The 144,179-nt window shown below is 45.1% G+C and overlaps 1 long non-coding RNA gene across 7 annotated transcripts; it reads right to left on the bottom strand.

Moving 5' to 3' along the window:
- Nucleotides 1–18,384: 18,384 nt before the first annotated feature.
- Nucleotides 18,385–108,584, bottom strand: LOC140458760 (uncharacterized). 7 transcript variants are annotated; one of them, XR_011953661.1, is made up of 9 exons: nucleotides 108,449–108,584; nucleotides 107,357–107,472; nucleotides 100,232–101,580; nucleotides 85,382–85,518; nucleotides 71,299–71,570; nucleotides 57,584–57,718; nucleotides 43,073–43,255; nucleotides 36,029–36,137; nucleotides 32,060–33,775 (listed from the first exon to the last, which is right to left on the bottom strand). It is a non-coding gene; the product is annotated as an uncharacterized lncRNA (long non-coding RNA). The 7 variants fall into 7 exon arrangements; XR_011953660.1 differs by lacking the exon at nucleotides 100,232–101,580 and having other exon boundaries at nucleotides 71,434–71,570; XR_011953658.1 differs by lacking the exon at nucleotides 100,232–101,580 and having other exon boundaries at nucleotides 43,144–43,255.
- Nucleotides 108,585–144,179: the final 35,595 nt, after the last annotated feature.

Genomic DNA, 144,179 nt, shown 5'->3' on the forward strand with positions numbered 1-144,179 from the left:
CTCACTGATTTATTCATTTATAAACACAGGTTGCTCCAGTTTTCGGAAACACTGTGTTAGATCAGTGTGGGGAAACTTGCTGGAAGTGACAGGATGTGCAGCTCCCATCCAGTTACAGCACCATGTCTCCACTGTACCTTGACAAGTTTTGATGCAGATGTGAAAATCATTGCAAGGGAGAGATGTAAATGGAAACAGTTGAAACACCAATAGTTCTGATTAAGGCAAGTATCCCACAAGTATTTAAAGATGAAATAACTGAGATATTATCCGATGATGTTCTGTGAATGGTACAAGGAAGTAAGAGGGGGTTAGTGATGTTATAGTGGTTGCACTATAAGCCTCCAAATCATCAATGGGAATTAGAGGAACAAATATGCAGGGAAGCTGGTGAGAGTAGCAGGAGCATTAGGATTGTTATAATAGGTGATTTAAATTTTCCTAACATAGACTGGGACATGCAGATGGTTAAGAACTTCGATGGAACGTAGTTTCTTAAGTTTGCTCAAGAAAGTTTCGCCAAGCAGTATATAAAGGGTCCTACACGGGAATGGACACACTCGACCTACTGTTGGGAAATAGGGATGGATAGGTGACGGTGGTAAAATGGGGGAGAATTTTGGGAAAAGTGACTGGCGTTGTATTAATTTTAAAATAGTTATGGGAGGGACAAAATTGGTCCACAGATTCAAGTTCTAAATTGGGGCAAGGCGTATTTTGTTGGAATTAGACAGAGGATTGCAGGGGTTAATTGGAGTAGTTTGTTTTCAGGTAAAAGGATTTTGGGCACGAGGGAGGGTTGTAAAAGTGAGATAGCTCGAGTTCAAGGTTTATATATTCCTGTGAGGGTGAAGGGAAAGTGAGGGTGGAAGAGAAAACCCTGGATGACAAGAGATATTGAGGCTCCGACCAACAAAAAGGAGGCGTGGTTCAGGTACAGGCAGCTGGGATCAAGGGAATCTCTGGAGGTACACAGGGAATACAGGAGTTTACTGAAGCGGAAATCAGGAAGGCGAAAAGGGAGCATGAGATAGCCTTGGCTGAGAAGATTAGGGTGAAACCAAGTTCAATATAGTAAAGAAAAAGAACAACTAGAGAGAGAATAGGATGCCTTAAAAACCAAAATAGGCACGCATGTGTAAAACTACAAGAGATGGTTGAGGTCCTCAATTTCCCCTCTGTGTTTACCATGAAGAAAGACATGAAGACTTGTGACCTTTGGGAGGTTAATTGTCGTATCTTGGTACTGTCGAAATCACAGTAGAGGTGCTGCTGGACATATTAGAATACACAAAGTCAGATAAATCTCTTTGTCCTGACCAGATATATCCAAGAGCACTGCAAGAGGTGAGAGAAGACAGGGGCCAAGGTCCTGGAAGACTGGGCAGTAACAAATGTATAGTGCCCTTCTTCAAGAAGGGCTGCAAATAAATGCCTGAGAAATACAGACCAGTAAGCTTCACATCTGTTTGCGGTAAACTACTTGAGAAGGCTCTGAGATACAAGATATGCATGCATTTGGAAAGACAGTGTTTGACTTGGAGCAGTCAGCATAGCTTTGTGCATGGCAGATCATGCCTTACAAATTTTATTAGGGTTTTTTAAGGAAGTGACTAGGAAAGTTGTCGAGGACAGGGCGGTCAACATAATCTATATGGATTTCAGTAAGGCCTTTACTAAGATTCCACATGAAAGGCCGCTCTAGAAGGTTAGATCGCACAGACTCTAAGGTAAGCTGGCAATTTGGCGATGCAATTGCTTTGACATTATAAAGCAAATGGCTATGGTGGAGGTATACTGTCGGACTGGAGGCCTGTGACTAGTGGAGTGCCTCAGGGGTCGGTACTGTCCCCATTGCTGTCTGTTATCTAGATCAATGATATAGACGAGAGTGCACAATGCAGGTTAGTAAGTTTGCAGATGGCACTAAAATAGGAGGTATTGTTTACAGTGAGGAACATTATCAGAAATTGCAGCACTACCTTGATCAGCTGGGGAAGTGGGCTGAGAAATAGCAAGTGGAGTTTAATATAGATAAATGCAACATCTTTCATTTTGGAAAGTCAAATTCAGGTGGGAGTTTAATGGTGAATGAGAGGGCCTTAAGGAGTGTAGTGGAACAAAAGGATGTTGGACATCAGGTGCATGGTTGTCTGAATTTGAGTCGCAGATATACAGGACAGTGAAGAAGGCTGTTGGCACACTGGCCTACATCAGGGCATTGAGTATAGAAGTTGGGACGTTCTGTTGCCGTTGTACAGGATGTTGGTAAGGCTGCATTGGAGTATTGTGCTCAGTTTTGTTCACCTTTCCCTAAAAAGGATATTATTGAACGAGAAAGAATGTACAAGAAATTTACAAAGATGTTTCCTGGGCTAAAGGGTCTGCGTTATAGGGAGAAGTTGGACAGGTTAGAACATATTTCTTCACAGCGTAGAAAACTGAGGGGGATTATATAGAAGTGTACCTCTTATCAAATCATGAGAACCATGCATAGGGTGAATATTTCAATTTTTTTGCAAGGTTGGGAAACCAAGGACTAGAGGACATCTGTTAATATTTGGAGAGGACAAAAATAAAAAGGAACCTGAGGGTCAACGTTTTTACACAGACTGTGTTTTGCCTTTGGACTGAGCTGCCAGTGGAAGTGGTTGAGGTGGGTACAATAACAACATTAAAAAGGTATTTGGATAAATACATGGATAGGAAAGGAGCAAGGGCAGGGAAATGGGGTGAGTGTGGATGCACATTTTGGTCGGCATCTACCAGCTGGGCCGAAGGGCCTGTTTCCATGCAGTAAATACGTGTGTTTCAGGATAGAGACAGAGAGGGACAGACTAAGAAAAAATGTAATGGAAAGATATGTTCACAGGTTTCAGAATGCTGATATGAAGACATTTCGATAGTATCATGCAACACGGGTCAGTATTATGAAGAATTATGAGTGAATGGAATAATGCTGTGAGTTCAGGCGATGGGGAGTTTTGAATGAGCATTTGTTCTGCAACTTTGTAACTGGGAGTGAGGACAGCAGAGTCTTCGGCTCATTGAACTGTATAAAACAGTAATTTGTCTCAGTTTCATTTTCATTGAGTGTGACAGAGGGATTGTCTGTATGAACCTGAGCTAGTTTCCTGATGTTATCCTATCGAACTCACCTCATTAAATACCACCCACCCCACCCACCTCTCATTGAATGCCAGCCCGATTCTCCCACCCATCATGATTGGAGGTACTCACAGTCGCCAGGATTTCCCTAGATATTCCGTGTTCCCCCTCACTGGTGCCATCTTTAAAAGGCCAAGGGGCACACGGCTGAGCTTTCTCAGTTTGGATCTGCCGTGTACAGTTTACCCCGATCATGGCAGATAGTTTGTTGACGGTGTATGTTGTGCATAGTGGATGGGCTAGTGCAGAGCGGGGCCATTGCCTTCCCAGAGGGGGCCATACCAGCAGACCCACCGAGCATGGTCTGAATATGGAATATGGAATATGGAATGTTCCAGATAGTGTTCCAAATAATGCCCACTTTCAGGAAAATGGCAGTGCCCCAGTGTATAACCACATAAGAGGAAGGAGTAGAGATGCACGTTTTCCAAATCACACATATTTCAAACCATGTTGAGGCCATTCAGCCCTTCAAATGTGCTCTAGCATTTAATAAGTTCCCAGCTGATCTGATGCTTTTCTCAGATACAGGAGCTTTCAGTCATTCAACCCTCTGCGTTCCTGTCACTGTCCAGACGGCACTCAGGCACTTTTACCCCAATTTTCTTCAAGCGCCTGTTTGAGGGCATTTCCGATGGAACGCACTCTCCTAACAGTATATTCCATCAACTGTATACTTTCATGCGACAGTCAGCATGCTTTACACAAACCAAACAAAAATATACTCTTATTTTATGGTTATAGATATCCAATCACACTATGTAATTCTGGTTATTTCAGTTGACTCACCATAATGATATTAAACCAAAAACAACTTCTAAACACGTCTTGTTATAAAATACAATTTCGAGCAGAGAATGTTTTTACCCTTGATGGGCCCAAGGGCTTTTATCCACACTGTAAGGATTCGACTAATTCTAAATCACTCAAGTAAGACACACCCTTTGCTGCCCACAGTTTAAACCTGGAAACCATTATCCCAGGATGACAACCCGGTATACCAATTATAGGGGTAAGAAACATGGTTTTGACTGTATTGCCCTCAATGTGACGCATTGTCATTCATGCTTTAACAGTATTGATAATTATTGGGTTATTACAATACTCCATAAATATTCTCATTTTGTCTAAGACCAGCAGACCAATAAGGGTTCACTTTGTCTGAGAGGGTTCAATATCTAATCCTATTGACGCCGAGTCCTCAGCGGCCCATGCACTAACATAGGATAAAAAAGACCTGAATTCATAACTTTTAATCTGGGAGATCTACTCCCCACAATGTGGGGTAGTTAAAATTTGGTTAGCTTGATAGAGAGTCGCTTATGGTGCCAAATGAAAGAGTTAACCAGCCATAAAATTTCCTAAATGTCTGTCTGGGAAACATCAAAGGAAGCTTTCACACGGGTTACAATAAATGAGGAAGAACATTCATTTTAAGAACAGCTATCCGACCTAGCCAGGATATTGGAGGTGCCTCCCTTCTTTGAAGGTCTTGTTTAATTTTTCAAACAAATGGACATAGTTCATGTTAAATAAATGATCAAAAACGGATGTAATGAATATTCTGAAATAGAGAAACCTCCCCCCCCCCCCCCCCCCCCACCCACCCCCGTCCATTTAAAAGGAAAACAGGATTTACCCTCAAAATCTGGTATTTCCCTAAGGCCTCCCATAGGCATGGCCTCCAACTTTGCAAAATTAATCTTAAAGCCCAAAAAGGCGACGAGCGATTTAATGCATTGCATCACGTGAGCTGCCGAAATTGCGGGATTTGACAAAAATATAAGACCTTCATCTACAAACAACATAATCTTATGTGACTTCTATCCCACCTCTGAGGCAAGTATGTTGGGGTAATATTCCCAATTGTGCAGGATGCCAGCGAACCTAAGATTGGTTCAGGGATGGGGAAGAGATCAACCCTCTTGTGCTATATATGCGGGTTCAAGAGGAAAATGAAATCTCTACTTGTGAAGTAGAACTGCCTCCAGACATCCACCAGCTCTGATTCTGCACACAAATCCACTAATTACGTACATTATAACGAGGGTATTGGGGACCTTTGGACATTCTGTCCACCGTTGAAATATCCTCTACAATAATGTGCCACGATGCAAGATAACTTAATTTGGGAAATGCATCTACCAGGATTTTAAGCGGGTGCACTGGGTGGCAATTCAAAACACTGTATTAATTCCCATAGTTCAAGGCTTTGAGGATTATGATCCTTCCATGAGTGTTTAATACAATCTAGTGATTTAAATGGAAGATTCTTACTATCCATTCTGACTTTTCCCCTACTCACAGTATTAAAAGACGCAAAATAAACCCGATCAAAGCCGCCCTGCTGTAACATCATATGTTCCTTGTCATCACGGTGCATCTCCTGCAATAGGCAACATCCACCCTCTTTGATTTTAAGACGAGAAATTACATTTTTCCTCTTGATTGGCAGATCACTGCCCTTAATGTTTCAGGTACACCATTTAACCACATAATAATCCATAACACATTGCAGCAACATTTGAATTCGAGAGAGTTTCACATCGAATTACACATCGCTGAGCATTAATGATAAAACACTCAGCGACCCTAAAAACGATACAAACTATTACTACTACAACTAACAAGCTCGCAAAACTTTCCAAAGCTAATCACATAAAAAAAATGAACGAAACAAAATCCGAACTTCCAATGATACTTTATATGGAAATTTACCCCGCCCATTGGGGGTGCTTACATATCCCAAAACTTTATCTTCTCCCCGCTACCAATATGGCATTCAGGGCAATTAATAACAAAAACCAGGCTTCAACTGTCCTTAGGTCGGCAGTTGTCATCACAACTACCTTTGTAACTCCCTGCAACTTGAGCCACACCTCCGACACAAGCAAAGAAAGAGAAAACAAGTAGTAATACTAATGAAGAAGTTAAAAGTGTGAACTCTACCCATCCCTGACTATAATTTAACACTGGTTAATACCAGAAAAATCCAACAACATTTCTTTAAGGGAGAAACATGATTATCTAAACATCCAGCTTTCTTTAAATTATCCACAAAGTTTTCGCTTTCTCTGGAGAATCAGACGAGTTAATTGAACCATTCAAAGCAATACAGAGCATCGCTGGGAACCTTAAGGGATACTGAATCCCGAGTTCCCTTACTCTTCTCTTGATATCATCAAAAGATTTTCTTTCCTGAATCACCGATGCTGAAAAGTCATAAAAGAACATAATCCTGGAGCTCTCGTGGATTAAAGCCATCGGAAACCACACTGAGCTTCCATCAGTCTTTGTTTATCCCTGTAACTATGTAACCGCACAAGGACAGGGCAAAGGTGTTGGTCTGAGTATAACCACCGTGCCGTAACCCAATGAACTTCAGCTTCGAAGTGAAGGAATCACAGCAGCCAGATCAAAGCTGACCACCTGCTGTCTGGCCCAGCAGATCGACGATGTGAACATTCTTCGTCCTGTCCCTGTTCTCAAGGTGGTCATTTTGTTCAGTTAAGGTATGGACCTGTATTTTAAGGGGGAGGATCCTCTCCCGAGAGGAATTGATCGCAGTCTCTGTCAATGCAGTTCGGCACTTGACATTGTATGTTCTGTTTCCAAGGCTGTCTAGTTGCTGCTCATGTTTTTGGAGCACGTCTGAGAGCGGTTCTAGCCACAGCTGGACTTCTGTTCAGTCATGCCTTCAATCATTTCACTTAAGTTGGTGAACTCAGTGACCAAGGCCTGGTGAGTAACTCGGTCCATGGAACGAGCAGAGTAGGTTGCAGCTACAGCCTCAGGCCTGCTCGATGCTTCTGACGGGTGCACCGTGTGTTGTGACTTGCTCGATCCTTTCCCATGTTTTGTCATTTCCACTTGACGAAACGGGATTAGTAAAGATTCTATCGCTCTTTTTAGTGTTGAATGTTAAGTAACTGGCTGGTATGGGGTGGGTTAGAGAGCCACTTTGCCTGTGCTGTGATGCAGACCCCAGTTAAACAGACCTTCCAAATCGCCACCATCTGGGCTTCCCCCTTAACATTTTATCGATATTACCATTTCGTTTTGAATTATATTCCTGGATGTTCTGGAGCAGCGTCATTTGGTACCACTGTCTACATTTACCCCCATATAGCATATTACTGTCAATCCCTGATAATCCTCGATACCGTTGTTATTTATGAACCTTCTGTCTGTTCCTCAAAATTATTCAATATCTCTGCCTCCAATGCTCTGTGGGGAAGAGAGTTACAAAGAACCACAACACTGAGAAAAAAAAATAAAACTCAAGATCTGAGTGTGAGATTATTTTTTCTTTGTCTCCTTATCTGAGAAAGAATATAATTATGTTAGAAGCAGTTCGGAGATGTTTCACTTCACACATTCCAGGAATGAGTACCTTATATTATGCAGGATTTAACAGGTCACCCTTGCAAAGAGAGATGACCTTATTGAAACATACAAGACCCAGATGAGAGTGGATCAGATAGATACCCACTGGGTATAGTCTAAATTTCTTGTCATTTTCACAGAATCTCTACAGTGTGTAAGCAGGACATCCCATCCATCAACTCCACACTGACCCGCCAAACAGCATCCACCTGACCTGCCCCCCTACCCTATCCAAGTAACCCTGCATTTCCCATGAGTAACCTACCTAACCTACACATCTCTGGGCATGATGGCAATTTAGCATGGCCAATCTACTCTAAGCTGCGGATCTTTGGACTGTTGGAGGAAATTGGAGCATTGGGACGAAACCCACACAGAAAACTGCAGAGAGAATGCTCAAACTCCACACATAGTGTCGCCTGAGGTTATATTGAAAGCAGCTCCTTAATGATGGGAAGTAGCAGTGCTAACCAGATATCCACCATGCACATCCGTCAGTTCTATTAGTTATTTGTGGCTGACTAAAGAAATCTGCCTGACTTGTTCCTGTCACTGAACCTGACGCAGTCTGAGAACTTTATGATCGGCCATATCACCAACCTCGTTACATTTAAAGTTTACTAGGAGAATAGTTCATCCACTTTACTAACATCTTCCACCCCGATCTCAAATTTACCTGGACCGTCTCAGACTCCTCCCTCCCCTTCCTAGACCTCTCCATTTCTATCTCAGACGACCGAATCAACACGGACATTTACTATAAACCGACTGACTCCCACAGCTACATAGATTACACCTCTTCCCACCCTGCCCCCTGTAAAAACGCCATCGCATGTTCTAATTCCTTCGTCTCCACCGCATTTGCTCCCAGGGAGACCAATTCCAATACCGAACAACCCAGATGGCCTCCTTCTTCAAAGACCGCTATTTCCCCTCAGACGTGGTTGACGATGCTCTCCACCGCATCTCCTCCACTTCCCACTCCTCCGCTCGTGAACCCCACCCCTCCAATCGCCAGAAGGACAGAACCCCACTGGTCCTCACCTACCACCCCACCAGCATCCAGATACATCATATCATCCTTCATCATTTCCGCCACCTCCAAACGGACCCCACCACCAAGGATATATTTCCTTCCCAACCCCTATCATCGTTCTGGAACGACCAGTCCCTCCGCAACTCCCTCGTCAGATCCACACCCCCTACCAACCCAACCTCTGGTCCTGGCACCTTCCCCTGCAACCGCAAGAAATGCAAAACATGCGCCCACACCTCTCCCCTCACTTCCCTCAAAGGCCCCAAGGGATCCTTCCATATCCGTCAGAAATTCACCTGCAACTCCACACTCATCATTTACTGCATCCGCCGCATCCGATGTGGCCTCCTGTACATTGGGGAGACAGGCCGCCTACTTGCAGAACGTTTCAGAGAACACCGCTTTGACACCCGCACCAACCAACCCAACCGCCCCGTTGCTGAACACTTTAACTCCCCCTCGCACTCCGCCAAAGACATGCAGGTCCTTGGCGTCCTCCATCGCAAGACCGTAGCAACACGATGCCTGGAGGAAGAGCGCCTCATTTTCCACCTCGGAACTTTCCAACCACAAGGGATGAATGCAGATTTCTCCAGCTTCTTCATTTCCCCTCTCCCCAACTTTTCTGAGTCCCTCAGACTCAGCACCGCCTTCTTGAGCTGCAATCTTCTTCCCGACCTCTCCGCCCCATCCCTCTCCAGCCTATCACCTTCAGTTTAACCTCCTTCCACCTATCGTATTCCCAACGCCCCTCCCCCAAGTCCCTACTCCCTACCTTTTATCTTAGCCTGCTTGGCACACCCTCCTCATTGCTGAAGAAGGGCATATGCCCGAAACGTCGATTCTCCTGCTCCTTTGATGCTGCCTGACCTACTGCGCTTTTCCAACAATACATTTTTAAGCTACATTTTAAATTTGTTGGGAGCAGTGGAAGAGTGGGATAAAAATGAAACAGTGACACCCTCCAACCTCAGTCAGAGCAGGAATTTGGAGAAATTCACCAAGTGGGAATTTATTCCAGTGGGAATTCTCTTTCCCGGAAGTTTGGGATGGCTGAATCTTTATATTATATCGAGGCTGGCTTCGATATAATATAAAATGATTTTCCAGAAACAGGTGAATCAGGGAAAATAGTGCATCGGGAGCAAAGTGCAGCTGGAAACACAATGAGATGAACCACAACCTTATTTACTGGTGGAGTAGTGTCAATGGGCAGAATGGCCCACTCACGTGCCTCAGTCCCATGTTCTGATGTTACGTTCAACCCTTCAGACCTGCAACACAGAGGCACATCAAGGCCACTCCGATGGTGAGGTGTAGTTTTGGAAAACTACTTGGAAAATCCAGGCTGAGTCAGGAACTGACCCCCACCCCCAAGCTCTCTTTCCAGGCTTCCCCTCTCTGTAACATCTGCTCCAGATGTGGGTCATGTTACAGACTTAGATACACTGGGTATACAGCCCCCATACCCCACCTACGGTTAACCTAAACAAATCATCTGCTGTCCCTGAATGCAACATTGTGCAACACGACTTCCAGGAAAATAACCTGTTAGTTTCCAACAGCGTAACATGTGAAATTAATAAATAGGAACGGAAGTAGGTCATTCGCCCCCTCAAGCTTGCCCTGTCATAAAATAAGAACATGGCTGATCTACTCCACGGCTCAACTCCACTTTCTTGCCGACTCCTGTATCCCTCCACACTTCTCTGGGTTAGGGAATTCCAGATATTCACTACCTTCTGAGAGAAGGCATCACTTTGCATCTCAGATTGAAATCGATGTTCCTTATTCGGTATCTTTATCCTCGAGTTCGGCACTCTGCCCAGGAATGGGAGCAACTTCTCAACATCTACCTTCTCAAGCCCGCTCTGTATCTTATATATTTCAGCAGTATCCCTCTTCATTCATTTAAACCCCAATGAATAATCACCTCACCATTATAGAGATTCTGAATAACTCAACCCTTTCATCTCTGGAAGCCGGTTAATGATCCAACCGCATTACTTGCTGCATCAGCATGCTGACGTTATGCTTCATACTCAGGAAGACTCCAATCACTTTGTACTCCTCCTTTTTTGGAAGTCGTCTCCATTAAATAACAGCCAGCCTTTCGGTTCTCAGTGTCTTCCACAAACTCGGGTGTATATTGCACTAAGCTCCCTCCTTCAGGCTGTCAGTATAGATTGCAATAACTGATGCCATCGGACTGATATGTGTGGTGATCCAGCAGATACACCTTTATCATAAAGATCCATTAATCCTGACTGATTGATTTCTATGTGTTAACCAGTCATCATCGCATGTTAATACATTATCCGTCATCCTACGAGCTTCCGGCTTGAGTAAGATCTTTTATTTTGTAATACCCTGCGGAAAATCTCTGAAAAGCCTCTTGTCTACCAGATCCCCTTTATCAAGTCCGCTTGTTTTATTTCCAGGCATCTCTATAAATCTTTGCATGATCTGACAGGGCAAAATATAATTTCCCTTTCACAAACCCTCACTGACACTGCGTGAAGCTTTTCTTAATGTCCATGCTGGCCAGGTTTTCCAAACGAAACTGGCTCCATCTGCTTTCATTTGGCCCATAGGCCTCTAAATGTTTCCCATTCGTATGTTTGTCCAAATGAGTTTTAAATGTTATAGCTATATTGGCATCTACCACTCTTCCTCTGAAAGCTCATTCTATACCCGTACCACTCTGTATAAAAACACTGCCACTGCGTCCCTTTTAAATCTTCCCCCTTTCACCTTAAACCTATGCCTCCTATGGTTGAACTCTCCCCTCCTGTGGAAAAGCCCTTGGCTATTCACCCGATCCATACCTCTCATGATTTCATAAACTTCTATAATGTCAGTCCACAACCTTCTACACTCCATCTGATACTAACTTCAAGAACAAGCATTTAAAGACAAGTGCTGCAAATTTGAAACTATATTAAACATGACAGTAAAACAATACACAGCCAAAACTTCATACTATTATTTGTTTTTCTCCATATTACAATACTGAGGGAGCATGAAACGCTTATTTATTGCCAATAACAAGTCACGCACCTGAATTTATTTGTCTAGTGGGGGTGATGATCTCGACAATGAAAACGTAACTATGGCCAGATCTATATAATACCATATAGTCAACATTCCCCCACCTGGCCTCCCAATGATCTTCTGTGCTTGTATCTTCCTTATCTTGCACTCAATAGAGAGAACACCTTTCCCCATCGCATCTTAATTTAAACCCGTTTCACAGAATCTTCTTTTATCTTTTGCCGCACCCTCTTTCCCCTGTCACCCATTCCCCAACCCTAGCTAGGGATTTAAAGCACATTTTCCAATCATTTTGAGTTCTGAAGAAGTGTCACACTAGACTTGAAACACTAATTCTGTTTCCCTGTCTCTGCAGATGCTGACAGACCTGCTGAGTTTCTCCAGAAATGAATCGGGGCACAGGACAAATTTTCAATTAAAAAATAGCGATCGATACTGGAAATAAAAATACCCAAAATCGCTGGAGAAACAGAGAGCTTTGTAGAAGTTTCAATAGACCTGCAAGTTTATATCTGCATTCACTCCAGAATATGCTGCAACATCATCAGTAATTTCTGTTTTTGAACAATTTCCAACGATGAATGTCAAAGATGCTCAAACATCCTGTCCAACATGGAGTGCTGTACACTGGGAACTGAACGATAACGCATGGTGACAAGTTCCTTAACTCTGGAACTGCATAAGGCTGGCATCACTGACACTGCAGTGCTCTGAATTATGGTCAGGGAGAAAAACAGAAGGAAACACATTCACTTCAAATACAGAAGATGGCTTTACTGAAAGGAAAAGATTTAGATCCGTACCTTAAATTGATTGAATTAAAGTAATAACTTGGAGGCGTGACACCATGGAAAGAATTTCAGCAGAATGAAAATATGAAAATGGAAGTGTTACCGCATCAGAAACCAGAGTATGTCACTGAATACAGGGCTGTTGGGTGAATGGGTCTTGGTGTGAACTGGGGGACAGTCAGTAGAATTGAATTGTAGATATTGCAGATTAAACTGGGTTATCATCTGATGCTGTAGGTCACAGCAGCAACAGCAGAAGCAGAATTGTATTCAATGACAATCTGTAACCTTTCCCCCAGGATAATGTCTCAGTCCACCATTACCCTCAAGCCGATCTATAGTTCAGTGACGAGTGTGGGTGAACATGCCAGGGTCAGGACCATGTGTACCTTTACCTGATGACAACCCATTAAAGCTACCGCAATTGGCTGGTTAGTCTGGAAACAGCAGAACTAACATCTTGTCCAGAGGCAGAAATTATACCACGAGTAACAAATCAGATCGAAGCACTGTCATTCTGCCAAATCCAAGCATAAATGTCGATGGACCATTAAACAACTTACTGGAGGAGAGGACTCCACAAATATCCCCATCCTAAATAATGGAACAGTCCTGTACATCAGTGTAAAAGTCAAGTATGTGGTGTCTGCACTGTCCTCAGCCAGACGTGTTGAGTGGATGTTCCAACTTACCCTATCATGATGACCACAGAATCACAGATGGCAGTCTTCAACCATTTCGATTCGCTGCACGTGAAGAAACCGCTGAACACAGTAGATACAACAAAGGCAATGGGCCCTGACCCCATTCCTGCAATGGGACTGAAGACGTGTGCTGCACAATAAGCCGTGTCATTGGGGAAGCTGTTTCATTCCAGCTCCAACTCTGACATCTCCCTGGCAATGTGGAAAATTACTCAGCTATGTTCAGTTTCCTAAGAAGGGAATAAATACAATCTGACCAATTACCACCCCATCAGTCCCATCACAACAGTCAAATTGGTGGGAGTTCTATATGACAGAGCTGTCAAGTAGCACAGAAAGAACCTGCTCAGCGTGGTTTCAGATAGGTCTCCATGTGGAGATGGTGCTGTTGTGGAATTGTCATTGGATTACTAATACAGACCAGGCTCATGCTTGGGCAGCTGGTGGAAGATAAAAACAATTATTAACATATCAAGATCGAAAATCTGGTGTCAGTAATAGTGATCTTGTGTCCAATGTTGATTGTAAACATCGATTTCCTTCCCCAATGTACTTTCAGGAAGTGAATCTCCCGTATTTTCCTGGTCTGGCCTAAAAGTGACTCCAGACGCACAGACATGTGATAAACTCAATAGTCCCTGAAACGGCCAAGCAAGGCACTCAATTGTATCAACTGCTCCGAACTCTTAAAGGATATACCCGGAGAAAACACCTGGCTCCAACTTTGGTGTCGGAAAAGGGAACGGGAAACATAGTCCTGTTGACCCTGCAGAGACCTCCATCCTAACATCTGACGGAATGTGACAACATTTACTGAGCTTTCCCACAAACTGTACAGGAACTTCGGGAAATGAGTATGTCACACAACACATCGAGCTTTCTCTGTGCAAGTTAATGGTCGAACATCTCCTTAATGCAGTTTTACCCATACAATATTCATATCCCTTAATATGTTTAAACATTGTGAAATATAAAGTGAGAACTGCTGTAGTCCCTTCAGCCCATCAATTTTGCTCCTCCATTCAATATACAGGCAGTTCTCAGATAAAGCGTGCTGATTAAATACAATTTGGTTGCAATGTGATTCATGAACCTTTTTCCATAAAGTGAATTCCCGTTCACTGTGACGCAATTCCTTGCCGGGAACCAACTGAACAGCAAAACCCAGCCTCAGGATCCTCTGTCTGCAAAATGTACAATCAATGTGTTCAGCTAAAACAGGAATGTAATCCGCTCTGGAAACCTTGAAACTGAGCCTGAAACGGGGAATTGTAGTATCCATTTAGAAAGAACTTTATTTCAAACTGTGGGGAGATTCTTGAGGAGAACTGGAGTTTCCCCATCGACATGATGTGGTCAGTCAGCCTCACGCGCTTTCTGGTGAAGAGTGTGGTGAAAGGTACACTGCTGTAGTCAGTGACCTGCATTTTGAAAGTGTTACATTTACAACACTGTTTTTTTACAATATGGGACTTAAAGTTTTATTTTGACTTTGTTAGTATGTGTGTTAGACTAAATTAAATTTTTGGCTTTACTAATAATTTTGGGGGTTCGCCCCTTACCCTCTTTTTCCCATAGACCCCATTATTAATATTGCACGAATTTGCACAACACGGTGTTGCACAGGAACACAGCGACTGAATTATTGGAGAATAACCTGGATTGATAGCTGATCTTCTATCTTCACACGATACTCCGCTATCCTTTTAATTTCCAGAAATCCTTATTTATATTCAGTGCCTAGGTTTCCACAGCCTGAGCTGGGAGAGAGTACTCCTGGTTCGCCAGTCTCTGAGTGAAGACATTTATTCTCATCTCAATGCAAAGTGGCCTCTCTGTACTTAATGCTGTGGCCCCTTGTTTCAGGCGTCCAAGCCAACTTCCAATCTGTCTCGCCCTGTCAGAGTTTTATATATTTCACTGTGATCACCACTCATTTTCCTAAATCCCATGGAATACAGGTCCAGTTGCCCAAAACTCTGCTCCCACAACAAGCCTGTCATCCCAGAGATCAGTGTGGTCATCCTTCGCTGCTCTCCCTCAATGTCAGGTTTGTCCTTTATTGGGTAAAGAGACCAAAACTGCACACAATACTGTACAATGTTCGGGATGGGGTCTCACCAAGGCCCTGTACAACTGCAGTAAGATACTCTTACTCCTGCACTCAATTCCCCTGAAATGAAGGTGAAATACATCATTTATCTGTCTACCTGCTTTCTGCTCCTGCAATATTGCTTTAGTGACTGGTACAAGGTCATCCTTCAATGTTACAGCTCCCCACTTGCTGGGTCTATATACACTGGTCAGCGTGTCAATGCCATTCCAGTATTGACTTCTGGCTTCAGACTTACTGTCACATGTACTCAGAGGGCTGTGCAGAAATAAAGGAAAATGCAGCTTAAGTTCCCTTGTAGAACAACATTTTTCAACCACTCCCTTTTCAAATGAGAGGCTGCCATTCTATTGTTTCCATCAAATTACACAACATCACATCTCTCCCAATTGCTCTCCATCTGCCACATATTATCCAAGTAATTTCACTTGTCTCAGTCACTTTGGAGCATTTTTACATCTTTCTCGCCAACTCACAGGCTGACATTGTTTAGTGTTGTCAGCAGACTTGGGAATATTGCATTTGAGCCCGTCAACCAAATATATGATGTGTATTGGGAATAGCTGGGGCCCAAGACACGAACCTTGCTATATCCTCCTAGCCTTCCATTTAAAAAAAAATGTTGTTTTATTCCTGCGCTGTGTTTCCTGCCAGCTCTCCCATTCTAAAACCATGACCATACGTTAGACCCAGTCCCACAGGATTCGAATTTGCACAATAGGCTTGGGGCTTTATCAAAAATCTTTCTGAGATTCCACTCGTATTACATTGATACCTTCTCCATAATGTTGCTAAAAGCCACTTTCTCAAATATGATTCCCATTTCATAAATCTCTGTTGACTTTGTCTACGTCCATTAATTTCATTCCGATACTTTATCTAAACTGTTTAGTTGCTAATTTCATACCATTCCCTTTTTCTCACCAGACTAAAGATCCCTAGTATTGCTCGGAAGTTTTCTTTTTTATTTTGTTTTCCTCTGTGAAGGCATGACTGAAACTTTTGTTCCATAATTCTACCATTTCCTGGTCCTCAATTATCTGACATCAAACTGTAAGAAAGCTGCACATTTCTTTCTCTTAATTTTGCCATTAACATATTTTCAGAAAATACCACAAGTTCTGTCTTATAAACTTTGTTAAGACATTCTTCAGAAACCGATCAATTCCAATTTTAAGGTACTCACTGATTGGCCTTCTACAGCCATACAATCACAGAAGCAAAGACTCTATCAGAAATACAGCATGATCTACATAAGGCCCACTTTCCGACACAATACACCTAGCCGTGAATCTTAAGGCACTTCAAGTGCACAACCGTGTATTTTCGAATGATTTTGAGTTTGCCATGACATCTCCTCTTTCAAGAAGAGTACTTCAGACCCCAATACACACTGGCTGAAAAGCAATCCTCAAATCCTCTCTAAACCGCAAAGTCTTCACTTTAATAGTGTGCCCCTTTGACTAAAAGGAACAGCTGCTGTCCATCCACCCTGTCCATGCTCGTCGTAATCCTATGCTTTTGAATACGTCCCCCTCAGCCTCCTCTTCTCCAAACTAAACAACTCAAGTTTATCCAGCTTCTCTCTATAGCTGATATGCTCAATCCCAGGGAACATCCTGGTGAATCTCCTCTTCAAACCCTCCCGTGCAGTCACATCCTTCCTGTAATATGGTTCCCAATACTACACACAGTATTCCATCTTGGCCTCATCAAAGTTCCGCATAGCTCTTATAATCTGAGCCTCAATGAATCAAGTTTATGTTTACAGTCCAATATGCTTTCCCAAATTGTGTATGAACCTGTCCACTCACATTCAGGGATGCGTGGAGAAGCACCCTCTGAACTTCCTAGTGTGCTCCCATTCATTGAGTCCTCTCCTTCTTCCAAAGTGTATCACCTCATATTTATCAGGGTTACATTCCATTTGCCATTGATCTGTCCATCTGACCATTTCATCTGTATCTTCCCATAACTTAATGCCTGCCTCCTCACTGCCAGCCAACGGCCAATCTGTGTATCAAACACAAACTTACTTCTCACACTCCCCACACCTCGTCCATATTCACAGCTACATCATTTATGAGTACCACAAATATTAAAGTGGAAAATCAAACAACATCAGGTTAGAGTCCAACAGGTTTATTCGGAGGCACTAGCTTTCCAAGCGCTACTTCTTCATCAGGTGATTGTGCGCTTTGATGAAGAAGCAGCACTTCGAAAGGTAGTGCCGCAGAATTAACCTGTTGGACTCTAACCTGGTGTTATGAGATTTACAGCATTGTCCACCCAGTCCAACACCAGCACCTCCGAATCACAAATGATAAGAGATACAGCACTGATCCCTGTGGTATACCATTGGACACTGGCCTCGAGTCACACAAGGAATCAACCACCATCTTGTGTCTCCTACCACTAAACTTCATTTGGATGCAATTTGGCAAGTCACTAATGAGACCTACCTGTTCCCTGGTTATTCTGTTCCGCTGGACACACTCGTAGAATAATTGGGAATTCTCCCTAATCTTGCCCTGCCAGCGGGTTTCCATGCCCCTGTGTTAGTTAGTCCCCTACGCGTGCAGAATATCCGTCTTATTGCAGCCTTAAATGGTCTGACCTTCATGCCATTATTTCCCGTGATTGTGTATTAGGCAGCCGGAGAAACATCCTGTTAATTTTCAACTTGTCACATGTTTTGTGAATTTTATACATTTCACAGTGACCTATCTCTCATTCTTTGAAACTCTAGAGAACACAGGTCGAGTTTCCTCATCACGCAATCTCGCCAATTGAGGGATTAATCTGGAGAATGTCCATTGAACTTCCTCTGTGGTCGGTGTATTCTTTCTCAGATTTGGTGACCAAAACTGTCCTCAATATTCCAGGTACAGTACTCACCAACATGCTGTTAAACTGCTTCAACATGTCTTTACATCTATATTCTGACTCCCTTAAAGCAATGCAATCCAAACTTTAACTTACCACTTGCATATATTCCTCCAAATACCCTTCACATTCATTGCATTTATGAACTCATTGTGTGAGTTCTTATAGAAAGCCTTCTGATAATCTAAAATGTGCCAATTGTACTGGTTCCCCATTATCTATGCTGTAAGAATCAACTTCAAACAATTCCAAAGATTGTCAAGTATAATTTCCCTTTCAGAAATACATACTGATTCTTTCCAATGTTGCTGTTAATTTCTAAATAACGAATATCACATCCTATATAATAGACTCCAACAGTTTCCCCACAATGTCAAGTTAATTGGTCTGTAGTTCTCCACACTATCTCTTCTTCCCTTTGTAGATGCTGGGATCACTACCGTACATCCATAGTGCTTGGTTCCAGACTATGCAGAATGCACTGAGTAATAGAACACAGTCATCGACAGTGCAATTAATACTTCAATTAGTGGTTTATTTCTGAAGATTTTGATATGAAGTACATCTAGTTTGTCAAGGTTAGCAATGCTCAATCCAGCTGCATGTTCAAGTAGAGCCTTGTTACTGATATAAATTGACTTTATGTCTTTCGATCCACAAGTCCTATATAATGACGTTGTATTTCTGGGTGATTTTCTGGATCTTCCTCCATGAAGACAGATAGAAAGTAACTGGTTATTTGCTTGGCCATTTCCCTGTTATCCATAATAAGCTCGTCTCTCCTGATTGCAGATTTCCACATTTGACTTTGCTTTTCGCTTTCCTTTGAAATATATATCATAGATTTATGCAGTCTTTGTGTTCGTGTTTGTCTGCATGCATGTTCGCTTTTTGATTTCTTTACCCGTTTCATGGCCCTCCTTTTCTGGATCTTAATTTTCTGAGAATTCTCAGGATTCCACAATGTCTGGAATTCTTCTGAAGTTACTTCCTGTGATTCGTGTAATCTTTAATTTATTATGCTAATCATTGTTAACTCCCTTTCTCACTCTTGGGTGTTTTACCTGAAATAAATAGACATATTTTTCAGACTTTGTAGTATTTCTATCAATCACCTGGTCCTGAACATATATATTCAGGAACACTGCAGGAGGACAGGAAAGAAATAGCGGGGGCCCTGGTTGGTACTTTTGCATCATCGGTCATCAATGGGTGAGGTCCTGCAGGACTGGAGGGTAGTGAATGCTGTGCTGTTATTCAAGAAGGGCTATAAATAAAAACCGGGGAACTATAGACCAGTAAACCTAAAATATGTAGCAGGTAAGTTACTTGACAATATTCTGAGGTGCATTTGGAAAGACAGGGCCTTGTGAATGGAGGATTATGGCTCACAAGTTTGTTAGACTGCATTGATGAAGTGACCAGTAACATTGGCAAGGACATGGCTGTATATATAGATTTCACTAAGGCCTTCAATAAGGTTCCACATGGTACGCTGCTCTGGAAGGTTAGATCATATGGAATTGAGGGGGAGCTGGCAAATTAGGGCCAAAATTAGCTTGATGATAGGAAGAAGAGGGTAATCGTGGAAGGATGCTTGTCAGACTAGAGGCCTGTGACGAGTGGAATGCCTCAGGGTCGGTGCTGGGACCATATATTCATATATTACACATATCTATGATTTAGATGAGAATGTACAGGTATAATTTGTAAGTTTCAAGGTGACACTAAAATACGTGGTGTCGTGGACAGTGAGGAAGGTTATCAGAAATCTCAGAAATTGCAGCAGTACCTTGATCAGGTGGAGAATTGGGCAGAGAAATGGCAATTTGAGTTTAATTCAGATAAGTGTAAGTTCTTGCATTTTAGAAAGCTGGAGTTTCATGGCGAATGGCAGGGCTTTAAGGTGTGCAGTGGAACAGAGTGACCTTGGGAATTCAGGTGCACGATTTTCTGTAAGTGGAGTCCCAGGTAGACAAGGCACTGAAAAAGGCTTTTGACTCACTGCCCTTCATCAGTTAGAGCACTGAGTATCGAAATTAGGGAGTTATGTTGCAGTTATACAAGATGTTGGCGAGTCCATACTTGTAGCGTCATGTTCAATTTTGTTCACTTTGCTCGTGAAAGGATGTTATTAAACTGGAAAAAGTGCAGAAGAAATTTATAAAGAATGTTGCCAAGACTCAATGGTCTGAGTTATAGTGAGAGCTTGAATAAGCTAGGAGTTTTTATTTTAGAATGTATGAGGCTGAGGGGGATCTGATAGTAGTGTATAAGGTCACGGGAGGCATGGATAGAGTCTTTTTTTTCCCCAGGGTTGGACAGTCACGGACTAGAGGGCATCAATTTAAGGTCAGAGGGGAAAGAGTAAAAGGGAACTTGAGGGGCAATTTCTTTTCCACACAGGGTGGTATGCATATGGGATAAGCTGACAGCAGAAGTAGTTGAGGCGGGTACATTCACAAAATTTAAAATACATTTGGACAAATACAGAGGTAGGAAAGGATTAGAAGGATACAGGGAAATGGCAGGGAAATGGGGTTAGTGTGAATGGACATTTTGTTCGGAATGGATCAGTTTGGGCCGAATGGCCTGTCGCCGTGCTGTTAGACTATATGGGTCTAACAATCATTGTTCTCCTACTGAATGTTATATTGTACTTTCCCAATTCACTGGAGTGAACTTGACCCTCTAACCTCTGGGCTTCCATGGTGTTTGACCAGAATGTTCACACATTCCACATTGAATACAGACACAGTGTAAAACACAACATATTAATGTCACTATTCCTCCAAAGCTGCTTCAGAGGAAGGTTAGTAATTAGTCTTTCCGACCACACAATAGATAATAAACAATAGGTGCTGGAGTAGGCCATTCTGCCCTTCGAGCCTGCACCACCATTCAATATGATCATGGCTGATCATCCTTAATCAGTATCACACAACACCAAATCCAAAATAATCTGCTCTCTAGTTTGGTTCACAACATACTCTCCAACCTACCTGATGTACACTTAAGGAATTTATTTTTCACAACATTAGCAGTCACTTAGTTAACTCAGTTTCGATGCAACTTGACACCACCCATTATTACTGCAGAACCCACGAGTATTTGTTACTCGTTCACAGGATGAGGGCTTAGCTCGATAACCAGCATTTACTGGCCATACCAGAGCGCAGTTAAGAGTCAACAGCGTTGCCTTGGATCTGGAGTGACATGCAGGCCAGACCAGATAAGAACTGCCGTTTCCTTCCCTTAAGGATACTAGTGAACCAGATGAGTTTTTCCAACAATCAGGAATGGATTCCTGATCATCATAAACCCTTGATCCCAGATACATATTGAATTCAAATTCCACAATCTGCCATGGCAGGATTTGAAACCATGTCCCCAGAACATTACCTGGGTCTCTGGGTTAAGAGCCCAGCGATAATATCAGTATGTCATAGCTTCCCTTTGAGTATAGTTGCATATATAATTTCCAGAGCATATGATACAAAATATTTGCGTGACAGTTTTGGTTCAGATATATAACACAACAACTTTGTTTCTCCTTGCTATTTGTAAGACCCACCCAAACCCATTCTGTGGAATCTGAGGGACAGGGCCTGTGTCGTTATTAGTGATAGACTTGGATAAGACATTCAGGGAGGTTCACCTCGATGCTGAGATGATCTGAAGACAGGTCCAGCAATATAGGACAAGCATCAATATCCATTCCGCTCTGTCAGGATAAGTGTCACCGTATATTCTCACTGCTCCCTCACACTCACTGTATGTCTCTTAAAGCACCTACCCTCGACCAAGATTCACACTCCAAAAAGGCTCAAGTACGACCACACTCACTGTTGAATTCAGCACCTTCCCTCCCACACATTTTCTGCCTCTGATGCAATAGCCCCGCACAGTAATAGCACTACAGGGATACAACACTATGGGCAGACTCCCTCCGGCTACCTCACCATGTCACACCTCACCTAGTCCAGCACTAACAGCAGGTCCATCCACTCCCACCCTCACTCATTCCCTCCCTTTCTCCCATTCCAGGAGAAACAGCCTGGAATGGGACAGAAAGGGCCACGCCGGGTAGGGGAGTGTCAGATATCCGTTCCCTCATACCCCTACCCTGATATGTGGGAGGATCCTGGAGAGAGCTGGAGAGGACCAGTAGGGCTTGTGTGGAGATTCAGAAACATCCACGTCCCACCAACCGAATAAGGAGCAGTGTTTAGTAAAGAGCAATTCTCAATTCAAACCTACTGTCAGTTCCAACCTCATCTCTCTCACTCGTAGAAGAACAGATACCCCATTGCAGAGAGATGCAGGCATTGAAATACACAGACTATTGGTAAATACCCCAATATACTAACATGCACAATGCATACAAGGAGATAAGCATGCACACACGGAGAAGCACACAAAGACATAAACAGTCACACACAAATGGACACAATCACAGATAGAAACACACTGGCTGATATAAAGACAGACAGACATATTCACACAAATACAAAAGTAACAAGTACATGGACAAACACACACTTAAGTACACATTAAGACACAGACATGAGTGCCATTAAGACACAAATAAATTAGTTTCTGATTTATAAGGAGATCAAGGATTCTGGGAGAAGGTAAGAGAATGATGTTGAGGAACATTATAGAAATGACTTTAAGGTATATCAGACTCGATAGGCCAAATGGTCTAATTCTGCTCCTTTTTTAATGCTCGTGTGGTGTTATGCTATCTGGTATTCTCTTCCTGAGACAGCAGCAGCAGCATATTTGATTGGAAAGAGTCAGTGGTAATGTGGGAAAAGATTGGAGGGGAGAATGGTAAATGTCTATTCCTAGTTATTGTACCACTATATCTGAAAAGGGGCAGTGATTTGATATGAGGTTGACACAGTTTTAAAAAAATGTATCCCACAATGAAAGAAGGATGTCCCTTTCCCTTTACTGTTGTGCTATCTGTGGTGCCCTCATCCTCAGGGAGCAGTGAAGATTCGGTAAATTCAGGTATTTTAGTTTGAGCTTGACTGATCTTTGCTGGACAGGAGAGTCAAAGTTTATTGGGAACAGACAGGAGACGGATGGTCAGACACACTCGGATCAGCCATGACCATTCTGAATGGTGCCGCTAAACGGCCAACTGCTGCACCTTTCCAATGTGTTGTTCCCTCAATCCACGCTCCCGGCTGCTACAGAGATATACTGCTGTCCCTACCCTATGTGTTGTTCCCTCAATCTACCACTCGATGCAGTTACAGACATATACTGCTGTCCCTACCCCATGTGTTGTTCCCTCAATCCACCACTGAGTGCGATTACAGACTATCCCATTCAGCCTGACTGGATCGTTACAATTAGACGGGAGGAGACCATTCTGCCCCTCCAAAGAATTACACTGGAATATAGGGTGAAGTAATTCAGCTCGTTGAGTACATTACACAGCCCAGGACGAGGCCATTCAACCCGCCTGAACTGCTGCACAGGAACAGGGATGCTGTCACTAACAGGAAGTAGAGAGTAGTGATATATGATCTTTTTAAACAAAACTGTAACTAGTTTTGACTCAGCGATCACTGTAGGGTCATCACTGATAAATAATATTTGTAAAATATCTCGATGAAGGGACGGAATGGATCAAAGCTGAACTACCTTGTACACCAAAATGATCATTCAATAGATCTTCAAATGGAGGGAGTGAATCTTCATTATGATGTAGACAGGGAAGGTTAGTGAGCGTACCCTCAGCAGAAATAATATAATGTGAGTTGTCTATTGCAGTCGGGAACAATTTAAATGGAGAGAGATTGGAGAACTCTGTGATGCAGATGTTTTTCATATTCTTGGTACATGAATCATATGAAGTCTGTCTGCAGATGCAGCAAGTGATTTAGAAAGTAAGTGGAATGATAATGTTTGTGGCAACGGGTATTGGATTTAATTAGGAATATTTCACTGTATCTGTACAGGGCATTGCTGAGACCACATCAGATACATTGGGTGCAGTTCTGATCCTCTAAACTAAAAAAACGGATACAATTCCTTTCAAAGATGTTTAAAGATGCTTCCCTTTACTCATTCCTGAAATGAAGGCCTTTTGTTATCGGGGATTATCTGTTTAGATCTTAGATGAGAAATCTTACTGAACCACGATTTTCAGAGAAGTCTTTCAGCTGGATACATATTTTCTCTTGTTAAGAAGACGAAAGCTAGATAATAATCTTTTGAATGAGATGCATTGGTATTAACACAAATATTATGAAGATATCAACCCATTTTTAAAAATTACGCAGATGCATATAAGCATCTCATCAAATCATAAAACGGGCACATTATTTTCTTTTGCTAATTAAAGGCACTGTGCACAACAACAGCAATGATGCTGCATACGGCATACAGTCTATTATCATCCATTCCAGAGAATGTACATGGAGAGTGCACATGATCCAGTTTGGTGTTCAGTTGATATTCTTGAATTTTTCCGCACAGAGACGGAGAAAAATATTACTTGCTTCAGAAGCCGCACCCAATTGGTCTCTCTCTCTCTCTCTCTTACTTTGTTCTGCCTGAAAACAAGGTGTAAGAGCACAAAAATCCTGAGTCATCTTTACCACTCACCGAGGATTCCTGATGAGGATTCATAGGAATCTCTGTACAGCTCAAAACAAAGGGAATTCAGCCAAATCCAACTGTTCTGGGAAGAAATCCGCTTTCCCAGACATTTGTGTGAGCAGAATAAGTTCGAAGTCAGAAACATGTTTGGGACACTCTATCATTTTACCATTTGTTCACAGTTCAACTTTCTGTGTCTCTGATTTTTCCAGAAAATTACCCAGTCCGATACCTATATCATTGGACACAGCACTCAACTGGTTACATTTAAAATTTGCTTTCACCAATAGAGGAGTGGGAAAAGACATGAGTGACCCTCCAACATTGGTCAGAACACGAACAAGAGATTCACAAAGGGTTGTTAAGGTGTGAATTCCCTTCCACAGAAGATTGTGATGCCTGGATATTTCCATTTGTTCAGAATTATCTATGTAAGACATTTGAAAGACAAATGAATGTCGGGAAATGGTACACTGACAGAAAAGTGGTGCTGAGACCTTCATCAGATCATAGTGCATGGTAGAGCCGTGACAAAGTGTCTGATGACCCACTCTTGCTCCACAGTCCCGGGTTACGATGGTGCATTCAGCCTCTCACAGCTCCTGCAAGGTGCAGATGGGGGCCACTTGCTCCAAATACCTGGTCCACAGTAACACAGGATCTCAAATAATCCCTCACAACTGTCACGCACAGATTGGAAAATGTTATTTGGAAATCCAGGTTGGTTTTGAAAGACGCCTCTGGTCTGTTTACAGAGTGCTCCCTCACTGCAACTTGTGCTTCATTTATTGGTCTTGGTCTAGACCAGGATTCGTTATGAATAAAGCTCCAAACCTCACTCACAAAAATGCTTTGCTAGCTCTGATTACAACATACAATAACAGTACATCCAGGAAAATTACAGCCGTTTACTTTGAAATTACAGAAAATGAAAGCATAAGGAACAGGAATAGGTAATTCGGACGATCAAGTCATTGTATACGATCATGGCTGATCTACTGTTAGCATTAACTCCTTAATGCCCAGTTCTTCACACTCCTCAGCTCTCTGACAGGTCAACGATTCATGTACCACCTCTTTAAATACTTTCAGCAATGTAGCTCCCCTAACTCTCTAGTCCAGATAATTCCTGACATTGATTACCCTCTGTGAGAGGAAAACACTCTACACATACACCGTTACCTATTGATTTGAACAAGAGGTGAACACAGGGGCTCAGGAAAGAGTGAATGGCCTTGATATCAAGGCAGTAGTTGACTGAGGATGTCATCGGGACCACCTACTTATTTGATCTTAATGAGAATCAGGTCTAACCTCCTCACTGGTTGGGGTTTTCAGAGCACAAAGGAAGATGTTTGTGGTCGGTGGCCGACAATGCTCTCAGTCCCGGGACATCTCTTCAGGAGATCCTCAGATTAACTTCCTCAGCACAAACATCTTCAGCTCCTTCGTCAACGTCTATGTGCCCCCATTCCCGACGCCCCCCATCTGTCCCAAGATCAGAAGCGGAGTGATCACTGAAGATCACACAATATTCAGAACATTTTGTCCCCACTCAGCTCCTGAACCGGTCTGTGTCCATATTCAGCAAGACCCAAACAACATTCACATTTGGGCTGTTAAAGTGTCAGTAACTTTCATGTAACAGAACGGCCAGGCACTGCAAATTTCCACAATTAAAAGAGAAGCTCATTCAGCACCTCAAGCTGGTTACATCCCGATATGTGGAAACTATTCAGCCCATCGAAATGACTGATTAAGAAGAGGGACAGCCCATTCAATCCTCCTGCCTGTTCCACAGGAAGAGGAGGCGTCTGGTCAGCACATTGAACTGTTAAACAGGAACAGGCAGAGTCCAGTAAGACCCCTAAACCTGTTCTATGGAACCAGGAGGAGACCATTCACCCCTCGAGACACTTACACAGGAATAGGAGGGTGTCTTTGATGCTCCAACCTGGAAAACGAATGGAGCAGAGACTGCACTCATAGACTGCTCACAATGTTCCTCGTGGCTCCATTGCCTGTGGAACAAATGATTCTTTAACGTGTTTTGTCGGCAGTGAGGAAGGAAGCCAAATGTTTTGTGCCAAGCCTCAAGCAGGCATCTTCCATCTCCAAGAAGACAGACCCATGTTCTCTGTGGGGCTCAGAAGCTGGTGGGAATGGTTATCTGTTTTAGAATGAAGGTATTGTGGCTCCTGTCGCGATGGTGGATAACGTGAAGTATGATCACACACCAAATGCACTGTGTAAATGTTGGAAGAGTTTAGTTAAAGACTGATTCTCTCTCTCTCAATCGAAATGGGGAGTGGCGTGGAGTGAGAGGAACGTTCTCAGAGTCTGTTAAGTCTTCCACAGTGTGGACCCACCAGTGCTTCAGGGTGGAGGAAATGCTGAAGGCCATCCTGCACTTGGCACAGCTGAAAGGCCTCTCCCCCAAGTGTGGGAAGGCCTTCAGCAATTCCTCCCTGCTGAAGCACTGGTGGGTCCACACTGGGAAGAGGCCCTTCAGCTACCCGAGTGCTGGAAGGCCTTCAATAATTGCTCCAACCTGCTGACCAACTGATGGGTCCAATCATGTAAACCAAGTTAAAAAAACATGGACTTTATCACCGTATTAGTTCTGTTTATTGAACACAAAATACGGGGACAAAATGATTTTCTGTCCGTAGTAAACTATGGGAAGTACGAAGAAATAAGATACACTCGTGATATTGAGCTACATAAATTGAAATGTGCATTAGAAAACCACGGAAGTGGTGTGCAATCTTTCTCAATCATTATTTGGCCCACAGCTGAGATGCTGATTTCCCCTCTGTCATTGATCCACCTCATTGAGATTCTCTGGCGCATTATCTCAGTATTGAGGGGGTTCTCAGTTCCTGCTGCTGTTCACCCAGTCTGTTTAAATTAAATTACATTCTCAGTGTAGAAAAATAAAAAAGCACTTGGCCTTTTGGACTCTGTTTAACTGTCAGCAATTCAGCTCTGTGATATTATTGGCGATAAATGCTCTAGGACCACAGCCAGTATCCGCACAGTGCTCAAACGGTATGACCATAGATAAAGGCCTTGCAGTGCGTGAGAATTTCTAAATAAAACTTCCATTTTCTGTCCGTTCCTTTCTATCTCCCCTCATGCTGTCTTCTGATCTATCCAACTCACCCTCGTTTAACATCCCTGTTTCCAAATTGTGCTGTTGTACAGCTTGATGTTTTGGCCATTTTGGAGAAATGGATAGAGCAGGGACAGGACTGATCGTTGTAGGGTCCGGGGTTTAGATGCTACATTGAAAAAAAGGAAAGTACTAACAGTGGGGCGGGGGTGGGGGTTGGGGTGGGGGAGGTTAGCGTGGCATTGAAAATCAAAGACAGCATTATGTTGGTATAAAGGATGCTTGATAAGGACTCGTCTAATGAGGTAGTATGGTAAGAGGTTAGAAACAAAAACGGAGAGGTCACTCTGCTGAAAGTTCTCTATTGCCGTCTGAAATGTTCCAGAGATGTAGAGGAAAGGATTAAAAAGATGATACTGAATAGGAGCGAAAATAACAGAGCATTTGTTATGGAAGAATTTAACTTTCCAAATATTGATTCGAAATGGTACAGCAGAAATACTTTATGGGTCAGTTTTTGTCCAATGTGTGCAGAATGGTTTCCTGACACAGTATGTAGATAGGCCAACAAGGGCCGAGGCCAAATTGGCTTTGGTACTGAGTAATGAACCAGACCAGGTGTTAGATTTGGATGTTGGTGAACACTTTGCTGATAGTGACTACAATTCAGTTATGTTTACCTTAGTGATGGAAAGGGACAGGTGTATACTGCAGGACAAGAGTTATAGCTGGGGGAAAGGTAATTATGATGCGATTAGGAAAGGTTTTAGGATGCATAGGTTGGGGAAGGAAACTGCAGAGGATAGGTACAATTTAAGTGTGGAGCTTTTTCAAACAACAGCTACTGTGTGTCCTTCATAATTTTATACCTGCCAGGAAAGGAGGAAATGGTTGAGTGAGGCTGCTGTGGTTTACTGAAGCAGTTGAATCTCTTGTCAAGAGGAAGAAGGAGGCTTATGTAAACATGAAACATGAAGGCTCAGTTCGGATGCTTGAGAGTTACAAGTTAGCCTGGAAGGACTTTTTAAAAAAGCTAAGAATAGCCAGGATAGAGCATGACAAGTCTTTCGCAAGTAGGATCGCGGAAAACCCTCAAGCTTTCTATCAGCATGTCACGAATAAAAGAATCACCGAATGAAGATTAATGGCAATCAAACACAGTAGTGTTAAGTTGTGTGTGGAGTCTGAGGAGATAGGACAGGCTGTAAATTAATATTTGAATCAGGATTCACAATGGAAAAAGAAAATGCTGTCAAGGCCAATACTGAGAAACAGGCTATTAGTCTAGACGGGATTGAAGTTCGTAACGTCGAGATGTTAGACGTTCTGGAGAGTGTGAAAATAGATATGTCCCCTGGGCCAGATGGGATTTATCCTAGGATTCTCTGAGAAGCTAGGGAGGAGTTTACGCAACCAACTGTTCGGATTTTTACATCACCATTGTCTACAGGAATAATGCCAGAAGATTGGAGGACAGCAAATGTTGTCCCTCTGTTCAAGAAATGGAGAAGAGACAACCCTGGTAATTATATACCTGTCTTACTTTGGTTGTGGGGAAAGTGTTGGAAAGGATTATAAGAGATAGGATTTACTATCATCTAGAAAGGAAACATTTGATTCGGAATAGTCAACAAGGTTTTGTGAAGGGTATGTCATGCCTCACAAATCATACCGAGTTCATTGAGAAGGTGACCAAACAGGTGGATAAGAGTAAAGTGAGGTATGTGGATTTCAGTGAAGCGTTTGATAAGGTCCCCCATGGTCGGCTATTGAAGAAAATATGGAGAGTGTGGTGTTTGAAAAGCAGAATAGATGAGGTAGCATCCAAGATGCATGCAAGTTGATGTTTCTCTTGTAAGCCCTTCATCAGGAATCAGTTTTATGGTCTGCAGCATCTGCAGTCTTCATTTTCTCTTCGCTCCTCGGATGCTGCCTGACCTGCTGTGCGTTTCCAGCGCCACACTCTCGACCCTGATCTCAAACATCTGCAGTCCTTACTTTCTCCCAGAAAATATGGAGACGTGGAATTGTGGGTGATTTAGCGTTTGGATCACAAATCGGCTAGCTGAAAGCAGACAGAAGGTGGTAGTTGATGGGGAATGTTCATCCTGGAGTTTAGTTGCTAGTGGTATAGTGCAAGGATCTGCTTTGGAGTGACTGTTGTTTGTCCTTTTGAAAATGACCTTAATGAGGGTATAGAAGGATGAGTTAGTAAATTTACGGTTGTCAGTAAGGTTGGTGGATCTGTCAGCAGTGCTGAAGGATGTTGTGGGTACTGAGCAGTAATGTTCTGTGTGCATGGACCTACAATGGGCTAAATAGCTTCCTTCTGTGATGTAACGATTCTGAGGTACTCTGGCACGCAATAAAAGCTTTAGGTACCTGGAGAGTCAATCTGGTCCAGTAAAGGAGACACACTGCACAATCATCCATCATCTCTTCCTGTTCTCTGATATACAGCGGCATCAAAATATCAGTCCAAACAGAATAGATTGATTCAAATTCAAGCAGTCAGGAGAACGTTCACCGGAGGGGATTGCCGTCAGAGGATTCAATGAATAATACGATTTCAGAATAACACAAAAAAAACAATATCACAGCAGCATAATAATTGGCAGCAGAGTAAAACTTAGTTCCAAATATGTTCAAGTTCAGCATTGTGTTCAGCTTTGGTCACCTTGCTGTAGGAAGGATGGTATTAAACTGGAACTTTACAAGGATGTTGCCAGGACTCAAGGGTCTGAGTCATAGGGAGAGGTTGGATAAGCTGGGACATTCCTCTTTAGAGCGCTGGAGACTGAGGGGAGTGAAGTTCTTCGAATGTCTAGTCATGGCCCACATCAGTCCCAGTCTCCCAGCCTGCCTCGATCCCCTACAATTTTCCTACCAGTGGAATGGGTACATAATGGGTGCCATATCCCTCGAACACCTGGACAACAAGGACACCCACGTCAGATTCCTGCTCATTGACTCTAGGTTCATCTTCAACACCATTATTCCCTTCAGACTGATCACAAATCTCCCTGATCTTAGTCTTGGCTCTGCCCTCTGAAATTGGATCCTCAGCTTTCTGACCCACAGTACACAATCAGTGAAAATAGGTAAGTGTGTCTCTTCCATGATAACATTCAACACTGAAATCCCAAAGGATGTGTCCTCAGCCCCCTACTATACGCCCTGTACACCCACGACTGTGTTGCCAAATTTTGAACGAATGCCATCTACATGTTCACTGATGACACCATCATAGTAGGACAGGTATGTAATGATAACAAGTCAAAATACAGAACCGAAATAGTGGACTTAGTGATATGCTGCACTGAGACCATCCTCTCTTTTAACATCGGCAGAACTAACCAACTGATCAATGACTTCAGAAAGAAATGAGGAGAACATGCCCCCATCTGCATCAATGGAACTGAAGTTGAAAGAGTGGAAAGCATTAAGTTGCTCGGAGTGACGATAACCGACCTCCCATGTAGATGTGACAGCCGAGATGGCACAACAACGCCTCTTCTTTCTCTGGCAGCTCAGGACATTTGACATGTCCACAAGGACCCTCAACAATGTCTACAAATGCACCACTGACAGCAAACTATCTGGGTGCATAATGACCTGGTGTGGCCACAGCCGTGCCCAGGACAGTAAGAGAAATGACAGAAGTTTGTGTACACAGCCCATGCCATCACGGAAACCAACGTCCCATCCATTGTCTCCATTTACACAGCTCACTGCCGTGGAAAGGCTGACAACATTATCAAAGACCCATCGCACCCTGGATCTCCTGCAATCTCTTCCATCATGCAGACAATACAGAATCTTGAACACACAAACCAGCGGCTCATGAACAGCATCGTCCCAGCCCACGATTAAAATGAGGAATGGACTCTCTAACTTCAAATAATGCTGATCTTGCTCACATTGATGTTGCCTATTGCATGCCCTTTCTGGTGTAGCCTGTATGTCTCAGTCTAAGTTTTTCCTTTACCCTATGATCTATATGGCCTTGCTTATTGTAGGAGTGAGATTCCCCAGCGAGGGACAAAGACTCTGGAGGCAGACAGGACACAGGCACGGAATGGACTTTAATTCAAGCAAAACCTGGTTAATGCTGGGAGAATACCAAAGGATCTTCCTCGAATCTGACTTTGACATGAGAAAACAATCGTTTCCTTAATCTCTAGCTCAGATCAGACGGCAAATCAATGACACACTTCGAGTTTACAGTAAAAAGACAGTATTTTTATACGTTCTGTGTTGCAATGATCATAAACAACTTTGTCAGTGTACCATCCACTCCCCTTCTGCAGAATCAATCTTGTAAAACAACTGATCATTGATGGACACTCCCATGGACAGCCCGAGTTTCTTATTTGTTTCGGATGTTTAACGATTGTTGGTATCTCTAGGCCTTGGGATCTTTCTATAATGCATTCCAAAGTTCGGGGCTCTGCTCTTTTCAGTCATATCCCTCATTGTTTATCTTGAAGGATTGCATGAGTTCTATTCTCCATTGGGCAGGCTATCTCTTATCAAATTCCGTGATCACATTTTACAGTAAAAAGCTGATTCTGATACAAAATACGTAATATTATTATTTCCACGGTTAACCTTTTTCTTCGTGAATTCGACAAGACAAGCCAGGTATCTCTTTAAGGTTTTATTATTATGTTGAAATCTGTGTCCATGATTATTTACCAGATATTTAACTAGAACTTATTACTATTGTAAACAGTTTCAAAGGCACAGCTAGCTTCTGAAAGATAACTTGAGATGCTGTTTTTGTGGATGAAAATAATCCTTACTGAGATCAGAATAAGTTACTTTTTGTAGTGATTCTTTAAAGTTTTTGTGCTACAATTTCATTTTTTCATCTGTGTTTTGTTACAAATCATCTTTTTTTTTTAAAAAGAACCTTCTTTACCACTATATTGGCATGTTTCAGAATCTTGCGAATCAGATTATCCTTTCTTTTGCTTTGGAATAATTCCCTTTTCAAAGGCCCTTTTTTCACTGATGCTGAAGCAATCTATTTTAATTTCTGTCTATTTTGTGGCTCTTCAGAAACAGACAGCTGAAGTAGACTTTTAAATTTCGGCCACTTCATGTCTCTAAAAAAAGGCAGCTCCAACCCTCACTATGATCTGCCAGAACTGTGTATAAACAAAGAGTTTCACTCTACTTAGATACATGCGACAATGAATCCTATCAAATCAAATAAAACCAAATCGTACGATCGAGAGAGAGAAATTGTCACAAGGTCAATACACCCCGATGAAACCTCTGCAGCCTGCCATATCTGGCCAAAAATCGTGATAGTCGATTAAACAACTAACTGTTAGAGAGGGCTTCACAATTATCCCCATTCTATCAATGGATCAGCTCTGCACATCAGTGTAAAAAACAAGGAAATAGTATCTGTACCATCCTCAGCCAGGGGTGTTGAGTCGATAATTCAATTCACCGTCATCATGATGCCCACAGGATCACAGATCAGTCTTCAACCAATTCAATTCGCTGCACGTGCCATGAAGAAAAAGCTGAACACAGTAGAGAGGCAAATGCAATGAGTCCTGACCCCATTCCTGCAATAGGACTGAAGACTTGTGCTGTACAACAAGCCGTGCCCCTGGGGAAGCGGTTTCCTTCCAGCTACAACTCTGACATCTCCCTGGCAATGTGGAAAATTACTCAGTGTCGGGGAATAATTACAATCTGGACAATTACAACCCTCTCAGCCTCATCATGATAGTCAAATTGGGAGTTCGTTTTGATAGAGCTGTCAAGCAGCACAGACATAAACTTGCTCAGTGTGGTTTCCGATCGGTCCCCATGTGGAGATGGTGCTGTTTTGGAAAAGTCACTGGATGAATAATCCAGACCAGGCTAATGCTCTGGCAGCTGGTGGAAGTTAAAAACGATTAATAAAATATCGAGATCTCAAATCTGGTGTCAGTAACAATGGCCTTGAAGTCAATGTCGATTGTAAACACCAATTTCCTTCCCCAATGTACTTTCAGGAAGTGAATCTCCCGTGCTCTCCTGGTCTGGCCTAAAAGTGACTCCAAACACACAGACATGTGATGCACTCTTCAATGGTCTCTGAAAAGGCCAAGCAAGACACTCTATCGTATCAAACTGCTCTGAAGTCTAAAAGGATAAAACCTGACAGAACACCCAGCCCCCAACCTCGGTATGGAAAAGGGAACGGGAAACACAGTCCTGTTGAGCCAGCAGAGACGTCCTTCCTAACATCTGTGAACTTGTGACAACATTTACAGAGCTTTCCCACAAACCGCACAGAAACATCGGGAATGTAATAGGCCATACAGCACACTGAGCCTGCCCCATTCTAGTTAATGTCTGAACATCTCCTCAATCCACATTCCCCACACACTTTACACACCCCTTAATGTGATTAACCTTGTGAAGCTATAAAATAGGAACTGTGGTCGTCCCCTTGGTCTGTCGAGTTTGCTATCCAATTCAATATAATGATTGCTGACCCTTTATTTCTACACCATACTCCTGCCCTCTCCCCCATCCTTTGGTGTCTAGACATCCTTATTAGTCTTTAGTGCCTTGTCTTCCACAGCCTTATGTGAGAGAGAATTCCCAGGTTCACCAGTCTCTGAGTGCAGACATTTATTCGTATCTAAATGCAATGTGACCCATCTGTATTTAATACTGTGGCCTCTTGTTTTAGACTTCCCAGCCAGGGGAATTATCATCACTGCTTCCAATCTAACTCACCCTGTCAGTGTTTTATATATCTCACTGAGATCTCCACTCATCTTCCTAAACCCCATGCGATACAGGCTCAGTTGCCCCAAACTCTGCTCCACAAAAAGTCTGTCATCCCAGAGATCAGTCTGGTCATCCTTCGCTGCACTCCCTCAATGTCAGGTTTGTTCTTTATTAGGTACGGAGACCAAAACTGCACACAACACTGCACAATGTTCGAGTTGAGGTCTCACCAAGGGCCTGTACAGCTGCACTGAGACACCCTTACCCCTGGACTCCAGTCCTTCTGAAATGATGGTCAACAACAATTTATCTTCCTGACTGCTTTCTGCTCCTGCAATATTGCTTTCAGTGACTGGTGTACAGGGAGATCCCAGATCCTTTTCAATGTTACAGCTCCCCACTTGGTGGGTCTGTGTAAACTGGTCAGTGTGCCAATGTATTCCCTGTATTGGCTTCTTTCTGCAGAACTCACTGCCCTGCATGGAACACAGATGTCTGTCTAAACAATAACAGAAGAAATGTGCAGTTCCCTTCGTAGATCGACATTTCTCAACCACTTCCTTTTCCAATGGTTGGCTGGAACTTTAGTGTTTCACAACAAAGTAGACAACATCATATCTATCCACACTGCTCTTCATCTGCCACATGTTTACTCATTCACTCCGTTTGTTTCATTCTCCTTTAAGTTTTTTTCACATTCTCCTCACTTTCAAAATCCTAGTTCCGTCAGCAGACTTGGAAACTTTGCATTTGAATCCCTCAACGAGATGTTTGAGATGTATTGTGAATATCTGGCGCCCCAGCATCAATCATTGTGATGACTCATGAGCCTTCCAAACTGAAACCCATCCATTTATTCCTCCTCATTGTTTCCTGTCAACACTCCCATTTTAACACCATGTTCATATATTACCCCCTTTCCCATGTGCTTTTACTTTGCTTACTAGGGTTGGGACTCTATTAAAATCCTTGCTGAAAATCCTAGTTCAGTGCCTCTATTGTATTTTCTTTAATTAATCTACCAGTGAGTTTCTCAAATGTTTCCCATTTCATCAATCTGTGTTGTTTTTTTTTCTATGCCCATTATTTTCAGTTCCAATAATTTCTCCAAATTAGTTTATTTACTAGTTTCATTCCACATCATTTTCTCATCAGACTCAGGTTTTTTCCTATTGCTGGGAAGGCTTTGTTTATGCATTTTTCTGTGAAGGCAGAAGTGAAGTAGCTGTGTCATGTTTCTCTGTTCTCCATTCTCCATTCCCTGGTTTCACTCTGTAAAGAATCTGAAACTTTGACTAAAAAGAACAGCTGTTGTCTATTCACCCTGTCCATGCCCCTTGTAATCTTAAATCTGAATTACATTCCAACTCAACTTCCTCTGCTTCAAAATAAATAACTCGAGCTTACCCAGCCTCTCTCCACAGCTCGTATGGTCCATCCCAGGAAGCATTCTGGTGAATCTCTTCTGCACCTCATCCAGTACAATCACATCCTTCCTGTAACGCGGCTCCTAGAACTGCACACAATATTTCATTTGGCCTTACCGAAGTGCTATATAAAACTCGGATAATCTTTGGGTCAATGAATAAAGGCTTTATCTACAGTCATGCTGAACTCATCAATTATCATATCCAGTCACATTCAGGGATGTGTGGAGAAGCACGCTCTGAGCTTCCTAGTGTGATGCCGTTCTTTGAGTCCTCCCCTGTCTGTTTCCTTCTTCCAAAGTGCATCACCTCATATTTATCAGAGTTACATTCCATTTGCCATTGATCTGACCATCTGACCATTCTATCTGTATCTTCCTGTAATATAAGACCTCCCTCCTCACTGCCAACCACACAGCCAATCTTTGTGTCAAACACAAACTTACTTATCACACTCCCCCTACCCACTTCACATTCACATCACTTATGAATACCACAAATAATACGGAACACAGCACTGATCTCTACCGGGTACACCGGGGAAATTGGGCTCCAGTCACACAAACAGCCTTCTCCCATGAAGTTGAGTTTGGATACAACTTGCCAAGTCACTAATAGACCCTACATGTTCCCTGGTTGTTCTGTTCCACTTGATATACGTGAAGAATATCTGGGGATTCTCCTTAATCTTGCCCTGCTAACAGGCTTCCATGCCCCTGTGTTAGTCAGTCCCCTCCGAGGGAAGAATTTCCTCCTTATTACGGTCTTAAATGGCATATCCCTTATCCTGTCATTATTTGCCTTAAATATAGAGTAGACAGCTAGAGAAACATCCTGTTTATTTCCACCTCATCACATGAATCATAGATTTTTGAAATTTCACTGCGATCACCTCTCATGCTTTGAAACTGGAGAGGTCGCAGGACAAATCTCCCCATCAGAAAATCTTGTCATCTCAGGAATTAATCTGGAGAATGTCCATTGCACGTCCTCTGTGATCAGTGTCATCTTTCTTCGATTAGGTCACCGACACTGCACTCAATACCTCAGGTACACTCTCACCAACACTCTATGCAACTGATTCATGATGCCTTTACCTCTCTATTCCAATCCCTTTAAACAAACTCCAACCTAACTTTAACTTTCCAATTACATGTATTGCTCCAAATACCATTCACACTAACTGCATTTACAAACTCACTCTGTGAGTTATCGAGGCATAGAGATGTACAGCATGGAAACAGACCTTTCAGTCCAACCCGTCCATGTCGAGCAGATATCCAACCCAATCTATTCCCACCTGCCCGCATCCGACCCATATCCCTCCAAACCCTTCCTATTCATATAACCATTCAAATGTCTTTTAAATGCTGCAATTGTACCAGCCTCCACCACATCCTCTGGCAGCTCATTCCATACACATACCACCGTATGTGTGAAAAAGTTGCCCCTTAGGTCTCTTTCACGTTTTCATTTTTTTAAGTGTGGAAACAAGTCCACAGCGACCCACCAAAGCACAAACCACTCCGATCCATCCCCCTAACCTAACAGTACAGGCAATTTAGCATAGCCAATTCACCTAGCCTGCACAAGTTTGGATTGTGGGAGGAAACCCACGCAGACATAGGGAGAATGTACAAAGTCCACACAGCCTGAGGCGGGAATTGAACCTGAGTCTCATGGCATTGGGAGGGAGCATTGCTAACCACTGTGCCACCCAACATCCTTCACTTCTCAGCCTAAACCTATGCCCTTTAGTTCTGGACTCCCCGACGCCAGGGAAAAGACTTTCTCTATTTATCCTCTCCATGCCCTTCACAATTTTGTACATCTCTAGAAGGTCACCCCTCAGCCTCCAACGCTCAAGGGAAAACAGCCCCAGCCTGTACAGCCTCTCCTTATACCTCAAATTCTCCAACTCTGTCAACATCCTTGTAAATCTTTCCTGAACCCTTTCAATTTTCACAACATATTTCCGATAGGAAGGAGACCAGAATTCCACACAATATTCCAACAGTGGCCTAACCAGTGTCCCGTACAACCGCAACATGACCTCCCAACTCCAAAACTCAATACTCTGACCAATAAAGGAAAGCAAACCAAACACCACCTTAACTATCCTACCTCCCGGCGACTCCACTTTCAAGGACCAATGAACGTGTACTCCAAGGTCTCTTTGTTCAGCAACACACCCATTGCCAATAAATGTCGAAGTCCTGCTAAACTTTGCTTTCCCAAAATGCAGCACCTCGCATTTATTTCAAATAAACTCCACCTGCCACTTCTCAGCCCATTGGCCCATCTGATCAAGATCCTGTTGTACTCTGAGGTAAACCTCTTCGCTGTCCACTACACCTCCAATTTTGTTGTCATCTGCAAACTTACTAACAATACCTCTTACGCTCGCATCCAAATCATTTACGTAAATGATAAAAAATTGAGGAACCAGCACTGATCCTTGTGGTACTCCACTGGTCACAGGCCTCCAGTCTAAAAAATAACCCTCCACCTCCACCCTCTGTCTTCAACCTTTGAGCCAGTTCTGTATGCAAGTGGCTAGTTGTCCCTGTGTTCCGTGAGATGTAAACTTGCTAACCAGTCTTCCATGGAGAATCTTGTCGAACGCGTTACTGAAGTCCATATAGAACACATCTACTGTTCTGCCCTCTTCGTAACTTCTTCAAAAAACTCAATCAAGATCGTGAGATATGATTTCCCACGGTTAAAGCTATATTTACTATCCCTAATCAGTCCTTGTCTTTCCAACTCCATGTACATCCTGTCCTTCAGGATTCCCTTCGACAACTTGCTCACCACCGACGTCAGGCTCACTGGCCGATAGTTCCATGGTTTGTCCGTACCACCCTTCTTAAACAGTGGCACCACGTTTGCCAAACTCCAGTTTTCTGGCACCTCTCCTGTGACTATCAACGGTACAAATGTCTCAGCAAGAAGCCCAGCAATCACTCCTCTGGCTTCCCACAGAGTTCTATGGTACACCTGTTCGGGTCCTGGGGATTTATCCACTTTTACACGTTTCAAGACATCCAGCACTTCCTACTCTGTAATATGGACATTTTTCAACGTGTAACCATCTATTTCCTGACATTCTATATCTTCCATATCAGTTTCCACAGTAAATACTGATGCAAAATACTCGTTTAGTATCTCCCCCATTTCCTGCATCTCCACACAAGGGCTGCCTTGCTGATCTTTGAGGGGTTCTATTCTCTCCCTCGTTATGATTTTGTCCTTAATGTATTTGTAAAAACCCTTTGCAGTCTCCATAATTCTACTTGCTAAAGCTATCTCATGTCCCCTTTTTGCCCTCCTGATTTCCCTCTTAAGTATACTTCTACTGCCTTTATACTCTTCGAAGGATTCACTCGATCTATCCTGTCTATACCTGACATATGCTTCCTTCTTTTTATGAATCAAACCGTTTAGTTAGTCAGCAATCCCTATACTACCAGCCTTTCTTTTCATCCCAACAGGAATATACTTGCTTTGGATTCTTGTTATCTCATTTCTGAAGGCTTCCCATTTTCCAGCCGTCCATTTACCTGTGAACATCTGCCCCCAATCAGGTTTTGAAAGTTCTTGCCAAATACTGTCAAAATTGGCCTTTCTCGAATTTATAACTTCAACTTTAAGATCTGGTCTATCCATTTCCATAATTATTTAAGATCTAATGGTATTATGGTAGCTGGCCCCAAAGTGCACCTCCACTGACACCTCAGTCACCTACCCTGCCTTATTTCCCCAGAGTAGGTCAAGTTTTGCACCTTCTCTAGTAGGTTAATCCACATACTGAATCAGAACATTTTCTTGTACACACTGAATAACTTCCTCTCCATCTAGACTCTTAACGCTACGGCAGTCCCAGTCTATGTTTGGAAAGTTAAAATCTCCTACCATAATCACCCTACTTTCTTACAGATAGTTGAGATCTTCTCACAAGTTTGTTTCTCAATTTCCCTCTGACTATTAGGGAGTCTATCATACAATCCCAATAAGGCGATCATCCCGTTCTTATTTCTCAGGTCTACCCAAATAACCTCCCTCGATGTATTTCCAGGAATATCATCCCTCAGTACCCCTGTAATGCTATCCCTAATCAAAAACTCCATTCCCCCTCCTGTCCTCCCTTCCTTTCTATCTTTCCTGTAGAATTTGTAACCTGGAACATTATCTGCCAGTCCTGCCGATCCCTGAGCCATGTTTCTGTAACTGCTATGATATCCCAGTCCCATATTCCTAACCATGCCCTGAGTTCATCTGCCTTCCCTATTTGGCCCCTTTGCATTGAAATAAATGCAGTTTACTTTATTAGTCCTACCTTGTCCCTGCCCGTCCTGACTGTTTGACTCGTTTCTGTTCTCAGTTTACCAATCTCAGATTGATCTATTTCCTCACTATCTCCCTGCCCCCAGCTCCCCCCCCCACCCCCCACCACCCAAACTAGTTTAAAACCTCTCGAGCAGCTGTGGCAAATCTTCCTGCCAGTATATTCGTCCCCTTCCAATTTAGGTGCAATCCGCCCTTCTGGTACAGGTTCCTTCTACCCCAAAAGAGATTCCAGTGATCCAAAAATGTGAATACTTCTCCCATACACCAGCTCCAAAGCCATGTATTCATCTGCTCTATCCCTCTATTCCTGTCCTCAGTAGCTCATAGCGCCGGGAGTAATACAGATATTATTACTGTCAAGATCCTCTTTTTTAAATTTCTGCCTATCACCCTGCAATCTCCGTCCATAATCTCAAACGTTTTCCCTTTTTATGTCGTTGGTTCCAATTTGGTCAATGACCTCTTGCTGGACCCTCTCCCCTGTCAGAACATTCTGCATCCTTTCTGAGATATCCTTGATCCTGGCACCAGGGAAGCAACACACTAATCTGCTTATTTCTCTGCTGTCCACAGAACCATCTGTCTGTACCTCAGACTAGCGAGTCCCCTAACACAATTGACTTCGTGGAATCCGACGTATCTCTTGTTGCATTAGTGCCAGTCTCCATACCACAAACTTGTCTGTTTGTGCAACGTTCCCCTGTGAATCCATCACCCGCTACATTTTCCAAAACAGCATATTTGTTTAAAATAGGGAGAGCCACAGAAGACTCCTGCACTAGCTACTAAATTCTCTTGCCTTTTTTGGAGTTAACCCATCTATGTAACTCTATCTGAGACTGTCCCTCTTCCTATAACTGCCATCCATCACATACTGTTGTGTTACCAATTCTGTATTGTCTTAAACTGTCTCTCCAACCAATCTATTCGATCTGATAGGACTCACAAGCAGAAGCATTTATTGCAGATATAATCTGCAGTAACCTTTAAATCCGATAAATGCACTCCGATATCCAGCGATACATGAATTCAAACAGCAAAGGCAGTAACTCTGCAGGTACGCTGTCCTGTCAGTTTCTTCCCCTCACCATGTGCTTCCTTTGTCCGTTCTTTTCCCTGTTAAAACTTGCATAAAGGCTTCTGATCATTCAAATACACCATATCCCCTATACCACTACACCCCTCCTACACCCTTACAATTCTGCCATTTATATTCACACCAACAAATTCAATCCAACAGGCTCGTTGCTGTATCAGTCGGCATGGAGACCACTGTCACACACCGTTACTGTACTGCCCTTGCCATAAGTACATTCAGTGTCCTGACTGTAACCATACTGACATTCCCATCACTGTTTGGTGCCTACAAAAGAATTCCTGCTAACGGTTGCTGCTGCTTGCTTATTCTCAACTCTACTTTTCAAATTCAGATCCACATGATTGTCTCATTAATGCATTAACCTCATCCTTCCTTCATACCTTGTTAGCTTTTTGCCTAGTCTGCATATTGGGACTAGATTGGGTTGGGATATCTGCAGAGCGTGGGTGGGTTGGACCGAAGGGTCGATTTCCATGCTGTACATCTCTATGACTCTATGACTCTATGCAAACAACCCTTCAGTATTCACTTCCCAGCGATGGTCATTCTGCAGCTACACCTCCGTAATGACAGTTCCATCAGATCTGTTCACTGTCATTCCATCTCCCTTATGGCGAATACAGGGAGTCGCACCTCAGTAGTGGGGGGTTGGACAGATGGGTAGAGGTTACAGAGATAGGGAGGCTAAGAATTAAACACAGTTACATCTGGTCAAGAATGTCAGAGGGACAAAGGTGTTTGGGGATTGGAGGAATTTACAGAGAGAGAGGGAGCTGGATTAGATTCTGGAGAGAGGGATAGGGATGGAGTTAGGAAGAGGCAGGCAGACTGAGAGACACAGACAGGGGGCTGTTTCATCTAGGAGATTATTGTGTATACTAACAGAGATATGGAAGGTTGTTGTGATTGAAGACATTTACAGATATAAGAAGGCTTCTAGGCTCTGGAGGCTACATAGATAGGAAGGCAATGGAGAATTCCAGGTTACTGGGTTGAAGACAGTTACACAAATGGGGAGGGTTGCACAAACTGAAAGAGGTTCCTGTGGTCGGGAGGGGTATGGTGTCGGGAATGAAGGTGAAATTTAACAAGATAAAGATCAAAGAATTGGAGAGGGATAAGGAGATTACAAATTTTTCACAGCTAAGGAAGGGTTGTAGGAGCTGGAGAAGATTACATAGATCGGGACCGATGGAGAGGTTAAAGACAAATACATTGACATGGAAGGTGGTATTGGTGGGAGGAGCTTACAGGGATAGACAGGGCTGTCAGGGTTTACAGGGATGAAGGAATTTAGTACCTACTGGAGAAGGTTAGGGATTAGGGTGTTAGGGACTGGAGAACCTGACAGAGACAGAGACAGAGACACAGAGAATGGTGTGGACTAGAGGAGATTTCAAACAGAGGAAGGATTATCGGGACTGGAGGATATTACAGAGATCACGAACACAGCATGGGCCAGGATTGATGCCTGCGATCCCCTGTGCTGTCGCATTGAGGACTAGTACAGAAGAGGTGAAAGCAGGACCCTCACAAGATGGTGAGAATGAAGTCTAGAATGTTGCTGTTCCTTACCCAGCTCTATATCTCTGTCCTGTCTTCCTGGTCTACCTCCACCCTGTGCTGTTTACTGTGAGTGATCTTACCAGCTGCAGGAATTACTGAAGGCTCCAGATCTCCCTCTCCATCTCTCTCTGGCTGACCAACCAGTTTCAATGAGGTGATGGATGAGACAGGAGTTAGGAACATCCTGATTACCTGTATGAGACAGAAATAGACAGAATGGGAAATTAGACTGATGCAATGAGGATAACACATGCAGAGTGGCACTGAGTCCAGCAGAGATCTCGATAATCCCAGTCTCCATCCCTTGTCTGTGCTGCTGCATCTCTCTGGAATGGACAATTCTGTTGACTCAGGATCTCAGACCATCTGTAAGAGAGAGAAATGCTGACAGAGGCAGTAAATAGACTGACACAGTGAGGGATACCACATGGAGAGATACTGAGTGATATGACATTATTAAACACTGCATCAACAGGGAATTGTTTGAATTTGTAACAAAGACACTGGGATAATTGTGAGGGGATTCAACCTTCCTATCTCATCATCTCTTTGGCAGTGGCTCACAGATGAGGCTGACTCTCTCCCACTCTCAGTGGGGGTGGGGGAGTCTGGAGTTGGCTGTACAGACCGATGTGGCCTTCCACAGACTCTGTTACACTTGAGGCAGAAGGTGAACGTGGAAAGGGGGTGGGTGGGGTGTTGACATGACAGCGCGCTCCTTGTGTTGTTTTCTCCTGGATTCCCGTTTTCCCCACAGAAAGTCTCGAGGTGCTTGACACCTTCCCAATGCTCCTTCCCACTTCAGACGGTCTTGGCCGATTTGATTAAGAGATGAAAAAGAACCGATCAATTCTGAAGTAACCAACATTTAGAAATGTGGAGGAGTGCAGTAGGAAGAGGAAATATTGTCAGTGTTTAATCAGAGGAGTGGAACAGGGAGAATTGAAGGTGCTGGAGGTGGTGAGAGTGTTACAGAGAGGGGCAAAGGCCTGAACAACGTTACAAAGCCAGTACGGATTGCTGCAGCAGAGCTGTTTGCCAAGGTAGGGATAGACATATGTGTATTTCATTGATTCATTCAAGGCCTAAGGATATCACCGGATGGACCAGCATCCATTGCCCTCCTGCTAATTGCCCAGAGGCAACTCAGAGCCAGCCATATTGCTGTGGGACTGGAGTCACATGTGAGCCAGACCAGGTAAAAATATCATATATCCCTCCCTAAAGGACATACGTGAACAAGTTGATTTTTTCCAGATAATCAACAATGCTTATACAGTGGCCTCACTAATGTCCTCTACAGATAAACCATGACATCCCAACTCCTACTCTCAATGCTCTGCCCAATGAAGGGTGACCATCCCAAACGCCTGCTTCACCAGCCTGTCTACCCGTGACGCTACTTTCAAAAAACTGTGTACCTGCGTCCCTGGATCAATGAAATGATTCACAACAATATCCAAGGCCCGAACATTAATTGTACACGTCCAGCCTGGTCTGCTTTACCACAATACAACATCTTGCATTTCTCCACCTGTTATTCCTAACCTCAGTGGTCCAGCAGTACTGTTGATTCCATTGTACTCTTCGATAATCCACTTCACTGTCCACATTATCACCAATTTTAGTCTCACTCACAAACTTGCTAATCATGGATCCTGTATTATCATCCAAACTGTTTAGATAAACGATGCACAACAGTGACCCAGCACTGAACCCCATGGCACACCGTTGGTCACAGGCCTGCAGTTTGAGCAGTAACCCTCTATGAACATGCTCTGTCTCCTACTTCAATCCTGTTTTGTATCTAGTTAGTGAGTGCTCCCTGGTTATGTATGATCTAAACTTACTAACCAGTCTGTCATGTAGAACCTTGTCAAAGGCCTTGATAAAGTTCATGTGGACATCGTGTACTGCTCTGCTTTGACCTCTCACTTGTCTACCTCCACACTCACATTTGAGGCATGATTTCCCGTGCACAAAGCCATGCTGACGATCGTTAATCTGTCCTTACCTTTCCAAATGCACGATGATCGTTTCTCTCAGAATCTCCTCCAACAACTTACCACCCTGCCATCAGTCTCACTGGTGTGTAGTAGCTGTCAATGATACAAATATCTCTGAGAGGGGCCCTGCAATTTCCTCCCTCGCTTCTCACAAGGCGCTGGGGTATATCTGATCATGTCCAAAGGTTTTATCTAACTTTTGCATTTTAAGACATCCAGCACCTCCTGTTCTCCAATGTGAACTCTTTTCAAGACATCCCTATGTATTTTCCCAAGTTCCCGAGCTTCCATGTCTTTCACCACAGTAAAGCCTAACACACAATACTTGTTCAGTATCTCCCCCATCAGCAGTGATTCCACACAGACAGCCTCATTCACCTTTCAGGGGCCCTATTCTCTCACGAGCTAATTTTTAGCCCTTGTTGAAACTTGTCAAAATGCTTCTGAAATTTCAAATATCCCTCTACTGCAACTAGCCTTCCCCACCCTTATCTATTCTGCCATTTATGGTCACACCAAAATATAGGATGCAACAGATTTAAAAATATTCCCCTTTTATAAAATCATACATCTCACATTGTTTCTAAGTATCTAGTTCTCATTTATTGTCATATTCTTTATAGCACATTCCAGCACGTTCCCGACTTACTGTCAGGCTAACACCGTTTGGTTTCAGACTGACTGCACAAAGGATTTTGGGAATCCTTGTGATTCAATCTGAAACAGGTAGCTTACAGGACCAGGAAGTAATCGAGAAGGCAAAGGGAATGGAGTCTAAATATAGGGAGGTCTTGCTAAAACGATGCAAGGTACAAGTCAGACCACACCTAGATTATAATGAATAGTATGTGTGCCCTAAGGAAAGACATTCTTGTGTTGGAGGCAGGCCAGGGAAGGTTCGCTCGGCTGATCCTGGAGATGGCGGGATTTTCCAATGAGAAGAGGTGGAGGAGATTGCCCTTGAACCTATTGGAGTTTTGAAGAATGGGAGAGAAATTGAATGAAACATCCAGGATTCGGAGGGGCTTTGACAGGTTAGATGTCGTTAAGTTAGAAAATCGAGCAGTACAGCAGAGTAATAGGCCCTTCGGCCCACCATGGCTGTGCTGACCATGATGCTATTCTCAACTAATCCCATCTGTCTGCACATGGGCGATATCCCTCTATTCTCTGTTTGTTCATGTTTCTGTCTAAATGCCCTTCAAATGTTTGCTCTTGTTGTCACCTCTCCCACCTCCTGTTTGTTTTTTTGCTGATCCTGCCTAAATCCCTACAACCCCTCAATAATCACATTGCTCGGTAAAGACAATTGGCCTCATTCATCTCACTTAAAACTTCTCACTCTCACCTTAAACCGATGCGCCCTAGTATTTGATATTTCGACATTGGAAGGAGGATTCCAACTATCCACACTATTCACGCCTCTCCTCATGCTCTTTACCTGTACCAGGTCACCCCTCAGACTCGGATATTCTCGCAAAACAATCCAACTGCGTCCAACCTCCTTAAACACAGTCATCCAGGCAATATTCTGCCAACCCTCTGTTGGAACCTCCCCAAAACCTCCACATCCTTCCTGTGGTGTGTCGATGAGAATGACACGCAACTTTCCAACCATGGTCGAATGAAGTTTCATTCAGTCACAACATGACATGCAAAAGTCTGTACTCAATACTGTGCCCAATAAATGTTAGCATGCCATACTCCCCCTCGACCACCACATCCTGTTGTGTTGTTATTTTTAGGGAGCTATGGATTTGCTTCCAATGTCTCTCTGTTTATCAATGTTTCCAACTAGTCAATTAGTGTACTTCTCTCTTCCATTTGACTTCATAAATATATCACTTCACACCTGTCCCGATGAAATTCAATTTGCCACATCTCTGCCCAACATTACAGCTGATGTATGTACTGCTGCAACCATGAACACTCTTCCTCACTATCCACAATTCCCCTAACTATCCCTAATCATTACATGCCTTTCCAAATGTCGACTGCAAAATTACCACTCAAACTGCTGACCTTTTCATCTGAATCACAGATATAAATTACACACAGACATCACAGCACTGATCCTTGTGAAACAGACGTCCAATCAGAAATTGACCACTGCACATGCCTCTGTCCACTATCACCAAGAAAATATTGCATCCGCCTTAACAACATACATGGATTGTGATTTGATCTCCCAGATCCCCCTTGCTATTTGGAAGCTGTCGATTCAAAATGACTCTATATTTTGATTCCCAGGTTAAATTGGCTGTCTCACTAATGCACTGACTGCGTCCTTTCTTCACAACAAAACGGGACCTTGATTGGTTTTTTGCTGATCCTGCCTAAATCCCTACAACCCCTCAATAAACACATCCCAGCGATGGTCATGCTGCAGCCACACCTCCACAATAACAGTTCGATCATATCTGTTCCCTTCAGTTAATGCTGTCATTCCATCTGCCTTGTTGCAAATGCATGGCGCGTGTCACCGAGAGAGGGCCTTTGAGGGATGGTTAGAGGTCACAGAGTGGGAGAGATGTTTGGGGGTGTGACAATGTTGCAGGGTTAAACATAGTTACAGTTGCTACAGATTGTTCGCAGGAGAAAACATTTTATTGTTTGGAGGAAGATAGAGAAATAAAGCGTATTTGATTAGATTCCAGAGATAGGGATGTGTGTAGGGTTGTGGATCGTTACATGGACAACGTTGATCAGGGCATAGAAACATTCACAGGATTCCAGGATGTCGTACATTTAACAACAGTTGTGGGATCTGGAGAATATCACAGTGATAGGGTGGATGGTATGGACTGGGGAATATTACAGGGAAAGGGAGGGTAGTATGGACTGGAGAATATTACAGGAAAAGGGAGGGTCGTATGGACTGGAGAATATTACAGGGAAAGGGAGGGTCGTATGGACTGGAGAATGTTGCAAGCACATGGAAGATGATATAAGCTGGAGAATGCTGCAGCAATAGAGAGGAGTATATGGACTGGAGGATGTTGCACGGACAGGGATGAAGTTGTAGACTGGATACAGTTAGAAGGAGAGATGAATTTATGCACTGGAAGGTATGTCAGAGAGAGTGCGTGGTGTGCATGCTGCAAGATACGACAGGGATAGGGAAGCTTGTAGAGACTGGAGGAGAGAGTGATAGAGAGTCTTATGAGAGACCAGATTCACTTATGGGCATAGGATATGCTACAGTGAGCAGAGCCTTTTGCAGATATAAATGAGGATACAATGGCCACAAAGCAGTCACACCTCTTCATAGGTATATAGGAACTGAAGGAATTGAACAGATTACACAGGCTTGGAGTGTTGTATGCAGTGGAGGAGATTAACCTGAAAGGGATGGTTTTAGAGACTCAACAATGTTAGGAAATAACGGGAGTTGCAATTGTGAGAGCAGGTTTCAACAATTCGGAGGATATAGACCTGAAAGAGCTTTGACAGATAGCAATGGTACGGTAAAGGTAATTGTAGTGGCTTCCCTTTCATAAGCAATCCATAAGCACTTAAAATAGCCTGTTTGACATGTGCATTATCACTCGACCATTCGAGAGACAGCGCTGCAAATATTTCACTGGCTCTGCTTACCAGCTTAGACTGAACTAGCATTACCCAGAAGACCTCGGGCCACTCTACCTGTCTATGAAATCTTTCAAATGAAATACAGAGTTCCTTGACAGTAGAGTCACAGGTAGTTAGGATAACAAAGAAGGTGCTTGGTATGCATTCCTTTATTGGTCAGAGTATTGGGTACAGGAGTTGGGAGGTCATGTTGTGGCTGTACAAGACAGTGGTTCGGCCACTTTTGGAATGCTGCATGCAACTCTGTTCTACTTCCGATCGGAAGGATGTTGTGAAACCTGAAAGGGTCCAGAAAAGATTTCCAACAACGTTGCCAGGGATGAGCTATAGGGAGAGTTTGAACAGGTGGTGGTTGTTTTTCCTGGAGAGTTGGAGGCTGAGGGTGACCTCATCGAGGTTTATAAAATCAAGAGGGACATGGATAGGGTAAATCGACAAAGGCTTTCTCCTGGGGTGTGCGAATCCAGAATTATAGGGCGAGGTTTAGGGTGAGAGTAGAAAGATATAAAAGATAAAAAGGGGCAACATTTTCACGCAGAGGATAGTAAGTATATGGAATGAGCTGCCAGAGGAAGTGGTGGAGGCTAGTACAACTGCAACAGTTAAAAGGCATCTGGATGGGTATATGAATAGGAAGGGTTTAGATGGAGATGAGCTGGGTGCTAGCAGGTGGGACTACATTGGGTTGGGATATCTGATCTGCAGGATGGGACCATGAATGGGTTGGGGAACCTGGAGGATGTTATGATTTGAACCACAGGTAATGTTTGATTGGATCTTTCAGCCAGTCTTACAGATGGTACAATTGCAACATTTAAGAAGCATTTGGATGTATATATAAATAGAAAGGGTTTGGAGGGAGATAGGCCAGGTACTGGCAGGTGGGACTAGATTGGGTTGGAATATCCTGTGGGCATGGCTGGGTTGGAATGAAGGGTCTGTTTCCATGCTGTACATCTCTATGACTATAAGATCGGCTGAATGTTCCAATCAAAAATTACCTGTGGTTCAAATCATAATATCCTCCAGGTTCCACAAGCCATCCCTTGTCCTATCCTGCAGGTTCAATGAATCCCGGAACACCTAACCTTCTTCAAGTCCCACGTCCCTTCCGACATTTGTACCATCCTCCAAGTTCTGCAGCCCTTCATACCTTGTAACATGGCCCAGACTCTCCAACTCCTCCTTCCTCTGCAATGTTCCCCAGAAGAGCACTGCAGGATGGTGGGGGTAACAGAGATATGGAGTGACATCAGGACAGGAGGATATTGCAGACATTAGGAATATATGGACTTGAGAAGGTTTCACAGTTTATGAGTGTTGTAGGGACTGGAGGAACTTACAAAGATAGGGATAGTTTTCGATTGGAGGATTCTGCAGAAAACCTTTACGTGGTTAAAGGTAGGATTCTTAGCAGCGTGCAGGAACAAAGGGATCCTGTGTCCCTCAGGTTCCCACCCAAGTTGACAGGCTGTTAAGAAGGCGGATGGTGTGTTGGCTTTCATTGGCAGGGGGATTGAATTTAAGAGATGTGAGATTTTGCTGCAGCTCTACAGATCCTCAGTTGGACCACACTTCGAATATTGTGAACAGTTCTGTTCGCTTCATTGTAGGAAGGACGTGGAACCTTTAAAGACAGTGCAGAGGAGATTTAGCAGGATGCTGCCTGGACTGGAGGGCATGCCCATAGAAGGTAGATTGTGGAAGTTAGGGCTTTTCTGATCACAGCGAAGGAGGAAGAATGGTGACTTGATAGAGGTGTACAAGGGAATGAGAGGCATAGATAGAGTGGATAACCAGAGACTACTTCCCATGGTGAAATGGTAATCACAAGGGGACATAAGTTTCAGGTAATTGGCGGAAGGTTTAGCTTAGATATCAGAAGGATATGGGCCAAGTGCTGGCAGGTAGGACTAGATTGGTTGGGATATCCTGTCTGCATGGAAGGGACTGGTACGTTATTTACACAGAGTGTGGTGGGTGCGTGGAATGGACTGCCAGCCGTGGTAGTAGATTCAGACACATTACAGACATCTAAGCAACTCTTGGATAGGCACATCAATGATAGTAATATGTAAGATATGTAGGTTCGTTTCATCTTCAGAGTAGGATAAAAGGTCAGCACAATATTGAGGGCGGAAGGACTTGGACTGGAATGTGCTATTCCATTTTCTAAATAGCAAGGGTTATGATGGCAGCAAGAGGGTTCGGGAAGCGGGAGAGGATGCGATCTGAATGAAGAGACACAAATATGAGGCGTTGCTAAGGTTGCATGAGGTAACAGAGACAGCAATGGCCTGATCTGGAGCGGATGACCCAGACTGGGAGGGGTGTGGGAACTGGAGGTGGTTTCACAGGGAGGGAGGACCTTTGAGCCACAGGAGGTTACAGAAATGTGGAGAGCTGTCGGGCCTACAGGGGTTCATGGAGATGGGGAGTTTGGGAGGAATGGAGCAGTTTACAGGGATAAGGATGTTGGTAGGATGGGGTGTTTTACATAGACAGGAATGTTTCAGGTGAATGGAGCAGATTACAGAGAAAACGTGGGTTGTACAGATTGGAAAAACAAATATTCATATGGAGGGCAATACAAGCATGGTGAACACTCAGTGAAACGTTAATATTCGCAAAGTCTGGGACAATCACACTGACAACAGTGACATTGGAAGAGGAGTTCAGAGAATTTTTTTCAGTGTTTCTTAGAATAACAGATTGTGTAACTGGCGAGGGACGTAACTGTCTCAGAGCGACTGTTGTGTGATAAAACTTAGTGAATGAGTAACGTCACCTGGAGAGATCCTCTGGGAAATTGTGATAATGTGCAGTTTAAAGAACTATAAAGTTTTAAAGTGAAACACAGAAAGGACAAGCTACAACTAGAAACAAAAATAGCCAATTACCTGAGTTGGAGAGGAGAACTGACCAAAATAAACAGACTAAACAGACTGAAATATGCGCCTGTAAATGAACAGTGGAAAACATTTGAAGGAACAGTGAAAAATACTCAACAAAAGGATATTCCACTGAAACAGACAAAAACCCAGCAAAAAATCCCCACCGGTACCTCACTCAGGACAAAATGGATCATATTAGATTATGAGGCTGAGAAGATCACCACAAAGTACTAAAAATCCTGAAGTGAGAGAGAGTTTTAGAGTAAGTTTTAAAGGGATTGCAATGGGTCTGCTAGCAGGAGGGGTGGCAATGGTAAGGGGAATCGTTGCCAAGTTTTATTGACACGATACGAACATGGAGAAGTGAAGGTGCTGGAGGTGGTGAGAGAGTGACAGAGAGAGGTCAGGGCCTGAACGGTGTTACAAAGCCAGTACGGATTGCTGCAGCTGGAGGGGTTTGCAGAGGTAGGGAGGGACATATGTATTTTTATTTATTCATTCATGGGATGTGGGTGTCACTGCCTGGACCAGCATTCTTTGACCCCATGCTAATTACCCAGAAATTGCTGGATAAATATAATACTTTGCTGGCCACAGGTGAAGTGCTGAATGACTGGAGGATCGCTAATATGGTTCCTTTGTTCAAGATGGGCAGCAGGGATAGGCCAGGTAATTACAGAGCAGATAGTCTGACAGCAGGAGGAGGGAAATTATTGGAAACAATTGTGAGGATGAATCAACACTTGCAAAGGTAAGGATCAACTTGGTTTAGTCATCATGGATTTGGCAGAGGAAGATACTGTCCGAGGAATTCAATTCAGCTTTTTTTTTAAAATGATGCTTAAGTATATTGATGAAGGCGCTGCAGATGATGTGGTTTACATGGACTTGACTAAGTCCTTAAACAAGATCCAACATGGAAGGCTGGTTCAAAAGGACTGGGTTCCAAGGCAAGTTGGCAAATTGGATGCAAAATTGGTGGATAGCATACTTTCACCACCGGGTGTACCACAGGAAACTGTGCAGGAATCATTGAACATTAATAACTCGGATGTGAAAGCAGAAGGTATCATTAGTCGGTTTGCAGATGACATGAAAGGTGAGGGTGTTGTTCACAGTGAGGAGGATGGTCTCTGTCTGCTGTCCGATGTCGATCGGATGATAATCGAAGCAGAGTTTAGTTCTGATCGAAATGAGGTAATACACTGTGGGAGGTACGATAAGCGAAGTACAGACATAATAAACGGTAGGTCCTTGCGGAGTACTGAGGAATACAGGGACCTTGGTGGACAAGTCCATAGATCCCTGAAGGTGTCAGCACAGGGTGACAGGGTGGGAATGGCACCTGAACTGGGAGCGGGAGAGGGACAAATATCCTGGTGGGGTGAATTGCTAGAGCTGCTTGAGAGGATATAACCCAGTCTGGCAGGGTGTTGGACCTTAAATAAACGTAAGGCCAGAAAGATGATTGAGGCTGGTACACGAGTTAAAGACAGCAATTTCAGCAGACAAGGCAGGCAAGAACATAGCAGGGAATGGGGGAAAACTGATGATTAAACTGCATTAATTTCAATGTAAGGGGCCAGACAGCTAAGGAAGATGAACTCAGGGCATGGATTGGAACATGGGACTGGGATATTATAGTTATTACAGAAACACAGCTGAGGGAGGGGCAGGACTGACAGTTCATTGTTTCAAGGTGGAGATGCTGCAGGAAGGGGAGGCAAGAGAGGACGTGTGGTGGTGGGTTTTGATTGCATGAATCATCACAGCAGTACTTAGAGAGAATATTCCTGTGGATTGCCCAGTGAAGCTATGTTCGTGGAACTGAGAAATAAGAATGGGTCATCACTTTGATACGATGCGACTGCTGACCCCGAATAATCTGTGGCAGACTGAGGAACAAATATGTCGGGACACCTTAAATATCAACCATAATAATAGGGCTGTTATAGTAGCGTTTATGAACTTTCCAAACCTAGACTGGGACTGCCAGTGTTCAGTGTTTGCAAGGGAGGAATTTGGTAATTGTGTTCCAGAAAACTCCCAATCAATATGTAAATGGCCTGAAAAGAGAAAGGGGCAAAACCTGACCTCCACTTGGGAATTAAGGTAGGGAGAGGGACTGAGATTTGGGAAAGCGTTTTGCCAAAGTGATCACAGTTCTAGTAGTTTGAAAATAGCTTTGGAAAAGGACAGGCCTGGTCCACAAGTGCAAGTTATAAAATGGAGCCTGACCAATCTTGACCGTATTAGTCAGGAACTTTGAAAATGTGATTGGGGAAGGGAATTATTTACAGGGAAAGGGAAGTTTGGCAAGTGAGAATATTTTAAAAGTAAGATAAACTGATCGATCAGCGCCAGCATGTTCCTGTTTGTGTGCAGGTCAATGCTGACAGCATTCGGAAACACTGGCTGTCTATTGAGGGTCTGGTCAAGGAAAAGGGGGCACATGTCAGGTATAGCCAGCTGGATCAAGGGAATTCCTGAGGATATACAGGGGCTGTAGGAATACACTTTGAGTAGAAAACAGGATTGCAGAAAGGCTACATGAAATAGCCTCAGCAGAGAAGGAAAGGGGAATCCAAAAGTGATTGTATCAGTATATTAAGAGTACATAAGTAACTCAGGACAAAATAGTGTCCTTTAGTGATCAATGAGGCCATCGATGTGTGGAACTGCAGGATATTTGCTAAGATCCTAAACAATTTTTTTCACTCCAGAACTTACTGTGGAGAAAGACTGGGGAATTCAGGGAACAAGAGTAATACGTTAGGCCACAATTGGAGTTCTCTGCAATTCCAGTCTCTCTGCTACAAGAAGGATGTTGTGAAACTTGAAAGGACTCAGAAAAGATTAACAAGATATTGCCCGGGTTGGTGCTGAATATGCTGGGGTTACTGTCACTGGAGAATCGGAGACTGAGGGATGACCTCACAGAGGTTTATATGAACATGAGGGGCATGGATAGGGTAAGCATTCAAGGCCTTTTCCCAGAAGTTGGGGAGTCCAAAAATAGAGGGAATAGATTTAAGTTTAGAGGTGAATGGTTTACAGAGGGACTGAAGGGACAGCTTCTTCACACACATAGTGATGTGTGTATGGAATGAGCTGAAAGAGAAAGTAATGGAGACTGATACAATTACAACATTTAAAATTGGCATCTGAATAGTAAGGGTGGGGGACATGGTGGCACAGTGGATAGCACTGCTGCCTCACAGCGCCAGAGACCCGGGTTCAATTCCCGACTCAGGCGACTGACTGTGTGGAGTTTGCACATTCTCCCCGTGTCTGCGTGGGTTTCCTCCGGGTGCTCCGGTTTCCTCCCACAGTCCAAAGATGCGCATGCCAGGTGAATTGGCCATACTAAATTGCCCGTAGTGTTAGTTGAAGGGTTAAATGTACGGGAATGGGTGGGTTACGCTTCTGCATGCCGGTGTGGACTTGTTGGGCCAAAAGGCCTGTTTCCACACTGTAAGTAATCTAATCTAATCTGTAAGTAATCTAATCTAAAAGGGTATAGACGTATATGGGCCAAATGCTGGAAAAGGGAATGGATTTATTTAGACCGGGTAAGCCAGTACGAGTTGGGGACCGAAGGGTCTGTTTCTATGCTGTAAATCTCTATGACTTGAAAAGAGTGCATGTTATAAAAGAGCTGGCGCTGGAGGTTTTAAAACTCAAAACTATGGCAAGTCCCAGAACCTGATTAAGTGTATCTCAGGACACTGTGGGATGCTAGGGAAAAAATTGTGGAGGCCCGAGTAAAGGTATGTGTACTACAGACAGCCATGTGTGATGGGCTGGCAGGCTGGAGGATGGCATCATGGACAGTGAAGGAGGTTTTGTGAGATGACAAAGGGATCTTGATGAGGTGAATGAATGGGCTGAAAAAGTAGAAATGGAATTCAATCTGAATAAATACGAGGTAATGCATTTTGTAAAACAAACACGGGTAGAGCTTATACAATTAATGCTCAGGCCTTGATAAGTGTTTTAGAGCAGAGGGACCTCCGGGTTCAGGTACATAATCCTTGAAGGCTGCATCACAGGACGAATAAGACAGTGCTTTGCATGCCTGACTATTGCTCAGTCCATTGAGTGTAGGATTTGGGACGTCATGTTGAGTTTGCATAGACATTTGTGAGGCCTGTTCTGCAAGACTCTGTCCAGTTCTGGTCGCCCAGTTAACAGGGAGGATATTATTAAGCTGCAGGACATTCAGAAGTGATTTACCAGGATATTGCTGGGTATGGAAGGCTTGAGATCTGAAAAATGGCTGGATAGGCTGAGTCTTTTTTCACTGGTGCCTGGGGGTTGAGACATGATGCTATAAAGGTTTATGAAAAAAATGAGATATATGGATCAATTTAATGGTAGTTGCCTTTTCCTCAGGATGGGGGAGTCTCAAGATCAGGGGCCATATTTTTAAGGTTAGAGGGGAGAGGTGTTCAAAAAAAAGATATGGGGCAATTTGCTACACAGAAGGTGGTTTGAGTGTGGAATGAACTTCCTGAGAAAGGGGTTGATGTGCGTACAATTACAACATTTAAAAGATATGTGGATAAACAGGTGAATAGGGCAGGGTTGGAGTGATATAGGCCAGCAACAGGCAGCTGGGAAGAGTTTAGTTTTAGATTATGGTGGGTATCAACTGAAGGGTCAGTTTCCATGCTGTATGGCTCTATGACAAGAATATGGTTTGATTCCATTATTGAAGAAAGGATCAGGGCTGGGCCCACTGATGTGCATCATCGACATAAACGATTTAGTTGAAAATATAGGAGTGATTGTGTGAACGTTTGTTGATGATCAAATGAATGGTGTAGTGGGCAGTGAATATGGTTATCAAAGGGGATCTTGACCAACTGGGCCAGTGGACCAAGGAATGAAAGATGGAGTTTAATTCAGGGGTTGGATTTTGTTAAGACAAACCAGGGAGGACTAATACAGTTAATGGAAGGGCTCTGGCCAGGGTTGTCGGAGAGAGAGAGAGAGAGAGACCAGACGGTGCAAGTTACATTGTTCCTCGGAAGTGGCATACCAGGTGGACAGGGTGGGGAAAGCGATATTTGGCACATTTGCCGACATTGGCCAGCACTTTGTTACATATGTTGGAGATATTTGTAACTTTGTCCTAAATATTTCCCTTGGGCAGAGGAGGCCACGAGGTGACCCTAAGAATGGTGAATAACCAAGGGTCGGTGAGTCCAAAACTAGAGGGTATAACAGGAGGTGAGAGAGCAAGGATTTAAAGAGGGAGCTGAGGGGAACATTATCCACAGAGGATGGTGCATAAACGGAACAGACTGCCTCAGGCACATGGGAGAAACAAAAACAATTACAGCATGGAAAAGACATTTGGGCAGGTACATGGAGAGGAGAAGGTTTGAAGAGATAAGGGCCAAATGCAGGCAAATGAGACTCATTGAGTATAAGAAACATGGGCAGCCTTGAGGGGTTTGACCACAGGTTCTGTTTCCGTGCTGTATCACTCTGTATCCAACTAAAGAGGATTAGTGTACCAAAATAAGGCATGTTGTAGACACTGAAGCAAGTTACAGCGATAGTGATGGTAATCTAGAATGCAGTATGTCTCAAATATGTGGAGGGAGTATCGGGAAGGGAGGAGGTTACAGGGACAGGGACTATTGTAGGAGTTAAAAATGACTGAAGACACTGGTGCACAAGCCATGCCACAGATGGTGTTGCAGAGTAGTGAGTCTTAGTAGAGTGTTGGAGGGAGAACACAGAACAGAAAGATCCCAGGCAGCATTCACAACCTCTTGTCGGAGGCCTACTCTCCCCTCTGTTGTACTGATGCTCGCTAAGACAGCACAGGACTGGATTGATAACTATGAACTCCCGATGCTGTCTCACTGCAACATAAGTTAAAGTAGACGTGGTGATTGAGCACGGGGTGTGTCTATACTGTGCTCCCCATCCAGCACTGTATCTGCGTCCTGTCTTGTTAGCGATGTTTGGAGCCCTCTCATTGCTCTCTGCTCTGTCACTATGAGTGATCTTACCTCACTGCAGGATTTATTGAAGGCTCCCGGTCTCCCTGCCCTTTGTCTCTCTGGCTGACCAACCATCTTCAATGAGGTGATGGATGAGACACACAGCAGTTGGGAAGTCTATTGAGTCAGCAACTTCCTGAGTACCTACAGGAGACAGAGAAATAGACAGAATGGGAAATTAGACTGATGCAGTGAGGGTTACACAAGGAGAATGGAAATGAACCCCACAGAGATCTGGAAAATCCCAAACTCCATCCCTGGCCTGTGCTGTTGAGTCTCTCTGGAGTGGAGAATTCTGTTAGCTCAGGATCTGGAGGAGCTGCAAGAGTGAGAGACGCTGACAGAGGCAGCAATTCGACCCACACAGTGAGGGATACCACATGGAGAGAGACTGAGTGATATCACCAGAGTGCAGGAAGACTTCAGGATCACACAATCATGTTGGAAGAATGAGTTTAGCTTCATGTGTCAGTGCTCAGGGATGAGTAAGCAGTGAGCAGGTGAAGTGATGGCCTAGTAACATTATTGTTCGGGCATTTATCCAAAACCTCAGCTAATGTTCAGGGGAGGCAGGTTTGAATCCCATCATAAGATATGGTGGAATTTAAAATCAATAATTTTAAAAATAGCAATTCACAATCCATAAACAAATATGAAACCATTGCTGATGTACAAAAATCACAATCCCTTAGATTAGATTCCCTACAGTGTGGAAACAGGCCTTTCGACCCAACCAGTCCATGCCATCCCTCCAAAGAGTAACCCACTCAGACCCATCTCCCTCGACCTCATACACCTGACATCATGGGCAATTTAGCATGGCCAATTCGCCTGACCTACGTGCGTTTGGACTGTGGGAGGAAACCGGAGCATCTGGAGGCAATTCACGCAGACACGGGGAAAATGTGCAAACTCCACACAGTCGCCCGCGGCTGGAATCGAACCTGGGACCCTGGTGCTGTGAGGCAGGAAGGCTAATCACTGAGCCAGCGTACCGCGCACTTTCCTTTTGACAACGAGATCTGATCATCCTCACGTGGTCTGCACGACATACCCACAGCAAAGTGTTTGCCTCTCAGTTGCCCTCTGAAATGGCCAAGCAAGCTACTCAGCTCACGGGCAGCTAGGGCTGGGCAATAAAGGCTGGTCAGCCAGAGACACCCACATCCCCTACCTGATTTATAAAAAAATCCAATAGGATGGTCCCACTGGAACCGTGATGGGACCAGTGTCCTGGCCAATCATGACAGTAGGTTTATGGACAGGGCTTTAAACTGACAGAGAGGATGCAGGGACAGGGTTCAGGTGAAAGGAGCTTTCCAAATCCAAAGAAAAAAGGTGAAGCATCGGAACAGTATGGGGATATGATGAAGGCAATCAGAAAGGTACAGGATGGGACAGCGATTAACTAAAACTGTACATCAGTGAATAGGTTTGTGACAGGAAATTGTGGGAAAGAGTAAATTATGTTTTTTTTCAATGGACGAAGTCTTATCAATAAGGTAGATGGATTTGTGACACTGAGATAAAAGAGGTTTAGACAACAGAGAGACATGGTTATAGGGTGAACAAAAGGTGGACATAAATATTCAATGGATCACAACCTTGCGGAAACTCAGGCAAAATGGGTAACACTAACAATAATGGATAACAAAGGCATCACAGAGAAAGCATTTGGTCTCAGATCATGAAGTAGAATCAGTCTGAATGTAAATTCTGGCTACTACTTGCCAAGGACACAAGCAGCAGGATAGTTTTAGCCACTGAACAGCATTCCGCTGCTCATTACTGCATCACACAGGAACTCATTGGAATTTTTTTAACAAACACATTGCGATAATTTTGGGAAACATCAATATTCACAAAATGTAGTACAGTCACACTGGCAAGAGTGATATTGGAAGAGGAGTTCAGAAAATTAGTTTTCAGTGTTTCTTTGAATAACAAATTGTGCAACTGGCTAGGGACATAACTACCTCAGAGCGACCATTGTGTGATGAATCTTAGTAAATGAGTAATGTCACCTGGAGAGATCCTCTGCAATATTGTGATAAAATGCAATTTAAGGAAATATAAAGTTTTAAAGTGAATCACAGAAAGGACAAGCTACAACTAGAAACAAAAATAAACAATAACACGAGTTTGAGAGGAGAACTGACCAAGGTAAATAGGCTAAACAGACTGAAATATGTGCCTGTCAATGAACAGTGGAAAACATTTGAAGGAACAGTGTAAAACACTCAACAAAAGGACATTCCATTGAAACAGACAAATCCTCAGCAAGAAATCCCCATCGGTCCCTCATTCAAGTAAAAATGATCATATTAGATTATCGGGCTTAGAGGATCACCAAAAAGTACTTAAAATCCTGAAGTGAGAGAATGTTTTCGGAGTAAGTTTTAAAGGGATTGCAAAGGGTCTGCTCCCAGGAGGAGGTCAGATGGAAGAGGGAATAATTGTCAAGGTTTTATGTCACAAAAGGAACCGGGAGAGCTGAAGGTGCTGGAGGTGGTGAGAGTGTTACAGAGAGGGGTCAGGGCCTGAACGGTATTACAAAGCCAGTACAGATTGTTGCAACTGGAGGTGTTTGCAGAGGTCGGGAGGGATATATATATTTTTATTTATTCATTCATAGGATGAGGATGTCGCTGATTGGACCAACATTCTTTGCCCCACTGCTAATTACCCAGAGTATAGCACAGAGTCAGCCATATTGCTGTGGGTCTGCTGTCACGTGCAGGCCAGACCAGGTTAGAATGTCAGATGTTCTTCTCTAAAGGATGTAAATGAACCAGATGAGTTCTTCCTTCTGGTCAACAATGCTTTTATGGTGGCCTCACCAATGTCCTCTACAGCCACAACATGACATCCCAACTTCTACTCTCAATCGCAAACGCCTGCTTCACCAACCTGTCTACCTGTGACACCACTTACAAAGAACTGTCTACCTGCATCCCTGGGTCACAGACTGACAACACTACCCAGGGCCCAAACATAAACTGTACAAGTCCCACCCTGGTTTGTTTCACCAAAATGGAACACCTCACGTTTATCTAATTAAACTCCATCTGCTATTCTTCAGCTCACGATCCCAGTGTACTATTCGTCCTGTTGTATCATAGATAACCTTCTTCACTGACCACTTTACCAACAATTTCAGTGCCACTCAAAAAAACTTACTTACCAGGAAACCAATATTCCCATCCAAACCATTTATCCAAATGACAAACAACAGTGGACCCACTTCACCGCTGGTCACATGTCTCCTGTCAGAAAAACAACATGTCTCCCATCACCCTCTGTCTCCTACCATCAAGCCTAATTTTGTATCCAGTTGACTAGCTCCTCCTGAATGCCATATCCTTTTACATTGATCTGAGCTTATTATCCAGTTTACCATACAGAACGTAGAACACAGAACAGGACAGCACAAGACCCTTCGGCCATGATGCCATGCCCATCTTTTATCCGACTGTGAGATCAAACTAACTTACATACCCTTCATTTTGCTGTCATCCATGTGCCTATCCAAGAGTCTGTTAAAATGTCCCATTACACCCACCCACCACTCTCTGTGTAAAGAACCTACATCTGAAATCTCCCCTTACCCATCCACCAATCACCTTACAATCATGCCCCCATGTACCATGTATGCCATGGGATAAAGAGGTCTCTCACTGTTCACTCTATCTTTGCCTCACACCTTCTTGTTCACCTCTAACAAATCACACCACACTCTTCTTCACTCCAATGAGAAAAGCCTTAGCTCCCTCAACCTTTCTTCATAAGACATGCTCTCCAGTCCAGGTAGCATCCTGGTAAATCTCCTCTTTACCCTCTCTAAAACTTCCACATCCTTCCTTTAATGAAGGGACCAAAACTGAACACAATATTCTAATTGGGATCTAAACAGGACTGTATAGAGCTGCAGCATAACCTCATGGCTTTAAAACTCAATCCCCCAGCTAATGAAAGCCAATACAACAGATTCTTTCTTAATAATACCATCAGCTTGGTGGCAAATTTGAGGGATCTCTGCTCATGGAATCCAAGATCCATCTGTTCCTCCACACTATTCAGTATTCTGCCTTTACCTGCACATCTTTGGCCTGTGGGTGGAAACCGGAGCCCCTGTCGGAAACCCACGCAGACACGGAGAGAAAGTGCTCACTCCACACAGACAGTCGCCTGGGGCTGGAATTGAAATCACGTCCCTAGTGCTGTGAGGTAGCAGTGCTAACCACTGAGCCACCGTGCTGCCCCATGTAACTCTCTAGAGCCCTGCTTCTGATCCTTGGTTCCTCAAACTTAAATTAGCTTCCTTCTTCCTCTTGACTAGATGTTCTACATCCCTTGGAACCTTGACAAATGCTTTGCTGAAGTTCATGTAGACAACACTGACTGCTCTGCCTTCGTCTATCTCTTGGTCAACTCCTCGAAGAGTCAATCCAGTTTGTGAAACATGGCTTCCCACTCACAAAGCCATGCTGACTATCTCTAATCAGCCCTTGCCTTTCCAAATATATGTAGCTCCTTTCTCTCAGAATCTCCTCCAACAACTTACCCAGCACTGGCTCACTGGGCTGTGATTTCCTAGCTGCTCCCTGCAGACATTAAGTGATGGAACAGCATTAGCCACCCTCCAGTCTTCCGGTAACACATTGTGTGTATTGATAAAATAAATATATGTTAGGGACACTATCTCTTCCCCAGATTCCCACAATATTCGACCTAATAAGCGACATTAAGATTTGATCTACCTTTATTTGTTTTCAGATACCAGCACTTTTTTTCCTCTGTTGAGGATTCTTTCCAAGACATCACTATTTATTTCCCCAACTTCCTGAGCTTCCATGTCTTTCTCCACAGTAAATTCTGACAACACTATTTTGTCTAATATCTCACCCACCTCCTGACAGTTAAGGTGCCCTATTCTCTACCAAATTACTCTTTAGCCCTTATTGAAACTTGTGTAAAGTTTTCTGAAAATTCAAATAAACCGTATCCTCAGTCCAACCACTCCTACACCCGTATCTATTCTGCCATTTATATTCACACCAATAAAAATAAAATCCAACAGGCTCAAAAACACATCCTCTTTTCATTAAAAGTGTTTCTAAGGGTCTAGTTATTCTTCATTGACATATCCTTTCAAGCATATTTCAGCTCCTGACCTACTGTCAGGCTAACACTGTTTGGTTTCAGACTGGCAGCAGAAAGAGTTATGGGTGTTCGTGTTTATCAATCTGAAAAAAGGTAGCTTACAGTTTCAACAGGTAATAGATGTTTTGGGAATAAGGAGGAACGTGGGGACTGAATGACATTATGGAGATAGGGAGCGATGTGCAGACTCAACGAGATTATGGACGTAGAGAATGCACTAGTGACTGAAGAACATTATGGAGATAGGGAGTGATGTGGGGCCTGAAAGGGGCCAAAGAGATCTGCAGGGCTGTTGGGTCTGAAGGAGGTTGCACAGATCAGGAGGATCATGGGGATTGAAGGAGGTTACTCTGAACTGGAGGGTCGTTGTGTCAGGATGAGATTATGGAGATAGTGAGGGTTGTGGGGCCTTTTGGAGGTTATGGAGTTAGGGAGGTTGGTGGGGAATGGTTCAGGTTACATGATTAGGAAGAGTCGTGGGGACTGAAGGAGTTTATGGAGAGAGGGAGGGCTGTGGGGACTGAAGTAGGTTATATAGATAGTAAGTTTATAGAGAAGCACAGGAAAGAAGAGCAGGTATTGGCCATTTGACCACAGAGTCGGTCCCACCATTCAATATGATCACGACTGATCATTTAACCCAGTACAGTATTCCTGCTTTCACACCTTACTCTGATATTATAGTGACTACTGGCATTTAGTGATACAGTGGGCTGTAGTAACTGGGATGGGGGTGGGGTGGGGGGGGGGTGTCTTACAGAGATAGGGAGGGTTGTGGAAGCTGGGACAGGTGACAGATACAGGGCGGGTTTTAGGAATGGGAGGACTTCACAGAGATTTGGAGGAATGCAGGGATGGGACGTGATAACAATCACAGGGAGGGTTTTGGGAGCTCGATCTGAGACGGGTATAGCTGAGAACAGAAGGGAGTCAAACAGGGACAAGGTAGGACTAAGAAATTAAGCTGCATTTATTTCAATGCAAGGGGCCTAACAGGGAAGGCAGATTAACTCAGGGCATGGTTAGGAACATGGGACTGGGATCTCATAGCAATTACAGAAACATGGCTCAGGGATGGGCAGGACTGGCAGCTTAATGTTCCAGGATACAAATGCAACAGGAAGGATAGAAAGGGAGGCAAGAGAGGAGGGAGAGTGGCATTTTTGATAACGGATAGCATTACAGCTGTGCTAAGGGAGGATATTCCCAGAAATACATCAGGGAAGTTATTTGGTGGAACTGAGAAATAAGAAAGGGATGATCACCTTATTAGGATTGTATTATAGACCCCACAGTAGTCAAAGGGAAATTGCCAAACAAACTTGTAAGGAGATCTCAGTTATCTGTAAGAATAATAGGGTAGATATGGTAGGGGTTTTTACCTTTCCAAACATCGACTGGGACTGCCATAGTGTAAAGGTTTAGATGGAGATGAATTTGTTAAGTGTGTACAAGACAATTTTCTGATTCAGTATGTGGGTGTACCAACTAGAGAAGGTGCAAAACTTAACCTAAGCTAAGGAAATAAGGCAGGGCAGGTGACTGAGCTGTCAGTGGGGGAGCACTTTGGGACCAGCGACCATAATTCTATTCATTTTAAAATAGTGATGGAAAAGGATAGACCAAATCTAAAAGTTGAAGTTCTAAATTGGATAAAGGCCCATTTTGACGTATTAGGCAAGAACTTTTGAAAGCTGATTGCAGGCAGATGTTCGCAGGTAAAGGGACGATGGAAAATGGGATGCCTTCAGAAGTGAGATAACAAGAATCCAGAGAAAGCATATTCCTGTCAGGGTGTAGGGGAAGGCTGGTAGGTATAGTGAATTCTGGATGACTAAAGAAATTGAAGGTTTAGTTCAGAAAAAGAAGAAAGCACATGTCGGGTATAGACAGGATAGATCGAGTGAGTCCTTCGAGTATAAAGGAAGTTGGAGTATACTAAAGAGGGAAATCAGGAGGGAAAAAAAGGGACATGAGATAGCTTTGACAAAGAGAATTAAGGAGAATCCAAAGGGTTTTTACAAATATATTAAGGACAAAGGGTAACTATGGAGAGAATAGGGCCCCTGAAAGGTCAGCAAGGCGGCCTTTGTGTGGAGCCACAGAAAATGGGAGAGATACTAAATTAATATTTTGCATCAGTATTTACTGTGGAAAAGGATATGGAAGATATAGACTGTAGGGAAATCGATGGTGACATCTTGCAAAATGTTCAGATACAGAGGAAGAAGTGCTGGATAACTCCCCAGGGCCTGATCAGGTGTACCCGAGAACTCTGTGGGAAGCTAGAGAAGTGATTGCTGGGCCTCGTGCTGAGATATTTGTATCATCAATAATCACATGTGAGATGCCAGAAGACTGGAGGTTGGCAAAAGTGGTGCAACTGTTTAAGAAGGGTGGTAAAGACAAGCCAGGGAACTATAGACCGATGAGCCTGAACTCAGTGGTGGGCAGGTTGTTGGAGGGAATCCTGAGGGACAGGATGTACATGTATTTGGAAAGGCAAGGACTGATTATGGATAGTCAACATGGCTTTGTGCGTGGGAAATCATATCCCACACACTCGAGTGAGTTTTTTGAAGAAGTCGCAAAGAAGATTGATGAGGGCAGAGTGATAGATGTGATCTATATGGACTTCAGTAAGGCATTCGACAAGGTTCCCCATGGGAGACTGATTAGCAAGGTTAGATCTCATTGAATACAGTGAAAACTAGCCATTTGGATACAGAACTGGCTCAAAAGTAAAAGACAGAGAGTGGTGGTGGAGGGCTGTTTTTCAGACTGAAGGCCTGTGACCAGTGGAGTGTCACAAGGATCAGTGCTGGGCCCTCTACTTTTTATCATTTACATAAATGATTTGGATGAGAGCACAAGAGGTACAGTTTGCAGATGACACCAAAATTGGAGGTGTAGTGGACAGCGAAGAGGGTTACAACAGGATCTGGACCAGATGGGACAATGGGCTAACTGGCAGATGGAGTTTAATTCAGATAAATGCGAGGTGCTGCATTTTCGAAAAGCAAATCATAGCAGGACTTATACACGTAATGGTAAGGTCCTAGGGAGTGTTGTTGAACAAAGAGACCTTGGAGTGCATATTCATAGCTCCTTGAAAGTGGAATCGCAGATAGATAAGAGAGTGAAGGCGGCGTTTGGTATGCATTCCTTTATTGGTCAGAGTATTGAGTCCAGGAGTCGGGAGGTCATCTTGCGGCTGTACAGCACATTGGTTAGGCCACTGTTGGAATATTTTGTGCAATTCTGGTCTCCTTCCTATCAGAAAAATTTTGTGAAACTTGAAAGGGTTCAGAAAAGATTTACAAGAATGTTTCCAGGGTTGGAGGATTTGAGCTACAGAGAGAGGCTGAACAGGCTGGGGCTGTGGCGTCGGAGGCTGAGGGGTGACCTTATAGAGGTTTACAAAATTATGAGGGGCATGGATAGGATAAATAGACAAAGACTTTTCCCTGGGGTCGGTGAGTCCAGAACTAGAAGGGATAGGTTTAGGGTGAGAGTGGAAAGATATAAAAGAGACCTAAGGTGCAACTTTTTCAAGCAGAGGGTGGTACGTGTATGGAACGAGCTGCCAGAGGATGTGGTGGAGGCTGGTACAACTGCAACATTTAAGAGGCATTTGGATGGGTATAGGAATGGGAAGGGTTTGGAGGGAGATGGGCCGGGTGCTGGCAGGTGGGACTAGATTGGGTTGGGATATCTGGTCAGCATAGACGGGTTGGACCAAAGGGTCTGTTTCCGTGCTGTACACCTCTATGACTCCAACACTCATGGAGGTTATAGAAATAAACTGTGTGACTGCATGTGGAGGTGGTTGAAGGCATAAAGGTTTGTAGTTATCGTAGGAAATTACATCATTTGGGACCAGCAGAGTTTTCAGAGACTAACTGCATTTCAGAAACAGGAAGAGTTCATAATCATCATTAGAAATGCAGAAACTAATTTATGAGAGAAGCAGGGTCACTCTGCACTGTGCCCAGAGACAAGGAGGAGTCTTACAGCTGGAGGAGGTTACTAAGGTACAGAGCTTTTTTGTTGTTGTGACAGGAAATTTACAGAGATCATGAAGGTAGTAGGAGTTCAAAAAAGTCACAAAGACAGGGAGATTTTTCAGGTCTAGAAAGGACAACACTGACCAGGATGGCTGAAGGAACTGAAGAGTTGTTTTTCTTCAGTTAAGGAGAGATGTGACAGATCCCGGGATTAAAGGCAAACGCAGAAACTTGGAGAGTTGTAGTGGTAGGAGGAGCTTACAGGGATAGGCAGGATTGTAGGGGCTGATAGAGATAGGGGAAGTGGTATCAATGAAACAGACAATGGAGAAACTGACAGACATAGGGAAGGTTCTGTGGAACAGATGAATTTACAGATAAGATGGTGATAATGAAGCCTGAGAATTTTCTCATGTTCCTTGCCCAGCATTGTTCCTACATCATGCCCTCAGGGTCTGAATTAAAATCCACTTACTCCTCCCCGTGCTGTTTACTGTGAGTGATCTGACCGGCTGCAGGATTTACTGAAGGCTCCAGATCTCCCTCTCCATCTCTCTCTGGCTGACCAACTGTCTTCAATGTGGTGATGGACGAGACAGGAATTGGGAATTCTGCTGAGTCAGGGACATCAGGAATACCGACAGGAGACAGAGAAATAGACAGAATGGGAAATTACACTGATGCAATGAATCTTACACATGGAGAATGGCATTGAATCCCACAGAGATCTGGAAATTCCTAATGTCCATTTCTGGCCTGTTCTGCTGCGTCCCTCTGGAGTGGAGAATTCTGTTAGCTCAGGATCTGGAGTAGCTGCAAAGAGTGAGAGACACTGACAGAGGCAGCAATTAGACCCAGAAGTAAGGGATATCACATGCAGAAAGACAGTGATATCAGCAGAGTGGAGGAATGTATCAGGATCACACAATGGTATCAACAGAAGTGGTTCTGACCAGTGAGCACTGCTACCAGTACACAGGGAAGACTGAGCTATTTTATTGGGATAGGCTCCCCAGGTATCAGGAATATGCAGTGTGCTATAAATGGACACAGATGAGGAGGGGGAAAGGTCTGAGGGGAATGGAAATTCCCAAGTCCAAAGAGGAAGGTTGAAATATTGGAACACCATGGAGATGTGGATGAAGACCAACAGAAAGAAACAGTAAGGGACTGAGTTTAATTAAAATACTACATTGTCAAATAGATTTGTGACAGGAAATTATTGGTTTACATTAAGTAAATGCCATTTCTGCCCCTCACAATTCCTCACACACCAAAATGACATCACTTCCACCCCTCACATCATCGCTGATGTCACACACTCAGTGACTTCCATGCCCCCCCCTCGACTGCCGTGTTTGTCACCACTTCCGCCCCCACCAATGCCGCGCACTTGCATTCTGCTGACAAACCCCCAGGTCCCACCATCACAATCCCTACCCCAGAATCCGGAGGGGAACACCACCCGTGCTCATGACTCCATCCCCATTCCCCCTAACACCACACCCACTCCAGTAACAGGCTCAGTCGCCTCCCCCAGCTCCACACCTACGCCTGGTCCCAGCTCCCAGTCCTGCCGAGTTTTCACCATTCCCCCTGACCTCCCCCTCACTGAGGATGAATGATCAATCCTCAGCAAAGACTTCACCTTTATCCCCCTCCGTCCACACATCAATTAATTTAATACACGCTGAGATATTGAACACTTCTTCTGACGCCTCCGAGCATACTTTTACAATCAAGACTCCCACCCACCTTTCAAGGACCCTTTTGCCCACCTCCAACATACTCCATCCACCAGGACACCCCGCGCTGGCCTATTACCTGTCTTCGATTTCTACATTTCCAACTTCCACCGAGACATCAACCGCCTCAACCTATCTACCCCCTCCCCCACTCCAACCTCTCACCCTCACAACGTGCAGCCCTCCACTTCCTCTGCTCCAATACCGACCTCACCATCAAACCAGCAGATAAAGGGGGTGCAGTGGTAGTCTGGTGCACTGACCTCTACACTGCTGAAGCCATGATGCCAACTCGAAGACACCTCCTCCTATCACCCCCTCTACCATGACCCACCTCCCATCACCAAACCGTCATCTCCCAGAGCATACAGAACCTCATCACCTCAGGAGGAGAACTCCCACCCACAGCTTCCAACCTCATTGTCCGGGATCCCCCACTGCCCGATTCTACCTCCTTCCCAAGATCCCCATAGTGTTAGGTAAGGGGTAAATGTAGATGTAGGGGTATGGGTGGGTTACGCTTCGGCGGGGCGGTGTGGACTTGTTGGGCCGAAGGGCCTGTTTCCACACTGTAAGTAATCTAATCTAATCTAATCTAATCCACAAGCCTGACCATCCTGACCGACCCATTCTCTCAGCATGCTCCTACCCCACCGAACTCATGTCTGCCTACCTCGACATTGCCCTCTCCCGCAGTCCAGGAATTACCCACATTCATTCGAGACACCATCCATACCCTCCACCTCCTCCAAGACTTCTGTTTTCCAGGCCCCCAACGCCGCATCTTCACCATGGATATCCAATCCCTCTACACCTCCATTCACCATGACCAGGACCTCCAAGCCCTCCGTTTCTTCATCTCCTGACGGCCACAACAGAACCCTTCCACCGACACTCTCATTCGTTTGTCTGAACTTGTCCTCACACTTAACAATTTTTCCTTCAAATCCTCCCACTTCCTCCAGACCAAAGGGGTAGCCATGGGCACCCGTATGGGCCCGAGCTATGCCTGTCTCTTTGTTGGTTATGTAGAACAGTCCATTTTCCGTAGTTACACCGGCACCACTCCCCACGTCTTCCTCCGCTACATTGATGACTGCATTGGCGCCACATCGTGCTTCCTTGAGGAGTTTGAGCAATTCATCAACTTCACCAACACATTCCACCCTGACCTTAAATTTACCTGGACCATTTCTGATACCTCCCTCCCCTTCCTGGACCTCTCCATCCCCATTAATGACAACCGACTTGACACCGACATTTTTTATGAACCTACCGACTCCCAAAGCTACCTAGATTACACCTCTTCCCAGACTACCGCCTGCAAATTTGCCAACCCGTATTCCCAATTCCTCCGCCTCCGCCATACTTGTTCCCAGGAGGGCCAGTTCCACCACAGAACACACCAGATGGACTCTTTCTTTAGAGATCGCAATTTCCCTTCCCACGTGGTTAAAGATGCCCTCCAACACATCTCGTCCACATTCCACACCTCCGCCCTCAGACCCCACCCCTCCAACCGTAACAAGGACAGAACGCCCCTGGTGCTCACATTCCACCCTACCAACCTTCGCATAAACCAAATCATCCGCCGACATTTCCGCCCCCTCCAAACAGACCCTACCACCAGGGATAGATTTCCCTCCCCACCCCTTTATGCCTTCCGCAAAGACCGTTCCCTGAGTGACTACCTGGTCAGGTCCACGCCTCCCAAAATCCCACCCTCCCTTCCTGGCACCTTCTCCTGCCACTGCAGAAATTGCAAAACCTTCGCCCACACCTCTCCCCTCACCACCATCCAAGGCCGCAAAGGAGCCTTCCACATCCAAAGTTTTACCTGCACATCCACCAATATCATTTATTGTATCCGTTGCTCCCTATGCGCTCTCCTCTACATTGGTGAAACTGGACACGTCCGAGCAGAGCACTTTAGGGAACATCTCTGGTACACCCGCACCAATCAACCCCACTGCCCTGTGGCCCAACATTTCAATGCCCCCTCCCACTCTGCCGAGGACATGCAGGTCCTGGGCTTCCTCCACCGCTGCTTCGTCACCACCTGACACCTGGAAGAAGAACGTCTCACCTTCCGCCTCGGAACACTTCAACCCCAGGGCAACAATGTGGACTTCACCAGTTTCCTCATTTCCCCTTCCCACACCTCACACCCCACCTCCAGCCTTCCAGCTCAGCCTCCCATGACTTGTCCTAACAGCCTATCTCCCTTCCCACCTATCCACTCCACCCTCCTCCCTGACCTATCACCCCCATCCCCACCCCCATTCACCCAATGTACTCTTTGCTCCCTTCCCCCATCCTCCACTCTGACCAATTATCTTCTTCCCCACCCCATTCACCTACTGTACTCTATGCTACTTTCTCCCTATCCCCACCCCCCTCTCATTTACCTCCCAACTCTGCAGGCTCCCGGCTTCTATTCCTGATGAAGGGCTTTTGCCCGAAACGTCGATTTTCCTGCTCCTCGGATGCTGCCTGACCTGCCGTGCTTTTCCAGCACCACTCTAATCTAGACTCTGGTTTCCAGCATCTGTAGTCCTTGTGTTTACATTATTGGAGAAGAAGGCAACCGAGATAAAGCATGTTGTTAACACTGAACCAAGTTACAGGGATAAGGAAGGTCGTCTGGAATGCAGCACAATTCAAATATGTGGACGGACTATCGGGAAGGGAGGAGGTTACAGCGATAGGATCTGTTACAGGAATTAAAAATTATTGAAGACACTGGACCACAAGACATGCCATAGATACACTGTTGTAGAGTCGTGAGTTTTAATATAACAGAACTTACATTGGTGTGGTGATTGAGCCTGGGGTGTGTGTGTGCACTGTGCTCCGCTCCAGCATTGTACTATGTCATGTTGTGTTAACAGATGGTTGGATCCCTCTCATTGTTCTTTGCTCTGTGCACTGTGGGTGACCTTACTTCACTACTGGATTTATTGAAGGCTCCAGATCTCCTTTCCCTTTGTCTCTCTCTGGCAGACCAACTGCATTCAATGAGGTGATGGACGATCCACCCAGCAGCTGGGAAGGCTATTGAGTCAGGACTTTCCTGAGTACCTACAGGAGACAGAGAAATAGACAGAATGTGAAGTTAAACAGATGCAGTGAGGGTTACACATGGAGAATGGCACTGAGTTCCACAGAGATCTGGAAAATGGAGCGATATGAAGAAATAGTCCCACATTGCTGGAAGATGTCAGGATCACACAATTGTGTTGGAAGAATGGGTTTAGCTTCATGATGCCCTGGTATCAGTGCTCAGGGATGAGCACCCAGTGAGCAGGTGAAGTAATGGCCTAGTGGTATTATTGCGAGAGAATGTATCCAAAACCTCAGCTAATGTTCAGGGGAGGCAGGATTGAATCCCGCCATCTGAAAAGGAGACATTTGAAATCAATAATTTTAAAAATAATAATTAACAATCCACAAATAAGTATGAAACCATTACTGATGTACAATAAATCCAAACACTTGTCCTTTAGAGAAGGACATCTGCCCATCCTCACGTGGTCTGCACGACATCCCCACAGCAAAGTGTTTGCCTCTCAATTACCCTCTGAAATGGCCGAGCAAGTTACTCAGTTCAAGGGCTTCTAGGACTGGGCAAGAAAGGCTGGTCAGCCAGAGACTCACACATCCCATTCCTGATTTTTAAAAATATCTATTAGGATGATCCCCCTGGAACTGTGCTGGGACCAGTGTCCTGGCTAATCATGTCGGTAGGTTTATGGACAGGGCATTAAACTGACAGAGAGGATGCAGGTGAAAGGAGCTTTCCAAATCCAAAGGGAAAAGGTGAAGCAATGGAACAGCATGGGAATGTGGCTGAAGACAAGCAGAAAGGAACAGGATGGGACAGAGTTTAACTAAAATTGTACATCAGCGAATAGATTTGTGACAGAAAATTGTGGAAGGCAGTATATTATGTTTTTTTTTGAATGGACAACGTTGCTGCAATAAGGTCGATGGATTTGTGAGACAGAGATAAAAGATATTTAGACAACAGGGAGACATGAATACAGGGTGAACAAAATATTCAGTGGTTCGTAATCTTGTGCAATCTCAGGCAAAATGGGTAACGCTAACAATAATGGATACCAAAGGCATTACAGAGAAATCATTTGGCCGCAGATCATGAAGTAGAGTCAGTCTGAATGTAAATTCTGGCTACTACTTGCCAAAAACACAAGATGCAGAATAGTTTTAGCCACCGAACAGCATTTCATTGCTCATCACTGCATTCAACAGGAACTCATTGGAATTTTTTAACAAAGGCATTGCGATAATTTTGGAAAACGTAAATATTTGTATTATCAGGGACAATCACACGGACAGCATTGATATTGGAAGAGGAGTTCGGAGAATTTTTTTTTCAGTGTTTCTTTGAAAAACACATTGTGCAACTGTTAAGGGACATAACTATCGCAGAGCGACCGTGTAATGAAACTTAGTGAATGAGTAATGTCACCTGGAGAGATCCTTCGGGAAATTGTGATAAAGTGCAGTTTAAATAAACAAAGTTTTAAAGTGAAACACAGAAAGGACAAGCTACAAGTAGAAATAAAAATAGCCAATTATGTGTGTGTGAGAGGGGAACTGACCAAGATAAACAAGCTAAACAGACTGAAACATATGTCTGTAAATGAACAGTGGAAACCATTTGAAGGAACAATGCAAAATACTCAACAAAAGGACATTCCACTGAAACAGTAAAAACCTCAGCAAGAAATTCCCACTGATCCCTCACTCAGGACGAAAGGGATCATACTAGATTATGAGGCGAAGAGGATCACCAAAGAGTACTTAAAATCCTGAAGTGAGGGAGTGTTTTAGGAGTCAATGGTAATGGATTGCAATGGGTCTGCTCGCAGGAGGAGGGCTGTAGGAAGGGGAGCCACGGTCAGGGTTCATTGACACAATAGGAACAGGGAGAGGTGAAGGTGCTGGAGGTGGTGAGAGTGTCACAGAGAGTGGTCAGGGTGTTACAAAGCCAGGACGGATTGCTGCAGCTGGAGGGGTTTGCAGAGGTACGGAGGGACATCGGTATTTTTATATATTCATTCATGGGATGTGGGTGTCACTGCCTGGAACAACGGTCTTTGACCCCACTGCTAATTACCCAGAGGGTAGCTCAGAGTCAGCCATATTGCTGTGGGTCTGGAGTCACATGTCGGCCAGACCAGGTTAGAATATTTGATGTCCTTCCCTAAAGGAGGTGAGTGAACCAGATGAATTCTTCCCACTGATCAACAATGTTTTATGGTGGCCCCACCAATGTCTTTTCCAGCCACAACATGACATCCTTCTCCTACGCTTTGTGCTCTCCCGAATGGAGGTAACCACCCCAAATGTCTGCTTCACCAGCCTGTCTACATGTGACACCACTTACAAAGAACTATCTACCTGCATCCCTGGGTCTCTGACTGACAACACTACCCAGGGCCCGAACATTAACTGTACAAACCCACTCTGGTTTGTTTCACCAAAATGGAACACCTCACATTTATCTAATTAAACTCCATCTACTATTCTTCAGCCCACTACTCCAGTGTACTATTCGCCCTGTTGTATCATACGTAACGTTTTGCACTGTCCACTTTACCAACAATTTCAGTATCACTCAAAAAACTTCCCACAAAACCAATATTCCCATCCAAACCATTTATCCAAATGACAAACAACAGTGGACCCACTTCACCGCTGGTCACATGTCTCTAGTCAGGAAGGCAACATGTCTCCCATCACCCTCTGTCTCCTACCATCAAGCCCAATTTTGTATCCAGTTGACTAGCTCCTCCTGAATGCCATATCCTTTTACATTGATCTGAGTTTATTACCCAGATTACCAGACAGAACGTAGAACACAGAACAGGACAGCACAAGACCCTTCGGCCATGATGCCATGCCCATCTTTTACCTGACTGTAAGATCAAACTCACTGACATACCATTCATTTTGCTATCATCCATGTACCTATCCAAGAGTCTGGTAAAAAGTCCTGTTCCACCCACTCACTACTCTCTGTGTAAAGTACTAATTCTGAAATCCCCCCTTACCTATCCTCCTATCACCCTACAATTATGACCCCTTGTACCATGGGATAAAGCGGTCTCTCACTGTTCACTCTATCGTTGCCTCACACCATTTTGTTCACCTCTAACAAATCACACCACACTCTTCTTTACTCCAATGAGAAAAGACTTGGCTCCCTCAACCTTTCTTTATCAGACATGCCCTCCAGTCCAGGCAGTATCCTGGTAAATCTTCTCTTTACAATCTCTAAAGCTTCCACATCCTTCCTGTAATGAAGGGAACAAAACTGAACACAATATTCTAATTGAGATCTAAACAGGACTGTATAGAGCTGCAGCATAACCTCATTGCTTTAAAACTCAATCCCCCAGCTAATGAAAGCCAATCCAACATATTCTTTCTTAACAACACTATCAGGTTGGTGGCAAATTTGAGGGATCTCTGCTCATGAAATCCAAGATCCATCTGTTCCTCCACACTATTCAGTATTCTGCCTTTACCCCTGTATTCTGCATTCAAGTCTCACCTTCCAAAATGCAGCACTTCACACTTTTCCAGATTTGACTTCATCTGCCACTTCTCAGCCCAGCTCTACATCCTGTCAATGCCCCATTGCAACCTCCAGCAGACATCCACACTATTCACCACTCCACCAACCTTCGTGTCATTGGCAACCTTACTTACCCACTCTTCCACTCACACATCCAAGTCATACATAAAATCACAAAGAGCAGAGATGTTTTGACCTCTCTCTGCAGAAAACCACTGGTCACGGAGCTCCAGGCTGAATGATTTCCATCTGTCATCACCCTCTGTCTTCTATGGGCCAGGAATTCTGTATCCAGGCAGGCAGGTTTCCCTGTATCCCATGCTCTGTACTTTCTCAATGAGCCATAAATGTGTTTTGTCACATTCTCAAAGGATTCAATAAGATTTGTGTGGTATGACCTATCCCTTACAAAGCCATAATGACATTCAATAATCAAACTATGGTTTTCCAAGGAATCATAAATCCTGGATCTCAGAGTCTCCAATAATCTGCACATCACAGACAGAAGACTGACAGGTCTGTGATTCCCAGGATTATCTCTATTCCCTTTCTTGAACAACGCATGGCTGATTCACCTAACCTGCACATCTTTGGGCTGTGGGTGGAAACTGGAGCACCTGTCGGTAACCCACGCAGACATGGAGAGAATGTGCTAACTCCACGCAGACAGTCGCCTGCGGCTGGAATTGAAATCGCGTCCCTCGTGCTGTGAGGCAGCAGTGCTAACCACTGAGCCACCGTGCTGCCCCATGTAACTCTCTAGAGCTTCTGATCCTTGGTTCCTCAAACTTAAGTTAGCTTCCTTCTTCCTATTGATTAGATGTTCTACATCCCTGGAACCTTGTCAAATGCTTTGCTGAAGTTCATGTAGACAACCCTGACTGCTCTGCCTTCATCGATCTCTTGGTCAACTCCTCGAAGAGTCAATCCGGTTTGTGAAACACGGTTTCCCACTCACAAAGCCATGCTGACTATCTCTAATCAGCCCTTGCCTTTCCAAATATATGTAGCTCATTTCTCTCAGAATCTCCTCCAACAACATACCAGTAGATCACTGGGCTGTGATTTCCTGGCTGCTCCCTGAAGCCTTAAAGTGATGGAACACCCTCCAGTCTTCCAGTAACTCATTGTGTATGTTGATAATATAAATATCTCTGTTAGGGACACTGCAATCTCTTCCCCAGATTCCCACAATATTCTAGGATCAAACTAACAAGTGACTGAGGATTGATCTACCTTTATTTATTTTAATATTGCAGCACTTTCTCTTCTCTGGTGAGGATTCTTTCCAAGACATCACTATTTATGTCCCCAACTTCCCGAGTTTCCATGTCTTTCTCCACAGTAAATTCTGACAACACTATTTCGTCTAATATCTCACCCACGTCCTGACAGTTAAGGTGCCCTATTCTCTAACAAGTTACTCTTTAGCCCTTATTGAAACTTGTGTAAAGGTTTCTGAAAATTCAAATAAACCGTTTCCTCGGTACAACCACTCCTACACCCGTATCTATTCTGCCATTTATATTCTCACCAATAAAAATAAAATCCAACATGCTCAAAAACATATTCTCTTTTTATTAAAAGCGTTTCTAAGGGTCCAGTTATTGTTCATTGACATATCCTTTCAAACATATTTCAGCTCCCGACCTACTATCAGGTTAACACTGTTTGGTTTCAGACTGGCAGCAGAAAGGGTTATGGGAGTTCGTGTTTATCAATCTGAAAAATGTAGCTTACAGGTTCAACAGGTAATAGATGTTTTGGGAATAAGGAGGGTCGTGGGGACTGAAGGAAATTATGGAGATAGGGAGTGATGTGGGGACTGTATGAGATTATGGACACAGAGAGTGCAGTGGTGACTGAAGGACATTATGGAGATAGGGAGTGATGTGGGGCCTGAAAGGGGCCAAAGAGATCTGCAGGGCTGTTGGGTCTGAAGGAGTTTGTACAGATCAGGAGGATCATGGGGATTGAAGGAGGTTACTCTGAATGGGAGGGTCATCGGGTCTGGATGAGAGTATGGAGATAGGGAGGGTCGTGGGGCCTTTTGGAGTTTATGGAGTTAGGGAGGTTTCTGGGGAATGGTTCAGGTTACATGATTAGGAAGAGTCGTGGGGACTGAAGGAGTTTATGGAGAGAGGGAGGGATGTGGGGACTGAAGGAGGTTATATGGATCGTAAATTTATAGAGAAGCACAGGAAAGAAGAGCAGGTATTGGCCATTTGACCACAGAGTCGGTCCCACCATTCAATGTGATCACGACTGATCATTTAACCCAGTACAGTATTCCTGCTTTCACGCCTTAATCTGATATTATAGTGACTACTGGCATTTCGTGATACAGCGGGATGTAGTAACTGGGACGGGGGTGGGTGGGGGGATGGTGTCTTACGGAGATAGGGAGATAGGGAGGGATGTGGAAGCTGGGACAGGTGACAGATACAGGGTGGGTTTTAGGAATGGTAGGACTTTACATGGATTTTGGAGGAATGCAGGGATGGGACGTGATAACAATCACAGGGAGGATTTTGGGAGCTCGATCTGAGACGGGTCCAGCTGAGAACAGAAGGGAGTCAAACAGTCAGGACAGGCAGGGACAAGGGAGGACTAATAAATTAAACTGCATTTATTTCAATGCAAGTGGCCTAACAGGGAAGGCAGATTAACTCAGGGCATGGTTAGGAACATGGGACTGGGATCTCATAGCAATTACAGATACATGGCTCAGGGATGGGCAAGACTGGCAGCTTAATGTTCCAGGATACAAATCCTACAGGAAGGATAGAAAGGGAGGCAAGAGAGAAGGGGAGTGGCATTTTTGATAAGGGATAGCATTACAGCTGTGCTGAGGAAGGATATTCCCAGAAATACATCCAGGGAAGTTATTTGGGTGGAACTGAGAAATAAGAAAGGGATGATCAGCTTATTAGGATTGTATTACAGACCCCCCAATAGTCAAAATGAAATTGCCAAACAAAGTTGTAAGGAGATCTCAGCTATCTGTAAGAATAATAGGGTAGGTAAGGTAGGGGATTTTAACTTTCCAAACATTGACTGGGACTGCCATTGTGTTAAAGGTGTAGATGGAGAGGAATTTGTTAAGTGTGTACAAGACAATTTTCTGATTCAGTATGTGGATGTACCTACTAGAGAAGGTGCAAAACTTGACCTACTCTTAGGAAATAAGGCAGGGCAGGTGAGTGAGCTGTCAGTGGGGGAGCTCTTTGAGGCCAGCGACCATAATTCTATTTGTTTTAAAATAGTGATGGAAAAGAATAGACCAGATCTAAAAGTTGATGTTCTAAATGGGAGAAAGGCCAATTTTGACGGTATAAGGCAAGAACTTTTGAAAGCTGATTGGAGGCAGATGTTCGCAGCTAAAGGGACGGCTGGAAAATGGGAAGCCTTCAGAAATGAGGTAATGAGAATCCAGAGAACGTATATTCCTGTCAGGGTGAAAGGGAAGGTTGGTAATTATTGGGAATTCTGGATGACTAAAGAAATTGAGTGTTTGGTTCAGAAAAAGCAGGAAGCATATGTCAAGAATAGACAGGGTAGACCGAGTGCATCCTTAGAAGAGTATAAAGGAAGTAGGAGTATACTTAAGAGCGAAATCAGGAGGGCAAAACGCGGACATGAGATAGGTCTGACAAAGAGAATGAAGAAGAATGCAAAGGGTTTTTACAAATATATTAAAGGAAAAAAGGGTAACGAAGGAGAGAATAGGGCCTCACAAAGATCAGAAAGGCGGCCTTTGTGTGGAGCCGCAGAAAATGGGGGAGATACGAAATGAATATTTTGCATCAGTATTTACTGTAGAAATTCATATGGAAGATATAGACTGGAGGGAAATCGATGGTGACATCTTGCAAAATGTCCAGAGAAACAGAGGAGGAGGTGCTGGATGTCTTGAAACAGTAAAAGGAGAATAAACCCCCAGGAACTGATCAGGTGTACCCGAGAACTCTGTGGGAAGCTAGAGAAGTGATTGCTGGGCCTCGTGCTGAGATATTTGTATCATCAATAATCACAGGTGAGATGCCAGAAGACTGGAGGTTGGCAAAAGTGGTGCAACTGTTTAAGAAGGGTGGTAAAGACAAGCCAGGGAAGTATAGAGCGGTGAGCCTGAACTCAGTGGTGGGCAAGTTGATGGAGGGAATCCTGAGGGACAAAATGCACATGTATTTGGAAAGGCAAGGACTGATTAGGAATAGTTGACATGGCTTTGTGCGTGGGAAATCATGTCTCATAAACTTGATTGAGTTTTTTGACGACGTAACAAAGAAGATTGATGAAGGCAGAGTGATAGATGTGATCGATATGGACTTCAGTGAGGCATTCGACAAGGTCCCCCATGGGAGGCTGATTAGCAAGGTTAGAACTCATGGAATACAGGGAGAATTAACCATTTGGATACAGAACTGGCTCAAAGGTAAAAGACAGATAGTGGTGGTGGAGGGCTGTTTTTCAGACTGAAGGCCTGTGACCAGTGGAGTGTCACAAGGATCAGTGCTGGGCTCTCTACTTTTTGTCATTTACATAAATGATTTGGATGCGAGCATAAGAGGTATAGTTAGTAAGTTTATAGATGACACCAAAATTGGAGGTGTAGTGGACAGCGAAGAGGGTTACAACAGGATCTGGACCAGATGGGACAATGGGCTAACTGGCAGATGGAGTTTAATTCAGATAAATGCGATGTGCGGCATTTTGGGAAAGCAAGTCTTAGCAGGACATATACACGTAATGGTAAAGTCCTAGGGAGTGTTGCTGACCAAAGAGACCTTGGAGTGCAAGTTCATAGCTCCTTAAAAGTGGAATCGCAGATAGATAAAAGAGTGAAGGCGGCATTTGGTATGCTTTCCTTTATTGGTCAGAGTATTAAATACAGGAGATGGGAGGTCATGTTGCGGCTGTACAGCACATTGGTTTGGCCACTGTTGGAATATTTTGTGCAATTCCGGTCTCCTTCCTATCGGAAGAATTGTTGTGAAACTTGAAACAGTTCAGAAAAGATTTACAAGGATGTTGCCAGGGCTGGAGGATTTGAGCTACAGGGAGAGGCTGAACAGGCTGGGGTGGTTTTCCCTGGAGCTTCGGAGGCTGAGGGGTGACCTTACAGAGGTTTACAAAATTATGAGGGGCATGGATAGGATAGGATAAACAGACAAAGTCTTTTCCCTTGGGTCAGGGAGTCCAGAACTCGAGGGCATAGGTTTAGGGTGAGAGGGGAAAGATATCAAAGAGACCTAAGGGGCAATCTTTTCACGCAGAGTGTGGAACGTGTATGGAACGAGCTGCCAGAGGATGTGGTGGAGGCTGGGACAATTGCAACATTTAAGAGGCATTTGGATGGGTATATGAATGGGAATGGTTTGGAGGGATATGGGTCGGGTGCTGGGAGGTGGGACTAGATTGGGTTGGGATATCTGGTCGGCATGGACGGGTTGGACCGAAGGGTCTGTGTCCGTGCTGTACATCTCTAGGACTCTGTCACTCATTGAGGTTATAGAAATAAACTGTGTGGTCGCGTCTGGAGGAGATTTAAGGTATAAAGGTTTGTTGTTACCGAAGGAAATTACATCAATCGGGACCAGCAGAGTTTACAGAGACTGAGTGCGTTTTAGAGACAGGAAGAGTTCATAGTCATCATTAGAAATGCAGAAACTAATTTATGAGAGAAGCAGGGTCACTCTGCTTTGTGCCCAGAGACAAGGAGGAGTCTCACAGCTGGAGGAGGTTACTAAGGAAAAGAGCTTTTTTGTTGTCGTGACGGGAAGGTTACAGAGATCATGAAGGTAGTAGGAGGTCAAAACAGTCACAAAGACAGGGAGGGTTTTCAGGTCTGGAAAGGACTACACTGACCAGGATGGCTTAAGGAACTGAAGAGTTGTTTTTTTCCAGTAAAGGAGAGATGTGACAGAACCCGGGATTAAAGGCAAACGCAGAAACTTGGAGAGTTGTACTGATATGAGGAGCTTACAGGGATAAGCAGGATTGTAGGGGCTGATAGAGATAGGGGAAGTGGTATCAATGAAACAGACGATGGAGAAACTGACAGACATAGGGGGGGTTCTGTGGAACAGATGAATTTACAGACAAGATGATGATAATGAAGCCTGAGAATTTTCTCATGTTCCTTGCCCAGCATTGTTCCTACATCATGCCCTCAGGGTCTGAATTAAAGCCCACTAACTCCTCCCTGTGTTGTTTACTGTGAGTGATCTTAGCGGCTGCAGGATTTACTGAAGGGTGCAGATCTCCCTCTCCATCTGTCTCTGGCTGACCAACTGTCTTCAATGTGGTGATGGACGATTCATGAATTGGGAATTCTGCTGAGTCAGGGACATCAGAAATACCTGCAAGAGACAGAGAAGTAGACAGAATGGCAAATTAGATTAATGCAATGAAGGTTCCACGTGGAGAATGGCACTGAGTCCCACAGAGATCTGGAAATACCCAGTCTCCGTCCCTGGCCTGTGCAGTTGCTTCCCTCTGGACTGGAGAATGCTGTTGGCTCAGGATCTGGAGTAGCTGCAAGAGTGAGAGACACTGACAGAGGCAGCAATTAGACCCACACAGTGAGGGATACCACATGCAGAAAGACAGTGATATCAGCAGAGTGCAGGAAGGTGTCAGGATCACACAATAGCATCATCAGAAGTGGTTCTGACCAGTGAGCACTGCTACCAGTACTCAGGGAGGACTGAGCTATTTTATTGGGATAGGCCCCTCTGGTACCAGGATTATGCAGTGTGCTATAAATGGACACAGATGAGGAGGGGGACAGGTCTGAGGTGAATGGATATTCCCAAGTCCAAAGAGAAAGGTTGAAATATTAGAACACCATGGAGATGTGGATGAAGACCAAAAGAAAGAAACAGTAAGGGACTGAGTTTAATTAAAATATGACATTGTCAAACAGATTTGTGACAGGAAATTATTGGTTAAAATAAAGTAAATGCCATTTCCGCCCCTCACAATTCCTCATACACCACAAGTGACATCACTTCCGCCCCTCACATCATCGCTGATGTCACACACTCAGTGACTTCCACCCCCCCCCCACTGCCGTGTTTGCCACCACTTCCGCCCCCACCAACGCCACTCACCTGCATTTTGCTGACACCACCTCCAAGTCCCACCGTCACAATCCCTGCCCCCAGAACCCTGAGGGGAACCCCACCCCTGCTCATGACTCCATCCCCATCCCCCCTAACACCACACCCACTCCAGTTACAGGCTCAGTCGCCTCCCCCAGCTCCACACCTACGCCTAATCCCAGCTCCCAGTCCTGCCGAGTTTTCACCATTCCCCCGGACCTCCCCCTCACTGAGGATGAATGATCAGTCCTCAGCAAAGGCCTCACCTTTATCCCCCTCCATCCACACATCAATGAATTTAATACACGCCGTGACATCGAACACTTCTTCCATCACCTCCGCCTCAGAGCTGACTTTTACAATGAAGACTCCCGCCTATTTTCTGAGGACCCCTTTGCTGCCCTCCAATACACTCCATCCACCAGGACACCCCGCGCTGGCCTATTACCTGTCTTCGATTTCTTCATTTCCAACTTCCACCGAGACATTAACCGCCTCAACCTATCTACCCCCTCCCCCACTCCATCCTCTCACCCTCACAACGTGCAGCCCTCCACTTCCTCTACTCCAATACCGACCTCACCATCAAACCAGCAGATAAAGGGGGTGCAGTGGGAGTCTGGTGCACTGACCTCTACACCGCTGAAGCCATGATGCCAACTCAAAGACACCTCCTCCTATCACCCCCTCTACCATGACCCACCTCCAATCACCAAACCGTCATCTCCCAGACCATACAGAACGTCATCACCTCAGGAGGAGATCTCCCACCCACAGCTTCCAACCTCATTGTCCAGGATCCCGCACTGTCCGGTTCTACCTCCTACCCAAGATCCACAAGCCTGACCACCCTGGCCGACCCATTCTCTCAGCATGCTCCTATTCCATCAAACGCATGTCTACCTACCTCGACATTGTCCTATCCCCCAGTCCAGGAATTACCCACATTCGTTTGAGACACCACTCACACCCTCCACTCCTCCAAGACTTCCGTTTCCCAGGCCCCCAACGCCTCATCTTCACCATGGATATCCAATCCCTCTACACCTCCATCCACCATGACCAGGACCTCCAAGCCCTCCGTTTCTTCATCTCCCGACATCCACAACAGAACCCTTCCAATAATACTCTCATTCGTTTGGCTGAACTTGTCCACACCCTTAACAATTTTTCCTTCAAATTCTCCCACTTCCTCCATACCAAAGGAGTAGCCATGGGCACCCGTATGGGCCCCAGCTATGCCTGTCTCTTTGTTGGCTACGTAGAACAGTCCATCTTCCGTAGTTACAATGGCACTACTCCCCACCTCTTCCTCCGCTACATTGATGACTGCATTGGCACCACCTCGTGCTCCCTCGAGGAGTTTGAGCAATTCAGCAACTTCACCAACACATTCCACCCTGACCTTAAATTTACCTGGACCATCTCAGACAATTCCTTCCCGTTCCTGCACCTCTCAATCCCCATTAATGACAACCGACTTGACACCGACAATTTTTACAAACCTACCGACTCCTACAGCTACCTAGATTACACATCTTCCCACCCTACTGTCTGCAAAATTCCCAACCCCTATTCCCAATACCTCCACATCCACCGTACATGCTCCCAGGACGGCCAGTTCCACCACAGAACACATCAGATAGCCTCCTTCTTTAGAGATCGGAATTTCCCTTCCCACGTGGTAAAAGATGCCCTCCAATGCATCTCGTCTACATCCCACACCTCCGCCCTCAGACCCCACCCCTCCAACCGTAACAAGGACAGAACACCCCGGTGCTCACCTTCCACCCGACCAACCTTCTCAGAAACCAAATCATCTGCCGACATTTCCACCACCTCCAAACGGACCCCACCACCAGGGATATATTTCCCTCCCCACCCCTTTCCACTTTCCGCAAAGACCATTCCCTCTGTGACTACCTGGTCAGTTCCATGCCCCCCAAAAACCCACCCTCCCTTCCTGGCACCTTCTCCTGCCACTGCAGGAATTGCAAAACCTGCGCCCAGACCTCCCCCCTCACCACCATCCAAGGCCCGAAAGGAGCCTTCCACATCCAATGTTTTACCTGCACATCCACCAATATCATTTATTGTATCCGTTGCTCCCAATGCGGTCTCCTCTACATTGGGGAGACTGAACACCTCCTAGCAGAGCACTTTAGGGAACATCTCTGGTACACCCGCACCAATCAACCCCACCGCCCTGTGACCCAACATTTCAACTCCCCCTTCCACTCTGCCGAGGACATGCAGGTCCTGGGCTTCCTCCACCGCCACTTCCACACCACCCGACGCCTGGAGGAAGAACGCCTCACCTTCCGTCTCGGAACACTTCAACCCCAGGGCATCAATGTGGACTTCACCAGTTTCCTCATTTCCCCTTCCCCCATCTCACCCCACCTCCAGCCTTCCAGCTCAGCACCGCCCTCATGACCTGTCCTAATGGCCTATCTCCCTTCCCACCGATCCACTCCACCCTCCTCTCTGACCTATCACCCCCATCCCCACCCCCATTCACCCATTGTACTCTTTGCTACCTTCCCCCATCCTCCACTCTGACCTATCACCTTCTTCCCCACCCTATTCACCTACTGTACTCTATGCTACTTTCTCCCCATCCCCACCCCTCTCTTATTTATCTCCCCACTCTGCAGGCTCCCGGCCTCTGTTCCTGATGAAGGGCTTTTGCCTGAAACATCGATTTTCCTGCTCCTCGGATGCTGCCTGACCTGCCGTGCTTTTCCAGCACCACTCTAATCTAGACTCTGGTTTCTTGCATCTGTAGTCCTTGTGTTTACATTATTGGAGGAGAAGGCAAATGAGATAAAGCATGTTGTTAACACTGAACCAAGTTACAGGGATAAGGAAGGTCGTCTGGAATGCAGCACAATTCAAATATGTGGAGGGACGATCAGGAAAGGAGGAGGTTACAGTGATAGGATCTGTTACAGGATTAAAAATTATCGAAGACACTGGACCACAAGACATGCCATAGATACACTGTTGTAGAGTAGTGAGTTTTAATATAACAGAACTTACATTGGGATGGTGATTGAGCCTGGGGTGTGTGTGTGTACTGTGCTCCCCCTCCAGCACTGTATCTATGTCATGTTGTGTTAACAGATGTTTGGACCCCTCTCATTGTTCTTTGCTCTGTGCACTGTGGGTGACCTTACCTCACTACAGGATTTATTGAACGCTCCAGATCTCCTTTCCCTTTGTCTCTCTCTGGCAGACCAACTGCGTTCAATGAGGTGAGGGACGACCCACCCAGCAGCTGGGAAGGCTATTGATTCAGGAGTTTCCTCAGTACCTACAGGAGACAGAGAAATAGACAGAATGGGAAATTAAACAGATGCAGTGAAGGTTACACATGGAGAATGGCACAGAGTCCCACAGAGATCTGGAAAATGGAGCGATATTAAGTAATAGTCCCAGATTGCTGGAAGATGTCAGGATCACACAATTGTGTCGGAAGAATGGGTTTAGCTTCATGATGCCCTGGTATCAGTGCTCAGGGATGAGCACCCAGTGAGCAGGTGAAGTAATGGCCTAGTGGTATTATTGCGAGAGAATGTATCCAAAACCTCAGCTAATGTTCAGGGGAGGCAGGATTGAATCCCGCCATCTGAAAAGGAGACACTTGAAATCAATAATTTTAAAAATAATAATTAACAATCCACAAATAAGTATGAAACCATTACTGATGTACAACAAATCCAAACACTTGTCCTTTAGAGAAGGACATCTGCCCATCCTCACGTGGTCTGCACGATATACCCACAGCAAAGGATTTGCCTCTCAATTACCCTCTGAAATGGCCGAGCAAGTTTCTCAGTTCAAGGGCTTCTAGGACTGGGCAAGAAAGGCTGGTCATCCAGAGACTCACACATCCCATACCTGATTTTAAAAAAATCTATTAGGATGGTCCCTCTGGAACTGTGCTAGGAGCAGTGTCCTGGCCAATCATGTTGGTAGGTTTATGGACAGGGCATTAAACTGACAGAGAGGATGCCGGGACAGGATTCGAGTGAAAGGATCTTTCCAAAACCACAGAAGAAAGGTGAAGTATGGGAGCAGCATGGGAATGTGACTGAAGACAAGCAGAAAGGAACAGGAGGAGACAGAGTTTAACGAAAATGTTTACGTTGAGGGCGGCACGATGGCACATTGGTTAGCACTGCTGCGTCACAGCACCAGAGACCCGGGCTCAATTCCCGCCTCAGGCAACTGTCTATGTGGAGTTTGCACATTCTCCCCGTGTCTGTGTGGGTTTCCTCCGGGTGCTCCGGTTTCCTCCCACAGTCCAAAAAGTTGCAGGTTAGGTGAATTAGCCATGGAAAATTGCCCACAGTGTTAGGTGTAGGGGAATGGTCTGGGTGGGCTGCTCTTCGGAGGGTCAGTTTTGACTTATCGGGGCGGCACGGTGGCTCAGAGGTTCTCACTGCTGCCTCACAGCGCCAGAGACCTGGGTTCAATTCCCGCCTCAGGCGACTGACTGTGTGGAGTTTGCACGTTCTCCCCGTGTCTGCGTGGGTTTCCTCCGGGTGCTCCGGTTTCCTCCCACAGTCCAAAGATGTGCAGGTCGGGTGAATTGGCCATGCTAAATTGTCCGTAGTGTTAGGTAAGGGGTAAATGTAAGGGTATGGGTGGGTTGCACTTCGGCGGGTCGGTGTGGACTTGTTGGGCCGAAGGGCCTGTTTCCACACTGTAAGTAATCTCATCTAAAATTGTACATCAGCAAATAGATTTGTGACGGAAAATTGTGGAAGAGAATATATTATGTTTTTTTTTTAAACGGACAACGTTGCTGCAATATGGTCGAAGGATTTGTGACACAGAGATAAAAGAGATTTAGACACCAGGGAGACATGGATACAGGGTGAACAAAAATATTCAGTGGTTTGTAATCTTGTGCAAACTCAGGCAAAATGGGCAACGATAGCAATAATGGATAACAAAGGCATTACAGAGAAAGCATTTGGCCTCAGATCATGAAGTAGAGTCAGTCTGAATGTACATTCTGGCTACTACTTGCCAAGGTCACAAGCAGCAGAACAGTTTTAGCCACTGAACAGCATTCCATTGTTCAGCACTGCATTACACACAAACTCATTGGAATTTTTTTAACAAACACATTGTGATAACTTTGGGAAACTTCAATATTTGTATAATCTGGGACAATCACACAGTCACCATTGATATTGGAAGATGAGTTTGGTTAATTTTTTTTCAGTGTTTCTTTGAAAAACACATTGTGCAACTGTTAAGGGACATAACTATCGCAGAGCGACCATGTAATGAAACTTAGTGAATGAGTAATGTCACCTGCAGAGATCCTTCGGGAAATGTGGTAAAGTGCAGTTAAAATAAATAAAGTTTTAAAGTGATTCACAGAAAGGAAATCTGCAATAAATAAAAATAGACAATTACATGAGTTTGACAGGAGAACTGACCAAGGTAAACGCGGGAAACAGACTGAAATATGTGCCTGTAAATGAACAGTGGAAAATATTTGAAGGGACAATGCAAAATACTCAACAAAAGGACATTCAATTGAAACAGTAAAAACCTCAGCAAGAAATTCCCACTGATCCTTTACTCAGGACAAAACGAATCATACTAGATTATGAGGCTGAGAAGATCACCAAAAAGTACTTAAAAGCCTGAAGTGAGAGAGTGTTTTAGGAGTAATTGCAATGGGTCTGCTAGCAGGAGGAGGGCAGTGGGAAGGGGAATCATTGTCAAGGTTTAATGACACGATAGGAACAGGGAGAGATGAATGTGCTGGAGGTGGTGAGAGTGTTACAGAGAGTGGTCAGGGTGTTACAAAGCCAGGACGGATTTCTGCAGCTGGAGGGGTTTGCAGAGGTACGGAGGGACATAGGTATTTTTATTTATTCATTCATGGGATGTGGGTGTCACTGCCTGGAACAACGTTATTTGGCCCCTCTGCTAATTACCTAGAGGGCAGCTCAGAGTCAGTCATATTGCTGTGGGTCTGGAGTCACATGTTGGCCAGACCAGGTTAGAATATTTGATGTCCTTCCCTAAAGGAGGTTAGTGAACTAGATGAGTTCTTCCGACTGATCAACAATGTTTTAATGGTGGCCCCACCAATGTCTTTTACAGCCACAACATGACATCCCAACTCTTACACTTAATGCTCTCCCGAATGAAGGTAACCATCCCAAATGCCTTCTTCACCAGCCTGTCTACCTGTGACACCACATTCAAAGAAATGTGTACCTGGGTCACTGGATCTCTGACTGAAAACACGATCCAGGGCCCGAACAATAACTGTACAAGTCCCACCCTGGTTTGTTCCACCAAAATGGAACACCTCACCTTTATCTAATTAAACTCCATCTGCTATTCTTCAGCCCACTATCCCAGCAGTACTGTTCATCCTGTTGTATCACAGATAACATTCTCCACTATCCACTTTACCACCAATTTCAGTGTCACACAAAACAGTTACTTACCAGGAAGCCAATATTCCCATCCAAACCATTTATCCAAATGACAAACAACAGTGGACCCACTCCACCGCTGATCACATGTCTCCAGCCAGAAAAAAACAACATGCCTCCCACCACCCTCTGTCTCCTACCATCAAGCAAATTTTGTATCCAGTTCACGAGCTCCTCCTGAAAGCCATATCCTTTTTACACTGATCTGAGCTTATTACCCAGTTTACCAGACAGAACACAGAACACAGAACAGTTCAGCCCAAGACCCTTCGGCCATGATTTCATGCCAACCTTTTATCCAACTGTAAGATCAAAATAAACTACATACCCTTCATTTTACTATTATCCATGTGTCTGTCCAAGATTCTATTAAATGTCCCAGATGTGCCTAATTTTACTCCCACCATTGGCAGTCCATCCAACCACCCACCATTCTCTATTCTCTTATCCATCCTCCATTCACCTTAAAGTTACGCCCCCTTGTAATAGCCATTTATGCCATAGGAGGAAAAGTCTCTGACTATTCACTCACTCTGTGCCTCTTATCATCTTGTTCACATCCACAAAGTCGCCCCGCCCCCTTCTTCACTCCAATGAAAAAATCCTTCGCTCCCTCACCCTTTTTTGTAAGAACTGCCCTCCATTACAGGCAGCATCTTGGTAAATCTCCTGTGTACGCTCGCTAAATCGTGCGCATCCTTCCTGTAAACAGGGGACCAGAACTGAACACAATATTCCAAGTGTGGTCTCACCAGGACGCTATAAAGATGCAGTAAAACCTCACGGCTCTTACCGTCAATCCCCTTCTAAGGGGAGCCAACACAACAAGTGCCTTTTTAACAACCCTACCAACGTGCGTGGCGATTTTGAGGGATCTATTGACACTGACCCCATGATCTCTGGCAAGTAATCTACCTTTCACCCTGTATTCTGTATTCAAATTTGACCTTCCAGAATGAATCACTTCACACTTTTCCAGATTGGACTCCATCTGCCACTTCCAGCCCAGCTCTGTGTCCTGCCAATGTCCCATTGCATTCTACAACAGCTCTCCACATTCCCCACCACTCCACCAACCTTCACGTTATTGGCAAACTTACTAACCCACTCTCCAACATCCACATCCAAGTCAGTTACAAAATTCACAGAGAGCAGAGTCCCAGAGCTGATTGTTACAGAACCCCACTGGTCACTGAGCTCCAGGCTCAATACTGTCCATCTGCTGCCACCCTCTGTCTTCTCTGGGCCATCCAATCCTGTATCCAGACAGACAGATTTCCCTGTATCCCAATTTTCCTTCTTTTCTGAATGAGCCATCAACATATTCTGCCATATCCTCAAAGAATTCAATAAGGTTTGTGAGGCATGACCTGACCGCTCACAAACCCATACTGACTGTGGCTAATTTAACTATGGTTTTCCAAGTAGTCGTATATCCTGTCTTTAGAGTCCTCGCCAATAATCTGCACACCACAGACATAAAACTAAATCTGTAATTCCCAGAATTCTACCTCCGTAATATGGTCCAAACTCTACAAACGTTCTCTCCTCTCCCATGCTCCCCAGAATGACACTGGAGGGTGGAGGGAGTTACAGAGATAGGGAGGGGTATCAGGACACGAGGATTTTGCAGATATTAGGAGGTTTGCAGTGCCAAAAGGAGGCTTCAGTAATTGTGAGGTTTCATGGTGATGAAGGCATTTGAGGACGGAGGGAGGGAGGGAGGATTGTATGGAAATGAGCGGTTTCATAGTTTAGGTGTTTTGTTAGGACTGCAAAAGGTTACGGAATTGGGGAGGTTTAAGCACTTGAGATTGTTACACAAACATGGTTTTGGTTGCAATGCAGGAAGAGGATTCAGGAAGCTGGAGAGTATGGGGTCTGAACGAGGTTACACAAATGGGAAGAGTTGTCAGGAGTGGAGGTGTTTACAGAGACAGCAATGGCCTGATCTGGAGCAGAGGACCCAGATTGGGAGGGGTGTGGGGACTGGAGGTGATTTCACAGGGAGGGAGGACCATAGACCCACAGGAGGTTACAGAAATGTGGAGAGCTGTAGGGCTGACAGGGGTTCATGGAGTTGGGAATGTTGGGAGGGATAGAGAAGTTTACAGGGATAAGAATGTTTGTAGGCCAGGGCTGAATCACAGACAGGGACTGTTTTAGGGAGCTGAGCAGATTACAGAGATAAAGATATTTGTATCGACTGGAAGAACAAACTGAGATATGCAGGGTATCGTGACTAACGATGTTTATAGACATAGGAAGGATTAGGTTCTGGGGGTTATGGAGGCTGTGGAATCTGGATTTCTTTTCAGAGACTGGGATAGCAATTTTGGTCAGAAACAGTTTCACAGATAAGGGAGCATAGCACAAACAGGAGGAAGTTGTAGAGGAGGGTGACGTTTAAACAGATAGTGGTGTAAGAGCTGGACAAGGTTATGGAGATGGGTAGATGGTGGAGACACAGAAGGAGCTTACATTGACAAGGGGGTGATAGTGACAGGAGGGTGTTAAATAGATAGTGCATTTTGTAGGGACCGGATTGGGAGAGGCACAGGCATGGAGTGAGTTCGACAGATCAGGATTACTGCAGAGACCTGAGAGGATTACACTGATAGGGATGGTGGTCGGGTCTCCACAGACTGTTGGTGTTTAGGGACTGGAAGAGATTTGGTAGATAGGGAGGGATGTAAGAGCTGCAGGAGCTTATGGAGAGTTGGAGCAACTGCAGAAGTAGGTTTCTCAGACAGGAGTAGGTTATAGATAGTGAGGGTTGTGTGGTCTGAGTAAGTCAAAAAGAGGAGAGTTTTCTCGTCTGGAAGAGGTTACACTGACAGGGACAGTTGAAGAGACTGAAGCAAAAATGCATGGAGAAGGTTACACAGATCGGGAGGAGAGTAGGGGCTGAAGGTGAATACACAGACATGGAGAGTTGTATTGTTAGACGGAGCTGAGAGGGATAGGGTCCGGTGTAGGGATTTACACAGATAGAGAAGGTTGTGTGTTTTGGAGAAGGTTATACTGATACAGACAGTGTTAGGGAGTGTTTAGTGGACTACAGAGGAGCTCAGAGAGAATGTATTGTGGGGAGTGGAGGAGATTACAGACACAGGGATGGCTGTCGGGTTGAAAAGAGCTTCTACTGATCCTCAGTGCTGTAAGGCTGGAGGGAGATTATAACAGCGAGTTGTTGCCAAGACTTAATTTCTTCACTGATATAGAGCAGGTCTCAGCATGTAACTGTCAAAGGGAAGTTGAGACAGTCCAGATTAGTTTTCAGAGACACAAATGTTTATGGGAGTTTCAAGAGGGAACAATGATTGGGAGTGCTGTACCAAATGGTAATAGTTATAGGGAGGGTTCTAAAAGCAGGAAGAGGTGACAGACATATCGATCTTTGTAAGGACTGGAGAAGGTTACATAGGCAAGGAGTGTTTTAGAGTCTGGAGGAGATTACTGTGTTGAGGAGAATACTGGGGATAAGGCAAGGTGTAAGAGACGGGGATGGTTGACAGTGCTGGACGATAACCTGAATAGAATCGCCATCGTGTGCAACCAGGCCATTCGGCCCAACCAGTCCATTCCAAAACTCTGAAGAGCATCCTACCCAGACCCACCCCTCTACCTATACATTAAACCCTGAATTTCTCGTGGTGAACTTATTTAAACCACACATTCCTGAATACCACAATCAATTTATGATGGCCAATTCACTGAAGGTGCAAATTTTGGACACACACACACACACACACAGTGAGGGAATACACGCAGACACACAGTGAGGGAGGGACACATACGCAAATCGAGGGAGGGACACACACACACACACATGAAGCGAGGGAGGGACACACACACACAACGAGGGAGGGACACACACACAGCGAGAGAGGGACACACATACACAGCGAGGGAGGGACGCACATACACAGCGAGGGAGGGACACACATACACAGCGAGGAAGGGACACACATACACAGCGAGGAAGGGACACACATACACAGCAAAGAAGGGACACACATACACAGCAAGGAAGGGACACGCGCACACACACAGCGAGGGAGGGACACGCGCACACACACAGCGAGGGAGGGACACGCGCACACACAGAGCGAGGGAGGGACACGCGCACACACAGAGCGAGGGAGGGACATGCACATACACAGCAGGAAAGAGACACACACAGACATGCAGCGAAGGGACACACACACACACACTCACAGACAGTGAGGGAAGGACATGCACACACAGCGAGGGAGGGACACGCTGAGACACGCAGTGAGGGAGGGGACATGCACATACACAGCGTGGGAGGGACACGCACACAGCGAGGGAGATACACACACACACTCACACAGCGAGGGAGGGACACGCACAGACACGCAGTGAAGGGAAACACACACAGATACACAGACAGAGAGGGAAGGACATGCACACACAGCGAGGGAGGGACACGCTGAGACACGCAGTAAGGGAGCGACACGCACACACACAGCGAGGGAGGGACACGCTGAAACACGCAGTAAGGGAGCGACACGCACACACACAGCAAGGGAGGGACACGCACACACACAGCAAGGGAGGGACACGCACACACACAGCGAGGGGGAAGGCATGTGCACACAAATTGAGAGGGGGCACACACACACAAAGCGAGGGAGGGACACGCAAACAGACACACAGTGAGGGGAATACAGACAGACACACTGCGAGGGACAGGAACACACACACACACAGCGAGGGAGGGACGCGCACATACACACAGCGGGGGACGGGGACACACACACGTAAAGCGAAGGAGGGACACGCACACATACACACAAACACAGAGCAAGGGACAAACACACACTCTTACAGTGAGGGGAATACACGCAGACACACAGCGAGGGAGGTACACGCACATACACTGCAAGGAGGGACACGCACACACCGCGAAGGAGGGACAAGCTCACACATGTCGAGGGGGAGGGCATGTGGACAGAAATTGAGAGGGGGCACGCACACACACAGCGAGGGAGGGACACGCACACACAGCGAGGGGGGATGCGCACACACAATGAGGGGATATACACAAAGAGCAATGGAGGGACACATACACACACAAAGAGCGAGGGAGTGACACACGCACACAGAGCAAGAGGGACACACACACACAAAGCGAGGGTGGGATACGCACATACACTCCTAGAGGGACACACATTCTCACAGCAAGTGGGGGGCACACACACAGTGAGGGAGGGACATGTGCAAGCACAGAAACACAGACACATGCAGCGAGGGAGGAACTCGCGCACAGAAACACGCACACACAGAGCAAGAGAGGAACACTCGCAAACACACAAGCGAGGGGGGAGGCACACGCACACACACAGCGAGGGAAGGACACGCACGCACACACAGCGAGGGTGAGACACATGCACACACAGCGAGGGAGGTCCACACAAACAGAGCAAGAGAGGGACACTCACAAACACAGCGAGGGGGAGACACATGCACCCACAAGAGGGAAGGCCACACACACGCGTGCACATCTAGAGGGACACACACACACACACACACACAGAGCAAGAGAGGGACACGCACACACGCAGCCAGGGAGAGGCATGCACACACAGCGAGGGAGGGTCACACACAAACACACACACACAGAGCAAGAGAGGGACACACACACACACACACACAGCGAGGGGGAGACACATGCACACAGCGACGGAGGGCCATGCACAGCAAGAGGGACAAACACACACACACACACACACACACACAGCAAAGGGGGGGATCTCACACATACACAGCGAGGGAGGGACACGCACACACACACAACAGCAAGGGGGACACGCACACTCACAGCATGGGAGGAGACACACTTACACACACACACACACACACACAGCGAGGGAGGGACACGCAGTGAAGGGGGGGACACACAAACACATATAGTGAGGATATGACACGTACACACACACAGCAAGGAAGGGACACACACACACACGGCGAGGGAGGGATATGCACACACACAGCGAGGGAGGGACACCCACACACAGGGAAGGAGGGACAAGTAGACACACGGCGAGGGGGAGGGCAAGTGCACAGAAATTGAGAGGGTGCACGCACACACAGCGACTGGGGATACGCACAGGCACAGCGAGGGAGGGATACGCGCACACACAGCGAGGGGGGACATGCACTCACACACCGAGGGGAGATGCGCACATACAGTGAGGGGGATATACACAAAGAGCAAGGGTGGGACACACACACAGCAAGAGGGACACACACACACATACACAGAGCAAGGGGAGAAAGTCACACATACACACACACACACATCCAGGGAGGGACATGCACACACAGCGAGGGAGGGACACACACAAACACACACACACAGAGCTAGGGAGGGAAGGACATGCACAAACAGTGTGGGAGGGACAGGCACACACAGCGAGGGACAGACATACACATACACAGCGAGGGACACACACACACACACACACACGGAAGGAGGAACAAGCACACACATGACGAGGGGGAGGAAATGTGCACAGAAAGTGAGAGGGGGCACGCACACACAGTGAGAGGGGACACACACTGACACGGCGAGGGAGGGACACAGGCACACACAGCAAGGGGGGACATGCACTCACACAGTGAGGGGGATGTACACAAAGAGCAAGGGAGGGACACACATACACACAAACACACACAAACACACACAGAGCAAGGGGGAAAAGTCACACATACACAGCGAGGGAGGGACACGCACATACACAGCAATGGACACACACACACACACACACACAGAGCGAGGGAGGGACACACACACACTCACACACACAGCGAGCGAGGGACACACAAACAGCGAGGGAGTGAAACGTACACATACAGTGAGAGAGTGACACACACACACAAACACACACACAGTGAGGCAGGGAAGGACATGCACACACACAGAGCAAGTGAGGGACACACACTCACAGCAAGAGAGGGACACGCACACACACAGCGAGGGGGGAGACACATGCTCACTCAACAAGGGAGGGCCAAGCACACACTCGCACAGCAAGAGGGACACACACACACACACACACACACACACACACAGAGCAAGCGTGGAAAGTCATACATACACAGCGAGGGAGGGACACGCACATACACAGAGCGAGAGAGGGACACACACACACACACGCACAGAGTGAGGGAGGACGTACACACACAGTGAGGGAGGGACACTCAGCGAAGGGACACACACACAGGCACAGTGAGGGAAAGACATGCATGCGCACATACACAGAGAGAGAGTGAGGGACACACACAGAGCGAGGGACGGGGACACACACACACGCAATGTGAAGGAGTGACATGCAAACACACACAGTGAGAGGGGGATACACGCAGACACACAGTGAGGCAGGGACACACAAACACAGACACACACAGAGCAAGAGAGGGACACTCGCAAACACAGCGAGTGGGAGACACATGCATACACACGCACAGCAAGAGGTACACATACACACACACACACAGAGCAAGAGAGGGACACGCACGCACACACACAACCAGGGAGGGATATGCACACACAGCAAGGGAGGGTCACACACAAACACACACACACACACACACACAGAGGGAGGGACACGCACATACACACATATATACACACAGCGAGGGAGAGACACGCGCACACACAGCGAGTGAGGGACACGCAGTGAAGGGGTGACACAAGAACACATACTGTGAGCATGTAACACGTACACACACACACACAGCGAGGAAGAGATACACACACACACAGCGAGAGAGGGACGTGCTGAGACATGCAGCGAGGGAGGGACACACACACAGGGAAGGAGGGACAAGCACACACACGGCGAGGGGGGAGGAAATGTGCACAGAAAGTGAGGGGACACGCACACACAGTGAGTGGGACAGGCACTGACACGGCGAGGGAGGGACACAATCACACAGAGCAAGGGGGGACATGCACTCACACAGCGAGGGGAATATACACAAAGAGCAAGGGAGGGACACACACACACACACACACACACACACACACACACACACGAACTCACACACACACACACACACAAACTCACACAGCGTGCGAGTGACGCACAGGCACAGTGAGGAATTGACACGCATGCATACACACACACACACACACACACACACCGAGGGAGGGACACTCACATACACTGCAAAAGGGACACACATACTCACAGCAAGAGGGGGACACACACAGTGAGAGTGGGACACACACACACAGACGGAGGGAAGGACATGCACACACACAGCGAGGGAGGGATATACACCAACACACAGAGCGAGAGACGGACACGCACATAAACAGCAAGGGAGGGACACGCGCACACACAGGGAAGGAGGGACAAGCAGACATACGGTGAGGGGGATGGCATGTGCACAGAAATTGAGAGGGGGCACATACACACAGCGAGACGGGACACACGCACACACAGCAAGGGGGGACAGGCACTCACACAGCGAGGGGCGATGCGGACACACAATGGTGGGGATATGCACAAAGAACAAGGGAGGGATACACACTCAAAGCGAGGAAGTGACACACGCACACACAGCAAGAGGCACACTCACACACGCACAAAGCAAGGGAGGGACACGCGCATAGACACACAGCAAGGAAGGGGCACACACACACACACACACACGCAGCGAGGGAAGGACACTCACATACACTGTAAACGGGTCACACATACTCACAGCAAGAGGGGACACGTACACACAGCGAGGGATGGACACGCTCATGCCCAAGCACACAAACACAGACACACAGCGAGAGAGGGGCACGCACACACACAGCCAGTGAGGGACATGGACACACACACACACACACACACACACACACAGAGCAAGAGAGGGTCACGCACACACACAGTGAGGAGGAGACTCATGCACACACAGCGAGGGAGGGCCACACACACACATGCAGAGCAAGAGGGAGACACACACAGAGCAAGGGAGTAACTCACACATACACAGCGAGGGAGGGACACACACACACACACACACACACACACAGTGAGGAGGGACACACACACACACACACACACACACACACAGTGAGGAGGGACACACACACACACACACACACACACACACACACACACACACACACACACACAGTGAGGAGGGACAGACACACACACATACACACACACAGTGAGGAGGGACACACACACACGCGCACACACACGCACACACACACACACACTGAGGAGGGACACGCACACACACACACAGTGAGGAGGGACACACACACACACACACACACACACACACACAGTGAGGAGGGACACACACACACACACACACACACACACACACAGAGTGAGGAGGGACACACACACACGCACACACACACACATACACACACACAGAGTGAGGAGGGACACACACACACACACACGCACACACACACACACACACACAGTGAGGAGGGACACACACACACACACACACAGTGAGGAGGGACACGCACACACAGCAAGGGGGACGTACACACAAGTTGAGGGAGAACACACACACACGCACAGCGAGGAAGGGACACACACACACACACACAGCGAGGGAGGGACACGCAGTGAAGGGACACACACAGACACAGCGAGGGAAGGACATGCCCACGCACATACACAGAGAGCGAGGGACACACACACACAGTGAGGGAGGGACACACACAGAGTGAGGGAGGGACACGCTGATACACGCAGCGAGGGAGGGAGCATGGACACACACAGCGTGGGAGACACACACACACACACACACACAGCGAGGGAGCGACACGCACACACACAGCGAGGGAGGGACACACAGCGAAGGAGGGACAAGCACACACACCACGAGGGGGAGGGCATGTGCACACAAATTGAGAGGGGGCACACACACGCAAAGCAAAGGAGGGACACGCACAAATACACACACACACACACACAAACACACACACACACAGAGCGAGGGGTATACATGCAGACACACGGCGAGGGAGGGACACGCACACACAGAGCGAGGGAGGGACACGCACACACAGACAGTGAGGGAGCGACACATGCATGAGAAAGCACACAAACACAGACAGACACAGCGAGAGAGTGACACACACACACAGACACACACACACAGCAAGAGAGGGACACACGCCCAGACAGCGAGGGGGGAGACACATGCTCACACAACGAGGGAGGGCCAAGCACACACTCGCACAGCAAGAGGGACACACACACACATACACACAGTGAGGAGGGACACACACACACACACACACACACACACACACACACGCGCACACACACACACACACACACACACACACAGAGCAAGGGAGGGACACGCACACACACAGCGAGGGAGGAACACACACGCGCAGAGTGAGGGAGGGACACGCAGCGAAGAGACACACACACAGACACAGCGAGGGAAGGACATGCACAGTCAGTGAGGAAAGGACATGCATGCGCACATACACAGAGAGTGAGGGACACACACACAGTGAGGGAGTGACACACACACACAGAGCAAGGGAGGGACACGCTGAGACACGCAGCGAGGGAGGGAGCATGGACACACACAGCGTGGTAGGGACACACACACACAGCGAGGAAGCGACACGCACACACATAGCGAGAGAGGGACACACAGTGAAGGAGGGACAAGCACACACACCGCAAGGGGTAGGGCATGTGCACACAAATTGAGAGGGTGCACACACATGCAAAGCGATGGAGGGACACACACATACACACAGTGAGGGGGATACATGCAGACACACGGCGAGGGAGGGACACACACAGTGAGGGACAGGGACACACACACGCAAAGTGAAGGAGGGACACGCAGACACACACACACAGCGATGAGGGACACACACACACACACACAGCGAGGGAGGGACACAGACACACACAGCGAGGGAGGGACACACACACAGCGAGGGAGGGACACACACACAAAGCAAGTGCGACGCGCACACAGTGAGAGAGGGACACACACACACACAGCGAGGGACGGACACACAGACACACAGTGAGTGAGTGATATGCATACACACACATACAGAGCGAGGAGAGGACACCCTCACACACTGCAAGAGGGGCACACGCACACACACACAGCGAGGGTTGGACACGCACACACACAAGAAGGTTGAGACACGCAGACACAGCGAGGGTGGGACATTGCTCAGAAAGCGAGAGGGGACACACACACACACAAAGTGAGGGATGGTGACACACAGACATACGCACACACAAACAAAAACACAGAGCGAGGGAGGGACATGCACACACACAGTGAGGGAGGGATATGCTCACACACATAGTGAAGGAGGGACATGCTCACACACAGCAAGGGAGGTACAAACACACAAGTGAGGAGAGTTACACACACACAGCGAGGGAAGGGGATACGCACGCATACACACACAAACACAGAACAATGGAGGGACACGTGCACACACAGTGATGTGTATCCTCGGACATGTCATTATCCAGCTCTCACTCCAGTCTGCGCCCTCACAGTGTCAGCGTCTCTGTGACTCCCAGGTACAACTAGGCCTCGATCCTCAGGGCTGATTTATATTCTCCCAGGTGTGAGTCAGCCTCAAGCTCCTGCTCCAAGTTGCTCCCTCACACGGTCACTCCCTCTGTGACTCAGTGCTGATTTCGAGCCTCCTGCTCTGCTTTATATCCAACGCCAAGTCCCAGTCGGCCTTGACCCTCGCTGCTGATTTATATTCTCCCACTTTGTGCTGCTCTCTCTCAGCTTCTCTCCCCTTGTGATTCCCAGGTAATGGTAGGCCTCAAGCCTCAGCTGAGATTTATAACATCCCATTCCACACTGCTCTCTTACAGGATCGCCGTTGTGCCTGGAAGACAGTGGGAAAGGGGAGGATTAGACAGAGCAGAGGGTGTTACAGTGATTGAGGGAGCTGTAGGGGATGAAACAGGTTATCTGGGGAGCTAGGCAGACCTGCAGTATCTAAAGAACTTTACTGGAAGATACAGCGAAAGTTGCAGACACTGAACAAGGCAAAGGAAATAGAGAGATGGTGGCTTGTTCATGACTGAGCTTAGTAGAGTCTAAAGGGCTTCAAAGTTTGGGAGAAGATTTGTAGCTTGGGTGCTCCTTGTTGTGGTTCTGTTCGCCGAGTTGGGAATTTGTGTTGCAGACGTTTCGTCCCCTGTCTAGGTGACATCCTCAGTGCTTGGGAGCCTCCTGTGAAGCGCTTCTGTGATCTTTCCTCCGGGATTTATAGTGATTTGTATCTGCCGCTTGCGGTTGTCATATCCAGCTGTCCGCTGCAGTGGCCAGTATATTGGGTCCAGGTCGATGTGCTTATAGATTGAATCTGTGGATGAGTGCCATGCCTCGAGGAATTCCCTGGATGTTCTCTGTTTGGCTTGTTCTATAATAGTAGTGTTGTCCCAGTCGAACTCACGTTGCTTGTCATCTGCATGTGTGGCTACTAAGGATAGCTGGTCGTGTCGTTTCGTGGCCAGTTTGGTGTTCATGGGTGCGGATCGTTAGCTGTCTTCCTGTTTGTCCTATGTAGTGTTTTGTGCAGTCCTTGCATGGGATTTTGTACACGACATTGGTTTTGCTCATGCTGGGTGTCAGGTCCATCGTCCTGGTGAGTTGTTGTCTGAGAATGGCTGTTGGTTTGTGTGCTGTTATGAGTCCTAGTGGTCGCAGTAGTCTGGCTGTCAGTTCGGAAATGTTCCTGATGCATGGTAGTGTGGCTAGTCCTTTGGGTCGTGGCATGTCTTCATTCCGTTGTCTTTCCCTGAGGCATCTGTGGATGACATTGCGTGGAGTTTGACCCCACACCGCAGCTCACCAATAGGATAAACAACACACTGAGAAACCTACAATAAAAAACGGACAGATAACCAGGTTTGACCGACAGGGAATGAAAACTGAAACCAACAACACCCCCAGATTCTATGGACTACCCAAATTGCACAAACCAGCCATCCCACTCAGACCCATAGTATCACTACCAGGGACACCATCACACAAACTGGCTAAAGAACTACAGCAGAAACTGAAACACCTGATCAGCGGATCCAGACACTCTATACAATCGACACAGGAATTCTTGGACATCATCAGAAATATACACATAGACAAGGAAGAAACTATGGTCTCATTCGATGTAACGGCACTGTTCACCTCTACCGACAAAACCCTAGCCAGAGAAACAATAGCCAACCTGCTGGACATACAGAACAGACAACAGGACGTTGAACCTATCAACAAAGACGGCATACTCAAACTACTGGACCTGTGCCTCACAACACACTTCACATTCAACAACCAAATATATGAACAAATCAACGGCACACCCATGGACTCACCCATCTCTGGACTCATAGCAGAAGTGCTAATGCAAAGATTAGAACAAACAGTCTTACTGCAAATTCAACCCAAACTCTGGGTCAGATATGTGGAGGACACCTTTGTAATCATTAAAAACACAGAAATAGAGAACACACACCGGATCATCAACGCCACACTCACCGCAATCCGATTCACAAGAGAGAAAGAAAAGGGCAACCAACTCCCATTCCTTGACGTGACGGTACAGAGAACACCGAATGGAGAATTCACCACAAAGGTATACAGGAAAGCAACACACACAGACCAAGTCCTGATCTATGAAAGCAACCACCTCAACACACACAAAAGAAGTTGCATCAAGACACTGTTCAAAAGGGCCACAACACACTGCAGTACACAGAACTGCAAAAAGAGGAAGAATGTATCCACCAAAAACGGATTCCCCCCGCAATTTCATGAGGGATTGTCTGTATGGATTTGCTAGACGACTGTCCTCTGATATTGATGAGGGCCGTGCAGATGATGTGGTTTATATGGAGTTCATTAAGGTCTTTGACAAGGTCCCACACGGAACGCTGGTCCAAAAGGGAAGATCCCATGGGATCCAAGGTCAGTTGGTAAATTGGCTCCACACGTGGTGGAGGGTTGGTTTTGTGACTGAAAGCTTTTGCCCAGCGGATGTACCACAGGGATCTGTGCAGGAGCCATTGCTGTTCATTATGGACATTAATCACTCAGATGTGAAAGCAGACGGTAACATTAGTAGGTTTGCCGATAACATGAAAGGTGAGGGTGTTGTCCACATTGAGGGGGATGGACTCAGGCTGCAGTCTGATATCGATCAGATGATAAACTGAGCAGAGTAATGGCAGACAGAGTTTACTTCTGGTCACTGTGAGGTAATGCACTGTGGGAAGTCTAATAAATGAATGATATACATCATGAATGGTCGGTCCTCCTGGAGAACTGAGGGACACAGGGACCTTGGTGGGCAAGTCCCTGGATGTCTGAAGGTGTCAGCACAGGTAGACAGGGTGGGGAATACACCTGAACTGGGAGCAGGAGGGGGACCCACATCCTGGTGGGGAACGTTGCTGGAGCTGCTCGAGAGGATTTAAACTTGTCTGGCAGGGCTGTGTGACCCCAAAGAGTCATAAGGCCAGAAAGAAAGTTGAGGCTGGTACAAAGGTTCAACAGAGGAATATAAGTGGACAAGGCAGGCAAGAACATAGCAGACAATTATGGAAAAGTGGTGGATTAAACTGCAGTTATTTCAATACAAAGGGCCAGACAGATAAGGCAGATGAACCCAGAGCATGGATGGGAACATGGGATTGGGATCCCATAGATATTACAGAAACACAGCTGAGGGAGCAACAGGAGCAGCAGCTCAATGTTCCGGAGACAGATGCTACAGGAAGGAGAGAACAGGAGGCAAAACAGGAGGAGAGCTGGTGGGTTTGATTGGGGGAAACATCCCAGCAGTACCTCAAGGGAGGATTCATGTAGGATCGCCCAGTTAAACGATATTAGTGGAACTGAGAAATAAAAATTGGTCATTAGTTTTCTACGGTCAGACTACAGCGATAGGCAATGGGAGATGGAGGAGCAAATATGTCAGGAGATTTCAGACATCTCTTAGAATAATAGGGTTGTAATGATAGGGGATCTTAACCGTTCCAAACCTGGACTGGGATTGTTTCTAAGTTAAACATTTGGATGGAAGGTATTTGTTAAGTGTGTTCCGAAAACTCCCAGTCATTATGTAAGTGGCCCAACTGGAGAATGGGGCTATACCTGACCTCCCCTTGGGAAACAAGGGAGGGAACGGGACTGAGGTGTTAGTGGGGGAGCACTTTGGAAAGTTACCACAATTGTATTAGTTTGAAAACAGCGATGGAAAAGGACAGGCCCGATCCACAAGTTAAAGTTATTCAATGGAGCAAGATAGTATTAGACAGGAATTTTTAAAGTAGATCAGGGGAGAGTATTTGCAGATAAAGGGAAATCTGGCAAGTAGGAATATTTTAAAATCGAGATAAAAGGAGCGTTCAGCGCCAGTGTGTTCCTGTTAGTGTGCAGCTGAATGCTGACTGAATTAGGAAACACTGGCTGAGTTGAGGCTGTGGTCAAGAAAAAGGGGGTCACATGTCAGATATAACTGGCTGGCTCAAGGGAATCCCTTCAGGAGCATCGGGGCTGTAGAAATACACTTAGGATAGAAATCAGGAATGTAAAAAGGGGACACGAGATAGCGTTGGCAGAGAAAGTTAAGGAGAATCCAAAGAGACTCTACAAGTGTATTAAGAGCAAAAGAAGAGCTCGGGACAAACCCGGTCTCCTTAATAATCAATGAAGGCAACAATGTGTGAAACTGCAAGATCCAAAACAAATATTTCACTTTGGAACTTACTGTGGATAAAGACTGGGGCGCTCAAGGAACTAAACAGTGTTTGGCCTGACCACTATTGGAATAATGTGTGCAATTCTGGTCTCAATGTCATCGGAAGGATGTCGTGGAACATGAAATGGTTCAGAAGAAATGACCAAAGATGGTGCCAGTGTTGGAGGGTTTGTGCTTCAGGGAAAAGCCTGAATAGACTGGGGCTGTTTTCACTTGAACATGGGAGGCTGAGGAGTTAACCGATAAAGGGTGTTTAAAATCATGGTGGTCATCGACAGGGTCAATAGACAAGGTCATTTCCCCAGGCGAGGGAAACTTTTCAAAGGGGTCTAAAGGACAACTGGCTCCCGCAGAGTGGATGGAATAAGCTGCCAGAGCAAATAGTGGAGGCTGATAGAAATACATTTCAAAGGCATGTGGATGGGTGTATGAATAGGAAGAGTTTAGAGGGATATTGGCAAAATTCTGGCAAATGTGACGAGAAACGTCATGCAGGAGTTGGTCCGAAGGGCCTGTTTCTGTGCTGTACATCTCTATGACTCAACGTCTTGAAATGAGTCCACATTATAGAAAAGGAGGTGCTGGAGGTTTTAAAACACAAAGGTAGAGAAATCCCCAGGACCTGATCAAATGGATCTCAGGACATTGTGGGAAGCTGGTGAAGAAATTGAAGGGCCCCGAACAGAGACATTTGTACCATAGAGAGCTAGGTGTGATAGGCTGTTAGACTGGAGGGTGGCATTGTGGACAGTGAAGAAGGTTTTCTGGGATTACAAAGGGATCCTGATGAAAGGTGTGAATGAATGGCTGAAAAACTGTCGATGGAGTTCAATCTGAATAAATGCGAGGTAATGCATTTTGTACAACAAACCCGGGTAGGGCTTATAAAATTAATAGCAAGACCTTCGGTAGTGTTGTAGAACAGAGGGACCTCAGGGTTCAGCTACATAATTCTTTGAAGTTTGTAACATGGAGAGACAGGATAGTTTAAAAAAAGGTGCTTGTCTCACTTGCTTTCATTGCTCAGTCCTTTGGATATAGGAGTTGGGAAGGCGCATTGAGATTATACAGGCCATTGGTGAGTCCTCTTCTGGAATACTGTGTCCAGTTCTGGTCTCCCAGTTATAGGAAGGATATTATTAAGCTGGAAAGGGTTGGGAGGAGATTTACTGGGATGTGGCTGGGTACGAAAGGCTTCAGTATAAAGAAAGGCTGAATAGGTTGGTATTTTTCACTGAAACCTGAATGTTGACAGATGACCTCATAGAAGTTTATAAAATCATGAGGGGGATCGATAGAGTTAATGGGAGTTGTCTTTTCCCATGGACAGGGGAGTTTCAAGACAAGGCACTACATTTTTAAGTTTAGAGAAGAGACATTTTAAAAAAAAGACTTGAGAGGCACATTGTTACACAGAGGGTGGGTTGTGTGTGAAATGAACTTCCCAAGAACATGGGGACAATTACAATGTTTAACAGACATTTAGATTAGTACAGGAATAGGAACAGTTTGAAGGGATATGATCCAGAAACAGGCAGGTGGGATGAGATCTGTTTTAGAGTATGGTTAGCGTTAACTGAACAGTGCGGAGTGCGGTATGCCTCCAACTATGATTATAATGTTGTGTCATTAATTAAGAAAGGCTGCAAGAGAAAGCCAGGGAACTACAGACTGATGAGCGAGACATCAGGGTGGGTCAGTTGTTGGAGGTCATTCTAAGAGGTAGGCCTTACATGCATTTGGAAAGATAAGGCCTGATTACAGACAGCCAGCATGGCTTTGTGCATGGGAAAACGTGTCCCACAAACTTGACTGGAGTTTGCTCAAGATGTTACCAAAATGATAGACGAAGGGGCCAAGGAATGAAAGATGGAGTTTAATTCAGTTGTTGGATTTAGTTCAGACAAACCAAGGAGGACTAACACGGGTAATGGTTGGGCCCTGAACAGTGTTGTAGAAAAGAGAGAGACCAAGGGGTGCAGTTACATTGTTCCTTTGACTGGCATCACAGGGTGACAGGTTGTTGAAAGCGGCAATTGGCACACTTGTGAGAGCATTGGTGAGAGCATTGAGTACATGAGTTGGAGATATTGGTAACACTGTCGTCAATATTTTTCCTGGGCAGAGGAGGCCACGGGGTGACCTTATACAAGTTTATGAAACCATGTATGGTCTAAGTAAGGTGAATTGCCAAGGGTAGGTGTGTCCAAAGCTAGAGGCATAAACGTGACGTGAGACAGCAAGGATTTAAAGAGGGAGCTGAGGGGCAACATTATCCACAGAGGATGGTGCATAGACGGAATGGACTGCCAGAGGAAATGGTAAAAACAAGTACAATTACAACATGGAAAAGACACTCGGGCAGGTACATGGAGAGGAGAAGGTTTGAAGGGATATGAGCCAAACACAGGCAAACCCGACTCATTCCATTTAGGAAATCTCAGCCAAAGAGTCATGCAGCACAGAAACAGACCCGATGTCTCCAGTTATTGGAGGAGGAGACTATCGAGACAAGGCATGTTGTAGAGACTGAAGCAAGTTACAGCGATACGGATGGTCATCTGGACTGGAGGTTTCAAATATGTGAAATAATTGGAGAGAGGGGAGGAGATGACAGAGATAGGAACTGTTATAGGAGTTAGAATGATTGAAGACACTGGTCCTCAATACAAGCCATAGATACAATGTTGGAGAGGGAATAGGGAACAGAAAGATCCCAGGCTGCATTACCACCCTCTCGTGGGAGGCCTGCTTTCCCCTCAGTTGTTCTGATGCTCCCTAAGAAAGCACAAGCCTGGACTGATAACTGGGAACTCCCGATGCTGTCTCATTGCAACAAAACTTGCAGCAGGCGTGGTGATTATTACTTTCTGCTCTGTGCACTGGAATGATCTTACCTGGCAGCAGGATTTATTGAAGACTCCCGACCTCCCTGACTTTGTCTTTCTGGCTGACCAACCATCATCCCAACCAGCAGTTGGCAAGTCTATTGAGTCTGGAACTTCATGAGTACCTGTAGAGGACACAGAAATGGGCAGAATGGGCAATTAGATGAATGCTTTGAGGGTTACACATATAGAATGGCACTGAGCCCACAGAGATCTGGAAAATCCTGACCTGTGTTGCCTCATCTCTCTGGAGTGGAGAATTCTGTTGGCTCATGATCTGGAGTAGCTTCAAAAGTGAGAGACGCTGACAGAGGCAGCAATTAGACCCACACAGTGAGGGATACCACATGGAGAGGTACCGAGTCACATCATCAGAGTGCCGGGTCAAACACTTGTGCTGGAAGAAAGAGTTTTGATTCATGTTGCACTGGGATATACAAACTGTGAGCAGGCGAAGTGATGGCCTAGAGGCATTATTGTGTGACAATTTATCCAGAAACTCAGCAAGTGTTCTCTGGACACAGGTTCAAATCCCAACATTGCAAATGATTGAATGTGAAGTAAATGCTTCAAAAACAATGTAATTAAAACCTGTAAGTGAGTATTAAACAATTGCTGATGTTAAGAAAAGTCCATCGGGTGCACTCCTGTCTTTAGTGAAGTAATCTCAGGTGGGACTGGGATATCACAGGTATTACAGAAACAACAGCTGAGGGAGGGACAGGACAGTCAGCTTAATGCTCCAGGGGACAGATGCTGCAGGAAGGACAGAAGGGGAGCTGAGAGAGGAGGAGAGCTGCTGGTTCTGATGGGGTGAAACATCCCAGCAGGACTGAGAGAGGATATTCCTGCAGGATCGCCCAGTGAAGCTGTGTTCGTGGAATTAATCAATAACAATGGGGCTTCCCTTTCCTCTGATTGTTCTACAGACCCCGAGAGCCCCGCCCTCCTGCACCTTGACCTTCTCAAGATGGCGGCCCTGAGGCCCGCGCTCCTTCTTCCCTCAAACAAATGGCGGCCGTGACCCTGGGCCGCTTCGCTGATCAGAGACCGCCACCTCCTTACCCGGGCCTGGAGGGCCTTTTTAGAGTTATTTTTAACCTGTATCCAGGAATTGTGAATTCTCTTCGCTCCTTTTTCCCAGCGAGGCTCCCTCACACCGGCTCTAAGCGCGACTCTCTGAATCCGATCGCAGCCGCTGCCGGAGAAAGCAGCTCCATGTCTCTCTCTCTCTGTGTCCTGATCAATGTGACACTGCGCATGCTCCACATAGAATCCAAACCGCGCGTGCGTCTGAGATTATCGGTGAGTTTATAGAGAATATTCATATCTACACAGGATCATGGGTGAAATATTAGTCATTAACAGTTGCTCTGTCGAGTTACAGTCATTGAGATCATTAGTATGCAAATAGATTGTTCGGTCCAATTTAACCATACTAGCCAGGTATGTAAATTACCAATCGTTCTGGGAGTTTGAAAATAAATTTCTTACTCGCATTGTGTTAACCGACCTGTGAATTATTCACGCCGACCTGTGAATTATTCTTAGCTCGTCGCCCTAAACTTTTGCAAAATCACCCATGTATTTATCCAAGGATTGTTTAAATCTCCCTAATGTACGTTATCAGATTTACATCTCAACTATTTTGTAAAAATCTCACATTGATTCATGAGAAAGGTTGAATGCTCCACTATGTAGTGAGAATGATCAATCCTGCAAAATAGTTTGCTTTCTGACCAATCCTGAAGCGTTCACTCCCGAGAATGCTTTGGCCCCGCTCCTAACTCACTCTGGTTAGCCGACCGGCTGCTGCTCGGTCCTCCTGTTCCGCCCCTTCCTCCCAATTGCGGAGTTGATTCAGGCGCGACTCAGTAGGCTAAGGGACAGGGGAGGTTAGAGTCGATGCCTTGTGATGTGGTGAAAATATCCTGAATCTTGGATCGAGAGGGCTGAGTTCATTTCACAGCTTGTGCAGGTGTGTATAATAACAACTTGATTAAGAAAAAACAAGGGAAGGCAGGAACAGTGTAAAAACAATAGAACATGCAAACAATGTGGTGGGGCTCTCAATGCTCTGGTGATTTCAGTCTTTACCATGTGTTTCAGGGCCCCAGTGCATCTCAGTACAGACTGTGCCACTCCTCCTTCTGTACAACCAGATACCACGATTGTGGGGCAAAGTGATGTGGTGGGGTACAGATTCTGGATTAGAGGTGCTGGAAGAGCACCGCAGTTCAGGCAGCATCCGAGGAGCAGTAAAATCGACGTTTCGGGCAAAAGCCCTTCATCAGGTATAAAGGCAGAGAGCCTGAAGCATGGAGAGATAAGCTAGAGGAATATTGAACACAATATTCCAAGTGTGACTGCACCAGTGTTTTGTAGAGTTGCAGTATGGTATATCAACTTCGGAACTCAATCCCTCCACGAATGAAACCTAACACACCGTTTGCCTTCTTAACAGCACTATCAACCTGGGTGGCAACTTTCAGGGATCTATGTACATGGACTCAAAGATCCCTCTGCACACCACACTACCAAGAATCTTTCCATTGACCCAGTATTCAGCCTTCCTGTTATTCTTCTCAAAGTGCATCACCTCACATTTAGTTGCATTGAACTCTATTTGCCACCTCTCAGCCCAATTCTGCAGTTTATCCATGTCCCCTTGCAACCTGTAACATTCTTCCACACTGTCCACTACTACACTGACTTTAGTGGCATCTGCAAATTTCCTAATCCATTCACCTATACCTGCAGTGGTTCCAAAATAGATCCTGGTGACACGTGACTAGTAACTGGAATCCAGGCTGAATATTTTACATCAACCACCACTCGCTGCCTTCTTTCAGAAAGCAAGTTTCTAATCGAAACTGCTAAATCACCCTCAATTCTATGGCTCTGCATTTTTTCCAACAGCCTACCATGTGGAACCTTGTCAAAGGCTTTACTTTTGTCCATGTATACCATGTCAAATGCCCTACCCTCATCTACATGCTTGGTGACCTTCTCAAAAAACTCAATGAGGTTTGTGAGACATGACCTGCCCTTGACAAAGCCAAGTTGACTATCTGAAATCAAATTGATGTTTGCCAGATGATTATAAATCTTATCTCTTATAATCCTTTCCTAAACATTTCCTACAAAAGAAGTAAGGCTCTCTACTGCCCTTCTTGAACAAGGGCACAACAGTTGCAATCTTCCAGTGCTCTGGTACCAAATCTGCAGACAATGGCAACTCAAATATCCAAGCCAAAGGCTATGCTACCTTCTCCCTAGCTTCCCAGAGAATCCTCGGATAAATCCCATCCAGCCCAGGGGACTTGTGTATTTTCACTCCTTCCAGCATTGATAACACCTGTTCGTAACTAACCTTGATAATTTCTAGTCTAATATCTCATACTTCATTCTCCTCCTCCAAAATATTCTCCTTTTCCTGAGTGAAAACTGATGAGAAATGTTCATTTAGCATCTCTCCAATCTCCACAGGGTCAACACTCATCTTCCCATTCTGTCTGTGATTGGCCCTATTCCTACCCTAATCATCTTTTTATTCCTCACATACCTATACAAAGCTTTAGGGTTTTCTTTTATTCTATTTGTTAAAGACTGCTCGTGTCCTCTCTTTGCTCTTTTTAACTCTCTCTTTAAATCCTTCTTAGCTGATCTTAATTCTCCATCGCCTCATCTGAACCATCTTGCCTCATCAACATCTTAGCCTTCTTCTTCTTCGTAACAAGAGATGCAGTTTCCGCAGTAAACCAAGGTTCCTTTACCTTATCACTTCCGCCTGCCTGACAGGGACATACCGCTGAAGGACACGCAATACCTTAAACCAGCTCCACATTTCCATTGTCTGCATACCCTGATTCCGGAGTTGAGGGGGTTAGCTTAACAGAGACTGAGTAGATTGGGATTATATTCATTGGAAATCAGGAGAATGAGAAACATATAAAATAATGAATGGAATAGATAAAACAGAAGTAGAGAGAATGTTTCCACTGGCAGGTGAATCTAGGACAAGAGGGCATCACCATAAGCCTAGAGGCAGCAAATTTAGGACTGAATTGAGAAGAACTTCTTGACCTCTGTGGAATTCATTGCCAAGGAAATTGTTGATGCTAGTTCAGTAAACGTTTTTAAAGCTAAGGTAGCTTTTTTTTAAAAAAGAATTACTTAATTAATTAAGGGATATGGTGAGAACGTTGGTAAATGGTTCTGCGTCCACAAAATGATCAGCCATGATCTTAATGAATGGCAGAGCAAGCTCAAAGGGCAGGACGGCCTTCTCCTGTTCCTAGTTCTTTTGTTGTTATATTTTGCATTCCTCCCACACTCTTGACTTTCAGGTGCTGGTGTTCGATTAGGATGGACAAAATTAAAATTCACAGAACACCAGGTTATAGTCCAACAGGTTTATTTGGAAGGACTAGCTTTGCAGCTTCTTCATCAGGTGGTTGTGTGATTTTTAACTTTGTGTCTCACTCTTGTAACTGATAAACAGCAACAAAAGCCACGAAGCAGTGCGCATGCTCCAGGCAACAATGGGCCCCTGGTAGTTGATGTCAGCGGAAGACCAATGGAAAGGCAGGGGCAGAGCTGGAGGACCTGGCGGGGCATTTGGTCCTCCGACCAATCAGAGTAAAAGAAGGACGGGACGAGACTATACCACGTGATCATCCTTGCGGTGGGCGCGGATGTGCGGGACATGTGGATGGAGAGCTGTTGGTAAGGAAAGAAATAAACAGCAGGAAGTGGGAGGGAAATGGTATTGGTATGGGCTGAGAGGTTTTACAAACATTTGGTGCACATCGGAAAATACAAATTTGAAACATACAGTCCCGTTTTTGCAGTAAACTGGAAAATAACCTCATTGTGTGATCGCTGCCATCTTTATTCGGGGCAAAGATTCACTGGACACGTGCGCAGCCGCCAGCTTTGTTGGGGGCAAAGTTCAGAGGGATGTATGTGCAGCCCTCCCTGGTAGAGATTCAGAGGGTAGGATTTACCAAGAGCACATTCAAACCCAGAGAAATTGATGTTTTGTTTTCTTGGATTTGTTTCTTCATCCATTTAAATGATTTGGATGTGAATAGAGCCGGTACTGTTCGTAAGTTTGCAGATGACACCAAAATTGGAGGTATTGTGGACAGTGATAAAAGTTGTCTCAGAATACAATGGGATATTGATCAGATGGGCCAATGGGCTGCGGAGTGGCAGATAGGGTTTAATTTAGATAAATGTGAGGTGCTGCATTTTAGAAAAGCAAATCAGAGCAGGACTCACACTGAATTGTAAGGTCTTGGAGAGTCTTGCTGAACAAAGAGACCTTGGAATGCAGGTTCATAGTTCCTTGAAAGTAGAGTCACAGGTAGATAGGACAGTGAAGAAATTGTTTGCGATTCTTCCCTTCGTTGGTCAGAGCATTGAGTGAAGGAGCTGTACAGGACATTGGTTAGGCCACTTTTGGAATATTGTGTGGAATTCTGGTCTCCCTCTTATCAGAAAGAGGCACTGAAACATGGAAGGTTTGAGAATTGATTTTTTAAGGATGTTGCCAGGATTGGAGGATTTGAGTTGCAGGGAGAGGCATAATATGCTGGGGCCATTTTCCCTGGAGTGTCATAGGCTGAGGTGTGATGTTGAAGAGGTTTATAAAATCGTGAGGGGCATGGATTGCGTAAATAGACAAGGTGTTTACCCTGGGGTGGTGGAACCCAGAACGAGAGGATATAGGTTTAGGATGAGAGGGGAAAATTCAAAAGGAGCCTAAAGGTCAACCAAAATTGTAACATTTAAAAGGCATTTGAATAGGAAGGGTTCAGAGGGATGTCAGTCAAGTGCTGGCAAATGGGAATAGTTTAGGTTAGAATATCTGGTTTGCATAGATGGCTTGGACTGAAGAGTCTGTTTTTGTGCTAGACATCTCTGACTGTGGGATCATAAAAGTGAACACTGCTCTGATTCACCTCTGGGCTTCTTGATGTCCACTTGTTCGTTATCCAGCTTCCTCAGTCTCACATGAGTGTATTTCTGCCATGTTTAGTATTTTACTACTATGTTCACAGACCTTTTTGTAAATGGATTGTCCACTGCTGCCCGACTCCTGACCGTATGCTGCTCCATTATCAGGTTATCTTTTCCACAATATCTTTGACAGTCAAGAATTCTTGTTTTCCAATAGTGAGTGGATTTTTCTTCCATTTCTGACAGTCAAATTCTGCACCATTTTCAATCCATATAATTCATATTGCACTCCCTGAAACATCATGTGTATTTTCTCCTTCCACAGATCCCAGTGATCATTGCCAAAGCCCTGTTGCCTGTGGAGAGGGTGATGTTTGACTTCCTTGTACTGCTGCAGTTTGAATGGTGAAGGTGCTCCCACAATGTGGTTGGGTAAGAGACATTACAGATTATTCATTCAGCGATAGTGAAAAGTAGAATATACCTGTACAAATCAACATGTTTTTAATTTCACAAAAATATTGAGAACTTTTGACATAAGGCCACAGCTGGAGAATATTATGTCCAGTGACCAAAACCATTGCCAAATAAGCAATTTTTCAGGAATGCCTTAAAGGAAGAAAGCAGATCTTAGAGGGTTAGGGTGGGAATTCCAGACCACGTTGCCTTGGAATCTTTCGAAACAGTCACACAGCTGAACTCAAAAATAAACACATCATTGGGAGTCTAAACTAAGTTATTGAGATATGAAAGGGTGTGTGGTGCAGGAAGATAGGAATGATTACAGCCAGGAATTAAGTCAAGGGTGTGAAAGTAAATTGTTGTTGCTTATAAATGGGAGCCTTTTGATGGATCAGCAAGTTCTGGTACAAGTGAGCACTTGGGCGGTAGAGTTTTCAATATTCTGGAGATTATAGGGAGGGTGATTGTGGGATGCTGGCCAGGAGTGGGTTTAGGTAATGAAATCTAGAGTTAACAAAATAAATGAATGAGAGTTTCAGTAAATGAGCTGAGACTGTGGTGAGGTCCGGTGATATCACTGAAGTCGAAATAGTGGTCATGGAGTGGGACTGGACTATCACCCTCACCTCACCTCTGGAATTCAGCTGTTTGTCAGTTTGTGAATCCAGTCTGTAACAAGATCAGGAACTGAGTGGCCCTGGCAGAACCCAAACTGGGTGTCACAGAAGGTTATTGCTGAGCAGCTGCATGACAGCACTGTTGATGACACCTTCCATCACTTCACTGCTGAGTGAATGTCGACTGATGGAGGGAAATTGGATGCGTTGGCTCTGTCCTGTGTTTTTGTGTTGAACATCCCTGGGAAATGTTCCACAATGTTAGTAGGTGCCAGTGCTGGACTTGTCTTGGTGGGCAGCAATTTCTGGAGCACAGCCATCAGTATTATTGCCACAATTTTGGTAGGGCTGACTGCCTTTACACTACTTCTCCATTTCTTGATCTGATTTGAAATAAGTTTTCAACCAAGTTGATTCACGTCTCTGATGTCAGGGACCAATGTAGAAGGCTCATCCACTTGGCACTGCTGGCTGAAGATTGCTGCAAATGCTGTTTTCTTGTCTGTTGCATGGATGTGTGAGACCCCTCCATCAGTAAGGGTGGGGATATCTGTGATGCTTCCTGCAGTGAGTTGTTTAATTGTCCATCACCATTCCTGACTAGGTGTGGCAGAACTGCAGAGCTCCGATCTGATCCATGAGTTGTTGGATCACATAGTTCTATTTGGTGTTGCTTACGCTGTTTGGCATGCAGGTTGGGTAGCTTCACCAGGTTGGCACCACATTTTTAGTTATGCCTGGTATTGCTCCTGGCATGCCCTGCGGAACTCTCCATTGAACTAGGGTTGATCCCCTGCCTTGATGTTAATGGTTGAGTGGGGAATATACCAGGCCATGAGATTTCAGATTGGGCTGGAGTACAGTTCTGCTGCTGTTGTTGGCCCACAGTGAGACAGAAGGGTCAAGAGGGCTGATTGCGTTGTATTTTCCAGTGCATTGGTAGATGTAATGTGATCCATCCAGTTTCATTCCTTTGTTGAGACTGTGCAGTGATTAATACAATGAGTGATTTGATGGGCCACTGTCAGGAATGCAACTTTAAAAAAAAAGGTTTTGTGATTTACACATGAAAAAAGTGAAACTATCATGGTATTCGAACAGATGAAAGACTCAACAGACAATCAAGGTATTTTTCAATTGATAATTTCAGTTACATCACACTAAATTTTTGCTATAAATTCTGTGCCTTAGAATTGTGCCCTCCACAATCACCTGATGAAGGAGCGGTGCTCCGAAAGCTAGTGTGCTTCCAATTAAACCTGTTGGACTATAACCTGGTGTTGTGTGATTATTAACTGAAAATATGACCGCAATACGAACAGGGCAGCATGTAAACAGGCTCAGTCCAGTTAATCAATATATTCGGAAGGATTTCCTCCAAGTTTGATGACGCAATATTCGCCAAAACCGTCAACTTCAACACGCAATGTTGCTCTTAACAAAAACTTCAGGCTGACACAAAGCTCCCCACCCCACTGCAATGTGGTAACTGGGCCCGGCCTAGGAATTGCAACTGGGACATTTGTGGACTGTGATCTCAAAGGAAGGGAGCAAACACAATTCTGACAGATTAGTTCTCAAAGATGAGTGGCAAGTTTGAGACAAGGCAGGTGGTATGCCGCCTTGCACTTAGCTTAATTGCATTTCTTATTTACAGTTGTGTTTTGCAAAGTATAAAGAACTATGTGTTTGTTTTCCATGGTTGGAGAGTTTTATCCGAGTTGATTGCAGTTGCTGCCTCTCGCTCCCCAAGTCAAATCATAGATCTATAACAAAACAATAAACTGCAGGTGCTGGAGATCTGAATCCCAGAAACAAAGTGCTGGAGAAACTCAGCAGTTCTGAGGGCATCGGTGAAGAGAAAAATAATGTTACATTTCAATTTCAGTGACTCTTCGTCTGAACGGACAAATGGTCATGAGACTTGGAGCTTCCAATGTTTTATTCCCCTCAGAGATGCTGCTGGACCTGCAGTTCTCCAGCACTGTGCTTTCTCTAGTGAACTTTATTTACAAAACCGATCAGAAAAATACTAATCTCCAAAAGTGAAAGGTTCATTGCAAACGTGAGCATAGTTTCCACACTTGAGTTACACAAGCACGCCTCAGTTTAAAAACAAGATTTAACTCTCAATAATATTCCATCTCAAAATTAGCCAAGTTACATCAGTAATAAAGCTCATCCACCCAATGATGCACTTCAGCACAACATCCTGCAGTGTTTCACACAGCCACCTTCACCAAAGAATGATCACATGTCACAAAATTGAAGGACAAGAGCATGTCTCTTTAAAGGAACTGAAGTCAAACTCAGTTTTTGGAAGGATTTTTATTAAACCTGATTGAACATTTAAATCTCAGAGCATAATCTTTGCTTTTTTAAACAAAGTGTGTGGGAAACATCCCACATCTTGCTAAAGGTTCAGTTCAGTCTGATACATAGAGCCAAAGGTCAAGCAAACATCACACTTTCCATTCACTTCTACAAAGGGCTGACACCACATTTCTTCAGGATTTAAAGTATTTTACAAATTGTTTGTAAAATCATTTGTCACGTTAAAGAACTGAACAATAAATGTCATTGTATGCAATAAGAGTGAAGCCTGTGAGAGCAGATTTAGCTTTGGAGGGCAGTTTATGTGCTTTCTAAATTCTGGGAGCACTTTGGGAGACTGCTCCCAGATGGTGAGAGTGAGCATATCTGGAATGCACTGTTTAGATTTTGGAATCCTTGGGAGAGAATCTGTGGTTTCACTAATACTTGGCTTGTGTTGTTGGTGTACAGTAAGCAATTCATAAAGTTACTTATGTATTGTTGTCGACGACCTGAATGGTATTCAAATCTGCCAGGTTGCCTTCAATAGTGTGAATGCATCTATTGTAAATATTTGGAATATTCCAGCATTGCCCAGTGCTTGGCAAATTCAGGGGGGACAAAAAAATCACATTGAGTAATTTGAAATTAAGAATCCAAGAGGATGTAACCACTGAAGTATTCAATTCAAATAGTTCAATGGAGTGCTCACATTTAAAATACCTGTTATCCATAGGAATGGATGGACTGACAGAATTGGGACCAAATTCCTGGCTGGGGAGTGTGAAATGTGCTTTGATAAAGTCACCTGCATTTACCAACAATAATTTGGCAAGCTCGGAAATTTAAAAAACAATTCGAGCTTCATTGCTGCTCCAGTCGGATCACAAGCTCTGTGAAAAAATAACAATGTTCAGGTTTATTGCATACACTCTGAAACACGTGTTCCTTCTGCAGATCCTGCAAGTTTCCCCAATGAGCATAGTCCATCGAAATGATGTTGCTTACTTTGGCCAACTCATTTCTTTCCGAGCCTCTATAACCTGAAGACTGACCAGAAGCAATTACTCCACATATGTGGGAACATTACCGACGAGGATTTTTTTCTTTCAGAATTGACTTCCATATATTCAAAGTCCAGAAAAAATAAAAAGCTTGTTACCTTTTATAGAGGAATGATTCAGTGGGAGTAAAACGCTAACCTTTTCTTGCTTAATAATCAAGCTACCTAAATTTTAAAAATGAACACTTCTTAATAGTTCGCAAGATCCTAATGAAATATTTTATGTGAAACAAATCACATGATACATAGTTATTCAGATAACAAAACAAGTTTGTTCATTGAAGAACCCAGAGGAAAAGGTCATGAAACAATGTGAGTTTGATATACCTTGTTAGAAACGAAAATCGCTTCTTAATAATCGCTCGAGACAAATTCAGGAAAACAAAGGTTTATTTACAAGTCTGCAGAGTTGGGCACCCTTCTGAGAAAAAGGCGCGCCGAGGCTTACAAAGTTTCTCATTATATACAGCACAAGTCCCTCCCCTCCTTGGCTCTAACGAGCCACGAGTTTCACATTCTTAAACCGTCATTATTCTCCATTTTGCACCCTTATCACAAAGTCTGCAACAAATGTCTCCAGAGTTGTTGTTTTTTTTACCCTGTAGTCTTATCAGTCAAAGACTTATTCTTCTCTATCTGTGCTAGCGGTCTTATCAATCTGTAGCAGATGTCTCTGTATCAATCTGTAGCAGATGTCTCTCGAGTTGTTTTTCTATCCTGCAGTCTTATCAGTCAAGGACTCATTCTTCCCTGTCTGTGTTAATATTTTCATCAATCAAGGACTTGTTTTTACTCTGCTCACAAAATGTCAGCATTTGCACAATTTAAATTATCCTACTTTTGAGTATACAAAATGTTTTAGAAAAGAAGCAAAAGCCTTGTCTTTTATTATATAGCAGCCTGTTGGGTCAGGCACATCTTAATTGTTTGAACCGAAATTGCCTCTCACAATTCCACCCTTTCTCTTTTTAAGATAAGCCTCCCCTCCTCAAGGGCCCGGGAAATCCTTGGTCTTTCGCAGCAACAGCACCTTAAGTTCCTGCGTCCCATGTTGTGGAACCGCCACTGCCTGGAGTTGGGAAATATTTTTCTGAATTAAAAACTGAATACAGGGGGTTAGGCAAGGTAATATGAGGAGAAGCATCACGCCCCCCCCCCCCCCAACCACCAGCAACGCCGTGCGCCACCAACTACCACCTAGGAGACCATCCCACCATCCGATGCCACTAAGAGGACGCCAAGATTGTACTGGCACATGGGCCAATTTCCGAATTTCATCGGAAATTTTCAAAACCGCTTTACCATTATCGTCAATTTCTAGACAGCAGTTAGTCAGGTTAAATTTCCCGCACACGCCCCCCCTCCGAGGCCAACAGATAATCCAAGGCAAGTCGGTTTTGATATATAGCAGCCCTCATCTGATTCTGCTGCTTAGCCAGCAGCTCCAGGGCCAGGGCGGTCCGGTTAGTAATAACCTCTACGGCTGCTTGGAGCCTGATAATTCGATTTAACATATAGATAGGAGTACGGTATCCCCATGATCCGTCCTGTGCCCATGTAGCTGGCCCGTAGTATTCAATAATCCGGGCTGGTGGCCACTCATCCCCCCAATCACCGACTTGGATATCCCTTGGCGACCTACGGAGGGAGTCAAAGAGTTTAATTCCCAAATCGTCGCCTTCCTCCCAGGGTAATAGGAAGAACGCAGGTCGTATTAGACCCAGGAAGCATACCCCAGCCCATCCCATGGGCAGTTTGGAGTATGCCTGATTACCGCATATCCAAAATAGGCCATCTGGAGCAGGCCCTCCCTGCCTGACAATGTCATCCCACAGCTCCTTCACCCCGGGGACGCCCTCATAAGGACCAGGACCACTGCAATTCCAGTAATCAGCCCCCAGCTCGTCAGAGGAGGAATCAATACGTAATGGAACGCAATTTCCATGACCTCGGTTTGCAATGTACCAAGTAATATCCTCAGGCCACCATACTCGCGTGGTCGCGTCCAATACATTCTGACAGGGACTAATCCCTACCTCCACGGTCCCCTTGCCTTTAACACAGAACTGGCCCTCAGGGCTGTTTGTCAGTCTCCACCCCTGGCTTTTCCTTTCATTGACATGAGTCCAAGTGGTTTGCAGCAATTCCCATATGTCTAAGCTTTGACCAGTCCACGGCCATTGTTCCGACATATGCGGCCCCCCACAAACCCAGCAATTGCTAACATTTAAAACAGTGGCTATTCTAGAGGTGAGATCAATAAACAGGTTTTGTGTAACATCAGGGAGTTCAATCTTTTGTTCTACCTCTTTGTATACAGATGGCACTTTAGAGAGCACGACCGTTCCCTGACGGTCTTGCTCTTTCCCCAACCCCCGATCAGTGTTCTGTATCTTGGCCTCCTTGACTCTGTCAACCTGCTGCCTGAGCAATACGGAGGATAGGCCCCACCGCCCAGTTTTGTTAATACACACCCAGCGGTCATTTATAGGGCATCCACGGATTTTGCCACCGTATCCTTTATTATACAGCTGATAATAGGGTCTTCCACCCTCCCAACATTCGTGTCGTGCACTCACATCGTAACACCAATCGTCCACATGGGAGTGAGACACAAATGATCCCGAGTAGATTCGAATCCCGAGCCTTACTGTAGTCCAACATTTGTCACATCTCCCCTCACCCTCCCCCACATACAGGAGTAAACTGATCAATATCCCCACCAATACAGTCCAAGTAGAGTTCATTATCGCTGTCTTTTCAGTTTTACCACCAACGGCTTGTCCCCTTGCTCGCATGTCCAAGTGCTTTCTCCTTCAGGCGGAACAGGCCCCTTTATCCTTGATGCGTGGACCCACCCTTTTTCTTTCGTCCGAACAGCTGCTTCAGTTGTTAACAGAACCAGGAACGGTCCTTCCCACCGCGGCTGGAGCTTTTCGGCCTTCCAGGTCTTAACAAGTACCCAATCTCCGGGCTCCACCTTATGCAGGAGGAAGTCGAGCGGCGGAGTCTGAGCCAGGAGACCTTTCCTCTGGAGTTCTGCAAAAGAACGGGATAAGGCCAGTAAATAGTTTCTGACAAATACATCTCCCCCTTGTAGAGTGGGACATCCATCAACCTTACTCCAATATGGTAATCCGAACAGCATTTCATAGGGGGAAACCCCGACATCCCGGCGAGGTGCCGTACGTATCCTCAATAGGGCAATGGGCAGGCACTTCGGCCAAGGTGACTTAGTTTCTAACACCAGCTTAGTCAATTGGGGCTTGAGCGTGCCATTCATTCTCTCAACCTGACCCGAACTCTGAGGATGCCAGGGTGCATGGAATTTCCATTGGATACCCAGGGCAGTACAGATCAAATGGTGTAGCTTAGAAATAAAATGTGTCCCACAGTCGGAGTCGATAGATTCCATTATGTCATATCTCGGGATTATGTTCTCTAACAACAGTCGGGCCACGGTTGGTGCATCGTCATTGGCAGTTGGGAAAGTCTCTACCCAGTGAGTGTAATGGTCTACTATTACTAGCAGATATTTCCATCTCTGTACTGGGGGTAATTCTGTAAAGTCGACTTGGATCCTCTGGAATGGCCTAATTGCGAGGGGCTGACCACCGGCTGGCATAGAACGCATGGCTTTCTGGTTAATACGCCGGCAAGTGGGGCATCCGACTACCTCTTGTTGGGTTAATGTGCATATCCCCCTGCATACATAGTCTCTCAGGAACGTGTCACACATGGCTTGCACCCCCCAGTGGGTCTGATGGTGTAATCGGTGCAGAATACCCCGGGTGATCTGTTTGTTCAGTACTTGTCTCCCATCAGGAACCATCCACTTCCCGTTAGTATCTAGCCGGGCACCCAATTGATCCATTTTATCAATCTCCCCCTGAGTGAAGACGGGTTGTTTAGCGAGCCCTTCCCTCAACGGTATTAATGTTAAAAATTGGACGGATTTTTCGACCGCTGCCCGCTTGGCTTCCTCATCTGCCAGCCGGTTTCCCACCGCTTCTGGTGTCGACCCCTTCTGGTGACCGGGTACATGGACTACTGCGAGTTCCGTAGGTAACGCCAGGGCCTCCAACGTTAGGCTGATCATTTGTTCGTGAGCCAATTCTTTTCCCCGGGAAGTTATCAATCCTCTCTCTTTCCAGATTTTTCCGAAAGTATGAACGATTCCGTATGCATACTTTGAGTCAGTATATATGGTCCCCACTTTCCCTTCCAACAACTTCAGGGCCCTCTGGAGGGCGTACAACTCACAGGATTGGGCTGACCACTTCCCAGGCAGTCGTCCGGACTCAATCGTCCGTTTTGTTGCACCATCTACGACAGCATAGCCACTGTACCGGATCCTACTGACGCACCGGGAGGATCCGTCGATGTACAGTTCCTGTCCCTCACCCAGCGGGGCCTCTTGCAGGTCCTCTCGGCTTTTGGTCTGCAGGGCTACAAATTCCACACAATCATGCTCCTGTCCTCCATCTGCAGGACATCCGTACAGAAACTGGGCAGGGTTGCAACTGAGATCTTTTGCAAAAGTAAGATCGTCTCCGGTCATCAAAATTGTCTCATACTTGAGGATACGAGAGTCTGTTAACCAGCGGTGAGCCTTCTGATCCAGTATGGTGCTAACTGAATGTGGGGAGTATACTATGATTCTTCCTCCAAAGGTAAGTTTCCGGGCCTCTTCTACTAACATTGCCGTAGCTGCCATTGCCTGTATACAGGTCGGCCATCCACAGGACACAGGGTCTAACATTTTTGACAAAAATGCAACCGGATGACGCTTCCCTGCACGCAGCTGGGAAAGCACACCCTGGGCAATTCCGCCGGCGCTATTGACATATAACTGGAACGGTTCCTTCAGGGTGGGTAAGGCCAATACCGGAGCTCGGATCAGTTTATTTTTAATAATATTAAATCGCTGCTCCTCTTCATCTGACCAGTACACCTGTGGTCCTTCTTGTCCGAGTTTGTCGTACAAAAATTTTACTAGAGTGGTGTAACTTTCAATCCATATCCGGCAATACCCCACCAGCCCCAGGAATTGTCTGATCTCCTTCTTGGTCCTGGGTATTGGCATACCCGTAATCCCCAATATTCGTTCCGGCGTGATACGGCGATGCCCCTTACTGACTCGATGGCCCAGATATCTTACCTCTTGCTCCACAAACTGGAGTTTCGTCCTGGAGACACGTAGGCCCTGTTTCCCCAGGAAGTTCAGCAGGGCAACGGTGTCTGCTCGTACTTCCTCCTCTCTTAGTCCTGAGAGTAGGAGATCATCGACATATTGGAGCAATTGATTCCCCGCGTTACACTGAAATCCTCCTAAGATCTGCTCCAGTATTTGTCCAAACAAGTTGAGTGATTCCGTGAATCCCTGTGGCAAGACCGTCCATCTTACCTGTCGCTTTCATCCTGTGAAGGGATTCTCCCATTCAAATGCGAAAAGGTTCCGACTTTCTTCGTCAAGGGGGCAACTCCAGAAGGCATCCTTCAGATCTATTACACTGAACCATTCATGTTCGGGGGGAATTTTACTCATTAACGTGTAGGGATTGGGTACCACCAGGTATCGAGCCTGGACTACTTCATTCAACCCCCGCAAGTCTTGTACCAACCTATACGTCCCATCCGGCTTCCTCACAGGAAGTATTGGAGTATTGAAAGGGGACATACATTCCTCCAGCAGTCCATCTGTGATTAATCTTTCTATCACAGGTTGTAACCCTTCCCGTCCTTCCATAGCAATCGGGTACTGTTTCCTTCTTACCGGGCCTTTTCCTGGTAACATGGTGATTTGGAGAGGTTTGATGTTTAGACCCCCTCTGTTCCCCTCTCGGTACCATACGTCCGGGTCTATTTGTTGATCATCTTCTTCGGTGAGGGTGAACAACCTTACCACCATTTCCCCGTTACTTGGTACCGTTCCAATCCCTAGTTTGACCTGCAAGTCTCTTCCTAACAAATTAAACCCCGCCGATGGCAGTAGAAGGAGGTCTCGTTTAGTAGTTCTGTTTTCATACCCAATTTCCACGTCCTCCACTACTGGGACTTGCAATTTCTGTTCTCCAATTCCAGATACTCCCATAACTGTTCCTCCTGCTCGGGCGCCGGGGGGTATTTGGATTATACTTGATCTTTCGGCTCCCGAGTCCACCATAAATGTGATCTCCGACCGTTGGGGCCCTACTTTCAAGTTTACCGGGGTTCCTGTCGATAGTCCTTTTGCCCCAAGGGTAGGAACCCCCGACCTCCCTAATCTTCCTCCATCAGGGCGTACGACCGCACCTCCCGCTTGTAGTGGGGGCACTCTCGCTTAAAATGTCCCTTTTCATTACAGTAGTAACATCTGAGTATCCTCCTCGTTTCCCTGTCGCGGTCTCGTGTTCCTCCACTCTTCCTTTGTTCAGGCCATGGTCCTCTTTTCCGCTGCTCTTGCCATGACTCTCCCCTTTCCTGTTGCTGCCACGGCTCTCCCTTTTCCCTTCTTCCAGCTGTCACTTATTGCACAGTCTGCATCATTATCTTTGTCGCCTTCTTTTGCTTCTCATCGTCCCTTCTCACAAACACCTTTTGCGCCTCCCGTAGTAGTTCACTTAGAGGTTTACTATCCCAATCATCCATTTTCTCTAACTTCTTTCGTATGTCCGGCCAGGCTTTTGATACAAACTCTACCCGTATGAGTTATTGTCCCACATCCGTCTCAGGGTCCACCCCAGCGAACTGCTGCAAGTTCTTCCTAATTCTGTCTAGGAAGTCCGTAGGGGTTTCTTCCGGGTTTTGATGATTACCAAAGGCCTTGGTAAAATTGTGCCCCTTCGGGGCTGCCTGCCTTATTCCTTTTATCCAATAATCCCGCATGTCTCTCATGTTGCGCCATCCTTCTTCTGTTTTCTTATCCCACTCGGGGTCGGTGAGGGGAAACTTCTGCTCCCCTCCTTCTCTCCCCTCTCTCTCCCAGATCAAGAGTGCAGCTTGTCGTATCATCTGTCGCTCCTGGCTAGAGAACAATGTTTTCATGATGGAACACATCTCTTCCCACGTGTAAGTATTCGGACCCAGGAACTGATCCAATTGTTCAGCTAGGCCCATGGGGTCCTCTAGTAGACCCGTCATCTCCCTCCTGAAATTCCGTACTTCAGTACTCGTCAAGGGAACGTTCACATATCCCATCCCTCCTTCCTCGCCCCCCCCATGGGCACTTCCCGGAGTGGATTCATTCTTGCAATCGAGACAGGGTTTTGTCTGTGACTCCTTCCAGCTTGAGATCTAGTCTGTACCCCTGAGGCAGCCTGTGATTCCTCCCCATTTTCTTCCCCTTCCCCTGACTCGTCGTCACCCGAAGGAACATTTTGTGGGGCAGACGGGGTCACGTAGGGTGGCGGTAAGTGATCTAAAGGTTCCCATTCTTTCTGCCCTTTCGAGTCTTCATTAGTTACCTTCATTTTGCAAGATATTGTGACCGGTAGCCAACAAAGGGCATAATCACTTTCTTCCAGAATAACATTAGGTTTCGAATTGACATATAAAATGAGAGCTTGCCGGACCCAGTCTTCGTCAGTACCGAATCTAGGCCACCACACTGAGTCGCCCTGAATAGGTTTCTGGGACCACTTTTGACAGTATTTTACCATCTTCCTTCTAGATTTTCCTTTTCTCCTACCCTGATTCCAATTATTTAACATTCTTCCTAATGGACTATCGTCAGGTACCCCGAGGTATGTGTCATTGTCCCTGTTCAAGCCCACCCTTCCCTTATTTGCCTTGGATCCCTTATTTCCCATTGCCGAGCACTTCGTATTTCTTGTATTATCCCGTGATAATCTATCACAATTTAGCCAATTCCCAGACCTTCAGTCCCGTGATCGCCCAGGTTCCTTTGCAGGCACCCCCGGTCTTTGGATTCCTGTGTCCTACGTCTCTGTGACACAGATCACAGGCACCCCGTAGGTACACGTTCCTCCTCAAACACGGTCTCTGCAAAATCCCTCACAGGCGAGCCCCGGTCTCTAGATACCTGAGTCCCACGTCTCTGTAGAAAAATCCACAGGCACCCCGTAGGTCCCCAGGCCTCCGGAAACACGGTCCCCGCAAGTTTTTTTCTTACCTGGGTTCGGTGCACCGAAATTACTCGATCGTTAACTGTCCACACTGCCTCGGCCACACCCCTCCTTTGTTTTCCTGAGCCTCCCGGATATCACTCGCTCAAGCCGCGCGGGGCGACAAGCAAGGAATCAGGGACTGCCGAACTCGGCAGGGTGCACCTTCTCCGATATCCTTCCTCAGCTCCCCTCGCGGCCGGAGTGTTGATCGGACGAGCCCCCAAGTTTGTTAGAAACGAAAATCGCTTCTTAATAATCGCTCTAGACAAATTCAGGAAAACAAAGGTTTATTTACAAGTCTGCAGAGTTGGGCACCCTTCTGAGAAAAAGGCGCGCCGAGGCTTACAAAGTTTCTTATTATATACAGCACAAGTCCCTCCCCTCCTTGGCTCTAACGAGCCACGAGTTTCACATTCTTAAACCGTCATTATTCTCCATTTTGCACCCTTATCACAAAGTCTGCAACAAATGTCTCCAGAGTTGTTGTTTTTTTTACCCTGTAGTCTTATCAGTCAAAGACTTATTCTTCTCTGTCTGTGCTAGCGGTCTTATCAATCTGTAGCAGATGTCTCTGTATCAATCTGTAGCAGATGTCTCTCGAGTTGTTTTTCTATCCTGCAGTCTTATCAGTCAAGGACTCATTCTTCCCTGTCTGTGTTAATGGTTTCATCAATCAAGGACTTGTTTTTACTCTGCTCACAAAATGTCAGCATTTGCACAATTTAAATTATCCTACTTTTGAGTATACAAAATGTTTTAGAAAAGAAGCAAAAGTCTTGTCTTTTATTATATAGCAGCCTGTTGGGTCAGGCACATCTCAATTGTTTGAACCGAAATTGCATCTCACATACCTCAATCATCATTTCAAGTGCATTCTCTGAATAAATTCTCCTTTTCCTCCTCGAAGTATTCAACTTCTTGAATAATTGAGAGAATGAAGTCACAGTTGTACAACACAAAATCAGACCCTTCAGTCCAACTTGCCCATGCTGACCAGATATCCAAAATTGATCTAGTCCCATTTGCCAGCATTTGTTCCATATCCATCTTAAACCCTTTCTACTGATTCAGTTTATTTTACTTTATCAGCACTTGAAATACTGACATTTTCTTTCTCCCGACATTGATTAAAGAAGTTATAAGTTCATTCATCCAAGTTAATTTTGTAATCTTTCACAAAGAAAAAAGTGAGAACAACATATCGCTCAGTGCAAAACAAAATACTGCAGCTGTGCGATATCTGGGAACACTGTAAAGGTGAGGCACTGATACTGCACAAGTTTGTCAGCATGGTTTCAATTACTGACAATAATTTAGTCATGACTTAGCCTTCCCATACTTAAGGTAAATGTGAGATATCTGAATTTCATGAATTGGTTCCTATTGCACTTTGATCAATAAAAATTATTCTTGGTTTAAACTTCTCAAAAGAGAAAGTGACGACCAAAGAAGCTGGATATCAGAGTCGAAAAGTGTCATGCTGGAAAAGCACAACAAGTCAGGCAGCATCCAAGAAGCAGGAGGGTTGATGTTTCAGGCATAAGCCCTTCATCAGGAATCACAGGCTTCAGAAAAATAACTGGCATAGAATTATGCCAATACATTTGTAGAAGGGTCAGATTAGAGACTAATTTCAGATTTGGTACAATTCAGTGCAACATTTCAGTATGATATTTACATATGTACCTAAAAGAGAAGTTGTCTAAAATTACAAGCTCTAGGATGATTATAGGATTAAACCTGGAAATAAAGCTGGTGACCCAGAATGGCCAAGTGAAGTCCCATCAGTATCGCCTTGGGCAGTGTCACGTAAGAATTTGATAGCAAAGTTGCCACTTTGGTGTAACCTGCAGTCTGGCCAAAATGCAGCAAAAATCTGTTCAATTTTATCTGCAAACTATTGAATGCAAAATCCTCCTTGCATAATAATGAGGCAGCATTTTGGGATGTCATTTTTAAAATATATTATTTTCAAAGTTACTCACAATTAAGAGTGATCACTTGGTGCTGTCTGCATAACACAGTACGAAAAGGAATTAATAGAAAAAACATTATAACCCAAATTCAGAGTCACTAATTCATTGATATTGCATGGGTCCAGCATTTAGAAGTAATCAATTTTTAAAAATAAATACAGATACATTTACTAAGTATATTGGAGTACAGTCAAGTTTCTTACTGAACAGTGACAGGATTGGACAGAGTCCACATGGATTTAAGAGAGGGGAATCATACTTAGCAAATCTACTGAAAGAATCTACAGAGGTCAAATATTCAAGTAAGAAATTGCAGGATATTTAGAAAAGCTTATTATTAAACATGGTAGACTGGGTTTTGTGAAAGCGAAACTATATTTGACAGATTTGCGACAGTTCATTGAGGAGATAACAAGCAGGGTGATAAAGGGCAATCCAATGATGTTCTGTATTTGGATTTTAAAAATGCAAATGATAATGTGCTACATAAAAGTTAATTGCACAATTTAGGAGCTCATGGTATCGGCGAAATGTATTAGCATGGACTGAGGATTGGTTAACCACACTGGCTGTTGCTGAGTCCTCACTTGCAGTGCTGTATACAGTGTTAGCTCCCACATTTAATAAAGGATAAACTAACATCGGAGACCATTCAAAAAAGATTTACTTAGCTGCTTTGAGGACAAAAGGGTTGACCTATCAAGAATAGATAAGCAGGGGTGATCTAATGGAAACAAGATTCTGAGGAGCTTGACAGAGTAGATGTTGACTAGATCTTCTAGCACCAGTGATGTCTCAAACCAGGGGATATTACATAAGGGAACATTCATTTTAGAAAAAGTAAAGAATTTTTTTCTCTCAGTGAATGGCTAGAATTTTCTCGCCCAAACAATTGTGAAAGTTAAATGTGGGAGGGGAATCGTTGGGTTACTCTTTGGAGGGTTGTTCTGGCTTGTTGGGCTGAAGGGCCTGTTTCCACATAGTAGGGAATCTGTGATTCTATCTCAAATTATTTTAAAAAAGGGCAGATAGATTTTTGAAATATTGAGCAGTTGAGGGCTATGCGGATCAAGCATAAAAGAGGTGTTGAGGTCTGGGTTGGCCCTGCCATAATCTGATAGAATGGGGGAACAAGCTGAAGGTGATGAATGCCCTACTCCTGCTCCGATTCCTTGAGGCTCCGTTTCATGTTTTTTTGTTGTCTCCAAAGAAGAGCGTGATACAATGTGCTAAAGATCTCAGATGTTGTGAAAATGGGGTGTTTATGTACTGGTTCAGATGGCATTGACTCATCAATCACAGCTATACAGTCATGAGTGGGAAGGCAATTCCCTCCGTGAATAAAGGAAATCTACTGCAGAGCTCACACAAAGGGAACCTTCCCCTCAGTAAACTCTCCCATCACATTATCCAACATATCAGCAAAAGCAGGTCGCACTGCGCATGCTCTAGCCAACAAAGGGACCCGCGGGTGATTGATGTCAGCACCGGATCAATGAAAGAACGGTGGGCGGAGCTGGAGGACCTAACGGGATGTTGGTCCTCCAACCAATCAAAGTAAATGAAGGGCGGAGCTAAACTAAACCATGTGATCACCCTCGCGCGCGGCGCAGAGTCGCTGTAATGAATGTTCGGGAAGTTATGGAGAGAAAGGATACGGTAAGGAAAGAAATAAACAGGGAAACGGGAGAAAAACTGTGTTGCTATGAGCGGAGAGGTTTTACAAACAAATTGTGCACGTCGGAAAACATAAATTTGAACGTCCCAGTCCCGTGTTTGCAGTAAATGGAGAATTGCCTCAGTGCGGCTGCAGACCTGAGTAAGCGCCGCCATCTTTATTCGGGACAACGATTCACTGGACACGTGCGCGGCCGCCATCTTTGTAGGGGGCAAGGTGCAGCCAGGCGCATGTGCAGCCTTTCTCTATTATAGAGTCATTGTGATCACAGCAGCCAATACTGCTCTGATTCACCTCTGGGCTCCCTCATAACCACTTTGTCAATATCTAGCTTCCTCAGTCTCGAACTATGGGTGTATTTTTGGTCTGTTTACTCCTGTATTATTACTTTTATAGACCCTTTGTAAATGAGTTTTTCACTGCGGCCCAGCCCCTGACCATGTACTGCTCTATTATCAGATTACTTTTTTCTTGAATTTTTTTGACAGTCAAGAATTCTTTTTTCCAATAGGCAAGTGTATTTTCCTTCCATTTCTGACGATCAAATTCTGCACCATTTTCATTCCCTGTAATACATTTTGCACTCCCTGAAACATCAACTGTGTTTCTCCTTCCACAGATACCAGTGATTAATGCCAAATCCCTGTTGCTTGTGAAGAGGGTGATGTTTGACTTTCTTGTACAGCTGCAGTTTGTGTGGTGGAGGTGCTCCTACAATGTGGTTGGGTAAGTGGCATTATAGATTGTGAGAGGTAATTTCGGTTTGCAACTTTAAGATGTGCCTAGACCACAGACTGATCTATAATAAAAGATAAAACTTTTGCTTCTTTTCTAAAACATTAGACTTTTGCTTTCTTAAAACATTTTGTATACTCAAAAGTAGAATAGTTTAAAATAGTGCATGCAGTTTGTGAGCAGAGTAAAACAAGCAGGCCCTTGATTGATGAAACCATAAACACAGGCAGGGAAGGATGAGTCCTTGACTGATAAAGACTGCAGGACAGGGAAACGACTCGAGAGACATCTGCTACAGATTGATACAGAGACATCTGCTACAGCACAGACAGAGAAGAATAAGTCTTTGACTGATAAGACTACAGGGAGAGAAAAATAACACCTCTAGGGTCTGGAGGCATGAAGGGGAGGGTCTGAAGACATTTGTTGCAGACTTTGTGATAAGGATGCAAGTTGGAGAATAATGATGTTTTTAAGAATGTGAACCTCATGGCTCGTTAAGAGACAGGAAGGGGAGGGTCTGGAGACATTTGTTGCAGACTTTGTGATAAGGATGCAAGTTGGAGAATAATGATGTTTTTAAGAATGTGAACCTCATGGCTCGTTAGAACCAAGGAGGGGAGGGACTTGTGCTGTATATAATGAGAAACTTTGTAAGCCTCAGCGCGCCTTTTACTCAGAAGGCTGCCCATCTCTGCAGACTTGCTAATAAAGCTTTGTTTTCCTGAATTTGTTTAGAGCGATTATTAAGAAGCAATTTTCGTTTCTAACATAGATTATTCATTCAGCAACAGTGATGATTTGAGAATAATGTCCAAATCAACAACAGTTTGTATTTTTATTATCATGCTTATAATTTCTCAAAAATACTATTGAGAACTTTAGACATAAGGCCAGAGATGGAGATATTAGGTCAGGTGACCAAAAGCATTGCCAAAAAGCAGGTTTTGAGGGATGTCTTAAAGGCAGACCTGTGAGGTTTTGGTTGCGAATTTCAGACCAAGCTGCTTCAGCAACTGTAGAAACAGCCACACAGGTGAAGTGATGAATTAACAAATGGTTCGGAGTCTCTAAGAAAGTGGGTTGTCGAGGTCTCAGTGTGTGTGGTGCAGGGAGCTAGGGATTATCACAGTCAGGAATTAAATCAAGTGTGAGAATTTTAAATTGAGGCATGTTGGCCAGGTGCTGGCAGGTGAGATTAGATTGGGTTGGGTTATCTAGTCGGCATGGACGGGTTGGACCGAAGGGTCTGTTTCCTTGCTGTACATCTCTATGGCTGTATGTTGATTATAATTAGGAGCCTTTTGATGAATCAACAAGCAGAGATTTAGACTTTCTTGAGATTACAGGGAGGTTGAATGTGGCAAGCTGGCCCTGAGTGTGTTTGGAAAATGAAGTCTGGAGATAACACAAGGTGGATGAAAGTATTTGAGCTGAGACAAGGGTGGAATCAGCTAGAAATAGTGGTCTTGGAGTGGGACTGAGTTATCACACTCACCTCACCTCACCTCTGGGATTCAGCTGGTTGCCAGATTGTGAATCAGGGCGGTAACACAATCGGGAGCTGAGTGCCCCTGGTGGAGCCTAAAATGAGGGTTGCTGATCTGACTGTTGCTGAGCAGCTGCTGCTTGGTAGCCCTGTCGATGACATCTTCCATCACTTTACTGCTAATCGAGTGTAGACTGATCGATGGAAATTGGCTGGGTTGGATTGCCCTGTGTTTTTGTGTTGAACATCCCTGGGCAATGTTCCACATTGTCGGTAGATGCCAGTGCTGGAGTGGTACTTGGATTGGTGGGTGGCAAGTTCTGGAGCACAAACCATCAGTATTATTGCCAGAATATTGGTCGGGCCCGTAGCCTTTGCACTAATTAACCATTTCTTGATGTTATTCAAACTCAACTGAACTGCTTTAAAACTCACATCTGTGATGTTGGAAACCACTGGAGAAGGCTGAGATGGATCATCCCACTTTGCACTTCTGGCTGCAGATTGCTGCAAATGCTGTCATCTTATCTGGTGCATGGATGTGTGAGGCCCCTCCATCAGTAAGGGTGGGGATATCTGTGATGCTTCCTCCAGTGAGTTGTTTAATTGTCCATCACCGTTCACAACTAGGTGTGGCAGAACTGCAGAGCTCCGATCTGTTCCATTGGATGTCGGATCACTTAGCTCTGTTGCTTGCTGCTGATGCTGTTTGATATGCAGATAGTCCTGTTTGGTCACTTCACCGAGTTGGCACTTCATTTTTAAGTCTGCCTGGTGCTGCTCATGGCATGCCCTCCTTTCAGTCCATTGTGATGGGTGAGAGCAGGATTTACAAACCCATGAGATTACAGATTGTGCTGGAGTACAGTTCTGCTGCTGTTGATGTCCCATAGTGCCTCAGAGATACCCAGTTTGAGATCCTACATCTCTTCAAAGTCTATCCCATTTAGAACGGTGATAGTGTCACTCAACACGATGGAGGTTTTTCTCAACTTTAAGGCAAGACTTTGTCTCCAAAAGGAATGTGTGATGGTCGCTCGTACTGATACTGTCATGGACAGATGGATCTGCAGCTGGTCAATTCATAACAATGAGATCAAGTATGTTTTTCCCGCTTGTTGGTTCCCTCACCATCCGCTGCAGACTCAGTTGAGCAGCTATACCCTTTAGGACCTGGCCAGCTCAGTCAGTAATTCTATTGCAGAGCTAGTCTCGATTGTGGACATTGAAATCCTGTACCCAGAGTACATTTGACACCATTTTATTGCCTCAGTGCTTCCTCCAAATGTTATTCAACATGAAGGAGAAGTGATTCATCAGCCAAGGGAGGACGGGACGTGGTAATCAGCAGGAGCCATGAGACTTTCTGGTCTCCGGAGCCAATGCTGTGTACTCCGAGGGCAAATCCTCCCTATCTGTACACCACTGTGCCACCACCTCTGCCTGGTCTGTCCTGCTGGTGGGGCAGGACATATCCAGAGATTTTAGGAGAATGTGAAGACTGCAGATGCTGGAGATCAGAATCAAGAGTCTGGTGCTGGAAAAGCACAGCAGGTCAGGCTGATGAAGGGCTTAGGCTAGAAACGTCGATTCTCCTGCTCCTCGGATGCTACCTGACTGTTGTGCTTTTCCAGCACCCCACACTCGATATCTTGGGATGGTGATGGTGGTATCTGGTCATTGTTTGTAAGGGATGATTCCGTGGGTATGACTATGTCAGGCTGTTCCTTGACTAGTCTGTGAGACAGCTCTGCACATTTTGGCACCAAAAACCATATGTTAGTGAGGAGGACGTTGCACCATCGAGAGAGCTGATTCTGTGGTTGTAATTTCTGGTGCCTTGTTAGTTGCCAACTGGTCCATCCAGTTTCATTCCTGTGTTGAGACTTTGCAGTGATTATTTCAGTGAGGAGCTGGCTGGGCTGCTGTCAGGTTGGCAGGATTTTTTTCGCCAATGACAATGGTTTCATGGAGATCAGGAGATTCCTAATACGTTGTTTTTTTTTCTTGAATTCAGATGCCACCATTTGCCAAGATGGGATTCGAACCAGGACTTCAGTCGTTTGTTTTAATATTCTGGATAAAACCTAAATACATCAGGTTTGTTCATTCATTTTAAATATCACTAACCCTGGTTTTGTTTCTTTGTAAAACACTGCCCATCATCCTGTCTCCTCCATCCTCCCCTCCAACAACGAGTGAGGAGCACATGGAGTTTCTCTGTCACTAAGACTGAGATAATCCGATCTGCTGCTTCTCTCCCTCCCGCTAGCCCACTGAGCCAAACTGCCTCACGTGGTGTTCCTGGTTTTGTCCTGAACCTACATCTTTCTCCAGTGTCTTGTCAAGTCTTATCAGAGCTCAGCTTGACACTTTACCCTAATCTCACTAAACTCACTTTCCAACTCTCTTTCCTCTGCTGCCGCCTCATCACTCCCCCTCGCCAATTCATAGATATTGTTCCTTGTTCTGTCTGTTGGTCTTTTTTTGGTTATGTCCTTCTCTCCCATTCTGTGAAAAACTGATATTTGACCTCACCGTTGTTGGAAAATCCTGCTCCATCTCCACTCTCCCTTTCCTTTCTGAATTCCTTGCATTTGGTGTCCCTCAATGATCCATCCTTGGTCTCTCCTGTATCTCACGTACATAGTGCCAGGAGGTGATATCATCCAAACACACTGTGTTATGTTTGACATGTACACTGACGATGCCCAGCTCTCCCTCCCCCCATCATCCCTCTCCATTACTCCACTGTTACTCAGTTATCAAACTGCTTACCACATTCCTACTACTCGATTAGCTGCAGTTTCCTCCAATGAAACATTGTCATGGTTAAACCCATTGCCTTACATTTACCTTTCTGCTGAGCCCCTCCCTCTCACTGGGAACTCTCTGAAGCAGAATGACACTCTTCACAATATTGCTGTTATATCTGACCCCAAGGTGACCTTCTGATCAGACATCCACAAAATCACAACACCAGGAATTCCAATCTCTTAAACGTTGCTTTTTTCCACCTCACCCCAGCTCCATTGCTACTGAAACCCCTTACCCGCGTCTGTGTCACCTTAAACTTGAATCCAAAACCGAACCCTTGATTCCGTGACTCATAATCTGGTTTCAGACTCCCCTCTCAGTATTTACCCTCAGACACATCCTCTCAATATTATCCTGTCAAACCCCTAAAGAATCCCATCTGTCTCAATGTGATCACCTCTCTTTCTCCAAAATCCAGTGAGTAGAGACCCAACCTTTTCAACCTTTATTTAAAAGATAATCCCTCCAAACCAGGGATCATCTCATTGAATCTTCCCTGAAATGCCTCCAATAAAGTGACACATTTCCTTATCTAAAGGGACCAAAACTGCTCTCATTACTGCAGATATGGTGGTCTCACCAGCACTTCCACACGTTACTCTCAGGTAGAGACTCCAAACTCTAATACTGAAAAACTTTGAAACAAAACATTCGATTCTCCTTCCTGATTCCCTGGTGTAATTGTGTGGTAGCTTTCTGTGTTTCCTGAACCATTACCCCAGGTCCCTTTGTGGTGCAGCTTTCTACAGTTTCCACCATTTAAATAGTACTTTGTTCTTTTATTATCTCCTCCAAAATGAGCAACTTCCCATTTTTCCCAAGTTACACCTCATCTGGCAACTTGTTGCCCCCTTCTCCTGTGCATCTCTCTCTTTTCATAATCCTCTTAGACCTTTACAGTTATGCCTTTTCTAGGAGATATCCCCCCTTCCCATTCTTCCAAACATTTACTGGGAGCACTGGGCAGTGGGAAGCAGGCAGAGTTGCTATCTTTTTAGGGATACGCTTTGGAGTGATTGAGAGGATCTTCCTACCCATTGGTCAGGATGGAGACAACTTGCCCATCGTTAGGCATTAGCCTTTCACACCCATGTCTTATTGATGAGGCAGAGCGGCAGCACGGAATGAAAGAAAAGAAAGTAATTCTTGTTCCCCATATCTCACTGACCCTTGGATCATTTTCTCCAATGTGTCAAAGAACTGCTGTGTTCAGTCACATGAGATCTCAAGTTGGAATGTCCTAGAAACCCACAGATTTCCCTCTGAGTTGACTGCTGATGTCCTCTAGGGTAATATGTACAGTAATCCTGGGCCACCAGAAGGGGATGCTGTGAGTTTCTAACTTAAACTTATAGTGACAGATTTTATAAACTTGTATTACGGGATATTACAGGTGGACATTCAGTTGGTAATCTCAGTAAATATTCTGCTAAACTCTGATTGAATTACTCAGTATATCAGGATCTGGATATTCGCATTGTGTGTGTGAGTATTGTGTTCCAGATCAATCCCATTTGCTGCTTAAAAATTCTCCTTTGAATCATCGCATTCTCTCAAAAGGTCTCCCCAAACCTTCAATGTGTCATGTAATCCTTTTATGATGACCTGATGAGTGTAAGGTTTATTATTCGAATGTGTAATTTTTGTATAAGGATGTCTCAGAGAGGGAGCAGAATATTCTTAAAGGGGAGAATAACCATTTTGAGGGGAGGCTGTTGTTTATTGGTATCAATGACATAGGAATAGAAGAGTTCACATTATTGGATCATTGGAATCTCTTGTGGGGTAGAATTGCCCTCCATCAGAAGGATGGATTGTACTGGCACTGGAAGGGAACAGTTGCTAGTGCTATTCAGGAGGCATTAAACCAGTGAAGGAATGTGGGTAAACTCAGAGAGAGAGTGAGGGAAGAGCTCAGTCTGACGCTGGTACAGTTCAGACGTCAAACAGTCAAGGCAGACAAGGGCAAGGCACAGAATGAGCAGTTATACTGCATATGTTTCAATGCAGGGGGCAGAGGAGCTCAGGGTATGGTTTTGAACATCGCACTGGAATATTATAGCAATTACAGAGGCATAACTTAATGACGGATAGGACCAGCAGCTTAATGTTCCACTGTATAGATGCTATAGCAAAGATAGAAAGGGGGCAACAGAGCAGGGGGAGAGGTATTTTTGATAAGGGATAACATTACAGCTGGGCTTCAAGAGGGTATTCCTGGGAGTACATCCAGGCAGAACTGAGAAATAAGAAAGGGATGATCTCCTTATTGGGATGGTACTATTGACCGCCCCCCCACTTCCCCAATAGTCAGCAGGGAGTTGAGAAGCAAATTTACTAAGAGATCACTTATCTGTAAGAATTATATGGTTGTGTACAAGATTTTACCTTCTTTGTTATTCATTCACAGGATGAGGGTGTCACTGGCTGGGCCCAAAGGGCAGTAAAGAGTCAACTACATTGCTGAAGGTCTGGAGTCACATGTAGGCCAGACCAGGTAAGGATGGCAGATTCCTTCCCTGAAGGATGTTAGCGAATCTGATGGGGTTTTTTTTCGCAATAATCAACAATGGATTCGTGGTCTTTAATAGATTCTTAATTCCAAATTTTTATTGAACTCACATTCCACTGTCTGCCGTGACCGGATCCAAACCCTGGGCCCCAGAACGTTATCTGGGTGTCTGGATTATCCATCTAATGATAATCTCACTAGGCCATTTGGCAGGGTGAGTGACTGAGGTATCCGTGGGGCAGCACATCAGCACCAAAGATCCCATGGTCTCTGCAGAAGATAGAAAGGGCTGGGGAGGGAGATATATCCCTGGTGGTGGGGTCTGACTGTAGGTAGCAGACATAGCAGAGGTTAATGGAGATTAGTGGGTGGCAGGTGAGGACCGGGGGATTATATTCTTATTGTGGTTGGAGGTGTGGGGGGAAGGCGGAGGTACAGGAAGTGGAGGATATGCGTTGGAGTGCATTGTTGATCAAGTGGGTGAGAAACGCGGTCCTTGAAAGAGGAAACCTTTCTGGGATGTCCTGGAGTGGAATTGCTTCTTCTGGGAGCAGATATGGCAAAGGCGGAGGAATTGGGAGTACAAGATCACGTTTTTACAGGAATATACTCGAGGGTAATCAGGAGAGCAAAAAGGGGACTTGAAATATCTCTAGGACATAGTTTAAGGAGAATCCAAAGAGATTCTACAAATACTTTAAGCATAAAATAATAACCAGACAGACAATAGGACCCCTTAAAGATCAACAAGGCCATCTATGGAACAACAGGATGTGGGAGAAATACTATGCTCTTCTATTCTACAGAGTTTGGAGAAATAAGTAGTGATAACTTGAAAAGTGTCTATGTTACAGAGGAGGAAGTCCTGGATGTCTTAAACAGTAGCAAGGTGGATAAATACCTGGGACCTGATCAGGTGTATCCCAGAAATTTGTGGAAAGCTAGGAAGGTGTTGGCAGTGCCCCTCCCTGAGGTATTTATACCATTGTTTGTGACAGGTGAGGTGCTGGAAGATGGGTGCCATTATTTAAAAAAGGTGGTAAGGAAAGGCCAGGGAACAAGAGAACAGTCAACCTAACGTCAGTGGTAGGTAAGTTGTTGGAAGGGATTCTGAGGGACAGGATTTACATGTATTTGGAAAGACGAGGATTGATTAGGGCTAGTTAACATGGTTTAGTGTGTGGGAAATTCTTCCTCTCTCTAACTTGATTGAGTTATTTTGAAGATGTGACAAAGGTGATTGATGAAGGCAGACTCTGGACATTGTCTATATTGACACTGAACCATGTTCCACAAAGCAGACTGGTTAGCAAGGTTAGATAACATGAAATGTTGGGAGAACTAGCCATTTGGATACAAAACTGGCTTGAAGGTAGGAGGCAGAGGGTGGTGATGGAGGGTTGCTTTGTGGACTGGAGGCCTGTGAGCAGCATTGTCCTGCTGGAATGGATATTGGGTCCTTAAATAAATGACTTGGATGTGAATATATGAGATATGGTCAGTGGGTTTACAGAAGACACCAAAATTGGAGGTGTAGTGGACAATGAAGAAGGTTAGTTCAGAATGCAACAGTATCTTGACCAGATGGGACATTGGAGCAAGGAATGGCAGACTGGGTTCAATTTAGACAAATGTAAGCTGTTGGATTTTGGAAAGACAAATCAGAGCTTAATGGTAAAGTCCTTGGGAATGATGCTGAACAGAGAGACCATGGAGTACAGGTTCATTGTTCCTTGAAAGTAGAGCCGCAGGGAGGCAGACTAGTGAAGGTGGTCTTTGGTATGCTTATATTTATTGGTCAATGCATTGAGTACAGAAGCTGGGACGTCAAATTGTGGTTGAACAGGACATTGATTAAGCCATTTCAGGAATTGTGTTTTAAGTTCGAAATTCCCTGTTCTGGAAAGGAAGTTGTGAATCTTGAAAGAGTTCAGACAAGATTTACAAAGACTTTGCTCGGGTTGGAGGATTTGGGCTACAAGGAGAGGCTGAATAGGCCAGGGTTAATTTCCCTGGAGAGTCAAAGACCGAGAGGTGACTTCATGGAGATTTATAAAATCATAAGGGGCATGGATAAGGTGAACAGCCAGGGTCTTTTCCCCCCAGTTAGGTGGGTTCAAAACAAGATCACATGGGCTTAAGTTGAGAGGGCAAAGATTAAAAATGGATCTAAGGGGCAAAGTTTTCAAGCTGTGTGTAGTGTATGTGTGGAATGAGCTGCCAGATGAAGTAGTGGAGGCTGATACAATTACAACATTTGAAAGGCATCCGATTGGGTACATGAATAGGAAGAGTTTCCAATGATACGGACCAATAGCTGGCAAATGGGGCTCCATTTGTTGACGATTCCTAGTTGTCATGGACCAATTGGACCAAAGGTCTGTTTCTGTGCTGTACATCTCTCTGACACTAATAAATGAAAATAAGATGTGTTCCTCTTTTGTGGAGAGCTAGCAGAAGCACAGATAATTGTCCTTGGAGCTGAGAAGGTTAAGCAATGATTTTGACCAGGTGCAAATTTGTTTCTAGGATATCTAATCTGCAGGGAGAGGGGAATTGTTAACAATGTCACAATTTTAGTAACTATTTTCAGGTAATTGGCAAATAATGTGAATATGTGAACTTTTTTTATTCAGTAAGTTCTGAGTTTCTGGAACAGTCTGAATGGCAGCTGGACACAGACTCAGCAGTTATTCATAAACAGATTTGGAATTTTACTTTTTAAGGGAAGATTTGGGGGTCTATGGGCAAATGGGAAGGGAATTGGGACAGATTTGCAGCATCTCCAGAGGGAGAGGGTACATCCCAAATGGGCTGAATAGCCCCAGCCCCTGTGCTCTGTGTTACTGCCCCATTGACTGTGAATATTGAAGCTCATCCCTGGGCAGAGAGAGGGAGGATCCCACCACTCACCTCACAATGGGCCCCGATGATTGATGTCAGCGCAGGTCAATAGGGGACAGAGAGCAGTACTGGAGGACCAGGTTGTACCAGTTTGTCCTCCAACCAATCGGAGTGAATGAGGGCATCCTCAAGGCTGGAACTAAAGAAAGGCACATATCGCAGAGATTTGAGAAACTGGAGGACATGAGATAGGGAGCGTTCTGTGGCTGGTGAGGAATTATATAAATAAGGAAGAATTGTGAGGCTGGATGAGGTGACAGTGATCGGGAGAGTTGAGGATGGAGGAATTTAGAGTTAGTGAGGATTAGAGTCATAACGTTATACAGCAAGGAAACAGGCCCTGTGGTCCAACCAGTCCATGCCGACCATAATTCCAAACTGAACTAATTGTACCTGCCTCCGCTTAGTCCACATCCATCCAAATATTTCCTATTTATGTACTTATCTGAAAGTCTTTTAAATATTGTGATTGTATTCACAGCTACCACTTCCTCTGGAAGTTCATTTCACACGTATAATTTTTTTTTAAAACCCTAATGTCTTTTCCCAAATCTTTCTAATTTCTTCTCAAAATGAATGCACCTGAGTTTTGAATTCCCCCCCCACCCCCAGTTATCCAGCCTCTCCTTCGAACACAATCCCTCCATTCATGGAAACATGCTGGTAAATCTCTTCTGAACCTGCTCCACTTTAATAATATCCTTCCTATAACAGCACAACCAGAACTGGACAGAGTATTCCAGAAGAGGCCTCCCCAATGTCCTGTACATCCTCAACATAACGTCCCAACTCCTGGACTCAAAGGTCTGAACGATGAAGGTAAGTGTGCTCAGCACCTTCTTAACCACCCTGTCCACATGGAACACACACTTCAAAGACCTGAAGCCCTCGGTCGCTTTGTTCCCATATCACTACTCAAGACCCTACTTTTATTGAGTGTAAGTCCTACCCTCGTTTATTTTGTCAGGATGTTATATTTTGCATTTATTCCAATCCAAAAAATTTTTGAGTATAAAGGCAGTAAGAGTATAATTAAGAGGGGAATCAGGAGGCAAAAAAGGGGACGTGAGATAGCTTTGGCGAATAGGGTTAAGGATAATCCAAAGGGCTTTTGTAAATACATGAGGAACAAAAGGCCAACTAGGGAGAAAATAGAGACCCTCAAAGATCAGCAAGGCAGCCATTGAGTGGAGCTGCAGGCGATGGGCGAGATAGGAAACAAGTATTTTGCATTAGTGTTTACTGTGAAAAAGTACATGGGAGATATAGAATGTGGGGAAATAAATGGTGACATCTTGAAAAATGTTCATATTACAGAGGAGGAGGAGGAGGTGCTCAATGAGTGGCTAAGGAGCTGCTGCAGGGGAAAAGGATTCACGTTTTTTGGATCGTTGTGATCTCCTCTGGAGTAGAGTTGACCTGCATAAGAAGAATGGTTTGTACCTGAATTGGAAGGTGTCTAATATCTAGGCAGGGAGACTTGCTGGTGATACTCGGGAGGCATTAAACCAGTGAGGGAGTGGGTGTAAACCCAAGAAGATGCTGAGAAAAGTGGTATGTCTGAGGCTGGTAGAGCTCAGAAGTCAAATAGTCAAGGCAGGCAAGGGTCAGTATTAATATGATGGGCTGAATGAAGTCGGACTGAGCAGTTGCACTGCATTTACTTCAATGCAAGAGTCCTGACAGGGAAGGCAGATGAGCTCAGGGTATGGTTTTGAACATGGCACTGGGATATTATAGCAATTACAGAGGCACCACTCAGGGATGGATAGGACTGGCAGCTTAATGTTCCAGGGTATAGATGCTATAGGGAGACTAGAAAGGGGACAAGAGAGGGAGTGGCATTTTTGATTTGGGATGGCATTATGTTTTTGCTTAGGGAAGATATTCCTGGGAGTACGCCCAGTGAAGTTATTTAGGTGGAACTGGGAAATAAGAAAGGGATAATCACCTTATTGGGATTTTCTGCAAGGATTTCGTCCGGGTGCTCTGGTTTCCTCCCACAGTCCAAAGATGTGCAGGTTGGGTGGATTGTCCGGGCTGAATTGCCTACAGTGTTCAGGGATGTGCAGGTTGGGTGGATTGTCCAGGTTGAATTGCCCACAGTGTTCAGGGATGTACAGGTTTGGTGGATTATCCAGGCTGAATTGTCCATAGTGTTCAGGGATGTGTAGGTTGGCTGGCCCTGGGAAATGCAATGTTACAGGGGAAGGTTAGGAGGCTCTCCAGGTCAAGATCAATGTGATGGGCTGAATGACCTGCTTCCACACTGTTGGGAGTCTCTGATGATTCTACTAGTTTTAAAATAGTTACAGAAAATAATATACCAGATCTAAACGTTAAGGTTCTGAATTGGACAAAGGCCAATTTTGATGGCACAAGGCAAGAACTTTCATCTGGCCCCTTAAGCCTGCTCTACCATTCAATAAGATCAGAGCTGATCTTTTCATGGCCTCAGCTCCACATTCCTGCTCTCTCACCATAACCCTTAATTCCTTTCCTGTTCACAAAACTACATTTTGCCTTAAAGGCATTCAAGTTGATAACGTCAAATGATGCACTCGGCAGGGAATTCCACAGATGCACAACCCTTTAGCTGAAGAAGCTCCTCCTGAACTCAGTCCTAAATCTGCTCCCCCTTATTTTGAGGTAATGCTCTGTAGTTTGACCCGCCCGCAGTGGAAATAGCCTCCCTGCTTCTGTCTTATCTACTCCCTTCATAATTTTATTGTTTCCTCTCCAACCTCCCATTCTTCTAAATTACAATGATTATAGAACCAGTTTTCTCAATCTCTCCACATACACCAACCCTCAACTCCCAACTCAAATTAGTGAACCTCCTCTGTACTCCCTCCAGTGCCAGTACATCCTTGCTAATGCAAGGGGACCAAACCTGTACACAGTACTCCAGGTGTGGCCTCTCCAGCACCCTGTACAGCTGCATCATAACCATCCCTCTAGCAATGAAGGACAATATTCCCTTCACTGCCATAATTACCTGCTGCACCTGCAAACCAACTTCCTGTGATTCATGCACAAGGACACCCAGCTCCCTCTGCACAGCAGCATGCTGCACGTTTTCACCATTTCATCATCAGTTTGCTGTTAGTCCGACCAAAATGGATGACCTCACATATCCCAACACTGAACTCCATCTGCCAGACCCTTACCCACTCACTTAACCTGTGCAGACTGACAGAGGCCTCTGCAGACATTGCTCTACCTCATCTTTGTATCAAATATGAACTCTGACACCGTACACTTGGTCCTCAACTCCAAAACATTTGTGTAAATTGCAAACAGTTGTCGTGCCAACATTAATCCAAACACCCGTTTATTCCCATTCTTTATTTTTTGTTGGTTAACCGATCCAGTATCAATGATAATACATTACCCACAATGCCATGCATTTTTACCTTATTCAGCAGCCTTTTGTTGGCAACGTATCGGATACCTTCTGGAAATCCATGTACACCACATCCACAGAGTCCACCTTGTCCAACGTACTCGTCGTATCCTCAAATAATTCCATTAAATGCGTTAAACGTGACCTGCCTTTCATAAATCCATGCTGTGTCTGCTCAATGAGACAATTTCTACCCAGATATCTCACCACTACTTCCTTGAGAGATTCAAGCATTTTCCCCACTACAGAAGTTAAGCTAACGGGTCCTTTTTGAAAAATAGTAACACCACATTTGCAGCTTCCAGTCTGTCAAAACCATCCCAGAATCCAACAAATGGTAGTAAATTATCACGAGGTCTATTTGTTACTCCCCCCCTCCCCCACCATCTCCTTTAGTCCCTGGGATGCATTCCATCAGAGCCTGGATACCCATCTACCTTTAGGCTGTTATCTTTCCCAACATTTCCTCTTTACTGAGAATGATTGCGTCTGTCTCCTCATCTGCCATTGCCTCCATAGGCCTGCGACAATGAGAGTACACAGACAGTATGTTCCTGTTAAGGCCAAGGCTGGTAGGTGTAAAGAATGCTGCCTGACGAAAGATATTGTGGGCCTGGTCAAGAAAATGAAGGAGGCATATGGCAGGTACAGAGAGCTGTGTTAGTGTGAATCCCTAGAGGAGTATAGGGGCAGTAGGAGGAGACTCGAGGTAAACCAGGAGGGCAAAAAGGGGACATGAGATAGCTTTAGGAAATAGGCTTAAGGAGAATCCAGAGTGATTGTAC

The sequence above is a fragment of the Chiloscyllium punctatum genome, chromosome 34, assembly GCF_047496795.1.
Source record: "Chiloscyllium punctatum isolate Juve2018m chromosome 34, sChiPun1.3, whole genome shotgun sequence".
Taxonomy (NCBI): Eukaryota; Metazoa; Chordata; class Chondrichthyes; order Orectolobiformes; family Hemiscylliidae; genus Chiloscyllium; species Chiloscyllium punctatum.